The sequence below is a fragment of the Schistocerca gregaria genome, chromosome 1 (genome assembly GCF_023897955.1).
Source record: "Schistocerca gregaria isolate iqSchGreg1 chromosome 1, iqSchGreg1.2, whole genome shotgun sequence".
Lineage (NCBI taxonomy): Eukaryota > Metazoa > Arthropoda > Insecta > Orthoptera > Acrididae > Schistocerca > Schistocerca gregaria.
The window spans coordinates 1028402068-1028546246 of NC_064920.1; the positions used below are offsets into that span (position 1 = coordinate 1028402068).

The following is a 144179-nucleotide window of genomic DNA, read 5'->3' on the forward strand; positions in this document are numbered from 1 at the left end:
AGCGGAAGACGGCCTAACGGTGTGTGGGACCGTAGCCCAGCTTCATGGAGACGGTTGCGAATGGTCCTCGCCGATACCCCAGGAGCAACAGTGTCCCTAATTTGCTGGGAAGTGGCGGTGCGGTCCCCTACGGCACTGCGTAGGATCCTACGGTCTTGGCGTGCATCCGTGCGTCGCTGCGGTCCGGTCCCAGGTCGACGGGCACGTGCACCTTCCGCCGACCACTGGCGACAACATCGATGTACTGTGGAGACCTCACGCCCCACGTGTTGAGCAATTCGGCGGTACGTCCACCCGGCCTCCCGCATGCCCACTAAACGCCCTCGCTCAAAGTCCGTCAGCTTCACATACGGTTCACGTCCACGCTGTCGCGGCATGCTACCAGTGTTAAAGACTGCGATGGAGCTCCGTATGCCACGGCAAACTGGCTGACACTGACGGCGGCGGTGCACAAATGCTGCGCAGCTAGCGCCATTCGACGGCCAACACCGCGGTTCCTGGTGTGTCTGCTGTGCCGTGCGTGTGATCATTGCTTGTACAGCCCTCTCGCAGTGTCCGGAGCAAGTATGGTGGGTCTGACACACCGGTGTCAATGTGTTCTTTTTTCCATTTCCAGGAGTGTATGTCTGTTGAAAGAAATTGTAGTAACTGAACTAAGGCATTCATGCTTATTATATTTGCACTACAATAAATACGATATTCTATTACAAAAATATCGCTTACAGTAAAAAATATTGATTTTTTTATAGACAACGCAGTCTGTACCACTCTGTGGGTCCTTCGTCAAGCGACTACCATAGCCTCCTTACGCTGTGCTTCGAGATTCTGACACGGAATTTATGAAAATGTGTGTACTAGTTCAACGTTTGTTGTAAGGACAAGTTAAGGACATTCACACACACTACAAATAAAAAAAGTTACAGTTTTTTACTTTTCGTTAAACATGAAATGAAAATTGTTGCTGACTGCAGAGCTGGTAATACGAGGTTACCAAACGTCAGTATCACGTTATGGAAATGGTCAGTTTGTGTAATTGCTTTTGGCATGTAAAATTGCATAACTAACGGAATAATCCGTTTATTAACCAAAAGACACGTGGGCGAAGATCTCTATCAAGAACCGCAAACTTATTTGCAGTTTTTAGTGTTAGAGGAAAGATTTAACCAGAGAATCGATCTTAACGTCTTTGCAGGGTGAATTAGAGACAGTCGTCAGTACCATGAAAGTTATGTGTGGCAGCCTATAGCATGCCATGTCGGCAGCAAACAGCAACTTAATATGTTTGCAGCACAACCATAACGTTTACGTGTTACTTGCACATTAGGTAACAATTGTAAGTAAAGCTTCTTGCATTTCTTGCGAAATACAATCCAAGAGAAATTCTACGAAGGCTATAAGTACGACCGATTGTTTACTACAGTCTTTAAATTTTCGTTGTGAATAATACTTAGAGGCATATAAATAATCACAGAGATTCATAAAAAGCAGCGAAACATTTTTAACAAGGGCTTAAAGGACTCACTGAAGTATTAACCATCATACAATGAATCTACAGGCGCCTACTGCATCAAAATAGAATGTCCGCGGGTACAGATGGCTTTATTTCTGTGATGCACGCATGGATTCAATCTCCTTCATACTCTCCACTAATTTTTCTGTCCTTGGAGTCTGCCATCTTTAATTTAACATCTGTTTTACCTCAGTGCTTGACGGATATTCGTTCACCTTGACTCCTCCACATTTTCTATAACCGTACCTCATCTCAAATTCTTTACAGTATCTTCTCTTAGGACAGCTGTGCAACCATTTGTATACCATAGGAAATGCGTTTCTAGTATATGTGTTCTGTTAGCTTCTCTCGATGCCAGTGTCTCTGCCTCTCTTCCGTACATTAAAATTGACACAGAAACAGTTCTGTTGAACTCAAGGTATCTATCGTTCCTTCAGTACCCGTTCGTGGTAATTTTTAAGAGTTCGGTGTATGATGTCACAAACATACCGTTGAGTGTTTGATTTATTAGTAGCAACATCGTTATTCTTGATCCACAGTACTTAACACCGCATGTAACTGATAAAATTAAATAATGTACACACGACACTATTGTGTACACCTTTGCACTTAAAACTGCACCGAAAACATCTCTATTCGAGTGGGAGGCGCAAGGCACTTTAGACATAATCATTTATCTATCTCTTGGGCAGTAATTTTCAAGTAACTCAAGGGAAGCAGGCTTATTGATCTTCTAGATCAATCATAATGTAAGGAAATGAACGTAGACCTTCAGGAAGTTAGTAAGATAACTTCTGATGAGCAAAGTATTTGCGTTGACAGGCTGCTTGCTTCAACTAGAAACATTATTTTCGCTTCGTACACCATTGCAAATTAATAATTTATTTATGTATTGAAGTAATGCTTAAACTTACAATTCAGATGCAGTCCCTTAATCGGTGCTAAATGAATTCATTTCGTCTGTCCTAACAAAAATGAGTGCGCTGTAAAATGTCATTACACGAAGTACGAAATATTCAACGATTTCTACTTGGACGATTCTGGTTCATTCTGAACCCGGTCCAAAGATCGTCTCTTGTTGAAAGTAAACATAATGAGAACCTTGGCCGTACTACCGTTCTCAGGTTTATAATTTAACGACTTTGATAAGTTTGTTACGTTACGTACGCGAAATTGGTTCTCGTTTTGTAAATTTTGAGCTTGTACACTGCCATAGAACATCGAATAGTGGGGTGTTGAAGCAGTTTCCAGAGAATTTAACAGCCCTCGCACAGTGCACGTGCGAAAATTTGTTCATTTCAAAACGTGTAACACAAATAAATATACGGTGAATTCTTTTCACTCAATCAGACTCCACTTAACTTTTCCACGCATTTCATGTTTTAATAATTTTAAAATCATTTCTTACGTATTTCCACACGGCAGTAGAAATGGAAACTAACACTTATCGTAAGTTAAAACGAAGAACGTTTTGTTTTATCATAGTGCATAAAATCAATAACCAACACAAAAAGAGGCCCCAGTAGGAAACCAAGAAAATCTGGAAGAGCCATCTGAAGATGGATTTGTAATAAATCCGAGACCAATAATGGTTTGTTTTAAATAAGCTCTTTCAATGGCACTGATTGCTATTTTAAATTATAAACCTTATATATACAAATCTGTAACTACAGCCAAACCTGCAAAAGTGAAACCTAACGATAACCGGTTACAATATTTCGTATAGTAGCATCATACATTCGGTCACTAAACTGGCTCTATTTCTAAGTAAATGTTTTTTGTAGCAGAAGTATCTACAAATTACGACACCTAACCATATCGTTTTCCAACTGCATCAACATGATATCATTATCTTCAATTGGTGCTACATGGAATATTCCTGTAGAGACAGCCTACGTTTCCTTGATTTTTCCAGGAGCCCCCATTACTGAGAGAGCCCTCCGGTACTATACTAGAGTGTTAATTCCATTCTTTCTGCTAACTGAATTATATTTCTTCTGTTATAAATACCCCTTACTTTTATAAATTGACGTTTCGAGTCTTTCTGACGTAACTTCATCACAGTTGTTCCGTCTGCTCTCTGAAACTTAGATATGACGTCCCTGACGTTGATTTCTAACCTGTATAGTAGATTGCTTTTCGTAATGCTGGGGAAATCGTTATTGTTTCATAAAGTTTCATGGTCATTTGTTTCTTTGTATCGTTTTTGTTCTCCACGTTTTGACAGGTTTTTATCTGAATCACTATTGTCTTCGTAAGTTACACCACAGCCTAAATAATTAATTTGATTTAATTACTGTATTATTTCATAATTCACATTTTGTGCAATTGGAACATCTTTTCAACAAAAACAGTTTATATCAGTGGCAATATTATCCACAAATTCTTTTCAGAAGAACGATTTTCTTTTGCAAGACATCTTTCTGTTGCTAACAGTACGATTTGATCTGTGCGTAAAAGACAATTGAAAAGCAAGATGCATATAATCTCCAAAAATACTATAAAGACGAGTGAAACATGAAATATATTCTATCCCTTTCTGTTGTGACAGGTGTTTTCAAGCTGTAGTTACTGTCTACAGTCAAACTTTCTTAAAGCTTATTGCATATTATTTGATTATTCTCCCTTTCTTACAAATTGCTACAAGTTTTCCCTAATTAACGTAATAAACTGCTTGTTCGAGTCAAATTGATACTAAATGAGTCCCACTGTATCACTCTTTTCCGGCAGTAATCTGCCCTAACACATACGACAGCAGTTGTTAAAATCCCTATTCCAAATTCCATTTCTTATTCGCGTACGGTGGTTTCCAATATAGCTTCTAGTTTATTTGTCTAGAACTGGACATTCTTTATATGCTGCATCTAATATCTACATCTACATCTACATCCATACTCCGCAAGCCACCTGACGGTGTGTGGCGGAGGGTACCCTGAGTACCTCTATCGGTTCTCCCTTCTATTCCAGTCTCGTATTGTACGTGGAAAGAAGGATTGTCGGTATGCTTCTGTGTGGGCTCTAATCTCTCTGATTTTATCCTCATGGTCTCTTCGCGAGATATACGTAGGAGGGAGCAATATACTGCTTGACTCCTCGGTGAAGGTATGTTCTCGAAGCTTTAACAAAAGCCCGTACCGAGCTACTGAGCGTCTCTCCTGCAGAGTCTTCCACTGGAGTTTATCTATGATCTCCGTAACGCTTTCGCGATTACTAAATGATCCTGTAACGAAGCGCGCTGCTCTCCGTTGGATCTTCTCTATCTCTTGTATCAACCCTATCTGGTGCGGATCCCTCACTGCTGAGTAGTATTCAAGAAGTGGGCGAACAGGCGTACTGTAACCTACCTAATAGACTGAGTCCTCAGAATCTACCATGTATTAACATCACAAGCATCACTTTGATCTATGAGTATAACTCCGCTTTTCTGGCACACAGTGAATATGTGGTTATGTTTTTAAGAATATTTTTTACTCATCATATCAAGAAAATCGAGTGGAGTTTATCGTATTACCCTTAGTCTTAAACATGACTAATAAAGTCTATGACCGACTGTTTCTTGTGGTGTTCGTGTGGAAAAACATTTTGCACAAATTTAATTCAGTGATTTCTTACTTTATTATCCTCCGTAAAATATATGTTGATTACAAAGTGACGAACGACCAACCAACCAAAAATTAACCAATATATGTTCTGCCATTCTATTTGTACCAATAACTTCACAATTGTCTCTGCGAATCTGAAGTATATGGGTAACCCCTGAATGTTTGCAGCACACCGAACGCATGTGACGAAAGAGTTGCCTTGTTACAAGGCGACGCCTATCTGGAAGATTTTCAAGGCACAGCGTACAACGGCTGCTTTTAGCAATTTCTTGTTGGATCACCCCTCACGCAGAAAGATTCCTACTTTACTTCCAATCCAAGCTTTCATATTTAACTATGAGCTTTCTAACGAATATACACCTGACATTTCTACAATCTGCAGTGGAGTGTAGATCCAGGGACCTCTTGTTGCGTTTACATGCAAGGAAAATATTTTCTCAAAGTGAAAACTGCCTTACTGTGTGTTAAAATGCATCTGTAAGTATAACTAAATCTCCAGTCCCCAGAACTATCATTTGGTGCATTGACTTTTATATTATGAGGAAAGAAACCCACGAATTTCTACAATTTCAGGAGTGACACGTTAGTTAATCAATGTGTCATGTTGCAGTGGACGATACCCTCACTTTCAAGGCTGATTCCACCTGTACGTGTTTTGTGGAACACGTCTGAAGAGCTTTCCAGACTTCCGTGATGTGTGAAAACTTAAGAAAGCTATAATGCTGCTCAGTGCAGTGGTGATGATCATTAAGTGTCTCGGAAGGCAGCTCTAACAAGTACTCCGAGGTCGCCCCTGTACTTATGTCTGTGGCAGTTCAGTATCTCGCAAATCGACAGAATTGGTGGTTTTTGGTACATATTTTACACTGTTAATATGCATTTAGTGCAGGTGTATTTTGTATTTTCTCTTCAGCTTCAATGACGTGTAGTGCAGTGAGTGTATTACAATTCCTCCTAGTCGTTTTTAGCTTCAATGTGGATATAATAACACAACCAAGGTATTCTGTGAGTTTATAGCTTTTTCGCACACACGACAATTAATGTAGTCTGAAAAAATTAGGGAAATTGCGAATCTATGGGTTGTAATATTCTCCTGTGTTATAGACACCTCTTCCACTTCAAAGTTTTCAGCGAATTAAGTAAAAAAATGAGGTATTAAATTGTGTATTCGTCCCTACCTTGTAAATATCATGACCATGCCGCAGTATGGCAGCTTATGGTTCTCACCTACACGGATGACCATACTGTAGTTGCAATCACATCAGAAGGTATCTGTTGAGAGACCAGATTAACATAAAGTTTTTGAACTGGGGCTTCAAACTTTTCAGTATTTGCAGGGTTAATAGTTAGGATGGCTGACTGTTCTGGCCTTGCGTCATGAGCCAACAGTATCATGCTGTAACCAGATCTTCGGTATGGTTTATTGCTGATGACATCCTACTGCGTAGAAAGTTCTCCTCCATTCATCTCCGGATGTGGATTAGTCTGGAGGTTGTTATTGAGAAAATAAAAAGATTTGTCATTTTACGGGTCGAATCCTGGAGTATTACATCCATTAACAGTGTAGGTACATCTCAAAGAGAGAAATAATGGATAGGCTTAAGTAACATGTTGTGGGGATTGGTGAACTGCGGCAGGAAGCATACCTTTTCTGCTCAAGTTAGTGCAATTTATTAGCACCAAAACAAGTAGGGATAGTGACGAAGTAGGTCTAATAATAAAGAAAAACCTGAATTGAGTTTAACTAAGCAAAAAAAATGAAATGATCGTGTGGCGTTTTTGGTTGGGAGGCCCCATGCGGGGGGAATTCGGTTGCCGTATTGCAAGTCCTCTTTAGTTGACGCCACATCGGCGACTTGCGAGTCAATGATGATGAATACGATGATGAAGGACACACATCATCCAGTCCTCTGCCGGGAATCGGACCCGGAAACCCTGTATGGTGGGCAGTAACGCTACCGCTACGCGGACTTAACTACGCAAATCGTAGCGAGCAGAATATCATAGACAAAACTGACACAAAGCCACGACGTATCTCTGTAATATAAGTACATATACAGACCGTCCGACAAGTTCCGAGAGTGGTTTTATTTTTAACTTATAAGCCAAGTCAGTACAGTGACTATTGTTTCAGCTTGCACTAACAACTGTAAACAACCGATGTGGTTTCGACCAGTCACTTGTTAGCAGGCAGTCTTAACTAGTGGACGTGCAGCTGTAGTGTGTCAACGTTGTTGCGTCACAATGCAGTAACTTATTTAATCGTGTTAAATACGTTCGACAAAATCTTTTGACAGAGATAAAAGTGTGTCCAAAATTTGCCCTGCAAAAGCAACGACACATGGACGTATGCCGCAACTGATTAGGCTGCTAAACACTGACAACTTTTTGTTAGAGAACGTCATCACGGGTGACGACACTTGGTGCTGTCAATGCGAATCTACCACAGAACGACAAAGTGCAGAAATTTGCATGAAGCGTCAGCGCTGTGACGACATAACCGAGACTCAGGCCAATGTGACGCGCGAGTTGAACAACATACCGAAGAGACACTTTTCTGGCAATTTCATATGGCTCTATGAACTTTTTCTGTGTTGTACTGAAGTGTAGAACACCTGAAGCATTAGAGTCAAAATCTTAACTTTGCCCTTTTTTAATACGCTTTTATTACTTCGTTTTCTTGCCTCTTTGTTCGATGCAAATTTTGCAACTGATTTAAACTAACTTTCCGATGAGCTAGACGTTTGAAACTTTCAACATAGCTCAGATCTGGATCACCAATGCAATATTAACTCGCTTTCGTGCCTGCTGTGCGTCGGAGGACACTATCTTTTTGTCTGTCTGACTGTTCGGTACAAATTCAGCATTTGATTTCAAAGTAACTTCTCGATGAGCTGGAGACGTGTAAGTTTCAACATTGTTCAGAACATAATGACAGTACAATATTAAATCGTATTCGCGTCTGGTGTGTGAACGGAGGGTACTTAGTGTAGCACTTTTATTTCCCCCTTTTCCTGTTCTAGTGGCGAATGATTCGCAGTAAGAACGATTACTGGCAAGCCTCCGTGTTAGGTCAGTTATCTCTACTTTTTACTTCAGGGTCTTTTCTTGAGATATACGTAAGGGGAATCAATATATTGGTTGACTCAGGCGAAGGGAAACCTGAAATGTACCATGTATTTGTTGTAATCTCATTAGACTGTTTGAAACCAATTAAAAAGCTTCCCACACACAGGACTAAGAAGAAGAAAATGATCATTTAAATAATTTTGTTTTTAATATAACACGTTTCAAAAAAGTACAGAACGATTTCTCCTAGCTTCATGGAGATTTCTAACCACATAAAGGTAGAACAAAACTTGTCCTCGTGAATTTTTAATAGCTACGACAATACTTGTAAAATTCAAAAGTAAATACGTGGGGCACATGCTACAGATAACAGTAAGCATTGTAGAGAGTAACTGTCGTTGAAGGTAATCACAGAACATTTCATATCATATGCAGTGCGAAAAAATTGTGAGTAACTTAGGTGAACTATTCATGTATCAGTTTTGTATTGCATGCGCCCCATCTTTTCGTTTTGTCAATTTATGCAATAAATTTCAGAGATTTGTCAAAGTTGCATTATTGATTTTCTTTATTACTTGATCACTAGTTTTAATTTTTACAAGTACTGCCACAGATGTTAAAAATTCACAAGCACAAATTTTCAGGATTATCTGTGTGGAGTGGGAAAAAACAAGAAATGTGTAAAAGTAATTAAAGTTCAGGGAGGAGAAATAAAGACTTTAAGATTTGGCGATTACATTTTAAATCTAGTAGAGACGACACGTGGTTTGGAAGAGTAGGTTAAACGTGAAACAAGGCTGTAACACAATCATAAAAGTAAACAAAAGTAATGGATTTTAGTCGAATTAGGTGACGCTGGGGGAATTTGACTTGAAAACGAAACACTAAAAATACTAGACGTGTTTTGTGATTTGGGAAGCAAAATAACTGTCAATTGCACAAGTAACAGAATATGAAATACAGAACGGTAATAACAAGAATAGCTTTCCTGAATGAAATATTGTAGCAACTGGCATTAATTTATGTGTTAGGAAGCCTTTTCTGAAACCGTTTATTTGGAGTGTCGCCTTGTGTGGAAGCGAATTATAGAGGCAAAGAACCCAGACCAGAAAAGAACAGAAGGATTTGAATTGCGGTACAACACGAGAATGAAGATTATCTCATTAGACTAGTTAGTTAAAGAGGTGGTAAATCGAACTGACAAAAAATAAAATTATGGCACAACTTGATTAAAAGAAATCAATTGACACGACTGATCATGAGCCATCGACGAATAATATTCGTTTCAGTGTTATGATGTTTTTCTTTTTTAACATTGTTCGTCTAGAGAGTAGCATTAAACAGAAATAAAATGCGGAGATTAGAAGGCTTTGAAATGTGGTGCTACAGAAAAATGATGAAGATTAGAGGTGTAAGCTGAGTAATTGATGAAGAGATACTGAATCGAACTGTGGAGAAAAGATGCTGTGTGGTACAACTTGAATAGAACGAGGAATAGTTAATATGGTAAGAGAGGAATCGTTGAGCAAGATCAAAGCTCGAATGCGGTAATGCGGTAACCAGGTTCTAGTGGGTGCGTGTGGCGATGAGAAGGCTTGCAACAAGACACAATAGCGCTGAGCGCTGCATCAGACCAATCTTCGGAAAGAAGACATCAACATATATCTAAATTCTATTGTCCTAATATTCTCATACATCGCGTCCCATTCTGTATTTTTCAAAATGTAGATTATGAACTCCAAGACGAAATTCCAGAATCTGAAACAGTACATAGTACTCCAGCGAATTAAATACAAAGGCATATTCTGCCTACCTGAATTGCTTTAATTGCTACGATATTATTATTTCTGTGTGCCATCCGCTTCAAAGTTAGGTATTCCTGCCAAAAATTTCTTTCCTTATCAAACTAAAACGAATTCAAAGTGACTTCCTGGTAACACTGAGTTTCACGTACCTGCGTCAGTATCTAGTCGAACGAACTATGTGCGTTAAGTAATTCGTGTATGAATCAGTCCTTTTTTTATTCGTCAAGCATCTTTCAGCTTAATTCGATTTTCGAGAGTCTGAACTGGAAGTCTGCGCTCTGCAAAACTCTGTTGTCTTGAGTTATCTTGTAATTCAGGAATGGCGACCACATCACAAAAGCATGTAGTACATTTGCGTGATAAGGTGTAATCTAGATTAATCAACTGCCAGGAACAATTAGATAGTGTTTATCTTACTTGATTATTAACTTGTGCGAATGAGACAATGTAAAGCATCCATTGCGTGTATTGACACAATTCACAAGTTTTATTTGGAATTCTAATAATTTTGAGAAGTCCCCGATTAAAGTTGTCGACCTACAGTTAGCAACGAGCAGTGATTCCTCAAGATTAATTATTTCTATAGTACATATCTAAGATCTGCGCGATTATTGGTTCACCTCTGCACAATTTCACAAGTCTTATTGTTTCCTTCTTCCTGTAACATAGCAATAGAATTAGCGGATCACACAATGGAGTACTTGTTGTTTTAAAAGCGATATACAAATAATTGCTTTAACGAATATGTTCGTAGTTAGTGTCCGCGCAAAATGAGACGTTTTAGGCCAAATTTTGCGCTCGATAAACGTTAGTATATCGTATTTACATTCCTCAGTTTTTATTTAAAGCATTTAAACTGGGTGATTTTTGACTCATAGAAGTGTTTTAAAGGGTTTAAGGGATAGATAAATGATATTTAAAGAACTATACACTCTTTATTAAGGTCCGCTTAAGTGTAACTGCACTATTCGTATCCATTTATTTATTGGGATACATTTTCCTTTAAAAACATAATAAAACTAAAAAATGCTTGTGACAATTGTGGAAGTTGCCGTAAATTCGTTTATTAAAAAGGGCATTGCAAAGATTGTACATTATGTACCAAACGTGAAATTGCTATACACAAAGATACTTTCACGGAAGTGTATTAGGCTAAAATGAGTAGAAAATAACCACTCAGGACTAGAAGGTATTGGTAAAGCAAGAACGCGTGAAATATGACCGAAACAAGTTAGAGGTGGGTGCGGGGAGGGGGGGGGGGGGGGGGGGAAGAAGGGGGGGTGGAGGATTATTGCTACAATGAGAGAGCAAGCAAATCAAGAAACGGGACAACTGGATTAGTACATTCGACCTACATCTGATCATTACTCGTCACCTTAGCTAGAGAAGCAGCAGACTCGCACATTCAGAAAAAAGAGTGTCGTTGACGAAAACAGTGACAAGAATCCTAAACGTAAATCTGGAGAAAAAAGCTTTCAGGAAAGACGATGTGTCTTGTAGATCTGGGAGGAGTGTAAGCCAGCAGCGATAGAAAATATTCGGTTAAGTGCTTGTGAAGCCTAATGCTAATTATCCAGGTACGTAAAGCTTTAGTAATATTATACAGTGCAGTTACCAAAGTTTATGACAATGTCATGAAAAGCTTTTCTTCTTATATACAGTGATAATGTCGATATCAATGAAACTTTATTTTATCAGCACTTATTGGCCAATAAAATAAACCTATCATTAACTTCATGTTTTAGTATACTTTTTACAGCAGTTATGTGTATTTCGCTCACAGGTATCCACAGTAATTTATTCTTTTGCTTAAACCGGTTTAAAGCAGTACTATGCATGTGGTGTAGCAAGGAGTCTGTTCCTTTATATTCAACGGATACGAAACGGGCAGATGAGTACTATGTCTCTTGAAGATGAGCAATATTGAAAGAGTACCAGATCTGCAGCCACGGACGAAAACTTTGAGAAGATGCACGTTACACTGCTGGACGATTAGCAACTAATGATGGTTTAAATATTTTACGAATTATGAACGGAAACGAGACAGTCTAGTCTGTTTAAAACTCAGCCGTAACCTAACCATAAAACAAATGTTTTCAGTAGCGACTGAACCACTTTCAGAGGAATATAACTGACTTGATTCACCGATATGTAAATACAAATGAGATGATTCACTGTTCCGCGCCAGAAAAGAAACAGTAATCAAAACAGTGGATGTGCAGCCGGTAGTAGTGGAATAAAATGTTGGTTTTTATATAAGGAAAAGAAGGCCAGTATTTTCTAGTACCCAAAAAAGATTTTTCACATTGACCTTGAATTTTAAAATGGAAGCCAGAGCTTTCATTAAACTCGTGATATTTAATTTTTTCTTGAAAATTTATCCTGTTTCCGGGATACAGTTACGTTTTACACTAGTATGAAAGACAAAATAAATCTACATGTATGGACACAATTTATCACAAAATCTATAGTCCCTTTGTTTCATTATTAGTTTTCTTGGATGAAGCGATACGTTTACTTCGATGTAAACAGGTTCATAATTACGACAAATTGAACTTAGGTCGTTAGGCCGGTGCATACATAAAACGAAGTGCTTAAGTATTCCATCCAATCCACAAAATCAAAGGCCCACTTCTGCTACGAATTTATGACGTCACCAACAACTAACGATTATCAAACCAGAATTACCGCTTCAATTAAAATCAAAAACGTAATTACTGATTACTGATACACTTAGCTGTGAAAATTTCATAATCGAATCGGGTTTTTTAAAGTGGAATTTTTGCAAGTCGCTAGGAAAAAAGTAACAGAAAATTCTAGACAGTTCTACAACATTAAAAATGCCTGCCAGAAATAAACAGGTGAGTGAAATGACGTTTTCAGCTTTGGACTGTGTTTGTTACTTCTATTGCGGTATTGGACAATTTCAGCTGTTATGACATTTTCAAGTAATAGTTGACTTGTACGAAGACAAGCCACCAAGTTGTCAAGTTACCAGCATATACCGGGTACACATTGACTTACAAATAGTCATACGTACAATCCACATAATAATATCCGTAAATGAGTTATTCTAGTTCGTGTCCAAGATTTACGTTACAATTCGAGAAGTCGTAATTCAATAATTGTAACATATCTCATCGCAACTAAGAAAGTGTCTGCAAGCAAGCACATTATTGTCGATGTGTACCAAGTAATTGCCTGTACTACAGACAGGCAGCATAAGCAATCACACGCCTGATATTAGGAAAAAACATTCAGTCAAAACATTATCTTTCGTCGCCCCATAAAAATATTCACTGGCTTGGCCCATTAAGTTAGAAAACAAAGTGAAACACAAGCTTTTCTCTGCGGAACTGGTGACAGCGCAGAGCTTGCTGCTTGCGACGAGGGTCGCCTCACTCAGTTTCCGGCTGTGTTGGCCATTTATATCCCTTCCACTGACATTAAAAATTCGTCGCAGACCGGAAGGGGGATTCGATCTGCCGTAGTCCTTCGTCAGCGTAAGGCGAGCGCTGAAGACGTGAGGAAGTTTTTATCGGCTCTGAGATGCCGTAGAGCCACGATCTGTAACAGCAACAGTATCCTTCTCTGAATACGAATCCTCACTATCTCTTTCCATAAGTAAACTTTCTACATTCGGGTTGCTAATTCACGGTTGCATTTTTCCATATGTCTTTGTAACACGTTCCTACTCTGTATCTCCAACGAGCTCAGTACTAAACTGGAGAGGCCATTCAAATGTCCCTCTGCTTAGAAAGCCATGGCGGCACAGACGCCTTATGGGAGAGGATTATTTGTGATTGTTCGCTGTTTTTCTGCTTTATATTTTAGAGTAAATGATTAATAGCTGTGTTGCATACAGATCCTGTAATCAATGTATGATATATCATGTAATAAGATTACTATGCATTAATGTAACAGCACGAGAGAGAGAAACAAAGTTATTCTTGATTACTCTGTGGCGTAGTGCACTTAGATAATTATTTTTAAATAGTAAGCTTTCGTTCTTGTTGAGATATAATTTCATGAGAGAGGAGTGTTTTCTTTATTTGTAGTACATATCGACGCCATTGCGAGATTTTGAAGGCAATTTGTATATACATCTGTATAAACAGTGTGGACCAGTAATAGTGACCGGGCCAAATGTCTCACGAAATAAGCGTCAAACGAAAAAAACTACAAAGAACGAAATTCGTCGAGCTTGAAGGGGGAAGCCAGATGGCGCTATGGTTGGCCCGCAAGATGGCGCTGCCGTAGGTCATCCGCATATCAACTGCGTTTTTTTAAAAATAGGAACCCCCATTTTTATCACATATTCGTGGAGTACGTCAGCAAATATGAATGCTTTAGTTGGACCACTTTTTTTCTCTTTGTGATAGACGGCGCTGTAACAGTCACAAACATATGGTTCACAATTTTAGACGAACGGTTGGTAACAGGTAGATTTTTTAAATTAAAATGCAAAACATAAGTACGTTTGAACATTTTATTTCGGTTGTTCCAATGTGATACATGTACCTTTGTGAACTTATCATTTCCGAGAACGCATGCTGTTACGGCATGATTACCTGTAAATACCGCATTAATCTAATAAATGCTCAAAATGATGTCTGTCAGCCTCAGTGCATTTGGCGATACGTGTAACGACATTCCTCTCAACAGCGAGTAGTTCGCCCTCCGTAATGTTCGCACATGCATTGACAATGCGCTGACGCATGTTGTCAGGCGTTGTCGGTGGATCACGATAGCAAATATTCTTCACCTTTCCCCACAGAAAGAAATCCGGGATGTCAGATCCGATGAATGTGCGGGCCATGGTGCTTCGACGACCAATCCACCTGTCATGAAATGTGCTATTCAATGCCGCTTCAACCGCACGCGAGCTATGTGCCAGACATCCATCATGTTGGAAGTACATCGCCATTCTGTCATGCAGAGAAACATCTTGTAGTAACATTGGTAGAACATTACGTAGGAATTCAGCATACATTGCACCATTTAGGTTGCCATCGATAAAATGGGGGCCAATTATCCTTCCTCCCATAATGCCGCACCATACGTTAAACCGCCAAGGTCGCTGATGTTCCACTTGTCGCACCCATCGTGGATTTTTTGTTGCCCAATAGTGCATATTATGCCGGTTTACGTTACCGCTGTTGGTGAATGACGCTTCGTCGCTACATCTACATCTACATCTACATGACTACTCTGCAATTCACATTTAAGTGCTTGGCAGAGGGTTCATCGAACCACAATCATACTATCTCTCTACTATTCCACTCCCGAACAGCGAGTGGGAAAAACGAACACCTAAACCTTTCTGTTCGAGCTCTGATTTCTCTTATTTTATTTTGATGATCATTCCTACCTATGTAGGTTGGGCTCAACAAAATATTTTCGCATTCGGAAGAGAAAGTTGGTGACTGAAATTTCGTAAAAAGGTCTCGCCGCGACGAAAAACGTCTATGCTGTAATGACTTCCATCCCAACTCGTGTATCATATCTGCCACACTCTCTCCCCTATAACGCGATAAACGAGCTGCCCTTTTTTGCGCCATTTCGATGTCCTCCGTCAATCCCACCTGGTAAGGATCCCACACTGCGCAGCAATATTCGAACAGAGGACGAACGAGTGTAGTTTAAGCTGTCTCTTTAGTGGAAATAGAACGAGTGCAAGAAATCTGCCATCGTCCCGTAATTTCTATTGTGCCAGTGGCAGAACTGTACACGACGTTCAGAGTCGTCGCCATGCAATTCCTGGTGCATAGAAATATGGTACGGGTGCAATCGATGTTGATGCAGCATTCTCAACACCGACGTTTTTGAGATCTCCAATTCTCGCGCAATTTGTCTTCTACTGATGTGCGGATTAGCCACGACAGTTGCTAAAACACCCACTTGGGCATCATCATCTGTTGCAGGTCGTGGTTGACGTTTCACATGTGGCTGAACCCTTCCTGTTTCCTTAAGTAACGTAACTATCCGGAGAATTCTGCGGACGCTTGGATGATGTCGTCCAGGATGCCAAGCGCCATACATAGCACACGCCCGTTGGGCATTTTGATCACAGTAGCCATACATCAATACGATATCGACCTTTTCCGCAATTGGTAATCGGTCCATTTTAATACGGGTAATGTATCACGAAGCAAATACCGTCCGCACTGGAGGAATGTTACGTGATACCATGTACTTATACGTTTGTGACTACTCCAGCGCCATCTATCAAAAAGCGAAAAAAGTGGTCCAACTAAAACATTCATCTTTATTTACGTTCTACACAAACATGTAATTAAAAATAGGGGTTCTTATTTTAAAAAACGCAGTTGATATCCGTTTGATCTATGGCAGCGCCATCTATCGGGCCAACCATAGGTTCCCCCCTTGAAGCTAGATGAATTTCGTTCTTTGTAGTTTTTTCGTTTGATGCTTATTTCGTGAGATATTTGGCCAAGTCACTATCAATAGACCACCCTGTATAATAGAGAATCGTTAATTCATGTGCGAGAAGAATTTAACTGACACTAAGGCCAATAAAACTTGGTTCGTTTTAAAAAGGTACATGTTATTTCCACAAACGACGTATACTCAAGTGTGATCTATTAATGAATACGAGCTCGAGAACAATTCCGACGGGAGCGTTCAGTTCTAATTAAATAATCTGATGCTTTCTTCGGAAAAGAAGTGTTTTGAAGGTTGTTTTTTTTTTTTTTTTTTTTTTTTTTTTTTTTTTTTTTTTTTTTTTTGCCTCCAATGTTTCTAAGAACTGAAAGCAAATCTGATCGCTATGCAACAGATCCCCGACGAACAAGGTGGTGTGGGAAACATCTCAGTGTGAAAGGTTCAATATAGGCAAAATACAAATAACGGTAAGTGAAGATAGCTGGGTGATTTCATAAATGGACGACATAAAGTTGCACTCTGTTCCACAAGTAAGTTACATGTGCTCTTGTACAAGCTCATTTAGTTTACAGTTTTGTTTTTCTAATTACTTGATGAAAGTTAATTAAAAATACAGCTACACAGTTTCAGTTTCGGGGATTCATTTTATCAAATAGCTTTTCCGAAATTATAACACATGTGTTGTTCAGGATTACAACACAGATATACAGGTTATACAGAAGAGCAGTTCACTTTACCTTAGTTTCAGTTCACAAGAGAAAACTAAATAGATAAGTTACACTTGGCGAACTCCTTGCCTAGGAAGCTTAGTTTTGGGAACTTTTGGTAATTGCGTAGTCAGATGGAAGTACTGCCTCGATATTGAAGCTACAAAAACATGTAGTATATCATTTTTGCGCACTAGCTGCTTTACTGCTAACTTTAGTATAAAATTTTTTATATATATTTATTTATGTACTGTCATTTTATATTTCTTTACTTACACCATTCTGAGAGACTTTCTTCGTTATCTGCGTGAAGCATTCGCTGTTTTGTTGGAAAGCGTTTGTACAAACTGAAGTCATTCTAGTGCAGATTTATGTGTTATTTATTACCTAGGATAATTTATTCTTTTTGTAGAGAGTATCTAATCTAAAGCTTTTTTGTGTTGTATTTCACTTTCGTTACAATTCGGAATAATGACTGCAAAACTGTACCAGCGTGACCTTTTGTTGCCACTAGTGCTGAATCTGATTGCGCCATTATCGTAGAATTGTTGCTACCTATAAAAAAGTCACTAAAGGAATGTATTAAATCACAGAAAAAATTTATAATGTCACTGAGGAAGAAGATAAGAATATAATATGAAGCAGGAAAAAAATACTGGGAAACAGAAAAAAGGACAGGATGGGAAACAGGAAGAGATTAAATTCCAGATGCAGAATCTGTTACTTCAAATTAAACAAGAGATTCATGATGCCTTTCAGCACACGAAGAAACGTATTGAGAACAGATCACTCACTAATGAAATATTAAAGTGGCAATAGAACGAAACAGGTTTAGAAAAAGGAGGTAGATGAGAGCACTTTTCGGAAGCAGGAAAATACGATGTTTTGAAACAAGTTACCGGTTGTTCAGATGAAAATTAACCAACACCAGAAACGAGAAGTAAATATGAAAAATGATCAGCTCACAGAAATTGAATGAAAACGTAATAAAGGTAGTGATGCTAATGATTTGGTTATTCTCATACAAACAATGTAAGTGGACATAGAAACTTACGGAGCGTAGGCGTACATGATCAGAAGCAAAATTTCTCTCGCATGCATATTAGTGGACGGCCGATGTGACGTAACAAGCAGCATACGAGTACAGTGAAGAATGACAATTTCAGCTGAAAGCGTTTCCTGATGGTTGTAAGGTTGTAAGTGTTACAAAAGTTTCTAAAAAAAGTCCCAGGATTTACTACTCCTTAGTGAATATGTGCAGTGCCGTGCTTAGGATTGCGAGCAGCTGTAGTGCTGTCTCTATCTTTAGACATCTGTACTGTTTCCTACACTTCTACTATCGCTTGTACCTATCAAAAAGAACTCTTCCGTGCTCGAACTATCCAGAGAGAAGGTAAAGTAGTTGTAAACCAAAAGTGACATATTTCCTTATGACGACAAAACAGCAATAAGATAATTATTTGAGGCAAGCTTTGGGTAGGAAATACGAGGCGATGAATAAGAAGCAAATGGTATGGTAGTGTAGCAATATATTAACTAAAGAGTTTTGGGTTCTGTTATTTGAATAGCAATAACAAAGAATTTCGAGTATTTTGCTAGCATGTAGAAATAGTGATTGGAAACAGGAAGAAATCAATGATGTAATATAGACATTTGGAGGACATTAATTAAGAAGTAAGATTATTGTTGCTAAGATGTGTGTTTGAGAATGAGAAGTGATTGCTGGATGAAATAACGTATTTTGATGGACAATGCCAAGGAAAAGTATTATGTTATCAGTGAAATGAGGAAGCAAAAGGTCAGGATAACAGTTAATGATGAAAAGAATAAAGTAAGGTGAGAAACGATGATGAAACGAGGATTATGAGGTTAAGAGAAAGAGAGAAAGGAAGATCAGATACGAGGAAAAGTAGAGAAAGGCAGATGATGTTATGGACCTTGTCATTACATGTTCAAGAGGAATGGGTGGAATTCAGTAAAGTGAAACAAGTGAAACTAAAGTGACATTATGTTTTAGGAGATCAGCAAAAAAATGTGGAAAGTAATGATTAGTGTAATGGCGTGTATCACAAAAAGTGAAGGATTTGTTAAAATGAAATGTGCAAAAGATACACTGCAATAATAAATTTCTGTAGGGTAAAAACTGGTGAATTCCAATAAGATGGAATTTTGTAATTTTGCCATTAAAGAAATTTATTTGCCCACTAAAACTCTATGTACACATAGAAGTAGAGGATTGCACCATATCGCCCATGCAAAACATTTATTGAAAAAAAATGTAATATGAGTTCTTGTTTTTCATTTTTGTACATTTGTACGTAGCTACATTCCTGCATTTAATTGTCTACATTTTTGCTTAGGAAATGTACATTGCTATAATTTTTTGTTGTAGTTTGTCACATGTCTTGCATGGTAAGGTAGAGAATATGGTACTGCCGATGGTACTTGCATGTATTGAAATGTTTTTATATGTTTAAGGAACTAATATCCACAAAGAAAGTTAAAATAAAAAATTTATTGTAGGGAGTGCTACATAGGAGGACATGATTACAATTACATGATGAAATGAAACTAACTAATGGGAAATTTTGAGAAACATGCATTAATGAAGAAGACTGAATAGAAGACAAAAGTGCTCTTTTTTGTCTTACTGTTAGCAATACATTTTTCTTTTCTCTTTTAAATTTATTTTTTATGCCATGGCATTGTTTAAATTTTAATGTCACAAGATGAGATTACGTAGAAATGTTTGCTTGCGAAAATATTCTTTTCAACTTTTAGAAACAACAATACTTAATAAAGGTGAAATTTAGGGACATAATGGATTTAGGTAAGTTACAGTAAATGACAAAATGAAGCTCTAAGAAGATCAGATGAGCATAAGAATATTTTTTTCTTTTACTGAGTGTGCTGGATAAACGTAATATTTGTTGTAGCATATGTATTTAGGTTTCACCCATACTATGATGGCGGCGGTTTATGAAGAAGTAAGAGGAAACCTGTAGAGGTTGCTGGTATGTATTTAGTTTTTCTAGCTGTTTGTGATGTTGATGATTTTAAAAAAGAAAGATGAATAGTATAGAAGTATCCTAATGAAGTAAAGATGTTATGGAAGGAATTAAATTATGAAATGTTGACAGAGGAAATAAAGGAAGCAAGTAAAGACGTTTCTGTAGTGGTTAAATGTATATGAAACTAAAGGTACACGAAGTTGGGATGATAAGAGTTTTTGTGTCACTGGTGATCATTGACTAACCAGTAGGAGTTTTCTTGCAGCCAATTCTTCAAATGCTTTCATTAATCTTTTCTTGAATTAGTCCAGTCATCATTGTTCACTGTCCTTGTGTGTTTGTAGTTAATCATTACCTGTCCTTAGATTAGTTGTAATTGAATTATTTCCTGTCCTTATATGTGATTGTAGTGGGTTAACAGTCGTTTGTGTTCTGTGTATAGTTGGGTAAAATTTAAAAAAATATCTTAGTGTGTTCACACAAATAATTTTTTTCCTTCTTTCTCACCATTTATTATTAATAGGTAATATTTTGATGTTTACTGCTATGCATGCTTGCTTTTCCTGTTTTTATTTGTAACATTTGTAATATTTTAATTTACAATTTCTAAAAATATTATTTTTGCTTATTTCGACTGTTGTAATAACACTGCATCGTCGGTTTTACATTAGCACTTATGAATGACTACTATGACTTTTGTTCTTAGTTTTTGTGAAAAATTTACTTATATCTGCTTAATCATATGTTCTCATACATGTCACCGCTCATGTTTCGGAAATTCCTTTTGCTTTGTATGGCTTGTCATTCTTAGATCGTAAAATATGTTCTATTATGTTTCATGTTAGCTTTGCAACCTTGCCAGGTACAATACTATCACTACCAAAGAACACACTCTGTGAGAAATGGACATTCTCGAGGTTGATCCTGTATGGTTCCCATCATTAAACTCCAATACTGGACTGGTGGTACAAGTGAGCCATCGGCAGATGCACCACTATCTGGGCTCTCACTAATAATCACAATCCACCTGTCATGCTGAGTCTTCATCTACTGGAAATACTGCATCACACATCAAAGTGCCCATTATTGTGGTTCCAAAGAAGATGCTATTTGGGTTGTCAGTGGAGAACATATTACATAACTCCCTATCTGAGTCTGTCATCTAGTCGTTACATGTGTACTATTTCAACACTTTCTTCTGATTTCATTCTTGACAGTCAACTTCAGAGAATCTTCATGTGTTGTGCTGTGATGTGTGTATGACAATTGTGTAATGCACTTTTACTTTCCTCTCTGAGCAGAACATTGCCCTTCTTTTCTTATGTTAATTCAGTTTCACATTACCCTACGTGTTTTGCTACTTAACTACCTGTAAATTAAGTCATAACCTAAGTATACACAACTCATGTAATCAAAAGTCTAGTTTCATTTCTGTTGTCTTATGTTTTGGAAACGTAATAGGTTTTCTTACTTGTCAGAGTCCTTCTATTGATACTTTTGTTCAAAATTTCGAAGTACTTTTTTCTCTTGTCTCTTGTTTATGATTGCCTGTATTAGGGCTTCTTGTCTGTTCCCTCCTATTTGTAAAATCCTGTCAAATTCTAATCGGTAAAAGGGGGTTGGGTAATGCTAAGGTTTCTAGTTAATTTTTCGCATTCAAGGAAAGTGATATGAGCTTCATATTTCCATTGGATATGTCATATTTTGTATTTGTCATTTTTTGGACAGTAGTTTTCAATAGTCGATATGTTATGCCACAGAGGTTCTGAGTACAAGCATTATAATCTGTGATTGCCAATAGTATTAATGTTGTAGTAGGCGTTCTAAGTTAAGCTAGTGAGAAAGTCTGGTATTGACTAAGCTACTGAGCGGATGAAAATAGGTTGCACAGCACAGAGATAAAGATATAGAGAAAGATGAATTGTCAATTATAATTTGGTAACGGTTAATTGGACAAGTAAAAATTTTTTGAGGTAAAGTTTTGCTGCATATCTTGCTTGTGCATGATTCAAGACTGAATAATGGAAAGTTCTGATGGAAGTTTTCTTTATTAGTTTGAGTTAGTTAGTGCATTGTTCAGATTTTAATAAGTAAAGTTAACAAGTCACATGGCGTGCACTCAGAAGTTACTTTTATCATTCATTTACCATCTTAGTATTAGGCAGAGTAATATCTGGTATAAAAGGTCATTTTTGCAAAGATGATTGTAATTGCCGGAGGATAAACTCATTGTTCACAATAATTCTTATCATTTAGAAACTTCAAATTACAGCACAGTCTCCTCGTGAAAGAATTATAGTTACTGATTATGTGTGTTGACACATTACATGTAGGGGAACACAGATGCACAAATCAAAAGCAAACTATGATCTGTTTGAACAGTTGCACGTCCTTGGATTCCAAAATTTTTCTTTCCTTTTAGCTAGCCTGCTGCTGTGCTGTTTATTTTATGTTCATAACTTCAAGCACTACCAAGTTACCATTGCCACAGGTAAGCCAGAGAAAAATTGTTAGGGCCAGTTACATTACAGTTACGATACAATGAGATGGTTCAATGTTAATCACTGTTTTTCAGAACTATTATCAAGTTCAGTTTAGATAAAAATCAGTACATTTTTCGTTTCATATACAAACAGATTTATGTCACAGTGCCGTGTTACATTTGCGTGTGCAGTATTCATAAGTTGGAATCTGTTTAGTCAGACTGTGAACATAAATGCACAGAGCACTTTTATAGACACATTTTGGTGATTCATTCTTTTAAAATTTGATTAGTAATTTTATAAAGCGTTTTTATTCCATTAGCTTGTGTGTTGGAATTACAAGTCACGTTTTGTTATGTCACACGTTGTAGCAGTGCTCCCTCCTGCATAATACATTGTCTCATGGGATATATTATTTAGTTTACAGTTTTGTTTTTCTAGTTATTTAAAAACACAGTTATAGAGTTTCAGTTTCTGCGACTCATTTGATCAGATATAGCACTAATGTAACTACGTCAATTCAGTATTACAACACAGATACACGAGCTATAAAGAATAGCGGTTCACTTTACTCTAGTTTCAGTCCACAAAATTAAACACTAGAAAATGTACACCTTTCGATGTCGTATTTGCTGTAATAAAAACGTAATCAGTATACTTATGCAAGAAGCATCTCATTTAATTAATCTTGATTTTACTTACTTTCTTCCATTGGCATTTTCTTTGACTTCTGAAGTTATCAGTCATCATCTTCTCCTCTGATGATTCGTATTTAACACTTGTCTGTTTTTAAATGCGGGGTGTAACAGTTACAAGTGCAGATATTTTTATATATAGTACCTTAATACATACACATATCAGTGTGTTGGTTCTTTTTTTCTTTTCTTCCACATCGAATAGTCTTCGCACAAACGCGACACATAATTTAATATCCCATTTTTTGTGCGCAATCATAACTGCACCACTACACAGACTGCAACTGTCAATATAGACTAACCGTATTGCGTCCATACATCCACATGTGAACAACTGACCTGTTACACAGGGGAAAGTATATCTTAATGTCCATCTCTTTCCTGATGTACTCGGATGTACTAACGAACCTAAAAGCATAAGACCTGTAATAACTATTATTATTAGCCTGCAAATGTTAATCTTGTTCACTACACCGTCCACAGTGACCAATAGAATTCTGTGTCTCAAACACTTTGCATCCTGTATAAGAAACAGTGGAAGCCATTGTACAGTGTGTGGCAGAGAGTGCTCTGCATTCTACTTCATTCAGACTTTGACGGAGCAAAAAATTGCTATCAGCATACCTCCATCCGATTACTTAACTTCCTCACTCCAGAGATCAGATGTTCTGTCTAGGAAGTTCGTAAAAGTGATCAGTCCGTTTTCCTGGACAAAATAAATCAAAGTTTCAAAAAAATATGATTCACTAAAATACTAGAGCACGCGCTACGTCAGGACTCATTTTTATCCTAATAGTATCATGCTCTCTGGATATATTTTAAAAAGGTAGTATTCCATATCTTGTATATATTTGAAGAACGTAATGATATACCGCCAAAAGCTGTGATAAAACTGCTGTGTTGAGCAACCAGTTTCTGTTTACAGACGATCAGCAGGTACATAAGAAAATTTACAACATCGTAAATTTACACCACTGTACTACGAGATAAAATCAAGGCTGTCAAATAACAAAATCCATGAATTCGTCACTCTTGTCAAATAGTACAAAATTTCATCGTCAGTGATAAAAATATGCAAAACAGTGCGCTCGTTGATGTTATATTAACAGTGAGAATTAACATTACGAACGGACCCATTCTATATAGTAACCAGGGATTTGTTTGACTGATTTATGTAAGTACCCAGAGTGTTCTTTTTGTACTATATCTCAAAAGAGAAACAGAAAATTCTTCACCTGATACTTTTTTACGCAATTACAAAGAAAAATCTTTTTTGTGAAACAGTGATCTATTTTGCGATTAGTGTTCTGCAAAAATGTGAACCGCTTACATCAAGCAACCCACAATGTCTTTTCTGGATATCTGATGCAGATGCATGGCCTGAAACATCCAGGCTGTTTTCTCATTGGAAGAGCTTCACCTTCGGCATCATATCTTTTGTTCTTCACTTTCTTTTCTCCTTCTCCCCCTTGCATTCTCTCTTGTGATTATGAAACTACACGTTGCTGTAGAACATAGACCAAGTCTTATACAGAAAAAAATGTATCCCAGTGATTTAGTGACGAAGCAGACAGGCACTTTTTCGCTAGCGTATGTACCATAAGGTAGAGTATGTACCATACGCATATTAAGTATATTGCAATATCATCCTAGTTCAAAATTACTTAATACAAGCAGAGATTACGTTTGTTTCACGAAGCCATGCTGACTCTGCAATAAATAACTTCCTACTGTTAGATGCTCGAACCACATGAGACCTTACAGGAAAGAAAACAAATGATGCACAGAAAGTACATGATGTACAGTACATGCTACATAGAGAATTATGTGGTTAATCTAAAACCAATAGTTAGTGTGAAGTAAAAAAGGACATCTGCTTGACCTTTGTACTGTTGGTTATTATTACAGCAGGAATTTTCCAGGTGGCTCTGTTAGCAAGTGTTCATTTAAAGTTGCGCCACTGTACCTACACTAGGAACAACACACTTCAGCAGAGTTCTCAAATAAACAGAAGAGTAAATAACACAATACAGTGAAGTTAACAAACAGAAAAGTAAATAATACAATAAAGTTAAGTTAAAAAAAAAACAGGTTATGAATAGAAATTTCTTTCAGCCAATTAATACATATCGTTGCTTTAATTTTAGCAGAGTTCTCAAATAAACAGAAAAGTAAATAACACAATGAAATGAAGTTAACAAACAGAAAAGTAAACAATACAATAAAGTGAAGTTAGCAAACCCAGGTTATGAATAGAAATTTCTTTCAGCCAATTAATACATATCTTTGCTTTAATTTCAGCAGAGTTCTCAAATAAACAGAAAAGTGAATAACACAATGAAATGAAGTTAACAAACAGAAAAGTAAACAATACAATAAAGTGAAGTTAGCAAACCCATGTTATGAAAAGAAATTTATTTCAGCCAATTAATATGTATGTTTCTTTGCTTTAATTAAGTGGTACAATCAACTATCTTCTCCTTCTCGATTTCTTCTTCTTCCCTAACGTACAGCTTCACGTCAGAGACACAAAAGCAGATGGTCGTTTCTCGTCCGACACTGGACGCCTGTCGCCGTCCCTGGGAGGCGCGGTCAGTAGCCGGCTCGGAACTGCGCGCCGGCCAGCGGTCCCTGCAGACAGTAGGGGCCGGCGTCGCGCAGGAAGTCTACCAGGCGGAACTGCGGGCGCAGAGCGGGCGCCCGCAGCAGCGCGCGGCCCGCGGGCTGCCCGTAAGCCAGCAGCAGGTAGCGGTGCGCGCCCGAGCCAGCCGGCGGCTCGGGCTTCTGGTACTCTGCAACAACACGTCTCACACTGACCACACAGGGGGGACCTAAGGCGCTGGGGACATTGCTACAACTTACGGCAGTCGTTTCTCAACCTTCTCCAGAATCAGAACGGACTCACGAAAAACAATTAATTCATGACATCTTACGAACTGTCGATTCAGGATAAAACGAAGCCGACAAGTCCCTCACGGTAATTCTTCAGTAAACAACATGATACAACATTCTAGTGAATTACAGGGTGTGTCAAAAATATGTATACACACTTTGAACTGTCATAGACAATTTATTTCCAGTTCTACAAGGTTAAATATCTGTGAGAAAGTAATGTTACGTTTCTTCAACAGGTGGTAGCAGTGGCAAGGAAGTAACTGCAACATGGCGGACGTGCGTATGAGCTTTGAAGCGCTGAAGCAGATAATTAAGTGGTACTGGAAGTTTGAGAATGTAGTTTCGGTTCGAAGATAGTAGAGAAGTGAGTATGGTACAGAACCACCTTCACGGTTAACAACTACACGTCTACGAGACAAAGTCGAAATTCATAGAACAGTGTGTGCTGTGCATAAATGTCGATCAGGGCGACCTCGTACAGCTACAAGTGATGATTCCACAACTGCAGTCTTGGAACTGCTTCAGCGTTCGCCTCAAAAATCTTCAAGGCAGGCGGCACGTGAGAGTAATGTAAGTGCTAGTAGTGTGCTACGCATTCTGAAGAAAGGCAAGTTTCGTGTGTACATGCCAAGGCTGGTGCAACTGCTAAGTGACGACGATCCAGATCAAACCTTAGAATTTTGTGAATGGTTCAGGAGATGGTGAGACGTGAACCGGGATTTATGGGTAGCATAATATGGTTGGATGAAGCCCAATTCAAACTCAATGTAACTGCCAATAGACACAATTATGTGTACTGGGCTGTAGGTAATCCTCACATTACAGTTAAAAAGGCTGTGAATTTGCCTGGTGTAAATGTGTGCTATGGTTTGTCTGCAAGGGGCCTCATTGGGCCTTTCCGCTTTAAGGTACTATTACGGAAGAAACGTACCTAACAATGCTTGCTGACTCCATATTCGTGCATTATACTGTAATTATGAGTTTTATTTCCAACAAGATGGAGCCCCGCCGCAGTATCATAGAGACGTACGAGCATACCTGTATCACAATGTGCCAGGCCAGTGGATAGGACGTAGGGGACCGATCGAGTTTCCTGCACCCTCTCCAGACCTCACGCCGCTCGATTTCTTCTTATGGGACACAGTAAAAGATGAGATGTACAAACGTAAACCACGTAATCTGGACACACTTTGGAATGAGATTCAGGTGGTGTGCGCAGAAATCTCATTGGACACTTTGGTACGATGTACGGAATCAGTGGTGACTCGTACTCAGAAATGTATTGATGCTGAAGGCCACTAGTTTGAACATTAATCACATTTGCAAAGTACATTTATTTTTCCAATTGGACTTTAAGCTCTCCATTTCCGGAAATATAACACTGTAGAACAGGAAATAAATTTTCTATGACGCTTCAAAGTGTGTATACATTTTTTTTGAAGCACCCTGTTTATTACACATTTATAAAAAAAAATGGTTCAAATGGCTCTGAGCACTATGGAACTTAACATCTTAGGCCATCAGTCCCCTAGAACTTAGAACTACTTAAACCTAACTAACCTAAGGACATCACAGACATCCATGCCCGAGGCAGGATTCGGACCTGCGACCATAGCAGTCCCGCGGTTCCGGACTGAAGTGCCTAGAACCGCACGGCCACCGCGACCGGCATACATTAATATTTCACATACGATTTATTGGGTATATGTTTACCTATGACTATTACTGTCAAGTCATTTATATTAAGTTCACATACGTACGAGGGTAGTTTGAAAGTTCTGGCATTGGAATAAATAAAAACGACTTTGAGCCATGGCTGGCTCAAATTATGTGTTGGATTAAGCCTTGGTTGCTATTCTGTGTTTCGTCTCCCGCGGTTATCGCGATTTTGCTGTTATTCTCTATCTCCGCGAGTGGCAGCAGCTTTGTGTATTCGCACCTCGTACTATCTTTGGCCTGGCGCTTATAGTTTCCGACTGTGCCGTGTGCGACCAGTTGGTCGGTTGGCGTGGAGCAGCGAGGAAATCTTTGCGATGCATTGTCTGGCCAGGGCCACTGGCGGCGTCCACACGCGGTCGGAGTCTGTGGTGCTGTTCCCATTGCTACGAGGTCCGTGGCTCACTGGTCCTGCACACGGAAGTTGAGTTTTAGCTTAATCTACCAGCAAGTCAAGACTGTTCACATCATGTCGTTTGGATTTTGTTGTCGGCTGTCGGGACATTCCCGCGAGCACCAATGTGTGTTTCCAAGTTGGCAAATTTTAGCCACCCTCCGGTGGAGTTTAACTGTACTCGGTTATTTTGAACTGAAGTGCACCAGCAGAATCTTCTGCTTTGCGGCCGTTAACGTTCCGGTTACCTGCCATGGCCGTTGGCGTAAATTCAGGCAGTGTATCTTCCTCATCGTGTTGTCGCTCTCCAGCACGGTGTGTAGTTTGACAGCTCAATGTATAATTGGTTGTGGGCGCCAATACTTTCTACGTTGTTGCATTGAACTCCCTATTATGTGCTGGTCGGGTAGAGCGGAAGTTACAGGATGTTCAAAAATGACCAGTATATTTGAAACGGCAATACAAACTAAACGAGCAGCGATAGAAATACACCGTTTGTTGCAATATACTTGGGACAACAGTACATTTTCTGGCAGACAAACTTTCGAAATTACAGTAGTTACAATTGTCAACAACAGATGGCGCTGCGGTCTTGGAAACTCTATAGTACGATATTTTCCACATATCCACCATGCGTAGCAATAATATGGCGTAGTCTCTGAATGAAATTACCCGAAACCTTTGACAACGTGTCTGGCGGAATGGCTTCACATGCAGATGAGATGTACTGCTTCAGCTGTTCAATTGTTTCTGGATTCTGGCGGTACACCTGGTCTTTCAAGTGTCCCCACAGAAAGAAGTCACAGGGATTCATGTCTGGAGAATAGGGAGTCCAATCCACGACGCCTCCTGTATGTTTCGGATAGCCCAAATCAATCACACGATCATCGAAATTTTCATTCAGGAAATTAAAGACGTCGGCCGTGCGATGTGGCCGGGCACCATCTTGCATAAACCACGAGGTGTTCGCAGTGTCATCTAAGGCAGTTTGTACCGCCATAAATTCACGAAGAATGTCCAGATAGCGTGATGCAGTAATCGTTTCGGATCTGAAAAATGAGCCAATGATTCGTTTGGAAGAAATGGCGGCCCAGACCAGTACTTTTTGAGGATGCAGGGACGATGGGACTGCAACATGGGGCTTTTCAGTTCCCCATATGCGCCAGTTCTGTTTATTGACGAAGCCGTCCAGGTAAAAATAAACTTCGTCAGTAAACAAAATGCTGCCCACATGCATATCGCCGTCATCAATCCTGTGCACTATATCGGTAGCGAATGTCTCTCGTGCAGCAATGGTAGCGGCGCTGAGGGGTTGCCGCGTTTGAATTTTGTATGGATAGAGGTGTAAACTCTGGCGCATGAGACGATACGTGGACAGTGGCGTCATTTGGACCGCAGCTGCAACACGGCGAACGGAAACCCGAGGCCGCTGTTGAATCACCTGCTGCACTAGCTGCACATTGCCCTCTGTGGTTGCCGTATGCGGTCGCCCTCCCTTTCCAGCACGTTCATCCGTCACGTTCCCAGTCCGTTGAAATTTTTCAAACAGATCCTTTATTGTACTCAGGGAACCCTCCCCCACACACCGTCAGGTGGCTTGCGGAGTATGGATGTAGATGTAGATGTAGATGTATCGCTTTTCGGTCCTTTGGTTACATTAAAGCTCCGTTGAAAACTTCGTCTTGTTGCAACAACACTGTGTTCTAGGCGGTGGAATTCCAACACCAGAAAAATCTTCTGTTCTAAGGAATAAACCATGTTGTCCACAGCACACTTGCACGTTGTGAACAGCACACGCTTACAGCAGAAAGACGACGTACAGAATGGCGCACCCACAGACTGCGTTGTCTTCTATATCTTTCACATCACTTGCAGCGCCATCTGTTGTTGAAAATTGTAACTACTGTAATTTCGAAAGTTTGTCCGCCTGAAAATGTACTGTTGTCCCAAGCATATTGCAACAAAAGGTGTATTTCTATCGCTGCTCGTTTAGTTTTTATTGCCGTTTCAAATATACCGGTCATTTATGAAACACCCTGTATCTTGTCCGTGGGTCCGTTGACTGTCTTTCGGTTGGGTGGTCGTCGGATCGAGAATGGTTGGGCTGACTGCCTGTCTCACCTAAGTGACCGTTAGTGTTTCAATTCCAGGCCGACCCTCAGAAACTTTTGAGCGCCATTGGATGTATTGTCATTTCTTATTTGTTCTCGCTGTTGGTATTTGCATGGCTTCTATCCCTTAAGGCATGAGATTGTTTGGGCCTCCAGCCTAGTTATAGAACTGTTTTAAGGTAAGGCCTTTGGCCTTTTAAAAATTTATTTCGGTTTGTGTCTTAAGTGATGGAACTTCAACCAATTTTTAAATTAGAGTTGTTTTGCTCTTAAGGTGGCAGATTGTTTGGGCTTCTGCCTAATAAAGAACTGTTTTAAGATAAGGCCTTTTGCCTTTTAAAAATTTAATTTTGGTTTGAGTCTTAAGAGATGGGCTTTCAGACGATTTTTTTTAAATTAAAGTTGTTTGGCTCTTAAGGTGTGAAACTGTTTGGGCCTTCAGCCTAATTGAAAGAACTGATTTAAGATAAGGCCTTCTGCCTTTTAAATTTCTGATTTTGGTTTGAGCTTTAAGTTACTGGCTTTCGGTCGATTTTAAATTAATGTGATCTTCCCTTAAGTCATGAGACTGTATGGCGTATAAAGCCAGTTATTTAGTCCCAAAAATTAATGCTGTGTTGCTGTTTTTAATTTTCTTGACTCTTGTAATGTTTGGTCAAATAAATAAAGTTCAATGTTCAAGTGTAACTGACAGCCGCTTATTTTGGCCCCTTTCCACTATTTATACTACCTGTCCTGTTCTGAGAGTTTAGCAGGGCGCATCAGACTTACTTCAGCGAATTTTTTAGTATTATTTTTTTTCAATGTAGTCTTCCTGTACACTAATGCACTGTTCCACTGCCTTCATGCCATGTCGAAAATAAATACCTCCAGGCGTGGAAAACTACGGTCAGCTTCAGTTGTTAGTTCTTTGTCTGAAGAGAATCTCCATCCACCAAGGACAATTTTTAACTTGAGGAAGAGATGGGTGTTTGGTGGAACCTGATCGGATAAATAATGCGGGTTCGGCAGCTATTCTCACTTGTGAGTGGACGCGCATTGTTTGCTGAAAGATGACTTTCTTCCTTGCCACACATGGCCTTCTTTCGCGTATTTTTTGTTGTTGTTGGGCCAGAAGATTAGCGAGGTGTTGTTCATCAATCGTTTGACAGTGGAAAGATAATCTTCAGCAGAATCCCTTTTGCATCTCAGAAAACTGAAGCCATGATCTTTCCGACACACCGTACTGCCCTTGCTTTCTATGGTAGTGATTAATCAACACATTTTCACTGCTATTCTGTTGTTTCACCTCTAGGGTATAGTAGCGGACCCAAGATCCATCTGTGATCACAAACCGGCACTAAGAAACCTTTTTGGTTGTTCTGAAAATGAGTCAAATATTGTTCATATTTTTCCATTCTCCTGCGTTTGTGATCCTGCGTCAATAGTAGTGGTATCCATCTAGCAGATAAATTTCACATACAGTACCAGTACCACTGTTAATCCTCGAGAGGGCGCACCTATGTATAAAATGCGCCAACCAATAAAATTATTTTGTGCGATTCCATTTTTGTTTCACAACTGCAAACCTATACCTATTCCTTCAGTACTGCTTCACATAACACAGCGATAAACTGCATTGTCGTACGTCCAAAGGAGCAGCAGTAATATAAAATACAAAGCGAGCTTGGCGAGAAAAAATTTACGATCAGTTCAAAAAATGATCCCTGTTACGAACTAGCGACATAATCCGAAATTGAGGCAGTTGTCTACGAGATAATTAATGATCGAACAAGCATCTGACCGAGATCTGATGCAACTGCACTGCCTAATGCATCGAATGCGTCATTACTGTATCTTTAACAACTGTCCTTGGCAACAGAGAGTTAAAATTTGTTTCATTATTGTTTAACAAAACAGTAGTTTAGCTCATATTATGTAAGTTTATTTTCTCCTTGTTGAAATAAACTAAAATTAAACTGTGATTTTATCGTACATGTCTAACCTTGGTAATATAAGGAAACCTATTCTTTTCATGTGTACAAAGTGCGCTGCGTTACCGCTTGAGGGTTAAAATGTAATGTGCCTTTTCACATGACATCCCTACAGCTTCAGCAATTTCATGCACTTTCAGTCGGCGATCACCGTGACCATTTCATGAACTTTTGCAGCAATTTCCGGGATGGTGTCACATCTTAGCTAACCACTACGCGGATCATCATTTAAGATGTCCCGAGCAAATTTAAACTCGTTTGTCTACTAGCCAACAGCTGACCTTTCCATTCATATCTTTCTTCGCGAAATAGTTAAGCACTGCTCGAATCTCGGTTTCCCGCGTCTTCGCTAATGACTACACGGAACAACAGCAGAGGGTCGACCCCACCACATATCTCTATCCAGAGTACTTACGCGTCATGTCTTTGCTCATAAAGGATGCCCTATTATTACGCGAGAATCTTGTTAAACTAGTGCTGATATCTACTGGTTATTACGCGAACTTTTCAAATTACTCTCGCGTCAATATGGAATGCTTTAGTGGGCTGTATTTACTTTCTTATGGGATTTACTGTTGGCATTTAAAGTAATCTGACATATGAACTACCTGTGCCAATGAACACCTGGTTTCAGAGAGCAGATATCTAAGAAACGGCTATTAAATCTCTAAGAAACAAAAATACAGATAATCATGACAAGACGATAAGTCCATAGCATTCCTCCTTTCTTCAGAGCTACAACAAATAAACTAGGTGGAGTCCAGGGTAGACGTGTGATGCTAAGTCCAGTAAAAGACTGCGTTGGTCTCGGTTTTCCTGGAACTTATAACATACCTTATAAATGTGGTAGCAGTTACAGTGGCCAGCCAGTAAGAACTGCGTGGACACAGGGAATTGGTGCTAAAAGGCAACAGAGACATAAGCTGAGTTATCCGTCATCTAAAGAAATCATCATCGCTGCTAATTTTTTTTCAGTTACAGCCACTGACATAATGTCTGGTAGCATATGGAAGCTCCGTGACTTCGTGATGTATGTGTGACATGACTTATCATTGTCGGACTCCTTTATTGACATTAGCCAAGTCGGTGACATTATCGAATTTAAAGCAATGTGGGCACAATGTGACTGTTTATAATGATCGTAGAACATTTTGTCTTTCCTACAAACATGTAAGTGAGACGCCCTAGGTTAACGAGATGAGTTTTGTATTTACAGCAATATGATATTGACATAAAATATAGGCACGAGGCTAAGTATGTAGTAAGCTGATGTTTTATCTGAAAGTATAGAGAATAATGGGAAATACAAAAATCCATTTATGTGAAACGAAATGGTGCATATTTTTGTTACAGTGATTATATCATATAAAGAGGGACTGAAAAAAAAAGTGAGGTATAAAAACTGGACAAAAAACAATTTGGCAATCTTGAATTTGTCAAAAGTTTTGTAAGCGACCCAGAAAATTCGAAGACATTGGATAATTATCAGTTCCAGAAAGGCATATTGTTTAGGTGGAGAAAGAAGACGGAATATCAGTGTAACATCTTTTTCCCAGAACAACATGAAGATTTGCTCATGATTACATCCATAAGACGTTTGGTCACTGTGGGGAAACTAGGTTTATTGCTGAAGTTATCTAAAGAGTAATCTTTAGTAACACTTCGAGCAAGAGAAAAATCTGGTGAAAATGTGAGACCAATGACAGAAAGTGAGGGAAAACAATAAGATTGTATGTGGGATGTGTAGTGTGGAGCCACAGGGTCATCTTGTTTTGTTAACAATGAATTTGTTCAGCCTGTTACCTGTATGTAGGACAAGTTTTATGTATGTGTTTTTATTAGTGAATGGCTGTATGAACCATGTAAAATTATATCCTATTCTAAGATCTAAGACCGAAGTGCTTGTAGACAAACTTGAAAAAGGTCTATTTTGTGAAAACAGCCATTTTGTGAAAAAGCCATATTGTGGAATAATCGTCTGACATTTATAGTCACACACTGTAAGAATTATTTAGAGAACAGCAATGCTGAACAAACAGAAATGTCAACTAACTTTCCCTAAGATAATACGCATTAAAGGATAGTGAATGATTTAAACAAGTAATGCCAAACGAACTGTCACTGGGAACTGTATTTGGACTACTCCTTAGAAGTAATGAATCAGCTATGTCATGAATAGATAACAAAATAAGATTTACTGCAATTTCCTGGGTAAGCCGAAGTCTGTGATCCCACCTTCTTTTCTGTAATCTCTGATTTATGGCTACAAAATGTAGGATTCATGTTTCTCACATAATTATGCAATATGAGGATACATTTACGAAATTTTATACATTACCAAATTTGTCCATAGTATCATTTTTCATACTCCTATATGATAACATTGTTCTACTAAAATTAGTTTCCCACAGATTTCACTTTACAATAACCTAGATGCAAAATAGAGTACACCCATAAGCAAAATATAATCTGGCCTCTATTTTTTCCATATCATTCACAATTAATGCCATGGTGACATGATTATTTTTCAAATTTAATTTACATAATGATAAACAGAACTTTGTTGTTCATCAAACTAAAAACAATCATTATATTTCAAAAACACACTTAATTTCAGGAATGAATTATCTTTTATGTAAATGGTAAATATAAATACACCTTTTGACATGGAATATCTTGAAATTTGAAATATCTATTTTGCATCTAAATTGAAAAAAATTATTATTAATGTTCTGTGATTTTTGTAAACATTAAATGATATATTTCTTACTTGGACATTTACTGTTTGTAAAACGTGATATGCCAAATCTCTAATTTGAACGGAAATCTTCCAGAACATTCCAAAAACAGTGTGTGTGTGTGTGTGTGTGTGTGTGAGAGAGAGAGAGAGAGAGAGAGAGAGAGAGAGAGAGAGAGAGAGAGAGAGAGAGGGAGAGAGAGAACTAGTTTTTACAAAAGAGTGTTAGGAATATGTCTCTTCTGTGATTAAAAAGCCATTTGTTGTATATTTTTGAACTAATCTGCATGTAATAAAATCGTGTGATTAGACATCTTCCATACAAAATTGTCAAAGTTAAATCTCAACTAATTACTTCAGTCTTTTATTTCAGAAAACCCAGATGAATCTTAATATGGTGAAAATTTTTATCCATAATTTTCTGTTGGACGCTGATGCTGAATGAAGATAAGAACTAACATAACATCTGCTCTTGGAACATATGATTTGCAATGTTAGAGATGTTCATGAGAAGTGCACTCATGAAGTTTTAGTAATCTAACCAAGTGGGTGTTGTTATAGGTTACAGGACTTGCACCATATAAACTAATGTGAGGAATTAGTCCAAATCGCTACTATATAAGAGTGCTGTAATTGCCAAGTTTGAAAAGTCCGCGCACATTATCGCGGTCTGGATTGTCTTGGCCTTCGGTTCATATTAGATTTAGGAGCATGGGGTAAATTTTTTCGTTTTGCCCCGACCAACAGCCATTTCTATAGCCATTTGAACATCTGTCTTACTGTGGATATGTTACAGTATATTAAGTAAGGTTTGAACGCGAACCGGAGCTGGCGCCAAGGAAAATTCTACGAATCGATTTATTCATTTTTCGAAATATAACATTTTAATACGTATAAAATTATTGCTCAGCTAATGGCAATGTTTGTATGTGCACCATTAGCATTTTACGTGCAAAAACAGTCACGCTCGTTTTGATTTTATTTGCGAAAACAGTCACCCTTAATTAAATCCTGACTGGAGCAACACTCATGGTTCAAATTTAGCGCACCAGTGTATAGAGCTACGGTATCAGACAAGTTTCAGTCATTTGAGAAGTTACTGTTTAGTTTGGATTTTGTGTGGGAGGTGTTTGAAGTGCACCACTTCTACACTTAAAAGCTTGTACAAATCGTGACAACCTTTATACAAAGGTGGATAAATGGATGAAGTCAAAATGAAATTCTTTTATCCAATTATCCTTACCCATCATCAAGATAAGATCGTTTAAATTCTATCGAAATGTAGCACATAAAATTCGTTCTTATGTCGATTGAACACAGAGAAACAGTTTAAAGTGAATCAAATTAATAAGTGATACAGATAATAAAAAATATATTATTACAGGAATTATAAGAGGCATTTGCAAAAAATCTTTCAATGTTTCGGTTTTATGTGCGAAAAATTAGGCGTTTGCACATTAAACTGTTTTTCATAGAAATGCATTGCATTTTAAGTGCTGCATTTGGGTATAATTTAAAAACTTGTTATTACAGTTGATCATCATTGCGTTGTTCAAAAATTAAAGATTTTATTCACCAATGACTTGATATAATCGAAAATCGTTGGACATGCAAAACAATGCATGTACCAAAGCACAATTATACTCAGCACTGTACGAAGTGTTATACCGATTTATCGATGGTCATGCAGAAAATTATACCCAAAAATTGCTGTACAAAAATGGAAATGAGCAAGCATATGATGGTGGTGGTGGTTAGTGTTTAACGTCCCGTCGTCAACGAGGTCATTAGAGACGGAATACAAGCTTTCAAAGGAACCATCCCGGCATTTGCCTGAAACGATTTAGGGAAATCACGGAAAACCTAAATCAGGATGGTTGGAGACGGGATTGAACCGTCGTCCTCCCGAATGCGAGTGCAGTGTGCTAACCACTGCGCCACCTCGCTCGGTGAGCATATGAGATTGTAGGCCGAGAGGACCCATACGGGTTAATGTTAAGGAAATGTTTTTAAATCTATAACCTAGATGTGGAACCATAACCTATGTGTATAAAGGACAAATCATGTAATATTTGAGGAAACCCACTGAAGATGCCTTGTAAAAAAGGCGAAACGCGTCTGGGTGCATAAATACAAATAAAAATTTCGATGTGCATCATGCAAAAAAGAGGAGTTTTCTTTGAATTTATAAGGAAAAAGTATTTAGAAACAAAGGGATAAATTTACTTAAAAGAACAAAAGATAAAATTTCACTGAAACCTGAAGTGTTAAAGACAGTTTTAAAAATTAATGCCACATGTATATACAAAATTTGATTTTTTAAAAGTTGTTTCTCTGCCTGTTGAACTGCCGGGTCTAAAAGTGTTGACTTTGGTTGGACAGATCTTACTTATAATCTGTCAGCATGAAATTTGGAGGTTCTACGCTTATTATGTTATTTTTTAAAAATTTGCCCTAAAAGTTTAAGAACCACAGCTAGCGTAGCAATATGCGTTGACGCTTATGGAGCGGTATGATTCCTCTCTGGGACTGTTGCTTCAATAAAACTGCAGATGCTAACCAAACTTGCAGATTACGCTGTGGTATGAATGGGACAGTGCTCAAATGGTTTAAATCATACCTAACTGGAAGAGTGCAGAAAGTTGAAATAAACAGTTCACATAATAAGCAAAAAACTGGTGATTTCTCAAACTGGCGAACAATCAAGAATGGGGTGCCGCAAGGTTCGGTCTGTGGTCCTCTGCTCTTCTTAATATATATTAATGACTTGCCATTCTATATTCACGAAGATTCAAAGCTGGTACTTTTTGCCGATAATACAAGTATAGCTATCACACCCGACAGACAAGAATTAACTGGTGAAATTGTAAACGATGTTTTTCAGAAAATCATTAAGTGGTTCTGTGCAAATGGGCTCTCATTAAACTTTGACAAATCATAGTATATACAGTTCCACACAGTAAATGGAATGACCCCATTAATAAATATAGACTTCGATCAGAAATCGGTAGCTAAGGTAGAATATTCCAGAGAGGAATCATACCGCTCCATAAGCGTCAATGCATACTGCTACGCTAGCTGTGGTTCTGAAACTTTTGGGGCAAATTTAAAAAAAATAACATAATAAGCGTAGAACCTCCAAATTTCATGAGGAGTTGAACTGGAAAAAACACACTGAGGATCTGCTGAAACGTTTGAGTTCAGCTACTTGTACTATTAGGGTCATTGCAAATTTTGGGGATAAACATCTGAGTAAATTAGCTTACCACGCCTATTTTCATTCTCTGATTTCCTATGGCATCATATTCTGGGGTAACTCATCATTGAGTAAAAGAGTGTTCATTGCACAAAAGCGTGTAATCAGAATAATTGCTGGAGCTCATCCAAGATCATCCTGCAGACACTTATTTAAAGAGCTGGAAATCTTCACTGTAGCCTCACAAAATATATATATATATATATATATATATATATATATATATATATATATATATATATATATATATATTCACTTATGAAATTTGTTATTAACAATCCGAATGAATTCAAAAGTAATAGCAGTGTACATGGCTACAACACTAGGAGAAAGGATGATCTTCACTACTCAAGGTTAAATCCAACTTTGGCTCAGAAGAGGCTGAATTATGGGGCACAAAAGTCTTTGGTCACTTACCTAATAGCATCAGAAGTCTGACAGACAGCCATATAGCGTTTAAAAGGAAATTAAAAGAATTTCTTAATGGCAACTTCTTCTACTCATTAGATGAATTTTTGGATATAGTAAGTGGATAATTTCCCAGCCTCCACAAAAAAATATTCAGTGTCATGTAATATTTTGTCTAATGTAATATCTTGTATAGACACCTTTTATTAACCTGACACGCCCCACATCATGACGAAGTGTCGTATTCATGACCTATGGAACAAATCCTAATCTAATGTAATCTACCCACGAATGTCCTCAATGCGGTGAAAGTGTCAGTCGTGGTCACAGCAGTGTTCTGTGTAGCTGTCAGTGCGTTATGTCGAAGACGATAAGTGAATTCGAACGTGGTCAAATTGCTGGTGTTCGTATGGTGGGTGCCTTCTTGTCCGTAGTAGCCAAACTGTTTAGTGTCAGGAGGCGCCGTATGAAAGGGTAATACCATAGGCCTATACAGGACAAGCGGAGAAACATCATTCGCCAAGTCACACTGCGGGGGAAGTGTGTGTTGAGCGCTCGTGACAGGCGGTAATTGAAGGGAATTTTGGCGAAAAGTAACAGGACGACAATACGCGAACCATGTCAGCACAGAAACAACACAAAGGTAGTTCCGTAAGTTGGAAATTGCAGGGCGAGTTGAAATTCCAAAAACCGTTTGTCAGTGATGCAAATGCCCGTAACAGGAAAATGTGGTGGCGAATCCATAAAACCTGGTCTATGGAGCAATCTAAGAAAGCCATTTGTTCGGATGAACCTTGTTTTACACTGTTGCCAACTTCTGATCGAGTTTGCGACCCAAGAGTGAAAAATGGTGGGGGTTCGGTGATGATTTGGTCAACTATGTCGGGGTATTCCATGGGCACCATGGTTACTCTGCAAGGTCGCATTACTGCCAACTCTAACAATTTTGGGTGATCAGGTCCATCCCACGATTAAAAAAAAATGTTCCCTAATGATGAAGCTGTGCTGCAAAACGACAAGCCCCTGATTCACACAGTTCGCAGCGTCAACATATGGTTATATGAGCACGAAGACGAAATGTCACACTCCTAGCCCTTCACTGTTACCAGACGTCAATATTGTTGAGTCTTTGTGATTAACTTTCGAGAGAAGGGATCGTGATCCCTTTCCGCCTCCATCACCATTACCTGAACTTGCCGCTGTTTAGCTGGAAGAATGGTACAAGAGTCCCTTACAAAACATGCAGGACCTGTACTTATCCGTTCCCATACGACTGGAAGTTGTTTTTAATGCTAACAAGTTTTCTACACCGTATTAGCATGCTGATGTGTTGTTTTCTTTTTGTGTGTGTGTGTGTGTGTGTGTGTGTGTGTGTGTGTGTGTGTGCTTCCCCACTTTTCTCCAAACCCCGTAGGAAAGAATTTTTCTGAAAGTACCTTTTTTCTTTCAGTAGGTATGGCAAGATGTGATAAATTTAGCTCATCCTGAATCCTGTGCACACATGTAGTGTAGCTGATTTCTTCTACAGCTTATGTCACCTGAAGAATATTTTACGTCGTTGTAGGTTAGGCCGTTTGTCTGAGGATTTCGCCAGATGTAAGTGCTTTCGATGTTACTAGGAAGACAGAAGAGTAAACCACGCTGCCAAAGAGTGCCTTTACATATATGGAAAAGCAGTTGAAACCTTGTAAAAGGAAGTCAACATCAGGTCCTTCATCGCAAAGGTTACTGTTAACGGCACACAGATGCTCTGTAGAGGTGTATGTACAACAGCAGTGTTATCAAAGAGATCAAGAATGTCCACTCTTAATCAAAATATGTCCTGATTTGAAACTTCCGGGCAAATTCAAACAAAGTGATGGATCAGAACTGCAATCCGGAACCTTTGCCTTTCACGGACAAACGCTTTGTCGGCTGAGTCGCGCGTGGATGGCACAGGCGGCAGATACTTTGCCCACGAAGGACAAAGATTCCGGGTTGAAGTCCTCCTGATCCGCCACGCAAATTTAAACTGACAGAACTTTCAAGGAATGGCACATTGGTACGCCCTACCCATTTCTTAATTCTTGTGATGTAGTTATGAGACCTCTGAAACTGTGATCATCTACGATTAACGTTTATAGTAAACTGAGCAGTATACGTATTCTGTCATTGCTGATCTGTTTCTTACGTACCCTTGACTGTCTTACGTGCCTCGTATTATGAGTAACAACGACATGTATGAAAATAAAGGGCACGGTATTTGGCTAAGCACTCTCCCAAAATTGTGCAGTCCTGTGCTTATGTGTCAGTTTATTTCCTGACCTACAAGAAGTGTAACTAGTGTTCGGCAAAAGACTGGGAATTACGTGTGAAATTTCGAAACGATAGAAGAATCCATATTAAAAAAGAAAAAAAAGAAAAAAGCGTAATTCTGTAACGCTGCAAACATGTTTTCACACAAAAGGAAGAAATGATAATAAGAGAAAAAGGAAAGAAAGTTAGAACTTAAAGTTTCCTCGTAGTCAAGGTCATTACTGGCCGAACACTGGATAAACCTGAAAGATAGTAGAAGAAATCGACCGCGACCTTTTCAAAATGAGCCTCCAGGCATTCACCTGAAATAATTTAGCGAAATTGCGTCAAACCTAGACCAGAATTGCAGAATGGAGAATTGAACTCCACTGCGAGAAGTAAACCACTGTCTTTATCACCGCATCGTCTCAAAATAAATTTTCAACTTTTCAATGATTCTTGCATTACCGAAGCACAATACACTTCTTAGACTGATTAAACATCAGATGACGGATGGGTATGTAGTTACAGAGTTTAATATTATTGAATTATCATAAAAAATTAAATAGCAACGTTTGTATTTAAACTGGCTTTGGGGGTTTAGTGTTCCTACTGACTGGTTAATTAATATTACGTGACCATAAAAGTAATCAATTTAATTGCATCATCAAAACTATTGATTGAAAATCTTGGATCTAGGTCGAACCAGCGTCTGTTACTGTGCTATCAAAGACTAATTGTCACGTTCTCTTGTTGTTGAATGAAGTACCGGTCTGATCTGGACTGGTTAAAAGTTTCCACGTTGCTGTCTCTAGTGTTTTCGACATCTGCTCTCCAGCCAACAGAATATCAGTACCCTTTGTGCTTGTCTGTCGTCAACAACACTGTCAACATTGCCTCACCTCACCCACGTACGCAGTACGTTATACAAACCACCCACGTTGCTTCAGAAGCGGATTCCCGTACAAATTACTCTTTCTTCTGTATCGTTTCACATTTTGCACAAATTGTACGAATATCCAAGTACTGCTCTGCATCATTTCACAATGAAGTACTTACGCCACTTCTTTCTTTCTTGATGGAAAATCAGATAGTTAATTTAGAGACACCTTGAAGCAAAGCCTTATCAATGTATAACACCCTCAGTGGCATTGTAGCGAGAAGGAAGTACTTCTCTGGGGGGTATCACTAACCTGGTGTCTTGCTGCTTCGGTAAGTCCCTCATAGCACAGTAGTAGCGCTCAGTCGCCCGGTTCCATGTAGGTGGTGATCCTGCTGAAGTGGAGTGTTTAGGGATGCCAGTTGTTAATTATCAACGTTTGAACTATACTTGCTTTAATACAGAAATTGCTTTGTCACACACGTCACAGAATCACGGCTCTGGACTACGCCGTTATATTCGACCCTTTACACACATAATGAGAGGCACTGCCCACGACACGTGGCGCTCTGGTAAATAATAACTTCACTCTCTAGCTTGTTTAACAGCAGAAATATGTACTCGCGACCGTTCTTTTAGAGCCGCGCCGGTTACTAGAGGTGCGTTTTGAGTGGCTCCTCGCGACTAACTCACCCTGTCTTCCCGAAGGACAAGAGATACCACCCCACCTTTCTCCCTCGGCCAATAAGGACACTTCTCTCGTTCCCTATATATATATATATATATATATATATATATATATATATATATATATATATATATATATATATATATATATCAGCCAATGAGCGTTCAGATCGCTGTTGCTAGGCGGATCTGACGTCACGTTTGCGGACATTGTGACGGAAGTTTGCCTCTGAACACTGTGTCAGATTGTAAGATCCTACTCCCAAATAGTCCGAACTTGTCCGTACTAAGGTTGCACAACATTGCCTCCTATGATTTCATCACTAATGCTCCTTGCGGACGCTTAATTATTAAATTTACATGTAGCCTGGCTGCTACTGAGCATTGGCGATCGCATAAGTGTGCGTAATACTTGGGTTAAACACGTGAAGGGAATGCATATATGCATTTACAAATGACCTTCAATGACCTTTCATTAGAGGCATAGTGTACTAGTGGCAAAGAGCACGCCTGCAAACGGAAAGGTCGTGGGATTGAATCGTGGTAAGACTAATGACTTTTCTTGTCTCCCTTTGATCGAGCTTTCACCTCTCAATGACGTAAAGATTCGCCACGAATGAAACGTGGTTGGTCTTCCAAATTAACCTGTAGTTTCCCTTTCCCTGACTTGGGCAGCTGTAGAAGGGTTAAAATACCCCTAATGGGTTTGTTACTCAGGTGACATTCAACGTCTAGTCCAGGTTGGAAGACTCTGAGGTCTCCTATTTGACCCACACTGCTACAACTGCTTATTTACTGACAACATAATACTCCCTGCTTCAGTTCATTCGGGCGGTGGATTGGCGCATTGGTTAAAACACTGTATTCGCATTCGCTAAGATGACGGTTCAAGTCTGCCTTCGAGATTTCCTTTATGTTGGCGGGTCCACTTCTCGTGACGTACAGCAATCAGTTCTGTGTTACATAGAGACGTCCAAATACTTTTGATCCGATAGTTTACCTAGTCTGTGATGTTACCATCTTGTGCTTCAATTGATTAGCCTCAAGTTCATATCACACAAAGTGCTTTAGTTTTATTTGTAAAGCCCTTCGACCGTATGGAGTGGGTAAATTTATCAGTTAAATGTCAGACATGTTTTAGAAAGTTGAACTTCCGTCTACGACTCTACATTTAGCGTGGTTGAGTGCTTTCTGCACTGACTGTACTGCATTTTTCTTCAGTATCGATTAGACAGTGTATTGCTTTCAATAATTTTTATGTCTTTTTATTCCTGGTACGCGAATCTTTCGTACCGTAGAAGACTATTTTAAAAATTGGAAATTTTCTACTTCTTATGGCTTTGGCACTTCAGCTCGTTGGTTTGTTGACTGCCTGGCTGTAGGCAAGGCTCTCATTTTCTGTGAGATCGTCTGCATCGGTGTAGTATATTATTCTTGGTGCAAAATTTCCGTTTCGCTACTTTACAGATGGATATTTTTAAAACTCCCCTGCAGATTTTCTACCGCGACATTTATAGTATTTCTATACTCCGCAGATTCACTTATGTAACAGTGCAAGATTAGTAATGAACCATCTGTTAAGGATTTACCTTTAAATTTCTCGACACGCTTCATTTGCGAGTATTGCGAATATAGCATAGCAATCAAAACAGCTTATACACCTCTATGGAAGCTATTGTTACTTAATATTATGTCCACTATTCCTATGGAAATGGTATTTAGGACTTTGAAGGCTTTACCACAGTTTCTTACTGAAAACACTTTGTTAGTTGATTTCTCAGTAGATATTTTCGAGATAGCAGGTGTCTTTCCCTAACCGCTTTTCACTTAGGAAGCTCTGTGACACTGTCTGATGAATTAAAAGAACTTGTGATTAACTTCCATTTTAGAAACTAGCGATTACGAGACAGTTTCAGTAATTTATTATTTGCTCTTTTTATCCAGTATTCTGTAGTGTATTATTTGGTTGGGAAATAACCATGACAGCACACGGAAGTACTGGATTTAAGATCAGCCTACTTTGGAAACAAATGTGTTTTTTCTATAAATCGAAATATGGTTCGGCACCTTTGTGTCTTTGAATTTCTGAAGCACGACAATATCATCAAATTTACCAATGACTAAGTACAAGGCACCAGGGAAACATTTAGCCAACACTGAAAAACATCAACAATACGTTCACAAAGGTCCACATAAAAATAATAGCATACAAAAATCCAAAAGCATCTACTCTAAATTCCTCACCGAATGTGCACAAACAAAATATCCCCAGAAGACCAGTCATTACCTTCAGAAATGCTCTGTCTTATCACCTAACCCAGCACACGCACACATTACTAAAGAAAACACACATTTCTGAAAACAGTAGGAACCTGGAAAAATTAAAGGATTTAGTACAGAGATTCAAGAGTATAGACTTTCCAGATACATCAAGCCTTACATCGTTTGATGTCACATTCATATACACTTGCATTCCAGCAAGCGAAAAGATCAACATCATCACAAAAGGACTAAAAAAATAAAGCAATACACCACACACACACACACCCACACACACACACACACATTAAGGAAATACCAACCACACTAAGAACTATAATAGCATAAAATCAGTTGATGTTTAATAAATAATTTTATTCCCAATGTCAAGAACAGACAATGGGATCACCGATTAGTGGCCTCTTAGCCAACATATTCATGAACCACATAATAAAGCAAAACAAAACAATTCGTAATTATATACTGGTAATGTTATGTTGATGGCATAATATACCTGAGTGACAAACCACATACACACATAAAACACTTTAATAATGAAGGAAACAGTTTACACACAAACATTCATTTCACATTAAAAACAGAACAGACAATGCACTACATTTTGTCGATCTCATGATATAAAGAAAAATCAGCACACTTTATTTCGCAATATACAATAAACCTACAAGCACAAGCAGAACAATCCACAGACGATGAAATCATCCATGCTCCACAATAAACCTACAAGCACAAGCAGAACAATCCACAGACGATAAAATCATCCATGCTCCACAAATTAAACAGAACTAACCAAAACAAACATAACTACATACAGAAGCTTAATTCAATAAAACAAATAGCAAAGGAAAATGGTTACGATACAGATATGATAGAGAAACGAAACCAAAAACTATGTAAACTAAAATGGAATGAACATACAACATACACAAATGAGTTTTCGACACAACACAGACGAACACAACATAGAGACAATGGCCACCCACAAGATACAACAGTGAAGCACCCACACATAAAAGCAAAATGACAATAACTCTTCTACAATAATAAAATATTTCACACAATAGCCAACATTTTAATAATCAGAGATCTTATTTAGGGTAAAAGAAAACATGACATCTCAGAACACAAGGAAACACCTACAGATCAATTCAACAGAGAGGGTGTAAGCGAATTTACATGAAACTATTGTCAGTATACATAGGGAAAACAAGTAACAACTTTAAAACAAGATATTCAGAACACCTATTAGTTCTCAGAAGTGAGTGCTCCCATAGGAGATTTACTGACCACTTAATAGTCCATAACCATTACACAACTAAAATAGAAACAGATTTACAACTACTAAAAATACAGCCACAGCCTAAATCGTAAACTAACAAAAGACGACACAAACAGATAAACACACATACATGCGCACGCTCTCTCTCTCTCTCTCTCTCTCTCTCTCTCTCTCTCTCTCTCTCTCACACACACACACACACACACTCACACACACACACACACACACACACACACACACATACAGGGGGAGAGAGGGGCGGAGGGAGAAGGAAAGTAAATAAAGTTCAAATTTGGTGCCAAGCTGATACAAGAACAAGTCAACATCAACAGGGACTGGGCAGAAAGAAGCAACATAAACGCGGTGTTTGGTGAACTTAAGAAGAGTTACTTGCGAGTGAAGCTCTGCAGATTCATGCATTGCGTGTTCCTGTTCATCTTAACAACAGATGAAAACTGATATATTGAAATTAGCTGTAAACAGTTGCAAGATATAGTCGCGAAATATTTTCACTCAGCAAAATTACTTCTATAGATACTGTAATTTCTTAATTCGTCAACTAAACCCACAGTGCCATCATTTAAATGCAGATGAGAAGCTACCAATAAACAAAAATTTACAGAGATTCTTACACAACCCAGCAATACAACAAAAATTTAGATAGTAAGAACAACAAATAAAAGCTGTTTTAGGCCTAATTACGTCAGAAAAATTGTCACTTAAAACGTACAGGGAATTGAATAAAGAGAACCCACTGCTATGGGCAAAAAGCTGCTAAAGTATGTTTGGGTTTATATAAAAAATGGTTGCTCGCTTAACAGGCAGGTGCTAAATACAGTAATTTTTTCTACCTTTAATCATAGTTCTTTCCACTTTCTTCAGATTACCTCACACCTGTTATCTTAGTGCTTCTGCTTTAGAATCTTTTCAATTTAACATTTTTCTTCCTGAAAAATATCTTTCTCGTGCTTCTTCCGCTTTCATGTTGTGCATTTCTCTTGGATCCAGCTAGTTTTAAATTTCTTTTCTTAAAGATACATGAAGATGTATTTTGTCATACTATTTTCATTCATCCAGAATAAATGACCCAAAAACATCAGTCTTTCTTTTCTTAACGTTTCTGGTACTTTTTCTATATTTTCATAGTTTTCATCACTGATTTCTAATTTACAGTCTTAGTTGCTTATTATTGCATTTAGAATTTTTTTTATGATACTTCTCTTAAATGTTTCTGGTTTGTCTAATTAACAGTTCAGTGCTAGGCATTCACTTGCGTAAAGGCATTCTGGTTGCGTTACAGTGTTTTAGTGTATTACGAGGGCTGGAACATAAAAAGTGTCAACTATTTATTCACAACCGATACAAAAGAGTTACATGTTTGCACCTGTTACTGTCATTCAAAGTAGTCACCAATGTTGTGTGGAACCCGTTGCCAGCGATGTGGAAGGCGTAGTATACCGTTAGCAGAGCCTGTTCTGTTGATGGTGCCAATGGAGCGGTCTACTGCCTGTCGAATCTCTGGAACAGTTCTGAAGCGAATGCCACGAAATGGTTCCTTCATCTTCGGAATCAAATCAAAGTCACAAGGACTTCAGTCGTATTACTGTTCATTTTTGGAGCATCACCTAGAACCAGCTTTGCGAAAGGAGCGGCGACACTTTCTGCACAAGCCACCCATCATTTTGCACGACAATGCGCGGGTGCATACAGCCCAAGCTGTGGCTGCTCTGCTAGGTCGATGGAACTGGAAAGTACTGTTCAAATGGTTCAAATGGCTCTGAGCACTATGAGACTTAACATCTGTGGTCGTCAGTCTCCTAGAACTTAGAACTACTTAAACTTAACTAACCTAAGGACATCACACACGTCCATGCTGGAAAGTACTGTACCATCCACCATACTCTCCGGACTTAAGTCCTTATGACTCTGATTTGATTCCAAAGATGAAGCAACCACTTCGTGGCATTCGCTTCAGAACTGTTCCAGAGATTCGACAGGCAGTAGACCTCTCCATTCGAACCATCAACAGAACAGGCTCTGCTAACGGTATACTGTGCCTTCCACATCGCTGGCAACAGGTTCTACACAACGTTGGTGACTACTTTGAAGGACAGTAACAGGTGCAAACATGTAACAATTTTTGTATCGGTTGTGAATAAATAGTTGCCACTATTTAAGTTCCAACGCTCGTACTTTTACATCTCATGATATGCACTCTTCATTGTGAAATTTTTTGTTATTCCATATGTCCTTTTCATTTTTTGTTGCTCTTCATATCTGACCAGAAAAATTTTGATGCGTTTTTTACGATGGTGATGAACTGGTTTCCGCTGTAAGAACTGTTAAACCTCCTCTAGTGGCGGTTCTAGGCACTACAGTCTGGAACCGCGCGACCGCTACGGTCGCAGGTTCGAATCCTGCATCGGGCATGGTTGTGTGTGATGTCCTTAGGTTAGTTAGGTTTAAGTAGTTCTAAGTTCTAGGGGACTGATGACCTCAGAAGTGAAGTCCCATAGTGCTCAGAGCCATTTTTGAACCTCCTCTAGTGACCGATTGTTTCAAGACATTAAATTGTTGTTCTGTATCCAAAGGATTTTCAGATACTACAGCAAAATCGTGTGCAATCATATTTTCAATGCACTATTTCTTCCTTCCCAGTTTTACTGATATTCTTTTACTTTTTCATTCCAAATTCTTACTACTTTTTCTAATTCGCATTGGAAGAATTTTTGAAATTACGCACACAAACGTTACTTTTAAGATTGTCTGTAAGAGTATTAACACAAAATTGTCGGATTACTTTGCACAGAGTTTGCTTGTCAACAGAGTCAAATATGCTCTTGATGTGTACAAATGTTATAGCTGCGCCTTTAGACTTAAAGTAGTCTGTAACGGATTATAAATGCAAATTGAATAGCGGTTCTACCTTTTTTAAAACCTTCCTTGATATTTCTTTGGTTGTCGAATGAGAGGGTTCTTTTCCTTCAGTTCTGTTCAGTAGAGTTATTGAAAGTACATTAAATACTCAAGTTGTAAGAGAGATATTCTTCGGTAGTACTGGACATCTTTTTAGTCACATTTCGTACAGTGATGAGTTATTAGGTCGACTGCCCATTTTTCTGTACTCTTGTGATTTCTACATCTCTTCAAAAAACATTTGCAAATCTTTTAAAGTCCATGTTCGTGACCAGTACAGCTGTTACGCAATCTTCCCCGAGGCTTTGCTGTTTTACGTAATTTTAATTGTTTCTCTAATATGTTTAGTTACTGAGACGAGGAAAAATTTTATTTTCTTGTGCTGGTATTATTTCCTAAGTAATTAAAAGCCACAGTTAATAAAATGCCTATTTTACGGATTGAGGATCAAAATTTCAAGTCATTAACTGTCATTTTTCTGAGCATCAGATAAGCGAGTTAAAACTCTAGGTTATCATTATTCATTTCTTACCTGCTATGATGTTGGCAGAGTCGAATATTCCAGAAGCAAAATCGCCACCCTGAAAAACGAAAAATATTTCAGTGAAAATTTCATCTCAACATTACTTCAGTTTCTAACTTAATATTATTATAAACAGTTATTTATAATCAGGAAGAGACATGTTTTATATTTAAATAACGGAAAACATTTGTGCAAGAGGAGCTGGCAAGAAAGTGGATATTTTCTGTGATTCTAGTACGCTATCAACCAGAAATATTTCACTCCAAAAAGTTGAAATGATTCTCTTTGCCACATATAAGCAGTGATACTGGGGCCAGAGTTTTATGTTTGCGAAAAGAGAGGTTCATATCCTATCTGAGTGCTCTCTTTAAATATTCTATTTTTGCCGAAACGGGTCATGATGAACGCCAGGACGAGTCCATCAGTAATATTGAAACCAATTCCCATTCGATGCTGGGAAGAAAGCAACTTTTGTTTCCACTATAGCGAGCTTTCAATCAACTGGACAATAAAAGCTGTCTGATTCAATCTTCTGACTGATCTGATGCGACCCGCCACTAATTCCTCCCCTGTGCTAGCCAGCCTCTTCATCTTAGAATAGCATTTGCAACTTACGTCCCAATTATTTGCTGGATGTGTTCTGATTTGTTTTCCTCTACAGTTTTTACCATCTACAGCTCCCTTTAAAACCACGAAAGTTATTCCCTGATGTCTTAACAGCATCTTGTCCCTTCTTCTAGTCACTGTTTTCGCTATATTCCTTTCATTGCCGATTCTCAGGAGAATCTCCTCATTCCTTACCTTACCAGTCACCTAATTTTCAACATCCTTCAGTAGCACCACGTCTCAACTGCTTCGATTCTCTTGAATTCTGGTTTTCCTACAGCACATGTTCCACCACCATACAATGCTGTGCATCAAATTAAGGACTGTGTTTGATACGAGCAGACTTATCTTGACCGGGAATGTCGTTTTTGCGGTGCTAGTCTTCTTTTTATGTCCTCCATGCCCCGTCTATCACGGGCTATTTTGCTGCCTAGGTAGCAGAATGCCTTAACTTTATCGACTTCGTGATCCGCAGTCCTGATGTTAAGTTTGTCACTGTTCTCATTTCTGCTACTCTTCAATATTTTCGTCTTTCTTTGATTTACTCCCAATCCATATTCTGTACTCATTAGACTGATCATACTATTCAGCATATCCTGTAACTCTACTTGACTTTCGCTGAGCATAACAACGCCATCAGCGAATCTTATCATTGATATCCGTTCACCTTGAATTGTAATTCAACTCTTGTAACTTCCTTTTATTTCCATCAATGCTTTTTCGATGTATGGATTAAACTGTAAGGACGAAAGACTACATCCCTGTCTAACACTCTTTTTAATCCAAGCACTTCGTTCCTCGTCTTCCACTCTTACTGTTCCCCCTTCGTTCTTGTCCATATTGTACATTACTCGTCTTTCCCTATACTTCACCCGCGTTTTCTCAGAATTTCAAACATCTTGAACCATTTGACATTGTCGAACGCTTTTTCCAGGTCGACAAATTATATGAACGTGTCTATTTTTCTTCAGCCACGACGTCAGAATTGACTCTTTACCTTTCTTAAGGGCAAACAGATCATCACCTAACACATACTCAGTTTTCTTTTCTATGCTTCTGTGGATTATTCTTGTAAGGAACTTGGATGCATGAGCTATTAAGCTCATTGTTAGATATTGTCGCACTTGTCGACTCTTGCAGACGTCTGAAATGTGTGGATGATATTTTTCCGAAAGTCAGGTGATACACCACCAGACTCATACAGTCTACATACCAACACGAATAGCCGTTTTGTTGCCACTTCTTCCAATAATTCTGATGGAGTATCACCAATACCTTCTGCCTCATTCGATCTTAATACTTCCAAAGCTCTTTTAAATTTTGATTTTAATACAGAATCCTCTATCTCTTCCTTTGACTTCTGTTTCTGTTTCTATCATGTCATCAGATAAGTCATCCCCTTCACATGTTTGCTGTTCTGGCATTAAACTGATTCGGGTCATTCTGTTGGCCATGTTGGTTTTTTATTTGGACGTTAAGGTGATTCAGGTCGTTCTACTGGCCTTGTTGTTTGTTATTTTGACGGTAAACTGTTCGGGTCTTCTACTGGCCGCGTCTGGCCGATGCCTTTGTGTGAATCAGCAGCCTGGCGATAAGAATCTGAGAAAAATACTCATGTAATGGTAAAAGCCCATCAGTTTCAGCAGGCTTATGTGTTCAATTATTATTAAAATTTAAGTGTGTGTTGTCTCCTGTATTTAAGTGCCTCTTAATATTTATCTTCTTTTGATATCTACTGACAGGCTAATGTACTCATTTGAATATCCTCATGCTTCTGATATATTCAGTAGCTGTGTGATTTAAGTTTTGTTGTGTGTATACGTCTTAGAATATGTCATTAAACTTTTTGGCGCTTCGGTCGAAATTGAGCTGTTTCATAATTATCTAATTTTTATCATTCAGACCCTTCGCTTGCCTGCGATTTCGTCGCTCGTTAATGTACTTGGTTAAACCCTGAGTCTGCAGCACAGAAGTGTACTTGTTAAATTTTCCGCTTCATGTGATTATGTATATTACTGCAAAGTGCTGCTTCACAACCATATGTGTAAAGTCAAAAATCAAAAGTCTGCTTCACATACGCATACATTAGTTTAAATTGTCTTGTGACTATGATTATGTCTACTACTGATACAGACATTTCTCATTAGTTCTTTAACAGTTCTGTAAGTAAATATACAATTTCGTCCGTCAGTTTTATTGTAAAATCGGCTTTTTATGTTATTGAGTTTGTTGGTGTTAAAGCCTGCTTCACAGACGTGTACATTGTTTTATATGCTCATCAAATAGCAACTCATTTTGGCTGCTTCACAGCCGGATATGTAAAATTTTAATACTAATTGATCCTATTCGGGGTCTATTTTATTTTTCACAAGAATCTGCTCACAGAGGGGTACGTTAATTCACATTACTGCTTTCCCTGAATCTCCAAACGAGTTGGATAACATTGTTTTACTTACCTTATCAGCTGTGTATGGAAATTTTTAAAACAAATTTTGGTATTTACCAATGCTACTGTCTACGCTCTATCCTGCCGGCTTGACAGACGTGTGTATAATTTCCTGTATCAGCTAATTTTCATAAATTTTGGATATTTCTCAGACCCTAACGTTTTGTTTTCAGACTTAGTCTCTGGGGTGAAGTAGTATCACTTGCTTCTATAGTTAAAAATCGCCCTTAGGGGTAAATAAATAAATAAATTTACTTCTAATATTATTTTATTTTCACTCAGCACTTTACTACTCCCAGATCATAGCTTCCTACCAGCGAGTTTATTTAACAAAAAAGCAACTACTGTAATATAATCATGTAATTTTTAATCCAGAACTTCTTATTTATAAACGTGGTCTTCACATTTAGTAACAAGCGTACTGGTAATTACAGAAGGGAGAGGGAGAAAAATAATTGCTGATGGTGCTGTTTGTGTACTCCTTACTGTAATATTGTGAGATAAGACATTTTTGCAAGTACAGACGTATACTCTTAAATGATTGTGAATTTTTTAAGAAATACAATTTCCTGGCATATTTTTCGGGAAATTAGTAACAAACCGAACTCCAGTCTGTAGTGGATCCACGACCATTCAGATGGTTCAGATGGCTCTGAGCACTATGGGACTTTAACATCTGAGGTCATCAGTCCCCTAGAACTTAGAACTACGTAAACTTAACTAACCTAAGGATATCACACACACCCATACCCGAGGCAAGATTCGAACCTGCGACCGTAGCGATCGCGCGGTTCCAGACTGTAGTGCCTAGAACCGCTCGGCCACCCAGGCCGGCATGACGATTCACTCAGATATAAACACATTTTGTCTCACACAGGTCGATGGCAGACAGATTCGATTGTCAAGTACCATGCGTCCTAGGTGAGTGAATGTGATAGTAATCTGCCCGTAGCCGGCGGTCATTGGGCATATCGTGGTTGAAATGACCAGGAAAAGTATCCCGTGATGCCGTTTCAGCTGAAAGTGTGCTCACCGCAGCGGGTTGAAACTCAATAGAACAGTATATGGATAGGTGATGTTACTGCCCAGGATTCAACAAGTTTGTGAGGTGCCGAAAATCCCACACTGCATTGTAGTGAGGACTGCGTGTGCTAATTATTGTTACAGCGTGCGGTGGAGTACAAAAGAATTTACGTGTGTTCTGTTTTCTTAACCGTGACTAGATGCGTAACACGAAAGTAGTTTCTGCCTCACATTGTGTATAACCAGAATACATAGCTCAAATATTATAAGATACCTTGACATTGGTTAACATTATTGAGCAGCAGCATTCAGGTTAGAAATGACTCCCGAAAAATTTAAGCTCTATTAGCACTTATCTATTAGATTGCTGCCACATAAAATTAGAACTCTGGCTGCTATGCGGTTATCAACAATTGACGGAATTTAATCGGAAGTGTTTAGAGTCTCAACCTTCATTTTTCTTGGCTCTAAAACTGTCCATAAAAGGAAACCGATATTATAAGGCAATAACATAATTTTTTATCAATAACGGTAAAACATGAAATAAAACATGAGTACTGAAAAGAACATGGACTGTAAACGATGTGTTATGTACCTTCTTACATGTTTCAGTTTAGCAACCGTGGCTCTGGCTGTAAAGGCGATTTTGGAGCAAAAAAATGTTAGCTTAAGCTTACTTAACGTACTGTATTTTCTTTCGTTAATAGCAGAGATAATAGTGTGAGGTGGACCTATACTTAGGTACTAAGTATTGATCATGAACATGGAATGAAGATAAAATCCCCACACTTCTTGAAGTCAACTACATGATCCACTAGACCTAGCAACGGTTTCACAATAGAATGATTAACTTGTGAATTTTGCCATTACGACTGGTTAGAATTTGGAATGGATAAATAAATAAAAAGTGAGCGTATCGCATCGTTGGGCAGGAGGCCCCTATTCGGGTAAGTGCAAGTCTTATTTCATTGGACGCTTTATTGGGCGACTTGCGTGCCAGTGTTGAGGATGAAATCATGATGAGGACAACATAACACCCACCCCCGAACGGAGAAAATTTCTAACCCGGCCGGGAATCGAACCCGGGCCCGCTTGCATGGGAGACGAGCATGTTACCACACAGCTAAGCAGGCGGACATGGATAAACAAAATACATGGAACAAAAATGAGCTTCACTGTTAATAACTTAACCTGATACTGGAAAATGTATAAGCTAATTATCGTGTAAAAAGATATGCAACAGAATTCTAATAACCTAAAGACGCTTGCGGACAATAAGCACAGACTTCACCGCAACTGTTTCTACCCATACATTCATTCTAATTGTAAATACACTGTCTCACTAAAAAGCGAATCACGCAGAATGGCAGGAAGAAAATGAATGAAACTTCATTGATTGAAAGGATACGTGATGTTATTGCCGCGATTACAAAATAGAGTCCATTTACAAAGAAGTTTTCAGTATTTGGCCACTTACCAGTATGACATTGCACGACTTATGGTCTGGATGAATGCACTGATTTGATTGGAGAGGGTGTCATAATGTCCTCATGAGGAAAACTGGCCACAATTGTTGTAAATGGTCGTCAATATCCTGAATACTCCTATGGAGTTGATTTCGAGATGATCCTCCACATGTTCTGTGGGGGCAGATGCGGCGATTCTGTTTGCCACGGGAGTACCTCACCATGCAGATAGCTCGTAGTGTAGCCATGTGTGAATGAGTGCTGTCGCGTGAGGGATAGATATCACAGGAGGAAGTAGGATGTCCTTGACCGCTGTATCGTCAGAATTCCTGCAAACACGGTGACCCGTGATATGAAGTCATTTCCGATGGATCCCCATACCATGAGAAAAACCGCTATGCATCTCCAAAACATTGGAAGAATGGTGTCTCTGCTTAGGTCGCAGTCATCTCGCCGACGATCGCCATCTGCATCACGCAGAACCTAGATTCACCGCTGAACACAATGCGACGCCATTCATTAGCAGTAAATGCTTCCCAGCCAGAGCACCACTCTAACCCAGCCGTTTCTTTTGTGGTCTTGAATGGTTCAAATGGCTCTGAGCACAATGGGACTTAACATATGAGGTCATCTGTCCCCTAGAACTTAGAACTACGTAAACCTAACTAACCTAAGGACATCACACACATCCATGCCCGAGACAGGATTCGAACCTGCGACCGTAGCAGCAGCGCGGTTCCGGACTGAAGTTTGTGGTCTTAACAGCAGCCTGCTCATGAGACGGTAACTACCTATCCCGTTCCCTACTGGTAGTCCTAGAAGGCACAGAATGTTGCTGGGAGTCAATTATCTGTTCTCGGGTGGTAGGCGAAGACATACTTTGTGCACAGTACGGTGATTCTCCCTTCTGGTGATTACAGGTTGTAGACTGAAACCATAGCGACTATTACGTCTGACCTTACGTTCCCATGCAGTCTATGATCGAGGCACTGTCACACCCGAACGCACCACAAATCTGTATGTACACGATTCGATCAGCCAGCCAAATGGAGACCCACAATGAAGCCACTCTCAAACTCTCAGGTGCTGACAAAGCTATCTCACACGAGTACACGGCATTTCCGTGTCCTTGACAGTGACTACTCAACAACTGATTGTTCACGTCCCTTATATGCTCCACCAGGCCTGATAACAACACTAAACATTAACAACATTAATGCATTCTAGTGGGCGTTCTACCTGTCACAGAGAACTGCAACTGTAATCATTTACATATCCGCCATTAATGTGTATGTTTACGAAGTTACAATGACATTAGACCATGTCTTCTTAGTGCTCACTTTTTTGGCAGGCAGTGTGTAAGTGTATGCCGAAATTAATAAACATAAATTAGTTCATTGTGCATAACAATCCAAATCACACAATTAAGTTAAACGTACTGGAACTTATAAATCATATGAGACATTCTACATCATAGCAAGACATGGCAAATAAGGTCAATGGAACATACAAATAACTATCTGAGTTATGGCGACGGTGTCTCACAGTTCGATTCGGTGATACGACTAGTGCCTTCGTTACAAGCGATAAACTGTTTTGGAAGCTGGAAGAAACTTCCAAAAGGGGCATTTAACTATTACACAAAAGTGTAGACAGTAGCACTACTTTTATATATAGCAAAGGTATGTCTGGGAATAATTACAGGCTTTGACGTAAGAGCTGTTAGTCCTACAAGGACGGATTACATACCCCTCCAACAAATACCACGAAATTAGTGACAGGCGAAGCATGTAGTATGAGCTTGAAGTGGCAATATTTGCAGACACATAACAGGACACCGAGGTGGATCGTTACTTCTCGTTGCGGATAGAGAATTTAGTGGAACGAAGGTTTTACTCCGCGGCTGAGTGCGCGCTCATATGAACCTTCCTGGCAGATTAAAACTGTGCGTAAAGCACCTGGCCGCGAAAGACAGAGGTCTTGAGTTCGAGTCTCGGTCTGGCACACAGTTTTAATCTGCCAGGAAGTTTCAAATAATTTAGTAGCTTCACATAGTACCTCATGAACTTGACATTTGATTTTTGCACCAGCAATCCAAACACATGGTATACATACTCCGGCGTCTTTTTTAATCTTTTCCTCAGTCGGGAGACAACATATACATTGTCGAAAAAAGAAATTAGCACACTTGGGAAAAAGACGTCTATTTCTATTTGATGACGGCATATGCCACCTGAGTGATAGTAGATGCAATACCAGAATGCCATCTGTGTCCATCCTTTAACAGTAAATGTTCATGGCCAGAAGACTCAGTGAGGTGCAACAAACATGTGAAGCAAGCAGGCAACCATGCCACAGAGCCGCACTCGCCCTTCTTACAGCTAACTGACCGTAACTAAAAAGGGGTCAAATTGTGGCATTCCTCCGGCCGGGGTGGCCGAGCGGTTCTAATTGCTAGAGTCTGAAACTGCGCGACTGCTGTGGTTGTAGGTTCGAATCCTGCCTCGGGCATGGATGTGTGTGATGCCCTTAGGTTAGTTAGGTTTAAGTAGTTCTAAACTCTGTGGCACTGATGACCTTAGAAGTTAAGTCCCATAGTGCTCACAACCATTTGAACCATTTTTTGTGGCTTTCCGAGTGGCAGGATGGTCCTTTGGAGGAGAATTGCCGCACAAGTTATACGTGTTGCGTCAGTTGTGCAACGGTTAGTTAGGTTTAAGTAGTTCTAAACTCTGTGGCACTGATGACCTTAGAAGTTAAGTCCCATAGTGCTCACAACCATTTGAACCATTTTTTGTGGCTTTCCGAGTGGCAGGATGGTCCTTTGGAGGAGAATTGCCGAACAAGTTACACGTGTTGCGTCAGTTGTGCAACGATGCTGTTATCAGTGGTCCCGTGAAAATTGTCATGCCCATAGACGGGGTTCTGGAAGTCCACGTAACAGAGACGTCCGCCAGGATCGTCGTATTATAAGATCAGCTGTGGCAGATCGTACAGCTACCATAGCACAGAAAAGAGGGCTTCTGAGCCCAAACATGTCAACACTAATTGTTGCGAACTGATTGTTAGCAATGAGACTACAGGCACGCACAACTCTAGCCTGTCTTCCACTCATGACACATCATCGACGGGCACGATTCGACTAGTGCCGTCAGAGGTTCACTTGAAAGATGTAATGACATGCCGCGGTCTTCAGCGATAAAAGCAGATTTTGCAGGCGATGGTTGTTTGCTTGTACAATTCAGACCGGGTGAGCGCTGTCTCGTAGAGTGCATTCGTCCAAGAGAAATGGCCCCACCCCAAGCCTTATAATCTGTGGTGCGATAAGCTGTAACTCTCGTTCACCTTTTGTGTTTCTGGAATGGACGTTAACCAGCCCTCTGTAAGTGCATAGTGTTGTTAGACCCATTCTTTTGTCGTTTTCACAACAAGGAGTTTACATCTTGTTCTCACAGGATAATCCTCACCAACACACTAAGCGTGAAACTCACCGTGCTGTGCAAGATGTGCAGCACGATCTCCGGACTTGTCTCTAATCGAACTCGTGTGGGACACGATGGGACGAGAAGTGACTTGTGCCACTCGTCAACCAACAATTACTCTTATACATCTATGTGGACAGGGCCAGCAGGTGTGGCATAACGTAGGCCTATCCCGGGACAGTGTTCTTCATCTGTATGTTCGATTCGATGCCAGAGTCAGCGCCCCCTTTGCCAACAGAGAAGGGTACACCACATAATAATGTTGACTGATTCAGCATAGACTGATACTTGACACCTCATAGGCGCTTGTGCTATTGATCTGCTAACGAAATCATTTCATGTACTCCGTATCCACTGTTGCAACAATAAATCCTGAGTGAATTGAAAACCTCTATAAGTATATACTAATCTTTTAGATTCTTTGGTTTGCAGTTTTGTGTAATCTTCCTATATAGCGGAATTATTACGGATTCTCTGACAAAACGATTTTGTTTCGAACAACAGGCTGTACAACGAAAAAATTAGTGGTCTGCAAAACAAACTAACGATTAAAGTAAAAACAAAAATAACAATACCAACAACAAACAATATTTCAGCTTAGTTATCAAGTCACTGTTGTTCATACATTTAACATTTTCAGATGTTGAGTTAGGCGCTGAATCCGTCCTGGGAGTGGGGACATAGAATTTATTTTCTCCAAAGATCTTTCTACAAATACGGCCGAGCAAGAACATTACATTCTCTGTTTATATGTACGATCATCAGATACAAAACCACGTAGTTAGTAAAAGCTACAATTTAATAAGTGCTTCTCACGAACCGTTGACATTATTTGCGCAACACAAAACACAATAAAAATGAAAACTTTGAACATAGCAGCTAAGGTTCAGTGACCGTATCAGAATTGTATTGGAACAAATAAGCCCTCGGTCACAAATATTAAGTCAAAATTGACCAGGTTTCGACGCTACTATGAGCGTCGTCTTCAGAATTAGACTAACTGTTCTAAAACATATTAGGTACATATAGTACATTAATAAAATTAGAGTTTGTACTGACTGGAAAAGATGCAGTACTTACAAGTCACATATTAAAAAATCTGAGCCGGAAAGGCGACGTCTTGAACAGTTGTAAGATGGCGGGCCGCTAAGGGCTGCTCGTATTGTCAACAAGAGTTGCAACGAGACTGAGGTGCCCACTTTCTAAGATTTTTTAATATGTGACTTGTAAGTACTGCATCTTTTCCCGTCAGTACAAACTTTAATTTTATTAATGTACTATATATACCTAATGTTTTAGTACAGTTAGTCTAATTCTGAAGGCGACGCTCATAGTAGCGTCGAAACCTGGTCAATTTTGACTTAATATTTCTAACCGAGGGCTTATTTGTTCCAATTTGTTGAGAACTGCTTGTTGTTTTCTGCTCGGTCTTCGTAGTTAAAGTCTTGCTATCTAATCTACGACAGTCGTATGAGCTGTCGTCGTGTTGCTCAAGGACATCGGTCACTTTCTTGAAGAGATTGCAGAATGACCAGCGCGCTAGTCACACATCTGGCTTGCCACATCGGGAACAAACTGTGCACCAGTTCAAACCACTTAGTGGTGCCTTATCAGGGCCAGCTTCTATTTACAGAGCAGTAAGACTGACAATAACAGGCCGCGACGCGGCAGGATGTTGACGGAGTGAAGATCCTACTGACCGGGATGTTAGCGACGATCCAGTGCAGCCAGAATCTGCCCGGCCCGTGGCCCGGGACGTCGGGGTCCACCATGATCAGCGTGTAGAGCGAGTCCTGCAACACGGGTGATCGCCGATCAGAACACGAAGCGGAACACTGATGATGTCAAGATCACTATCGGCGCAGCAGTGGCTTTGCTGCAAAAGTAATAGAGAAGTAAATAGCCGAAACACTATTGACCGTTACTATACCAACATGAATGTGAAGTGATTTATAGGAAATGAGGGCCACAACTACAAGCCATAATCTCATATTTCCCACCCAGAAAATTAAGATCAGCAGCTTAATCTTTTGGAAACCTTTGAAATCAATAAACGTCTGACACGCAGTCCTTATTTAATATTAAATGACCCAAAAACGAATTGGCTTTTATGGGCTGCACTGCAGAGAGGGTTTGCGGAAGCTTATGCTTTTAATCATTTTATGGCGTCGATTACCGTCGGTTATAAGACCACCATTATCATAGAGTGGCATGGTGATGGTAGTGGACCACCGAAAGTGGTCGCAGTTAAATAATAACTACAGACGCACATCTAACGGTGCTATTTATTGTTTCACGTCGTGATTTAGGTTCTCCGTTGTTTCCCCTCAATTACTATAGGCCAAGTCATGGTTGGTTCCCATCATGGGTACTAGAATATGCGGAAGAGATCACAAGGTGTATGCGGAATAGCAAACAGTGCCGCTGACGTCAGAGTGAACCTAACCAACGCTCAGTAGCTCGCAATTTCAATATAATACTGTGTTGTAATTGTGTTTATGAGCGAAAACAAAGTTGTTTGCGGCAGTGTGAAATTTTATTAGTGGTTGGTGACTAAGTACTGAGTTACCCCGTATCGGTGACTGAGGAATTTTTTAGAGTAAGTTTGTAAGTGAAAATAATGGTTTTCAGCACAATCGGTAGTTGTACTAACCACAGCAGACCTGTAAGCAACTCAGGAATTAAGTTTCATATATTCCCTAAAAGTAATGAGACGAAATGGAAATAGATAAATGCCTGTAAATCTTCAGATGCTTTACAGCTGAAAATACTCGTGTTTGTTCAATACGTTTTACTGATTCGGATCATGAAAAAAAATTGAAAAATGAATTGCTGAAAATTTCTTCAAAACGTAGGTTGAACACGATGCTGTTACCACTCTAACTCTGGCTTCTTGCGGTGCTGATTTAGGGTGTAGTAATGAGCCTAGTAATGAGAGAAATATTGTGGCCGAAAAACGATGCTGCCGTAAAGAAGTATAACATATTTTGCAGGTGTATATACTACCAACTAATGAAGAAATTACTACTAGACAGAAAGTTAACCGTGAAAACAAACACTGTCGTAAATGCGAGAGAAATCTTGTCACATAGTGTATGCAAGAATAAATAAAATGACACTATAAGTGCTAATATATTAGTGGAAACTCGAGAGACGACTGTTACTTCTCAGAAGCAATACTTATCTGCAAGAAAGTGATTGCGACAGCAAGGAAGTTGAAGAGATTGTTTCAGACCTGGCAGAATTCTTTGAGAATTGCACTGACTGCGAAGAGGAAAATGTTCCAGGTGTGAAGAAAAATGTTGCGCTCTTAGACATGATTGTAGGATATGTTACTCATAGAGTAAAAAGCAAACACCCCCAGTTAGCACATTTCTATGCTAAACTAACTGATCAAGTAAATATTTCAGAAAAGAACTGCCTTCAAACAATTTCAAGAAGATCTTTAATGAAGTCAACCGGAAGATTTGCGCGATTCGCTTTGAAAATGTAAAGACGATTTCAAAAATTCCGCGTCAATGCGAGAGAAATCTAAACTAAAAGTTTTCATAAGGTTAAGGGGCATCATAAATGCGTACTATTCCTGGATGGAGAATTTTGTTGCAATATGCTTCATAAGAACGCGCCCTTTCATCAAAATAAAGCTGTCAACAAGTAAAAAAAAATTGAAAGGTAGTAAGTGAACTGAGAGCGGACAAAGTCAAAAACTGAAAAAATGAAAACAGTTGTATTATAATTTTCCAGAATAGAAAATCTGTTAATACAGTTAAGAGTTTAAAATGATATCGCTACTACAGGTCTATGTGGTCTACGTTTGTGTGAGCCTCTTCCCACAGAAAAGTAAACCGTGACGTCCGGGATGGTGAAAGAGGTTGCCGCCCTTCGGAAGCTTTACATTAACTTTTCATCGTCTATAGAAGAATAGTCTAATTAATATAAATCTCCTACCTCCATGAACCATGGACCTTGCCGTTGGTGGGGAGGCTTGCGTGCCTCTGCGATACAGATAGCCGTACCGTAGGTGCAACCACAACGGAGGGGTATTTGTTGAGAGGCCACACAAACGTGTGGTTCCTGAAGAGGGGCAACAGCCTTTGCAGTAGTTGCAGGGGAAACAGTCTGGATGACTGACTGATCTGGCCTTGTAACACTAACCAAAACGGCCTTGCTGTGCTGGTACTGCGAACGGCTGAAAGCAAAGGGAAACAACGGCCGTAATTTTTCCCTAGGGCATGCAGCTCTACTGTATGGTTAAATGATGATGGCGTCCTCATGGTTAAAATATTCCGGAGGTAAAATAGTCCCTCATTCGGATCTCCGGGCGGGGACTACTCGAGAGAATGTCATTATCAGGAGACAGAAAACTGGCGTTCTATGGATCGGAGCGTGGAATGTCAGATCCCTTAAACGGGCACGTAGGTTCGAAAATTTAAAAACAGAAATGGATAGGTTAAAGTTAGATATAGTGGGAATTAGTGAAGATAGAAAAGAAGCCCACGCCTACCACAGTAGTACAAGTTTATATGCCAACAAGCTCTGCAGATGACGAATAAATTGAATAAATGTATGATGAAATAAAAGAAATTATTCAGATAGTGAAGGGAGATGAAAATTTAATAGTCGTGGGTGACTGGAATTCGTCAGTGGGAAAAGGGAGAGAAGGAAACGTAGTAGGTGAATGTGGATTGGCGGTAAGAAACGAAAGATGAAGCCGCCTGGTAGAATTTTAAACAGAGCACAACCTAATCATACCTAACACTTGGTTCAAGAATCATAAAAGAAGGTTGTATACATGGAATAATCATGGAAATACTAGAAGGTATCAGATTATATAATGGTAAGACAGAGATTTAGGAACCAGGTTTTAAATTGTAAGACATTTCCAGAGGCAGATGTGGACTCTGAACACAATCTATTGGTTATGAACTATAGATTAAAACTGAAGAAACTGCAAAAAGGTGGGAATTTAAGGAAATGGGGCCTGGATAAACTGAAAGAACCCGAGGTTGTACAGAGTTTCAGGGAGAACATAAGGGAACAATTGACAGGAATGGGGTAAAGAAATACAGTAGAAGAAGAATGGGTAGCTTTGAGAGATGAAGTAGTGAAGGCAGTAGAGGATCAAGTAGGTAAAAAGACGAGGGCTAGTATAAATCCTTGGGTAACAGAAGAAATATGGAATTTAAATAATGAAAGGAAAAAATATAAAAATGCAGTAAATGAAGCAGGCAAAAAGGAACAAACGTCTCAAAAATAAGATCGACAGAAAGTGCAAAATGGCTAAGCAGGGATGGCTAGAGGACAAATGTAAGGATGTAGAGGCTTATCTCACAAGGGGAAAGATAGATACTGCCTACAGGAAAACTAAAGAGACCTTTGGAGAAAAGAGAACCACTTGTATGAATATCAAGAGCTCAGATGGAAACCCGGTTCTAAGCAAAGAAAGGAAAGCAGAAAGGTGGAAGGAGTATGTAGAGGGTCTATACAAGGGAGATGTAGTTGAGGACAATATTACGGAAATGGAAGAGGATGTAGATGAAGATGAAATAGGAGATACGATACTACGTGAAGAGTTTCACAGAGCACTGAAAGACCTGAGTCGAAACAAGGCCCCGGGAGTAGACAACATTCCATTAGAACTACTGACAGCCTTGGCAGAGCCAGTCCTGACAAAACTCCACCATCTGGTGAGCAAGATATATGAGACAGGCGAAATACCCTCAGACTTCAAGAAGAATATAATAATTCCAATCCCAAAGAGAGCAGGTGTTGACAGATGTGAAAATTACCGAGCTATCAGTTTAATACGTCACAGCTGCAAAATACTAACACGGATTCTTTACAGACGAATGGAAAAACTAGTAGAAGCCGACCTCGGGGAAGATCAGTTTGGATTCAGTAGAAATGTTGGAACACGTGATGCAATACTGCCCCTACGACTTATCTTAGAAGCTAGATTAAGGAAAGGCAAACCTATGTTCCTAGCATTTGTAGACTTAGAGAAAGCTTTTGACAATGTTGACTGGAATACTCACTTTGAAATTCTGAAGGTGGCAGGGGTAAAATACAGGGAGCGAAAAGCTATGTACAATATGTACAGAAAGCAGAAGGCAGTTATGAGAGTCGAGGGACATGAAAGGGAAACATGGTTGGGAAGGGAGTGAGACAGTGATGTAGCCTCTCCCCGATGTTGTTCAATCTGTATATTGAGCAAGCAGTAAAGGAAACAAAAGAAAAATTCGGAGTAGGTATTAAAATCCATGGAGAAGAAATAAACACTTTAAGGTTCACCGATGACATTGTAATTCTTTCAGGGGCAGCAAACGACTTGGAAGAGCAGTTGACTGGAATGGATAGTGTCTTGAAAGGAGGATATAAGATGAGCATTAACAAAAGCAAAACAAGGATAATGGAGTGTAGTCGAATTCAGTCGGGTGATGCTGAGGGAATTAGCTTAGGAAATGAGACACTTAAAGTAGTAAAGTAGTTCTGCTACTTGGGGAGCAAAATAACTGATGTGGTCGAAGTATAGAGGATATAAAATGCAGACTGGCAATGGGGAGGAAAGCGTTTCTGAAGAAGAAAATTTGTTAACATCGAGAATAGATTTAAATGTCAGGAAGTCGTTTCTGAATGTATTTGTATGGAGTGTAGCCATGTATGGAAGTGAAACATGGACGATAAATAGTTTGGACAAGAAGAGAATAGAAGCTTTCGAAATGTGGTGCTACAGAAGAATGCTGAAGACTAGATGGATATACACTCCTGGAAATTGAAATAAGAACACCGTGAATTCATTGTCCCAGGAAGGGGAAACTTTATTGACACATTCCTGGGGTCAGATACATCACATGATCACACTGACAAAACCACAGGCACATAGACACAGCCAACAGAGCATGCACAATGTCGGCACTAGTACAGTGTATATCCACCTTTCGCAGCAATGCAGGCTGCTATTCTCCCATGGAGAAGATAGTAGAGATGCTGGATGTAGTCCTGTGGAACGGCTTGCCATGCCATTTCCACCTGGCGCCTCAGTTGGACCAGCGTTCGTCCTAGACGTGCAGACCGCGTGAGACGACGCTTCATCCAGTCCCAAACATGCTCAATGGGGGACAGATCCGGAGATCTTGCTGGCCAGGGTAGTTGACTTACACCTTCTAGAGCACGTTGGGTGGCACGGGATACATGCGGACGTGCATTGTGCTGTTGGAACAGCAAGTTCCCTTGCCGGTCTAGGAATGGTAGAACGATGGGTTCGATAACGGTTTGGATGTACCGTGCACTATTCAGTGTCCCCTCAACGATCACCAGAGGTGTACGGCCATTGTAGGAGATCGCTCTCCACACCATGATGCCGGGTGTTGGCCCTGTGTGCCTCGGTCGTATGCAGTCCTGATTGTGGCGCTCATCTGCAAGGCGCCAAACACGCATACGACCATCATTGGCACCAAGGCAGAAGCGACTCTCATCGCTGAAGACGACACGTCTCCATTCGTCCCTCCATTCACGCTTGTCGCGACACCACTGGAGGTGGGCTGCACGATGTTGGGGCGTGAGCGGAAGACGGCCTAACGGTGTGCGGGACCGTAGCCCAGCTTCATGGAGACGGTTGCGAATGGTCCTCGCCGATACCCCAGGAGCAACAGTGTCCCTAATTTGCTGGGAAGTGGCGGTGCGGTCCCCTACGGCACTGCGTAGGATCCTACGGTCTTGGCGTGCATCCGTGCGTCGCTGCGGTCCGGTCCCAGGTCGACGGGCACGTGCACCTTCCGCCGACAACTGGCGACAACATCGATATACTGTGGAGACCTCACGCCCCACATGTTGAGCAATTCGGCGGTACGTCCACCCGGCCTCCCGCATACCCACTATACACCCTCGCTCAAAGTCCGTCAACTGCACATACGGTTCACGTCCACGCTGTCGCGACATGCTACCAGTGTTAAAGACTGCGATGGAGCTCCGTATGCCACGGGAAACTGGCTGACACTGACGGCGGCGGTGCACAAATGCTGCGCAGCTAACGCCATTCGACGGCCAACACCGCGGTTCCTGGTGTGTCCGCTGTGCTGTGCGTGTGATCATTGCTTGTACAGCCCTCTCGCAGTGTCCGGAGCAAGTATGGTGGGTCTGACACACCGTTGTCAATGTGTTCTTTTTTTCCATTTCCAGGAGTGTATCACATAACTAATGAGGAAGTATTGAATAGGATTGGGGAGAAGTTTGTGGCACTACTTGATTAGAAGAAGGGATTGGTTGATAGAAATGTTCTGCGGCATCAAGGGATCACCAGTTTAGTATTGAAGGGCAGCGTGGAGGATAAAAATCGTAGAGGGAGACCAAGCGATGAATACACTATACAGATTCAGAAGGATGTAGGTTGCAGTAGGTACTGGGAGATGAAGAAGCTTGCACAGGACAGAGTAGCATGGAGAGCTGCATCAAACCAGTCTCAGGACGGGAGACCAGAACAACAACAACAATATAAATCTTCATTATAATAACAATAAAACACTATAACTCGGAAAATCTCGATTATTTTAAAATTTGTGTATGAGTTAAGCAAGTGTACGCCGTGTTCCTACAAGTTTAAATAAAATGCGGAGTGGGGTGAGAATTCCCGGTGACATCACAATTTACAGCCCGTGTGTGCGTGACCATTGCCGTGTATTCTCGTAGCCATGGATCCTACTATAAGGCCAGAACTATCCCATCTTCTTCAATCTAGACCTGTAAATTTGTAAATGCTTGTAGATATAAGGTAAGTAATTTTTGTTATAGTTAAATTGCAATACATGGCATGTCCAGTACCCTTGTCAAAAAAAAAAATTATCTCATTCCTCATGGGACCGAATAACTATTTCACGGTTCACTATTGCTCTACAATTCTAACAAAGTAGCGAGCTTACTCAGGATGGGCCGGCCGGTGTGGCCGTCCTGTTCTAGGCGCTACAGTCTGGAACCGAGTGACCTCTACGGTCGCAGGTTCGAATCCTGCCTAGGACATGGATGTGTGTGATGTCCTTAGGTTAGTTAGGTTTAAGTAGTTCTGAGTTCTAGGTGACTGATGACCTCAGCAGTTAAGTCCCATAGTGCTCAGAGCCATTTACTCAGGATGGGCGAAGCTAGGAAAGAAAGAGTAGTTTGACACAGGCGGAGAAATGCCTCTTCATGTCAAATGCTAACATGAAATTGACGGAGAAGTTCCTGGAAGCCTGCAACACAGCACGGTGTGCGAGTCAAACGTGGATCTTGGCAGCATCAGAGAAGGATTAAAAGTAAATGGAATGCTATTTTGTCGAAAATTGATACGATGAGCAGTGGCTAAGTGAAAATACAAGATAATTCCAAAAATAAAGAAAAAACAACCAGCCACCAATAATAATGCTTTTTATTAGGAATGAATAACGCCGTCACCGGTTTCGAACCGATAGGTTCATCAAATGGTTCAAATTACTCTGAGCACTATTGGGCTTAACATTTGAGGTCAGCAGTCCCCTAAAACTTAGAACTACTTAAGCCTAACTAACCTAAGGACATTACACACATCCGTGCCCGAGGCCGGATTCGAACCTGCGACTGTAGCAGTCGCGCTTTTCCAGACTGAAGCGCTCGGCCACCTCGGAGTGCTAAGTTCATCATCAGACAGCTGTTCACACTTAAAAATACATTACGCTGTGCATATGATATTCGCTGATTGAGACGGACATATCTTGGGTGGTAGTGCTGTCGAAATTGCTGCGTCTTTGCAATTACTCTATTGACTGTATTCGAAAATTTAAAATTATGTGACTAATTCTACATGTCGCTATCATCTGTGTAGAATGGCCTGATTATAAATTGTTTCACGTATTCTGGTTTCTTCTGGCCCTCGGTTAGAGTACTTGTGAACATACATGTGCATGCACCACCAATCTCTATGCTCCCTCCTCCCTGCTTTTCCTTTTCGTGTGTGATTCCGAAACATTCTGTCTTTATCTACTTCAGTTTTCCGCGAATTTCCTTACAGTATCTGCAGTGATACATATGTAGCCTACTCACCGATGAGCCAAAACATTATGACCACTGCCCATAGCGAGGTTGCGCTGAAGGGCACGTGACTCGGTGAGAGACGTACGACGTGCGACAATGAGTAATGAGTAATGAGACTGATGTTGGGAAAAAAATGTTGCCTACCCTTTTAGTCACGTTTAGTGTTGTCTCCTTCAAAGTAGTTCGCTTCTGATTGCACACACTTTTTCCAGCGCTTCTGCCATTGATGGTAACATTTTTCGAACTCATCTTCTGTAATATTCTCCAAGACCCTCGTCACAGCTTTTTGGACATCTTGTGTTGTTTGAAAATGGTGTCCCTTGACCGCCGTTTTGACTCTTAGAAACAGAAAAAAGTCGCACGGAGCGATATCTGCTAAATAAGGTGGCTGTAGCAGTACTAAAATTTGTTTTGAAGTTAAAAATTGCTTTATTGACAGAGCAGTACGGGATGGCTCATTATCGTGATGCAGAATCCAATTATCAGCAATGTTGGCACGGACACGAAGAACACTTTTACAAAGTCTTTCTAAAATTCCTTTGTAATAACATTGGTTAACTGTTTGTCCAGGAGGCACCCACTCTTCATCAACAATTCCCTTGGAATCAAAGAAACACCCAAGCATGCATTTCACTGCTGACATTGACATGCGAACTTTTTTTGGTTTGGGTGATCCCTTTGAGCACCATTGCGAACTCTGGCGTTTTGTCTCTGGATCGTACTAAAAAAAACAACTTTCATCACCAGTGATAACACGGCTCAACAATTCTGGACTGATCTCCGTTTGCTCTAACAGATCGGCTGCCACATTTTTCCGCGTTTCTCGCTGTTGTGGTGTGAGATTTTTTGGGGACCATTTTTTGTACAAATCTTTCTCATACCAAGATCTTCAGTTATTATTAGACGAACCGTTTCTCAACTGATTTTCAGTTCTTCTGCAATCATTTTCACGGATAATGTTCGAGGAGATGGTACTAGTTCACGCACCCTGGCCAAGTTGACATTCGTCCGTGAGGTTGATGGGTCATCCACTGTGGTCTTCATTTTCAACATTCGTTCTGCATTCACTAAACATTTTATGCCAACGAAAAACTTGAGCTCTTAACATAACCTTCTCCCCAAAAGCCTTCTGAAGCTTACCGTAAGTTGTCATCGCATTTTCACCCAATTTAACGCAAAAAGAAATGACATACCGTAGCGCAATGTTATACAGTTCCATTTCCGTGACGACAGACACAAACACGTGTGAACTTATTACAGCAAAACTCACGACTGACCAGTTGCATCGATGTGCTGCTTGGACTAGAAGTATCTTATACAGTGTGTTACAAAAAGGTACAGCCAAACGTTCAGGAAACATTCCTCACACACAAAGAAAGAAAATATGTTATGTGGGCATGTGTCCGGAAACGCTTACTTTCCATGTTAGAGCTCATTTTATTACTTCTCTTCAAATCACATTAAGCATGGAATGGAAACACACAGCAACAGAACGTACCAGCGTCACTTCAAACACTTTGTTACAGGAAATGTTCAAAATGTCCTCCGTTAGTGAGGGCACATGCATCCACCCTCCGTCGCATGGAATCCCTGATGCGCTGATGCAGCCCTGGAGAATGGCGTATTGTACAACAGCAGTCCACAATACGAGCACGAAGAGTCTCTACATTTGGTACCGGGGTTGCGTAGACAAGAGCTTTCAAATGCCCCAATAAATGAAAGTCAAGAGGGTTGAGGTCAGGAGAGCGTGGAGGTCACGGAATTGGTCCGCTTCTACCAATCCATCCGTCACCGAATCTGTTGTTGAGAAGCGTACGAACACTTCGACTGTAATGTGCAGGAGCTCAATCGTGCATGAACCACAAGTTGTGTCGTGCTTGTAAAGGCACATATTCTAGCAGCACAGGTATAGTACCCCGTATGAAATCATGATAACATGCTCCTTTGAGCGGAGTTGGAAGAAACTAAAATGAGCTCAAACATGGAAATTAAGCGTTTCCGGTCACATGTCCACATAACATCTTTTCTTTACTTGTGTGTGAGGAATGTTTCCTGAAAGTTTGGCCGTGCCTTTTTGTAACAACCAGTAGACCAAGGTCAAAGCTATTGTGGCGAATGGGGAATCATTCTAGCGACGATAAGTGGCACTAATGCGGAAATCCGCCGACTTAAAACGACTTTGACAAAAGCCAGATTCTTATGGTCTACTGCATGAGATAAAGCATCTCGGAAACAGTAAAGCTGGTCGGTTGTTCGCGCGCTACTATCGTGAGAATCTATGGAAAGCGGTTGAAGAATGCTGAAACCACGAGTAGGCAACAAGAAGTTGGACGTCCATACGTCAAAACAGAACATCGGGATTGGAGGCTTACCCCCTGTCCAAAGCAGTGTAAGCGGCGATCTGTAGCAGATCTGACGACGGAGTACAGTTCTGGCGCAGGCGCAAGTGTTTTGCAGCACATCGTTCAGCGAACAGTGCTGAACATGCTGTTCTGCCGCAGAGGACCCTCTCGTGTTCCCATGTTGACTCAGCAATATCGTCTATTATGATTACAGTGGACACGGACTCTTAGAGATTGGATCAAAGGAATCGGCAGGCAGGGTCGGATGAATCTGGTTTATTGTCGAACCAGGTCGATGGTCGCGTCCAGATACGCCGTCACCCAGGCGAATGGCTTCTCGAAATATACAGTGTGACACGGACGCGGGTCGATGGGAGCAGCATTCTGTTATGGGTAACATTGATATTGGCTTCCTTGGGACCTGCGATAGTAATCGAAGACAACATGACAGCTGTAGACTACGTGAACATTATTAGGAACCACTTGAAACGGCTTACTCTCGATGTCCTCCTCAACAACTGTGGCATCCTCCAGCAGGATAACTACCCGTCTCACAAGGCCGCAGTCGTGCTGCAATGGTTTGAGGAGCATGATAGTGAACTCACACTGATGTCTTGGCCATCAAATTGGGCTTATCTGAATGCAACGAAACCCAGCTGGGACGCTGACGGGCGTCAGCTCCACGCCCACAAATTACGGGAAGTGTGTGACCTGTGCTTAGGCATCTGGTGCCACAGACCTCTGGAAACCTATCAAGTACTTGTCGAATCCGTGGCACGCAGAATCACTGCTGAATTGCGTTCCAGAGTTGGTTCAAATGGCTCTAAGCATCTGATGTCATCAGTCCCCTAGACGTAGAACTACTTAAACCTAACTAACCGAAGGACATCACACATATCCAAGCGCGAGGCAGGATTCAAACCTGCGACCGTAGCAGCAGCGCGGTTCCGGACTGAAGCGCCTAGAAACGCTCGGCCACAGCGGAAAGGCTCCAAAGGTGGACCAACACGCTTTTAAGTAAGTGGCCATAACATTTTGGCTAATCGGTGTATTACCACAACACTCGGGCAATCTGTGAGCTTTGTAGGTTTGTATTCTTCATCTAAGCTAATATGCCTTACGCGTCCTTCTTGTTACAGTTCTCAGGTGGGAAATCAATTGTAAGACAGAAGATTGAGTTTACAACGTCTTCGTTATCTACACCAACTTTAATGTTTAGTCGGTTTTTGACGTTATTCCTTGCCTTCTCGCATTCATTTTACTCAGTCTTCAATTAAACCCTCTCCTAGAAAGCTAGTGAGCGATAATTTTAAGACGAACGCATAGCAAAGCGCAAGGAAGAACCGGTACATAAATATCAAGTACGTCATCTCCTTACCCCTGCGGCATCAGAAGTAAGCAAAGGACAACATCTGGACACTACACTACAAAACAGAAGCAAAGGGCCTAAAATACGCTGTTGTTTACAAACGTACTTTATGAAGTTCTGATGCTCTCGCTAAACTGAAAGTATTGTAACTACTATAAGCTCTTGCTCCATTATACTTACTGATTACTAAGTATTTGTTCGTGTGCATAGAGCACCGTTTTGATGAACTGAGATTGGAACCAACTTCAGCATAAACATACCTTTTAAGACAGCCTGTCTACCGTGAATTTTATAAAATATTTATTCGCTGTTGAAACCGCTTTATAAAAATGTTTTTAATCAGTTTTATCCGTTTCGATGAAGATGTGGTGCTGAGTTCGCATCTGAAGAATTTTAAATGTGTAACAGCTACTTAATTTCATCTCTTGTTAGAGCAAGACAGATTCCGAAATACATAATTTCATTTTCAAGTACACACTGTCTTTCGTTTACAGGGGCCAAAAGAGTGTGCTGAATATTTTTCCAAAAATCTGTTGCGGGCACACCTGTGTCGTAAACTTTTTCAAATCATCGTTTTAATCAAAGACATACTAAATTAGAAGGAAGTGGAAAATACGAAATATGCCCGTCTACTTTCCTCAGAACCTAAATTTTATTCTTTGCATGATAATACAAGACACAAGCAGAGTCCAATGTGACGCTATGTACTTTCTGCTGTTACAGAAATCCTCACGCAGCGAGGTGGCGCAGTGCTTAGCACAGTGGACTCGCATTCGGGAGGACGACGGTTCAAACTCGCTTCCAGGCATCCAGATTTATAGGTCCTCACTTCAGAGAAATGCCGGGATGTTTCCTTTGAAAAGACATGGTCGACTTCCTTCCCCATCCTTCCCTAATCCGATGACCTCTCTGTTTGGTCCGCTCCCCCAAATCAACCAACCATCCAACCAAAAACCCTTGCCTTACCTTGTCATTGCTCAGATTTACGCCCTTATCGACGTTGCAACTCTACCAGTTCGCCTAACTTGGCTGACTGTTAGACTGAATTTCTCTGACCAACTAGGCATTATAACGTGTAGACCCCATCATTAGCTTTAAAGCCATTAGCTCTTTTCTGCGTAAAACAATATTACAATTTGTGCTCGTCTTGTACTTGACGAAGATACAGAGTATTAAAAGCATCGGTCTTTGACTAGGCTGGTAGTACATATTGATCTACATATTCGGTAGCGGCTCATATTTTGTGCGAGTTTTCACATCTGGGGCGCTATACCTTCATTTTGTGTCAGTGCGTATTTATGCGTTCCTTAAAGGACGCAAGACAGCGCGCACTACAGTGAACGGAAAAAATCGTGTGTGATCAGGCGCGCCATAAGCCGCACGTCGCCGGCCGCTGTGGCCGAGCGATTCTAGGCTAACTCTGGCATGGATGTGTGTGGTGTTCTTAGGTTAGTTAGGTTTAAGTAGTTCTAAGTCAAGGGGACTGATGACCTAAGATGTTAAGTCCCGTAGTGCTTAGAGCCATTTTTTGAACCGCACGTCAGTACTGTATGCACAGAATGCAAGGATCATGACGTAGAGTGCTGAAAGGAAGTCAGCAAATTCTTGCTTTCTCTGCAGCCGCTGCATTATAGGCCATGGCAGTGAACAACACGAAAGACAAAGAAAAACGGTCATGCTGGGAGAAAAATTGTGTGAGCTGACGAAAGGAGAAGGAAAGCTTAAAATTTCTTAAAAATCTTATTTTAGCGAACATATACTCATTTCTAAATGAGTTTAGAATGTGAGATGATAATTACCTATTCCTAATGGACCTTGTGCAACAGACCTAAACCTTCCTCCCACAAGGTGCAATATCAGGACCCAAGTCATGTGTCGTATACGACACTCAGCTAAAAAAAAAAAAAAAAAAAAAAAAAAAAAAAAAAAAAAAAAAAAAAATCACCTTATAAATCAGTTTCATTTGGTTAACATACGTAACACACACTAGCGTTGTTTCCTGATGCAAACGAAAATAAACATCTCTTGTCGGGTCTGATACCACCTCGTGGTAGGAAGGTTACCCCTTTCAGACTCTGGCTACAACTGTGTTCGCTACGTTCTGATGTGTCTTAGCTGCAAGGGAAGCATTTTTTCCCAATCGAAACCTGAGGAACACATTTGCGAATGTTCGTCCTTTTTATCGTGCGCTAGTGCTACCAACTGTTGGTCATCACTATGAAAACATCAGCAAGTCAATGTAGCAGTGAGCAGCAGCTCGTGACCACCAGAATACAAGGATGTTGTTTCGCTGTATTCCTCTGTATAAATGAATATTGTTATTGCTACTTTGAATGGTAATTATTGAATAATAATTTTACTGTTATTACAATAGAAAATACTTCGTAATTAGTTATTTTAGTCCATAAAATAAAGCCAAGTGTAGAGAGTACCTCTTGAAAACGGATACACATTTTTGTATAAAACTTGCATCTTAAGTTATTTAAAAAATCACGTAAGAGCATTACCACACAAAGAAAAAAAATTTCCTTCTTGCAGAAGAAATTCTGATATGAAAAGGTTAATGAATTACGAAACTGTGATTAGCAATTATTCTTCCGGGAAGTTATCAGGTGCTCTAAGATTCCATGCCACAGCTGAGTCAAAATCTGTGAAAAAATCTACACTGTTGGTGGTAAACATCCTCACTGTCGGCAACACTTCTCTTTGCTGTCTCAATCATACATATTATAGGCAATAATGTGAAACAATTTTTATTTTCTCTTTAATTTCCACCACTGCTGTGCGCAGCCTCCATTCTTTAAACGTACAGCATATACGTATTCCGCTTATTGCTGTATCGCGTTAGCTCCTGTTGTGATAATGTTCATTTCTGGTGCCTGAAAGACACGGCTGCAAATCATTCTATTCAGTTACAGCATCCAAGTCCTCTTTGCACCAGACTGCCCTGTTGTGCCTCCTTTCATTTCGAAATGACTCTGTCAGCGCCACGCTGGACCCATCAAGTGCACAGCTGCAGGCGTCTACACCGCTTGACGGTATACATGGAGTCAACGCTTCGGCTTCTGTCGGCACCATTCGTGTAACACTGTATGCGATTTCATGTACGGATATAGACGTCGCTTCTGTTTCTTGCGACGTGCAACAGCTAATAGGCCGTAGCGATTTGTGCAGTCTGCAGAACTCTGCGGACTCTCGTTTTGCTCTGAAAGCAACGTGTAAATAAGAACTTAGGGGGCCCGGAAGCGATGACATCTACCTCACGCGCAGGCCGCTTACGGTATCCCACACTGATCCTAAACCAACTTATAAAATTCCCCTCCCTCCTCTTCCACCTTGAACACATCCGATTATCCTACGTTACCCGTAAACTCGACACTACCCACCCCTTACTTCCCCCCTGATCACTACTCTCTGATCACCCTGGCGCGCCTCTGCTACCACATTCCCCCAACTCTACACCTTCACACGCTCCACATTCTCTTCCAACGAACCTTTAATCGCCTTCCCTTATCCACCACGAAATCCACCCTGATTTATACCCATCCCATCAGACCTAAGAGAACGCACCCTGCCTCCCCAGTCAGGGATCCCTTCCTCTCTACTCCTCTTCACCATCGTCGGTTCTGAACCGCATCCCTCTTCACTCTGCCGTAATCCTCCTCCAAACACCCGTCCACACAAACACCCTGTTATTCACTACCCCAACTGCTACATTCCCATGATACCCCTCTTCAGTCTAGGTCCAGTCATCAAGTCACTCGTCAATGTATCTACACTCCTGGAAATTGAAATAAGAACACCATGAATTCATTGTCCCAGGAAGGGGAAACTTTATTGACACATTCCTGGGGTCAGATACATCACATGATCACACTGACAGAACCACAGGCACATAGACACAGGCAACAGAGCATGCACAATGTCGGCACTAGTACAGTGTATATCCACCTTTCGCAGCAATGCAGGCTGCTATTCTCCCATGGAGACGATCGTAGAGATGCTGGATGTAGTCCTGTGGAACGGCTTGCCATGCCATTTCCACCTGGCGCCTCAGTTGGACCAGCGTTCGTGCTGGACGTACAGACCGCGTGAGACGACGCTTCATCCAGTCCCAAACATGCTCAATGGGGGACAGATCCGGAGATCTTGCTGGCCAGGGTAGTTGACTTACACCTTCTAGAGCACGTTGGGTGGCACGGGATACATGCGGACGTGCATTGTCCTGTTGGAACAGCAAGTTCCCTTGCCGGTCTAGGAATGGTAGAACGATGGGTTCGATGACGGTTTGGATGTACCGTGCACTATTCAGTGTCCCCTCGACGATCACCACAGGTGTACGGCCAGTGTAGGAGATCGCTCCCCACACCATGATGCCGGATGTTGGCCCTGTGTGCCTCGGTCGTATGCAGTCCTGATTGTGGCGCTCACCTGCACGGCGCCAAACACGCATACGACCATCATTGGCACCAAGGCAGAAGCGACTCTCATCGCTGAAGACGACACGTCTCCATTCGTCCCTCCATTCACGCCTGTCGCGACACCACTGGAGGCGGGCGCACGATGTTGGGGCGTGAGCGGAAGACGGCCTATCGGTGTGCGGGAGCGTAGCCCAGCTTCATGGAGACGGTTGCGAATGGTCCTCGCCGATACCCCAGGAGCAACAGTGTCCCTAATTTGCTGGGAAGTGGCGGTGCGGTCCCCTACGGCACTGCGTAGGATCCTACGGTCTTGGCGTGCATCCGTGCGTCGCTGCGGTTCGGTCCCAGGTCGACGGGCACGTGCACCTTCCGCCGACCACTGGCGACAACATCGATGTACTGTGGAGACCTCACGCCCCACGTGTTGAGCAATTCGGCGGTACGTCCACCCGGCCTCCCGCATGCCCACTATACGCCCTCGCTCAAAGTCCGTCAACTGCACATACGGTTCACGTCCACGCAGTCGCGGCATGCTACCAGTGTTAAAGACTGCGATGGAGCTCCGTATGCCACGGCAAACTGGCTGACACTCACGGCGGCGGTGCACAAATGCTGCGCAGCTAGCGCCATTCGACGGCCAACACCGCGGTTCCTGGTGTGTCCGCTGTGCCGTGCGTGTGATCATTGTTTGTACAGCCCTCTCGCAGTGTCCGGAGCAAGTATGGTGGGTCTGACACACCGGTGTCAATGTGTTCTTTTTTCCATTTCCAGGATTGTATTTTCGTCAACACACTAGATTTTTAATTTTTAAACTTATGCAAGTGTTCCTCTGTCTTTTATCTTTCGTGAAACATTCATCTTCCATTTCATCTGCGTTCGTCTTTTAATTAATCAACACATCTCTCTTTTACATTTTAAATTATGCGACTGAATCTTTGTCTTTTTATATGGCAATTCAGTTTCAAAATACGTTTTAAACTTTTTACTCTCATTTGGCTGAAGAGCGCCGAAAGCTCACCCCCCTCCCTCCCCCCACCCTTATGAGGCGAGAGGAAAAATGCAGAATTTTTAAAAAAATGTGGACTCAGTTTCGGCGAGATTTAGCAAACTATCCAGAAGGATAGTGACAAGCTCGCTCTTCCTCCACAGAACATCACCTGAGCTATAGCAATCCCCTTCCATAACAATGAACAACAAACACCACCACGAGTAACAGCTCTTGGTAGAGCTTTCTAGACGCATTTTTTTGAGAGAGCGGGAGGGGGGGGATTAGGATGTCATCAGTCTTCTTCTGACTGGGCAGGTTAGACGTGCCCCGCCAGAATTTCTCTCTTCACCGCAGAGCAGCACTTGCACCCAATGCCTTCAGTCACTTGTTTCTTCTCTCTATGAACTTCTAGAAACATGGAAGTTATTCTCCACGAGTAGGTAGATATTGCTTCCACAGTCCCTGAATAACTGAGGCTGGCTTTGCCTTAAGAGATTTAAGGAAGCAAAGAAAAGTATAAATCCGTACGTCTCGATGGGACTTAAAATAATAGTCCCCTCCTACCCCTTCGTCCTCTCCCCATCCCCCCACCCTCCCAAAGAAAACAAATACCCGTACAGTGTCTTAATAGTTGTTTCCTGTCAGCGACTACAGGTTCCTGTAGAACCATGGAAGTTATTCTCTACAAACTGTTGCCATAAAATGGTTCAAATGGCTCTGAGCACTAGGGGACATAACTTCTGAGATCATCAGTCCCCTAACCCGTACAGTGCCTTAATAATTGTTTCCTGTCAGTGACTGCAGGTTCCTCTAGCACCATGGAAGTTATTCTCTACGAACAGAAACTGTTGCCATAAAATGGTTCAAATGGCTATGAGCACTATGGGACATAACTTCTGAGGTCATCAGTCCCCTAGAACTTAGAACTACTGAAACCCAACTAACATAAGGACATCACATACATCCATGTACGAAGCAGGATTCGAACCTGCGACCGCAGCGGTCGCGAGGTTCCAGACCGTAGAGCCTAGACCCGCTCGGCTACTCCGGCCGGCCGCAGATTTTAGGTATTATTATGCTACTCAAATGGAAAGTTGCAATTAATACAACTGAGGATAAGCAATTATCAACTAGAGTAATTGCCAATAGACGTCTGGCCCATTCCTATGCAGCTGCAGGATGCACCTAACCGAGTCATCAGGTTTCAGTAGAAAGATATACAACATCAGTCCAAAAAGTTTAAACTGGGTTAATAAAAACTTAGAAAAGCTTAGAGTGTTGTTTTAATACTTTATGTGTTATACATAGTCTCTCCCCACTTAAGTACACTCACGGAACGCTCATATAACCATGTGAAACTGTCACCACAGTCCTTCTTCGAGTTGTTGGTTAACTCACGCGTCGGATTCGCACATTCTTCAAAATGGTTCAAATGGCTCGAAGCACTATGGGACTTTAACATCTGAGGTCATCAGTCTCCTAGACTTAGAACTACTTTAACCTAACTAACCTAAGGTCATCACACACATCCATGCCCAAGTCAAGATTCGAACCTGCGACCATAGCAGCAGCGCGGTTCCGGACTGAAGCGCCTAGAACCCCGCGGTCACAGAGGCCGGCGTACCTTCTTCGGTCTTGGCTTACTAACAGAGATTCATTCTGCGCTTTGTCTTTAGGTGGTAGTTTCGTGTTAAAAACATCTAGTCTCGCCACCCCTAATGATATTTTCCAGAAAAGAATCGTCCACTTGCTGAATTTCAATGAAGTCGTGGAAGTTTTCCATACGTAGTTGTCTTTGTTTGGGACTAAAGGTGTGCGGGACAGACTCAAAACATTTCGGAGAATGTCATGAACACTTGATTTAAAGATATTCAGTTAGTTTCTCCATAGTAATTTGTGATACTACAGCGTTGAGACACTGCAGTCGCACGTTCACTACTCAACACTGTCTGCTAACAATGACTAATCGAATACACGTCTGTTGTTTATAGTTGTTAGTTCAAGCTCGCACCGCAACACTGCGCTGACTTCGCTTAAAGGCCAGGAATAAAAATAGGTCTCGGTACATGTTGCAGGGATGATTCATGTGATCAAATTAATACCAGAATTGTTTTTTTTCCTGAGTCTCGCTGCCTGCAACATATCTAAAATTTATCGCTTTATATGAACTAGCGTAAGCAGGCAATATGCTTCCTCAGATGACTGTATGAAATACAACGGTAACTTGTCTAAGAACGTTTATAATGTAGAAATGAAAAGTGGGGGCTTACGAAATTAAGGCAACTAAAAGATAACATCGTATGCCCGGGCATTTAAATATTTGCAGATGGGCAGATATGCCAACATTATTTGGTTACTACACCAGTTTCTTGTCACAACACGGCCTGAGCTTACGGTACTTTGTGTACTTCGTGTGTTTGATAGTCGCATGATAGTGGAGCCAGCTTGTAGGATCTCTTAGGCTGCACGGATATGAAACTCATTGATGCATAGCGTGGCGTACGTATTCGGAATAGTGGGCAAAGGCCCAAGTATAAGTTGCGAATAATACAGCGATGAAGTATTGTAATTTCACGACTATGAAGAGCGAAGGCTAGTAACAGTTTTGAGAATCTGGGGTCAGAGATTAATAAATCAGATGCCTTACTGACACCGTAATTAATCGACAGGACAAAGAGGCGATCGTTAGGCTTTGAAGGATCTGCTTGCTTCAACAGTGCTTTGTGTTAAGGTAACAGCACATGAGGCTCACACTCACTTAAGGCACTAGGACAATGGGGCATGGTCCGATGATTCACGGCAGCAGTTGCCTCCCACTGACGATTAATTTTCGACTGGCATAGACCGCATGAGCCGACAGTTGCGGCCTGTCGACGTGACCCCGTGTGATCTGGTGGTTATTGTGTGATTTCTTGTCGTGTTCTGCATTCAAGTAACTGCAGTTTCTACGATGATCAGTTTATAAGTAGATCACTCCATGCGTCACCGTAACGTTTTGATCTTTTCTTTTGTAACGATAACGTTGTAACATATTTACTTTGAAAAACCACGTATTTTATTTTGGTACGTTGGTTGATACTATCTCTGAACAATCATATAAAGCCTGTGTAAAACTTGTGCGTCATACCAATATGTTCTAAAAAGCCAAGTGCTAAAATTCGATTTTTTCAGGTAGTCATTTCTCGGGTTTTATTGATCACAAATATAAAAGGTCAGGTGTTTTTGAGTAGTACTTGACCTACCGACCATATGAATACCTATCGAAGAACGGGCATACTGTATCTTTCCTACAATACAGGGTCAAAATTTAAACATTACACACTTCCACCAGCCCAGGCAAGGTGAGCAAATCGGGTGGTTCTTTTGCTAGGTGTGATCTAAGATGGACCTTAGGCAGTTTATAAAAGTACATTTTTTCAAGGCTGGTTCCTGAGAAAACCCCAAAGAACAGAGTGATTTTTGGGCACGGAAAGTAGCAGTTGGGGACGGCCACTGCTATAATTTTTATTCGTGGAAGATGGTTGAAATTAATTTTTATCATAGTTCTTAAGATGATACTTTCTAGGAACGCCGAAACGTTTTTCGATATCGTGATCCATTACAGACATCCGGAGGTTCCACAGTTACCGTACTTATGCAGAAAACCGCAATGACTGATTTTAGCCGATTTGGCGCCATCGGCTGCAATTATCTAAATAAATAACCGTAGCGAAAGGCTCGCATTTTAGCAGTCCATTCTTTAGAAATTCTTCTAGAAAATCCAGTTCCCGTTTTCGAAAATCTGTACCCGTTATCAAGATAAATACAAAAAACAATTTGGGGGGACGGTAACTTCTATAATGTCTACTCGTGGCGAATGGTCGAAATTTTTACCACATATCCTTAAGATGATCTATTGAGGAACCTTGAAATTTTTTCGATGAATTTAATTGATGAAAGGAGAAAATATAAAAATGCAGTAAATGAAGCAGGCAAAAAGGAATACAAACGTCTCAAAAATGAGATCGACAGGAAGTGCAAAATGGCTAAGCAGGGATGGCTAGAGGACAAATGTAAGGACGTAGAGGTTTATCTCACTAGGGGTAAGATAGATACTGATTACAGGAAAATTAAAGAGACCTTTGGAGAAAAGAGAACCACTTGTATGAATATTAAGAGCTCAGATGGAAACCCAGTTCTAAGTAAAGAAGGGAAAGCAGAAAGGTAGAAGGAGTATATAGAGGGTCTATACAAGGGCGATGTACTTGAGGACAATATTATGGAAATGGAAGAGGATGTAGAAGAAGATGAAATGGGAGATACGATACTGCGTGAAGAGTTTGACAGAGCACTGAAAGACCTGAGTCGAAACAAGGCCCCTGGACAACATTCCATTGGAACTACTGACGGCCTTGGGAGAGCCAGTCCTGACAAAACTCTACCATCTGGTGAGCAAGATGTATGAGACAGGCGAAATACCCTCAGACTTCAAGAAGAATATAATAATTCCAATCCCAAAGAAAGCAGGTGTTGACAGATGTGAAAATTACCGAACTATCAGTTTAATACGTCACAGCTGCAAAATACTAACGCGAATTCTTTACAGACGAATGGAAAAACTAGTAGAAGCCGACCTCGGGGAAGGTCAGTTTGGATTCCGTAGAAATGTTGGAACACGTGAGGCAATACTGACCCTACCACTTATCTTAGAAGCTAGATTAAGGAAGGGCAAACCTACGTTTCTAGCATTTGTAGACTTAAAGAAAGCTTTTGACAATGTTGACTGGAATACTCTCTTTCAAATTCTGAAGGTGGCAGGGGTAAAATACAGGGAGCGGAAGGCTATTTACAATTTGTACAGAAACCAGATGGCAGTTATAAGAGTCGAGGGACATGAAAGGGAAGCAGTGGTTGGGAAGGGAGTGAGACAGGGCTGTAGTCTATCCCCGATGTTATTCAATCTGTATATTGAGCAAGCAGTGAAGGAAACAAAAGAAAAATTCGGAGTAGGTATTAAAGTCCATGGAGAAGAAATAAAAACTTTGAGGTTCGCCGATGACATTGTAATTCTGTCAAAGACAGCAAAGGACTTGGAAGAGCAGTTGAACGGAATGGATAGTTTCTTGAAAGGAGGATATAAGATGACCATCAACAAAAGCAAAACGAGAATAATGGAATGTAGTCGAATTAAGTCGGGTGATGTTGAGGGTATTAGATTAGGAAATGAGACACTTAAAGTAGTAAAGGAGTTTTGCTATTTGGGGAGCAAAATAACTGATGATGGTCGAAGTAGAGAGGATATAAAATGTAGACTGGCAATGGCAAGGAAAGCGTTTCTGAAAAAGAGAAATTTGTTAACATTGAGTATATATTTAAGTGTCAGGAAGTCATTTCTGAAAGTATTTGTATGGAGTGTAGCCATGTACGGAAGTGAATCATGGACGATAAATAGTTTGGACAAGAAGAGAATAGAAGCTTTCGAAATGTGGTGCTACAGAAGAATGCTGAAGATTAGATGGGTAGATCGCATAACTAATGAGGAAGTATTGAATCGGACTGTGGAGAATAGAAGTTTGTGGCACAACTTGACCAGAAGAAGGGATCGGTTGGTAGGACATGTTCTGAGGCATCAAGGAATCACCAGTTTAGTATTGGAGGGCAGCGTGGAGGGTAAAAATCGTAGAGGGAGACCAAGAGATGACTACACTAAGCAGATTCAGAAGGATGTAGGTTGCAGTAGGTACTGGGAGATGAAGAAGCTTGCACAGGATAGAGTAGCATGGAGAGCTGCATCAAACCAGTTTCAGGACTGAAGACCACAACAACAACATATTCGTTCCCGAGATCCAGAGGTTCAATGTTATCTTACTTATGCATGTAAAATACGCGTGTTGTATCAGGTATGAGGCGTAAATCTAGTTTGAAATGACACAAGGTTTCTGATGCCATTAAACTACAGTATGTTCTAGTCAGTATTTTATTATAATTGGCCGTTCACACCTATACAAATGTGCCCAAAGTGACATAAATAGGCTGGAAAGGGTCTTAACATGAGTTAAAAGAAAGTAAAATGAATGCCAAAAATTTTGTAAAACTGGAAGACTGCAAATTCATAAAAAAATTTATAATCACATTTTTACTCATTTAAGATACAAATCACAAGCTGGAATTGCCATCTACGAACAAAGAATCCAGAAAAAATGTAAAGGAAACGATTTTGTGTTAACCTCGTGTTATGTGTACTTTTTAGTTGTTTATGTATGTCAAAGTACATAAATGAGTTGCAGTGTATAACCCAGTTAAAAAAGCTCCTACAGCACAAAAATGCAAACATGATCCTGTTTATTAAAAGATTCTGACTGAAAAGTGTAGTAACAGTTGCTTCATTCTACCTTCCTTAGCACCTTTAAAAAATTTCGCAAAAATATTGGCATGCGAACATATTCGCGCTCTTTTTAAACATGCAACTCACCTATCACTCCCACAAGCTGCCCTGACTGATATTTGCGCACACCCACTAAGCAAGCAGTCGCTGGAAGTCTCGCATGGCCATCCTCTTCCAATTGCCCATTTCACTCACTCATTGAGCCCAACTCATTGTCCGTATCTCCTTGTGGCTCTCCAACTGTCACTGTCTCCTGATGCACAGCTACAGTTGTCTTCGCTCTGTCCTAATACTATTGCCTCCTCTCACCGTCACTATCTCCCCCTTGTTCTCTCTTACTATTATCGTTCATTCCTCCCCACTGCTGCTGTCTCTTCTCCTTGTCATTATCTCTCTCTTCCTCGTTGTCACTGTCGTAGACTCTGTCTCTCATTATCACTGGCTCTCATCTATTTCCAATTTCTCCTTCTCTTTAGCTCTCTCACACTGATACAGTCTCCTTCACTCTTTTCCTAGCCCTGCTGTGTTCCACTGCCTCTGCGTACCTCTCTTTCTCTCACACCACCATTGTCTCCTTCGCTCTTTCTACACCATAACCACTGTCCACTATTTTCCAGTATTTATTACTTCTCCGTTTCTTTCCCTCTGCCAAGGTCTCCTTCCCTTTCAGCACATAAAAGCGCGATTATGTTCGCATGCCCACATTTTTGCGAAAATTTTTAAAGGTGCTGAAGAAGGTAGAACGAGGCAGCTGTTACCCTATTTTTCAGACATTGTGTTTTAGTAAAGAGGAGCATATTCACCTTTTTTGGGCTCCAAAAGGAGAATTTTTCCGCTGGTTTCCTTCTGTTCCGTGCCACAGCGGGGCATGACACTCGTACGTAAAGAACTTTATGGGTCGGTAAAATTTTCGTAGATTACTTATTTGAAACTGAAATAACGCTAAACTAATTTTAAATCTCAACCGTATTTTACGTGCACAAACATTTTCCATGTGCCTCAGTAAGCAGAACCGTTCTGATGAAAACAGATGCCCTATATCATATTTTTCCAAATTTAGTCACTTTATAAATTACGTTTTCGCCTCACGCCGCATTCTACGTGCACAAGTAGTGTAAATTTGAACCCCTTTATCTAGTGTAAGTAGGCTGTTTAGGTTTTTTTATTGGTAACGCCGCCGCCACGTAGCGCTCTGTATGAAAATTACTGGCTGTGCCGTGTGCTGTCTGTGGCTGGTCGGCATTGTTGTAATACTCGCCATTGTAGTGTTGGGCAGCGGCAGCTGGATGCTAACAGCGCGTAGCGTTGCGCAGTTGGAGGTGAGCCGCCAGCAGTGGTGGACGTGGGGAGAGAGATGGCGGAGTTTTGAAATTTGTAAGAATTGGTGTCATGAACTGATATATATATTATGACTACTAAGGTAAATACATTGTTTGTTCTCTATTAAAATCTTTCATTTGCTAACTATGCCTGTCAGTAGTTAGTGCCTTCAGTAGTTTGAATATTTTATTTAGCTGGCAGTAGTGGTGCTCGCTGTATTGCAGTAGCTTGAGTAACGAAGATTTTTGTGAGGTAAGTGATTTGTGAAACGTATAGGTTAATGTTAGTCAGGGCCATTCTTTTGTAGGGATTTTTGAAAGTCAGATTGCGTTGCGCTAAAAAATATTGTGTGTCAGTTTAAGCACAGTCTTGTATAATTTTTTCAAAGGGGACGTTTCATATGTCGACCCTTAGCCGAGGATACCTCACTGGAATCTTCTGATTTTTTCCTTGTAGTTTGTGTAATTAGTGTAGCTTTTGTTTATTGCTGGCGCGTAATCATAGAGAGAATTTCCTTTGTAGTTGCAGTCTTTCATGTTTGTACAGCAAAATAGTTGTGGCATGCATGTAGTTTTGCACAAAGTATTTCGCAGCTGCGCTTGCAATTAACTAGATATTATTTTCAGTGATATGTTAATGTGTTCTCTTATTTTTGCTTTTCAAATTGTGCTTTTTTGTGTTGTCGTGTGAAATATTGTGACAATAATGGCGTGTGAAAAACGTAATACTAGGCTCCAAAGTAAACTGAGAAATGACAGTGAAGACGAAAGCAGTGTGTTAGCGCCACCATGTAATGAATTAACTAATGTTCAAAGTAGTAATTTGGTAATTGTGCATAGGGAAATGGGGCGGGTTGCAAATAATGGTGTAGGCAGTGAAACAATTAGTGAACAGGAAAGCGTTATCGATCTATCGGTCGGCAACAGCTCGCCTCAGGATTCCGAAATGACAGGACACATTCTTGCAAATACTGTAGATTCAGGTTTTGCGTCCTCACCGTTTTCTCAAATAAGTCAAGACACATTTTCTGTTTCTCAAACTGCGAATATTTCCGGTGCAAATGCATTGCCGAATAAGACTAAGGAACATGTTTCAGACACCAGTGCATTGTTATTACAATTAATGCAACAAATGGGACAAAAGCTTCAAAAGTTAGACACAATGGAACAAAATCTTCAAAAGTTAGACACAACGCTTGAACAAAATCAGAAACAAATGGGACAGAATCTTCAAAAGTTAGACACAATGGAACAAAATCAGAGACAAACACAGCAAAAGCTTCAAACGTTAGACACAATGGAACAAAAGCTTCAAAAGTTAGACACCACACTTGAACAAACACGTGAAGATTTAACTAATGAGTTACATAACATCGAATGGAAATGTCAAAAAGTCTGTAATGACGTAAAAACACAAATTTGTGAGCATTTCCAACCTATTTTTTCGCGGCATGAAAATGCATTACAGAATCACGAAGCAGCCATAAAAGAACTGCAAACTATTGTTCATGAAAATCATGAGACCTTGCAAGCTAAAATTGACTCAGTTTCATCTACCGATTCGTTTACGCAACTTGCAAAAACTCAAGCGAACTTAAAGGACACAGTGGATACTCTGAAAATTGGTTCAGAAAGACACACAGAGGAAATAATTTCACTGTCGGATAAAGTAGCCGACCTTTCAGATCAGTTCACTAACTTATCTACGAAGGTAGATGATGATCTGAATGACACAAAACCTGTAGCCTTCACTGACACTGAAGAGTATGAACAAATTAGGAAATTCAAACAGAATCAAAATCAAATCAACACACAGTACAAAAGAGAAATGCGGGAAGTACAAGATCAGTTGGCTCAAGTAATACAAGAATTACATATTTCAGAGGACACTCGCGCCCCAGTATGGGAAGAGGGACATAGCAATACAGAACAACCACAAAATAATAACACAGGGCATTTCGGAAATCATGAAAGTAATTGGCAAGGTGCACCGAATTTTGAGATGGAACCGCCGATACGACGTAACAATGACCGATATGCTACCCGCCGACACGATGATTTCGACTATAAGCTGTTCATTACTGCACGTAAATTCAAAACATTTAAGAATTCTGGCTCCATCAATTCTCTCATTGTTTTCCTCCCAACTGGTCATTAGAGCACAGATAAGAATTTATGTGTGGCTACTTGGAGAATGAACCAGCTGTAAGAATGCGATCAGTCATTCACGATTGTCATAGTGAAGGAGAATTTTATCATGCCTTCCTCTCAGCATATTGGTCTCAAGCTACACAAGACCGAGTAAACCATAGCATCATAATGATGAAACATTTCGAACAATCTGAATTTTCCAGTCTTGTCAAATATTTTGAAGACATGTTACATAAGAATCAGTATCTTTCAAACCCATACAGCCCCTCAGAACTCATCCGCATTTGCTTAATCAAATTACCTGAACATTTTCGACAGATTATTTTAGCAGGACGATGCAAAGACGACATTGAAAATTTTCAGGGACTGTTACAAGAACTGGAAATTGACACTGACAATCGCGGAACGCGAAAACAGGAACACAACAATTACAGGTCACACCTGTCACAATTCCGCGATGACAGAAATAATACACGACAAGGCTATTCGTACAACGTAAATCGTGACCAAAACGGACACCACCTGTATGACAACCGTTGGCAGAGTAGTAATTATTACAGGGAAAAATCACCTCTCCGCGGTAATGACTATCACAGAGACAATCAGAGAAACAGACAATATGGAAACCAAAATAATTATTATCAAGGGAGACGGAATAACTTAAGACGCAACGGTCCAGCGCGCAGTTACGATTCAGGGAGAAATTCTCCACCACGTGACCGACAAGAAAGAAACTATGGAATCTACCGACATGAAATTACTGACATGACGACAGACGATATGATTGTAACGACAGACCTGAATTGCATCAGAACTGGCGGGATTCAAACAGAGCAGGGCCCTCTCGGCAAGGTGAATTGGTAGGAAGTTAGGTCTCCTAATCCCAATAACGGCGCGCCAACAAAGAAACAGACAATGACTCGCACCGCAGGCAGCCGCGTGCGCCGCCTGGCTCAGAGAAAAATAACATAAGTTAACCTTGAGCAGAAATCCAGTGTTCCTTACCGACGTAATCACATGATAATTGCTTTTCAGTTAACAGTCTGTGTACTAGGAAGAGTAAAAGATTGCACCACATTTCACATGTAAAACCGTTTATTGAAAGATAATCTGCTTTTTAACTTTGTCTTTGCCATAAAACATTTCACTTCCCATTTCTAGTATGCTTTGTCACACTGTGAAACTGTTAACATGCAACAATGTTTGAAGTTTACTATCCAGTCTAGAACCTACAGAACATATTTAGACAGTATTTACGAGTGCATTGTTATAGTGAACAGACATCACAGTGCTATTGCGTGTGTACATTCTTGCTTGTTAGTTGCACGATTACATAACGACTGTAAGGCTCACATACTTAGAACATTTACCAGTACTGCTAATGAGATTATAACGCAACATTTTGGTTTACTTGCAAACACATTCTTTATTTGAAGTTCATTCAGTGAGATTAAAGATGACTTAGCGTTTGGTTTCTCTAATAGCTACACGATTATATCACGACGCTACTAATATGTGACACGATTTACATTGTTGCTTTTGCGGTGTATCTGTTTTATATCTGCACAGTTTTTCTGAATTATTCTGGAAAGGAAAACATGTTTTAGTAGTAACTGTATGGTATAGCTACAATCAGACAGCCTTTTCTGTAGCACAACAATACATTACAGTACAGTACTTACTTCATCACGGCAATAAGCATAGTAACTACGATATCTATACGCAAAGCATTTCACTTTTGTTTATCATGAGGTAAGTACATTGACTTCTGCAGAACTTAGCTTTTGGAGGACGATAACTACGACACTTCCACAGAGATTATCTTACAACAAGACGCACAGTTTAGCGCTACAGTACACGTATTTGAGTGATTAATTTTGTACTTAAAATATTTATTTTTAAAGATATTTGAAGTACAATGATACAAAGGTTTTCCGCGATACATTTCATTCCATTGCTGTAATCTGTAACACTTGAGGGTATAATTACATTAATCCTCAGGGGGGTGCACGCTTACTTTGTGTACCATGTGTATGGCAAGCACAAGGAGCCCTAGCTAATATGGTATTTGCTTATACAAATTTACACATCGGTACCATATTTCTCTAACACATAAACTACACAGCTATCTGATCATTTAACTGAGAGAAACAAACATTTATTATACTACATCAGTGACAGATGTTTACGTAATTACACAGTTGGATAGCTTCACACTTACGAAATTGTATTTTGTCTGTACTTTGCGAACAGTTCAAACTTTTTCAGAACCATTGTGATACTATGAGAGCTTTGATTGATTTATTTGGTATGTGATCATGATTTTTAAAGTACGTTTGAGGCAGATGACACTTTTGACATGAGCAGAGAATTTTTTTTTTTAGGTTTTGAAATTATTGGAGGAAGCTATGACGATTTTGAGAGTTGACTGAGGTGTTATGATATTATTACGATGACTATGTGTATTATGCTGTTGCAGTATGTTTATGATCAATAAGCTGATGCTATATGAGTTATTTGATTATTCTATGCATCTGTTATGATGAAATATTGAAGAAGTGTCGAATAATGTAAGGAATAATGAGTAGTAGTTAGGGACTCTGGTTTGTGAAAAAGGTTGTTGGAAACCAAGAATCGTACTTTAAGATTTATGAAATGTATGTAAATGCGTGAATGTATTACAATGCCGACGAGAATTTTTTGGACACTATTATATTTAAAGGATTTTGTTTCTACAGATTTGTAACGCAAATTCTCAACCTGTGAAAATATTTTTATCTGAGACTGTCACTGTAGCGGAAACTGCTGTCGTAATTTTTTCAGTAAGAAAGGTAAGTGACCACCTGCACGTAATGCGTCGTGGGCACCCAGCTGTGCGACAGTCGCCTTGGAAAAATGCCATTAGTGTGTGCCTTTCAGAGGCACAGGTAAAAAAAAAAAAAAAAAAGGGAAGCCATTATCCTCGCTATTGGCATTCCTTTGTAGAAAGCATCGCAAATACGACACCCTCAAACTTGAAAACATGATTACACTGTAGAGTTCTTAATTTATGATATTTACTGAAATGAAATGATGAGAAACGTTTCATGTCTATTGTCTTGCTAGTTGAAAGATTGTTTACTGCACTATGAAACGCCAAACGGCTAGCGAATGACGTTTCACGCCTTGCTTTGCCTATTTTGTTTAATATCTAGTTTATAGCTGCACTGCAGCATTGGTTACTATAAAATTTAATGGATGTACTAATATAAATATTTTATGCCTACAGATCCAGTAAATAAATAATAACTTTATGATGTACTTAAAAAAAACGAAGGAGCTCAAAAAGACATTTCCCTTCACAGAAATTGCATACAGAATTTTCTTTTCAAGTACATGGTAATATTTTTTTTACAATAAATTTTTGTGGTGCACCACTTTAATTATATAGACATTAAGATGTGAATATACGTTTCCCTTATCTGCATTGTTGTCTTTAGTGTACTATTTTTTTCTGCTTGTGGGTTTGTCATGTTTAGGTATAAGTTATTCCACTTATTGCTGCTTGCTTTGCTTACTTGCATTTTTTGTCATTGCTGTTTGTATTAATTGTTTTGTGCTGCTGCATTGCCTCGTCCCTTAGGTTAGCATCTGAGCTCAGTAGGTTTAAGTTAGCTTAAGAGGGGGTAGACTATATAAGAAACTAACTATGATGAATTGGAAGAAAAACATTGAGAAGCTATAAGAAAATGGTTTGGCCAAAAAAGTAGTGTACAGCGGAGAAAAACTATTTTTGAAAGAGGATGTGAACAGAATACAGAAAGCATGCTTTGATAGGATTTTTTTGGAGGAAACAAATGTTGAGATACGACGAAAGATCTACAGAATGTAGTTTTGGGTTGAACTGCAGTACCAAATGTTACCATGAAAACAAACCCTGTCCTTTCCTTTTGTGTTATCCCACTGTGTGTTTGTGTACCCTTGTGTATTTATTTTCTTCCTGTCTCTGTATACTGTTTCATAGAATTTTTTCTGTTCTAATACTAAGCTACATTCACTATGATGAGGAATACTGTTATCCTCAAATATAATTTGCATTAATAACATGTTATTTACTTTGTAAAGATGTTTACACAGTATTTATTCTGTTTTGTTCTAATGCTCATGTGTGAAGTTGATGTTTCAAAAGTTATTCTGATCTTTTATGTATGTACTTATGTCGTAATTTTTGTAACACTGATGTATTTGCTATTTCGATTCTTTTGTAAAGCCTGTACTACTGCAAATGTTATCTGTATTGTTATGTTCTTTAAAGATGTATTTTGTACCTTTGTTATTGTATTTTCATGTTATAAAACTGTAATTGACACCAGTTCATCAAATTAAGTAACTTGTAAATTACATTCCACTGCACACGTTTCTGTTGGTCATAGTATATGGATAATATGTGAGAATTAGGGACTGATAGTGTTTGCACGTGTGTTAATAATTCAGCAAGGGACTTGATAACAGCATTGCTGGTTCTAAGGACATTTCAAAAAAAAATTTTGTGAGTGCGCAAGTGGTGGTTAAGGACTTGCTATATTATCCGCAAGACTCTTCAATGGTGATTGTGCGACTGCACAGTCAAACAGATGGCTGCTGGCCATCTCTACAAGGACTACAGTGGGTCTACACCTTTGATGACCCACCAATACCATTATCACTACAAGGACTACAGTGGATCTACACCTTTGATGACTCACCAATACCATTATTTCTACAAGGACTGCAGTGGGTCTGCACCTCTGGTGGCCCACCAATACCGTAATCTCTACCAGGACTACAATGGGTCTACTCTGTGACGATCTACCTACCAATATTCTTTAAAACTTCGACTGACTCTGCTGTGGGTTTGCTCTGTTGAGGCCCATTGCCTGTCTGCATGTCAAGAGTCAGCACTGTCTTTCCGTTGAAAGGACAACACTACTTCTTGAAGACTGCATGGAAATCCACTACTTCCGTGTGCATTTTCTTTTACTACTCAGACTTTGAGAAAAACACTACAATTTTACTTTGATGAATGATCAGGACTGTCTTTATTGACTGTGAGAAAATTTTAGCTTTTGACCAACATTGTATCGATAAGTGTGTGCATTTCATTTCTTTGTTATTGTAATTATGAAAAAAATTTTCAAATCTGTATTGGCCACTGCCCAAAACAATTTGTAAATTTTTTTGTGGGGAGCATGGGGGCTATGTAAGTAGGCTGTTTAGGTTTTTTTTATTGGTAACGCCGCCGCCACGTAGCGCTCTGTATGAAAATCACTGGCTGTGCCGTGTGCAGTCTGTGGCTGGTCGGCATTGTTGTAATACTCGCCATTGTAGTGTTGGGCAGCGGCAGCTGGATGCTAACAGCGCGTAGCGTTGCGCAGTTGGAGGTGAGCCGCCAGCAGTGGTGGATGTGGGTAGAGAGATGGCGGAGTTTTGAAATTTGTAAGAATTGGTGTCATGAAGAGATGTATATATTATGACTACTAAGGTAAATGCATTGTTTGTTCTCTATTAAAATCTTTCATTTGCTAACTATGCCTGTCAGTAGTTAGTGCCTTCAGTAGTTTGAATATTTTATTTAGCTGGCAGTAGTGGTGCTCGCTGTATTGCAGTAGCTTGAGTAACGAAGATTTTTGTGAGGTAAGTTATTTGTGAAACGTATAGGTTAATGTTAGTCAGGGCCATTCTTTCGTAGGGATTTTTGAAAGTCAGATTGCGTTGCGCTAAAAAATATTGTGTGTCAGTTTAAGCACAGTCTTGTATAATTTTTCAAAACGGGACGTTTCACTAGGAAACGGATAAAGATATCTATAAAGGTTGTTCGAGATCGTAATCTAGAAATATATCGTAAAAGTTAGTCATTTGGTGTGCCTAGCCATCTTGGAATCCGCGGACGGGGATTGGTACCAAAAAAATCATGTTTTTAACCATTTTTAAGCCTACAGGTAATTCAATTTTGACGAAATGTACTCACAAAATTTACGCAAATGCGTAAGGTGAAAAGATGAAAATATAATAAAAAAACTTTTTGGGTTTTTCCGAGTACCACCCTCAAACTAATGATACCTCCTTAAGTTCCATCAAGCCCACCGTAGACCACAACAGATTCAAAAAGAACCAACCGATTTGGTGCATTTGCCTAAGCAGGAAGAAGTGTGTAATATTCATACTTTGGCCGTGTACTGTAGTACTGTGTCGCTAAGACGTTCCTTCTTTTGGGTATTCAAATGGTGCTTAGCTCAAGGGGTATTCAAAACCCTACCTTTTTATCACCAATAGAATCCGATGTATAAGCATCGGAAAATCCCTTTTTTATGCCTGGCGTTTCGGGACATATTGGTAAGCACGCTGTCGCATGCATACCGATGAACTGCCGAAACTTTACTAAGCTATAGAGTTCGTTTTATCTAAACAGCACACCCTGTTGCAACAGAGAAAAGAGGGGGACCAGGCGAGACAATGGTCCTGTCGAAACACAAAAAAGGCGAACGTATTCCTCTTTTAAAGCTATCAGAGACAGAAAGCTGGTGGACCAGCTGCCCCAATCCTATTGCCGCCTCCCTTGTGAAAAACTTGTGCATGAGAACATATTCGTGCTTTATTTGTACCGAAAGAGAGTAGCTGAGAGAAGTGACGGTGGACGAGAGAGGAGACAGTGCCAGAGAGAGAGAAAGAGGGAATGGCGGAAGAAAGGAATTGGCAGTGAAAGAGAAGAGATGGATTTGGAGCCAAAGAGAGACGAGATGTTGATGGCCAGTGAGAGACAGTGGCGATAAAGGAGAAAGAGCGCTGAATAGTGACAGAAGCGATGGGAGCGAAAGAGAGAGGAGAATGTGGAAATGAAAAATATAGATGGGTGGAGACCATACATAGGTTTGAGAGGGAGGGGAGGAGGTTGGATCCTCCCACACCGGCGTATTTTTAACACGTAGTTATAGCAGACGACGCATTTTGGACTGAAATTTTAAAGACTTGGATATAGGGGCAAAAACGAACTGAAATTTAGAAGTTTTGAGCTGCCGTGGCATAGAGACAGAGGCAGTGGAAAAGAACGACAGTGTAAGTGAGAAAGGGGACAGTGCCAGTGCAATACTCTGAAAATTAATACGAGAAAAAGACGAGTGAGGGAGAGAAACAAATAGAAACAGTGGCACTGAGAGAAAGACGCTGTGCACGAAGGCTTAACTACAAAGGGAGACTGGATAAAAGGATTTATAGTGCTCCGAGCTAAAACAGCGCAAATATGTTTGCATAACAAAGTGTTTGGTGAAGGAGGCGGAATTAGGATTGAGGCAGCTGGTTACTCACTTTTCTATCAGTCTTTTAAAGAGGGACATATTCCCTTTTTTGTGCTCAGACATGATCATTTTACCAAGGTTTCGTATTGTAACAATAATCATGAAGTAACTTTTGTTTATTTTCCAGTTAAATTTCAAATTTGCTACTATTAAATCTCACGTAAATACATTTGTATATGTGTGTGGGAACAGTAAGTGATTGCAAAAAATAAATTAAGATTGTTTGATGTCAGTTTGCTACTGCTTAGAACTGTAGAAGTCGAAGTGAGTGGACGTGGTAATACTTTGCCGTGTGATGAATGTGGAAAATTGTCTATTGAATTTGTCTGGTAGTTATCCCGTATAATGGAGAAGAACATCATAGAGAAACATGCCGAATGAGTTAGTCTCTGGCAATTCCATCAAATAGTGTATCGACAGCACCAGCCTCGAAAATTCTAGCAACAGACGGAATTGCACCAAACTGTTAAACTATTAAAATTAGTTGGGTCTTTGTATCACACTTTTTATGTAACTTTTATTTGCCGAATTATTAATTTTAGAATATATTTAATTAAAATTATTCTTATTAACTAATCTCATTATTAAGGAACAAATCCACTATGATACTGTTCTTACGATTACAACCATCATGAAAAGCTCAAAGCACAAGTAGCTTAAATGTTCTTTGCTAAAAAGTCTTATGCTGTACAGCATAAAGGCAATGATTCCTTAATTGTTGCACATGTATTATTCACCAACACTGCACTTCTCTGTTGGACACAAACAGTACTGCAGCCATTGTTAATTGAAAGATTCTTTTCCTTAATATTTACTCATTTTATTAATACTCATTTTATTAATACTCTGAGACGATGAATGGATGTGGTCAATCACATGAGGAGTGAATTCTGTTCTTCGATTTGTGTCCCATTCACAACTAAACAAGCACCGAACTCTGTTGCAGTGGTTTCAGTTGTTGCGGTATGAAAGAACTTTGGGATGGTACAGTAATTTACTACCAACGATCTATGGGCGCATTTCTGATGTTAAACACGCACAAATTGAGCTGCTTTTTTAGAAAGAGGAATGGAATTAATAACTGCACTGTTAGGAAGCCTAATAAAGCGACACGAATTTGTTAAACTGTCCATTGTGGAAACAGGTTAGTTATCAGCGTGTTTAATGAACTCTTAGAACAGCTGTGAAACTAATAGCGTCAAACTGAATGATGAAACTAGATTATTCAGCATTTAAAAATAGCTTAGCAAAGTTTGTACCACCGAGCTATAAATGATTCAATTTCAGGATCGTTGTTTTCTGTTTTGAGTGTCAGTTCGCAACGATGGTAGTAACTCTCGATCATTTTAAACACTACTTTATCACCAGGTTTGACTATTGTTAAAGTAATGCAGTGGGGTAAAGAAATGTTTTACCAAAGATCCTCTATCTATAAACAGCATGGAATTTGTGGAGGCACCCTGTAAATGCGTTCCAGTACAGCACTCGTCGCTCCCGCATCGCGGTCGCGAAGTGGGGCCTAGGCAGTTCCAGATAAGGTTTACAGTCTGACGATAATTATGGATTTGTAGTTTTAACTTGACGATGTCCACTATGGACAAACGGTAGTTACTGTTATTCTGAAGAAGGGTGGGTTATCCCGACTGAAACATAGGTAAATTCTAGGTAAACGGTGCAACCGGGGCTGTTGATTATTAAAATTAATATTTATACAGTTCCTGACAGGGCCGCGAAATGTTGAAGATATTTAAACTTTAAAACTCATTGCCGTAAAGGGCTAACTTCGTCACTCATACAACTTGGCTGCTGAGCTGACGATTATTACTGCTCATGGGTTGCCACTCTAATGTTTAGATGCTCTGCTATGTGGATGATTCACATGCTGTACTTAGATGGTTCTGTACAGCAATGACTTTTAATGCTTCATTTTTCTTTTATGGTTTCATAAGCGATCTTTATGACATTTGAGATCAGATTATGCCCTAGATATACACTCCTGGAAATTGAAATAAGAACACCGTGAATTCATTGTCCCAGGAAGGGGAAACTTTATTGACACATTCCTGGGGTCAGATACATCACATGATCACACTGACAGAACCACAGGCACATAGACACAGGCAACAGAGCATGCACAATGTCGGCACTAGTACAGTGTATATCCACCTATCACAGAAATGCAGGCTGCTATTCTCCCATGGAGACGATCGTAGAGATGCTGGATGTAGTCCTGTGGAACGGCTTGCCATGCCATTTCCACCTGGCGCCTCAGTTGGACTAGCGTTCGTGCTGGACGTGCAGACCGCGTGAGACGACGCTTCATCCAGTCCCAAACATGCTCAATGGGGGACAGATCCGGAGATCTTGCTGGCCAAGGTAGTTGACCTACACCTTCTAGAGCACATTGGGTGGCACGGGATACATGCGGATGTACATTGTCCTGTTGGAACAGAAAGTTCCCTTGCCGGTCTAGGAATGGTAGAACGATGGGTTCGATGACGGTTTGGATGTACCGTGCACTATTCAGTGTCCCCTCGACAATCACCAGAGGTGCACGGCCAGTGTAGGAGATCGTTCCCCACACCATGATGCCGGGTGTTGGCCCTGTGTGCCTTGGTCGTATGCAGTCCTCATTGTGGCGCTCACCTGCACGGCGCCAAACACGCATACGACCATCATTGGCACCAAGGCAGAAGCGACTCTCATCGCTGAAGACGACACGTCTCCATTCGTCCCTCCATTCACGCCTGTCGCGACACCACTGGAGGCGGGCTGCACGATGTTGGGGCGTGAGCGGAAGACGGCCTAACGGTGTGCGGGACCGTAGCCCAGCTTCATGGAGATGGTTGCGAATGGTCCTCGCCGATACCCCAGGAGCAACAGTGTCCCTAATTTGCTGCGAAGTGGCGGTGCGGTCCCCTACGGCACTGCGTAGGATCCTACGGTCTTGGCGTGCATCCGTGCGTCGCTGCGGTCCGGTCCCAGGTCGACAGGCACGTGCACCTTCCGCCGACCACTGGCGACAACATCGATGTACTGTGGAGACCTCACGCCCCACGTGTTGAGCAATTCGGCGGTACGTCCACCCGGCCTCCCGCATGCCCGTTATACGCCCTCGCTCAAAGTCCGTCAACTGCACATACGGTTCACGTCCACGCTGTCGCAGCATGCTATCAGTGTTAAAGACTGCGATGAAGCTCCGTATGCCACGGCGAACTGGCTGACACTGACGGTGGCGGTGCACAAATGCTGCGCATCTAGCGCCATTCGACGGCCAACACCGCGGTTCCTGGTGTGTCCGCTGTGCCGTGCGTGTGATCATTGCTTGTACAGCCCTCTCGCAGTGTCAGGAGCAAGTATGGTGGGTCTGACACACCGGTGTCAATGTGTTCTTTTTTCCATTTCCAGGAGTGTATGATAAAATTACTGCTGTTTGGAGGTAATTTACATCAAATTCTCAAATTCCATTAACTCTGTCATCCACTTTCAAGTGCATCGCGCCGAATAAGATCATACAGAAGAAAATAAATAAAATACAGGAAAAGACACCCAAGCTTTCGGTCCCACAGACCGTCAACTGAATATCCACAACCGTCTGACGCACTTAACTGAAACACTAAAGTATCGTGGACTAACAGTCGACCAGAAATCGACTGTCATACCAACTACTAGCCACACTAACATGCAGATTAAATGCAATGATCATCATCCAAACGTGTAAAAGCCCCATCCTCCCATTCCTACCCATCCCATTGTAGTATGAACTTCCATTCCTCCAAAATGTTTTAGCTGCTTCGAATTCCTACAACGATTGCAAATACACTGCACTTGCAGTATCCGACTACCTTTTCACACTTGGTCCTGTAACAGCTTATAAAGTGCCCGCACCTCAGACACCTAGAATACCTTCTCTTCTCCCATATATCTTGTAACTTTGAGTCCCAACACTCACGCCATACCTTCATTTCCAATCCCGCAATGTCCCGTCGTCCCAACGGTGTTTTAATTGTTCCAGACTGTGAAAATAACACTGAACTCTAGTTTCCTTTCCAATCATAACCTACCCCAACGATTCCCACTCGTACCAAACGAAATTTCCAATTCAGACTTTGTCATCCTTCCCACAAGAAAATGAACATCCTTTACCACATAATATCCTGCCTAATACTTCACACATTCCAATCCCTACCCACAATTACCAGGAGTCTTCCTGATGTCACGCTCATAATAAAGTGAGGCCCTCTGATATTACGCTTATAATAAAGTGAATGTACATCAAAACATCACCATCTAGGTATGAACATCATCATTTATTGTACTTTAAAAAAAATCTCTATATTAAGACTAAAAAGAATTTATTGTTCAATGGCTGAAGAGTGGCAATTTGGTCGCCGCCTACTCGCCACATGTAGGACAAATGTAAATAACTGCTAAAAAAAAAAAAAAAATTGTTTGGGAAAAGTATATTCCCTCTTAGACCAGAAAACGGTTACACTGACAAACAGTGTCTCTGCCATTCTTGTACTTACACTGTTGGGAAAAAAATTGCAACGCCAAAAATGAGTTTGAAACCTGGTGGTAGTCAAGGGAAGGCAGGATTGAATTAAGATTATGGACGAGGCCGTCATCAGTTACTACTGGTTACGTCTTACAATTACATTATTTTAAACCAGTAAATCCAGACTCAACAATAAATAAAAAATACCACGTGTTATTAATGATGGAATAAACTATAGTGTAAATAATATTGTTTTCAGTGAGTTACAATTTAGCAAATCACCATTAAGTACAGGTACAACAGATAATGTTTTAAAAGCAAGCCACTGTGGTCTGGGCAGAAGGCCTTACTCGCCAGGAATGGCAATAATTTAAGAATAGTTCAAAACTCGCTGTAACTTACAAAATTACAGGTATTGAAATATTAAAGGCAAGTCGCCACAAAAACAGCAGACGGCATCAGACGCCAGGAAATGCAGTAAATAAGGTTTTAAAGGCTTACTGCGTAACTACAAATACGAATTAAAACTTTAAGGCAAGAGACCACAATCACGGCTGAAGGCCTTACACGCCAAAAATGGAAATAATTAAGAATTGTTTAAGAACTCGCTGCAATTTACAACTTACAGGTATTGAAATATTAAGGTAAGTCGCCGCAAACACAGCAGAAGGCATCAGACGCCAGGAAATGCAGTAAATAAGGTTTTAAGGCTTACTGCTAAAACACAGATACCGAATTTGAATTTTAAGACAAACTACCACAATCACGGTTGAAGGCCTTACACGCCAGGAACGGCAATGATATGAAAAATTGTGAAACCGGCTGTAAAATAGCAAATACAATAGCAAAAGTTAATTAAAAAAAGAAGCAACCGATCCAGACGGTGCTCCGGGTATCGACGTCTGAAAAGGTCCGGCAACAAACACTTTCGCGAGCAATGAGATACGCACCCAAAAGTTGCATTCACTTGACAAGATGGTAACTCAGACTAGTGGCAGTCTAACGAGTGACTAATGATAATCTTACTGTAACTACCTGAGATCCGATAAACGAAATGCAACGATGGAACAACACGCCAAAGCCAGCAGTCTGCACTATGTCCCCAGAATAGTGTGTGTAGAGCGCCCGGAAAGAGAAAGGAACCACTATCACCAGAGTAGAAAGCGCTCCACTCGCTGCTCTTCGCCTCGGCGACACTACGAGCAGCAACACGAACCCAAGTCACTGGACAATCGCGAGGTATCACAGTGGTGGAGGTTTCTCTACTTGGATTGAAATGCACTCATCTTAAAGCTTGCTGGATCCGGTTTACTACGAGGTCGTGCACCCTCGCGACCGCCAGCGGTCCCGGCGTGTTCTGGCTCCTCCTGAGTCCCCAACCGACCTGGCCCACTCACACGACCCGGAAAAAACGACGACGTCTCCCAAAGATCGGGCAACAGTTACTACATATCGATAACCGCCGCTGCTGCCATTAGCGGTCACGCAACGCTTGCGAAGCCGAGTGGCGCCAGTCAACACGAGAAGAAGACAAACAACCTCAACCATGCCGACTAAACGATACCGTGTGGCCTGCAACAGAGGGCGGAAACCTACAAGCAGCACCAGTGGGAACCGCAGCACGGCTCAGAGTTGTGCGACATAACAGAAAGTTGATGTCTATTCAAATTTCACGCCGACTGTCTGAGAGTGGTGCTAGTAAAGCCACTATGAGAATGCAAGTCAGGTTGTTTTAGCACTCGTGAGCGTTAGTTGCCTTTGAGATTGGACGTGGTGGGTTGATGTTGCTTAAGAATGCCTTTAAGGCGACGCACACGCCATTATCAACACCTCATTGAGTTTCAACGAGGTGTAATATGGCTACGAGGAGCTGGATACTCTCTGTGAGATACTGGAGAAAGGCTTGACAAGAATGTAGCCACTGTACGTGTTGCTGCTAGCAGCCGGGCTCCGGACGCCCAGTGCCACTAGCGAGAGGGAAGACCATCGTGTCCGGCTTATGGCTTTGGCGCATGGCACTGCATCAGCAGCAGTAATCTGAGCAGCAGTTCACACCGCTGTGACACAGCGAACTGTTACAGATTGGTTAAGTGAGGGACAGCTCCGAGCTAGACGGCCTGTAGCGTGCATTCCGCTGACCTAAAACCATCGCCGTTTGCTACTTCAGTCGTGTCAAGCGAGAGCTCAAGTTGAAGGTATATTGTGTTTTCTGATGAAAGCTGGTTCTCCCTGCGAGCCAGTGATAGCCACTTGTTGCTTAGAACGAGAACAGTTGAGCCTCCAGTCAAACTGTCTGCCTGCTAAACAAACAGGACCTGTACGATCAAGAGCACCATAGAGGTTATCCCACGCACCCTGATTGAAATTTTGTAGGTCATTCTGGTGATTCGACCTGTTGTTCTTCCTTTCATTAACAGTAGCCAAAGGGGTATTTTCCAACAGCGTAACGCTTGTCCACATACCACTGTTGTAACCCGACATGATCTACAGAGTGTCGATATGTTACCTTGGTCTGCTCGGTCAGCAGATCTGTCTGCAGTCGAGTACATATGGAACATCATGACATCTGCTTGGTATCCCAGAGGTCCAGTTACACCACTGCTGAAAGCACATTAACTGCCGACATGGAAATCCTGGACACATACTTCAGGAAATAGTGCCTCCCCCTAAACCCTCAGAAAACGGTTACTTCAGCATTCCACCTACGGAACAGACACTCTGACTATAAACCAGAAGGAAAACCTTGAAGTACTGCAGCACACAGAAGTACATTGGAATAACACTAGATAGGTCCCTAACTTTCCGACAACATCTCTCCAACGTGGCCGCAAAAGTAAAGACCCGTGATAATATCATTCAGAAGCTTGCTGGTACCTCCTGGGGCTGCAGCGCTCAAACCCTAAGATCAACTGCTTTGGCACTATCATATTCTGTCACTGAGTACTGTTGTCCAACTTGGAAGAACAGTGCTCACTGTAGCAAGATAGTTGCGCAACTCAACCAGACAATGCGACTTATCACAGGCTGCAAACGTAGCACTCGAATTGCGTAGCTATTAGTTTTAAGTAACATCCAACCTCCAGATCTACGAAGATCAGAAGCTCTCCTGAAGACCTGGAGAAACATTCAGGACCCGCATCTATCCGTACACAGCGATATATTAATAGCAGAACATCAGCGTCTGAAGTTAAGAAAACCACCTTGGCGAACTGGATGACACCTTGGAGCCCCCGACTTCAACATCAACAAAGTATGGAGAAGTCATTGGGAAGAATCGTCAGTGTTCAAGGGTCATCTAGTTGAAAAGCCTTCCATGCGAGTTCCACGTTTCACACTCCCCAGACGCCAGTGGAGAACCATCAACCGCATCCGAACAGGAGAAGGGAACTGCGGATATCTAGAGCACAAATGGGGCTGGACAACATCTCCAGATTGTGACTGTGGAGCTGCCCTGCAAACGATTAATCGCATTGTTGGTAAATGCCGAAACGAGCCTTTGGGGGATTAATAAATGACATCCACCATGCATCACGTGAAGGGCACAACTGGATCTAAGAACTTGTGTTATGTGTAGATAATTTAACATAATACTGTGAACATTTGATTCTGTACATGTATTTTGCTTGTCATTTCTTACACTGTATACTCTTAACATTATGTATTTGATCCAAGCTCTATATCATCATACAATAAATAAATAAATAGGACGACAACTCCAGCGTCATCTGGAAAGAGGATTAACCGTCCCTGTATTGACCGACCAAGTGGAATTCCATTCCACAAACTGACATCCGGCACCTGTACAACACAATTCGCGCGCGTTTGTGTGTCTGTATTTAACATTCTGGTGGTTACAGCGGTTGCTAGCTACAGCAGTTGCTACTGTATCAGTATTTCACTTTGCAATGGATTATCTCACACTTATAACCTGTCATCTTGCAATGTTAATCCCTTAAATATGTTACCTACAAAAATATATTCCCGAAATTTCATTACTGTTATTGTTTTTTGGTGTAACTCCGCCATTGCCAGTCCCAAGCCCGGGGCCCCATCTCACAAGTCATGGGGAAGGAGGAGGGGGAGGAGTAACAACCTCGAAAAAAAACCTGGGTCGATCTGGCTCCGGATGGCAGCACCCAGTTAGGGCCCCTACCTAGGGTTACAGGCGAAGCCCGGCCAACGGGCTCGAAGGCAGAAGAGGAACGTCGCTTCCCAACGGCAGAGAGAGCGGAAGAGCCACTGAAACATATCAGGTAGCGCCGGTACTCCATGTTAGGGGCGGCTACCAAAGGCGTCTGTATCCCCATGTCAGGGACGGCATGAACACGTCTTCTGGGGCTAACAACTTCAGTCGTATAACTGGACGGACATGAGCCATCCCATCAAACATTTTTTTAGCTCATGACTGGATCGCACTATGGAATCGAGATTACCCCAGGGGGACAATCCCCCATTGACCAAGGACAATGCAAGCAGGCATTCGGATTCTGGAGTACCTGCCACAAAGTGGATAAGGGAAGAGTCAAAGCTCCCAGAACCTCAAAGAAGATTAAAACTAAAGAGACTTTCAATATTGGAACCATAAATATACAGACAATGATTAAGACTGGTAAACTTAAACAGTTAATAAATGAGATGAAAGAGAGAAGCATTGGAATATTAGCGATGCAAGAAACAAGATACACTGACTAAGACACAGTGGAGTCAGAAGACTTCATAATACTGAAGGGGAAACCAGGAGTTAAAGTGGGAAAGGAAAGACATGCACCTAGATGCTTTGTACAGGGTTCATAGTAGACAAGAGATACGAAGATGGCATAACTGAAATGAAGAGCAGGTCAGAAAGGATATCAACACTGACTTTTCAAGCAGGGAACACAAAGTATACAATAATAAATGGACATGCACCTACAAATGACAAGAACAGGAAAGACAAAAAAGTTTCTGATAGCTTCTGGGAAGAGCTAGATGATACACTGAAAAACATACCATATAGACATGTAAAGATAAAAGTAGGAGATTATAATGCACAGATTGGAAGAGAGAACTAACATAAAGGAGTAGTTGGCGAGTACCCTGCACACCAGCGGACAAACAAAAATGGAGAAAGACTAATTGAACTGTGTCGAGAACACAAAATGAGATTCATGACAACACACTTCAGGGCCAAATCTTGTAAGAAAAAGACATGGGCAAACCCATGCACCCACCTTGGGGAATTCCAAATTGACAACATAGCAATCAGCTGGACAAATGCTAAAGAGATCACGAACACAAAGGTCGGGAAGAACACAAGAATAGAATCGGATCACTATCTTACAAAAGAGCCTTTCGATTCCAAACAGGGACAGACTGCCACAGAAGAATAGAAGAACAGAAAACATAAAGGTAGACAGAGACAAATTAAGATACAATCGATCCAGATATGAGGAAGGAATTCAATCATTCACTGAATGGGACGACATGAAGCGAAATGTGGTGAAACAGGCTGAACTATGGGGAAAGGAAGAAAAGAAACGGAAGCACTGGTGGTGGAACAAACAATGTGAGGAAGCGGTAGAGACTCGCAGGAAATCCTGGAGAGACTGGAGCAGCAAGAAGGACGCGGAAAAATGGGAAGTTTTCTTAGGAGCAAGAAAGGAAGTGGCCTGAACAATAATATGGACCAGAAGACAGAAGATGAAGCAGCAACTGGACGAGATTGAGAGCAACTTCAGGAAAAACAACAGCAGACACTTTTTCGGGAAATTCAAAAAGAGTCTGATTGGATACAAGGGTAGAGAAGTGTTTATAAGATATAAGAAAGGGGAGATGGCTGTCAGTGTGAAGGAGAACTGTTGGGTTTTTCCAGAGCACTTTCATGGCCTGCTGAACTGTGAACCACCTGAAGAAGAGCTGGAACTGGGGACTGACACAGAAGAGAGAGAGCCATGCCCTCCAACCAGGAATGAAGTTGCACGTACGATAAGCGATCTAAAGAATAATAAGGCAACTGGAGAAGATGGTATAGCAGCAGAGATGATAAAGTGGGGAGGCAACAAACCAATAGACAACATGACAAACATAATACACCAGATCTGGAGAACAAATAAGTTGCCAGAAGGATGGAAGAATGCAATTGTAGTGCCAATACACAAGAAGGGAGACAAGAGAGATGCAAACAACTACAGAGGATTATCGCTACTAGAGGTCGGACACAAGATGCTGTCAAAACTATTGCTCAAGAGAGTAGAAGAACAGGTAGAAAGTACAGTTGGCGACTACCAAGCTGGATTCAGGAAGGGAAGAGGATGTGTAGAACAAATATTTATCCTGAAGCAACTGATAGAACATAGGGCCTTAAAAAACAAAAAGACACTAATAACCTTCGTGGACTTCACAAAGGCGTATGACTCCATCGACAGACAGACTCTTGTTAGGATCCTGAAGAACAGAGGACTTAATGGAACTACACAAGAACTCATAAAAGAAATTCTGACAGACACAAAAGCAAGGGTGAGATTCAGAGGAGCACAGTCAGAAGAATTTGAGATCAAGACTGGTGTCAAACAGGGAGATGGATTGTCACCATTGTTGTTCAATATAGCTCTGGACGAAGTGATCTGGCAATGGAGAGCAATAAACGAGGAAATGGGAATACCAAAGACCCATATGGGGGACAACAGGGCTCAAGTGGACTGCCTAGCCTTTGCAGACGACATAGCAATAGTAAGAGAGACGGAAGAAGACGCAAAGACACAACTCGACAACTTACGTAAGGTAGCAAGAAAGATGGGACTGACGATAGCTTATAACAAGACAAAGACATTTAACACCACTGCAGATTGGGAAACACCAGAAGGCACTGTGGAAATGGTGGACAAATTTAAATATCTGGGAGAATTTATAACTGGAAGGTACAGGAGCAAGGAGGGAATAACAGAGAGGATAAAGAAGATGAGGTCAGCCTTCTGCATGACGAGAGAGATATACAATAAAAAGAATATATCCACAGAGGCAAAGATAAGCCATTACAAGGCAACAGTGAGGAATGCAGTATTATATGCTACTGAGACGCTGACACTAGGAAGAAATGGGGCAGAACAACTAGAGAAAGGAGAGAGAAAAATACTGAGAAAAATAAAAGGTCCCAAAAGAGGTGGAGAGAGGTGGATGCGAAGACCTAGGGAAGAACTGTACCAGAATATGAGAACAATATCCGGGGAAATCAGAGTCAAAAGGGCAAGGTTTGCTGGATATGTAGTTAGGATGAGTATGGACAGACTGACGAAGGGAGTGTGGAAACAACAGGGAGCCCAAGGGGAAGGACAGGAACCAAGTGGATTGTTGAACTTCAAAAGGACTGGTTGGAATTGGGATCAGGGTCGAAGGAAAGGAAAACTGGAGGAACAAATATACACCGACAAATATGCCGGAGATCAATGACAGAGAAGAACACAGGAAAAGATTAGAGTGTCACCAGTGGAGCCGCCAGGAGAAACGGAAACTGAAGATCTCGGAAGAAGAGTGGGAGAGAAGAAGAGAAAGAATGAAGAGGTTCTGAGAGAAGAAGAGAAAAATGCAGTCCACGAACGGGCTACCCGTGGTCCTACAGAGGCCGTAAGGCAAGAAGGAGAAGAAGAAGTATTTTTTGGTGTCGATTTTTTTCCGTCAGTTTATATGCAAAGCTAAGTTTTGTTGCCGACTGTTAGGTCCTGCCCCACAACTTCAGTTCATCTATTGTACTAGAGACCCAGCCCCGTCCGTAGACGCATGGTTGCCACACCGCGATTACCTGCAGCGCCGCCGGGAAGGAAACGACGGGCGCTGCCTCGACCTGTTCCTTGTCCACCTGCTGGTCGCAGCGCACCCACGTGCCGTTGGCGCTGGTGACGATCAGGCGGGCAGCCGGCGCGTCGCACACGTTGCTCATGCGGCCCTCCCGCGCAGAACACGGCGAGCCCGAGGCCCGCTGGCCAGCTCCGCCCGCCACAAGCAACAGCAGCGTCCACCGCCAGAGCATGGCCCCTGCAGTCTCGTGGGAACTCGCGCCAGCCGGCACTAATACCCGTGCCGTGGGAAGTGCCGGAAGCTGGGCTCACGTGCTCCGCTAATGACGCGCGATCGGCGAACGGCGGCTTTCATTCCGGGCCACACTTCCTCGCTCTCCGGTTCCGCACTCCAATTGCCGTGAGAAAAATGCACGTTCCACGTCTCATTATTTGCTAAACCATAGGGCGTGAGTAGATCGTTGCGCATTCAAAGCAAAATATCACTATTTGGACCGAAGAATGCACCGTGTCTAATGTTGACCAGGTAGAGTAACAACTGTTCTCACTACTGCGTCTTTATTGTTGGTTGAAAAGTACCGATTGTCAAATTCATTTCGAATTGCGGCAGACGGCAGTTCCTAAGCAAAGACAATCATAATCATTTAATTTACTAGAAAACTGCGACTACGATGTTGCATCACCTGCGTGGTTTACTATAGACACACGAAAATTTGTGCTGGTCAGGGTCTCAAACAGGGATTTTTTGCACATAGCGCGTGGTCATCTTAACCACTTCTGCTTTCTGTGCAAACGTCCCGGACAATCCAAATTTCCAAATGTCATACTGTCTATGTCGCACAGTGCTCACACACAGTTCGTGTGAATCCCACATAGGGATTTTCCTTGCTTTGATGAGACAGAAATTTTCTGGTGTCTACATTACACCATGTGTTGTTGTTGTGGTCTTCAGTACAGGGATTGGTTTGATGCAGTTCTCCATGCTACTCTATCCTGTGCAAGCTTCTTCATCTCCCAGTACCTACTGCTACCTACATCCTTCTGAATCTGCTTGGCGTATTCATCTCTTGGTCTCCCTCTACGATTTTTACCCTCCACACTGCCCTCCAGTACTAAATTGTAAGCTCTTGTGCCTCAGAACATGTCCTACCAACCGATCTCTCCTTATAGTCAAGTTGTGCTACAAATTTCTCTTCCCCCCAATTCTGTTCAATACCTCCTCATTACTTATGTGATCTACCCATCTGATCTTCAGCTTTCTTCTGTAGCACCACATTTCGAAAGCTTCTATTCTCTTTTTGTCTAAACTATTTATCGTCCACGTTTCACTTCCATACATGGCTACACTCCATACAAATACTTTCAGAAAAGACTTCCTGACACTTAAACTATACTCGATGTTAACAAATTTCTCTTCTTTAGAAACGCTTGCCATTGCCAGTCTACATTTTATATCCTCTCTACTTCGACCATCATCAGTTATTTTGCTCTCCAAATAGCAAAACTCATCTACTTCTTTAAGTGTCTCATTTCCTTATCTAATTCCCTTTGCATCACCCAACTTAATTCGACTGCATTCCACTATCCTCGTTTTGCTTTTGCTGATGTTCATCTTATATCTTTCTTTCAAGACACTGTCCATTCCGTTCAGCTGCTCTTCAGAGTCCGAGCTAAGAACAACATAGACACTCATTTCCGAGGGAGGACTCGAAACTCCGGCGGGAACGGTGAAGATTTAAATGCTAATTTTTATTAATTACATGGAACTGACAGAAAGTATCATTTAATATTAACTGCGGGATATGTGTTGCAAAGGTTTTCACTCATTTTGTAATTTCCATTCATTTTTCTCATTATTTTAATGACAAGAATGAAAAATACCTTATAATACTATTATACAATGATTAGACCATGTCTCTTTAATACCTCATTTCGGACAGTATTGTATGTGACAGTCATTGTAATTTATTCCTGTGATTAGTTCTAAAGCAATTTTCTTTTCAGATGGATGTGCACCGTTCACCGATTTCAGCAGGATACTGTAGTCATCGCAAAGAGATATGTACGGAAGTGGACTGCTCCTATTTCGGCGGACTACTACAGTACTTTCTCTAGGTATGCTTAAGAGGTAACTTATAAACAACGAGCAAAGCGGAAACTTGCTTCAGAATGTCAGGTTAGAACAATGATGACGGTCAAATTGTTTATACACTGCCCACTCACTTTAAATCCACCATCTGCCAAACGCCTGAAAAACTACCTTTTGCAGCGTGGGCGTGCAGGGAAAAGGTCAGTGACGATCTGAAAGGTACCGACAGGGATATGGAACCAAGCTGACTCCCATGCCGTGGCCACTTGCATAAGGTTTCTCAGTTGAGGATCCATGCCGCAGTCAGCCCGGTCCAGGTGGTCAGACAGATTATCGAGGAGTCTCTGTTGGCAACCCCTTGGTGTAACTGGACAGTCAGTTGCTTAAAGTTGCACGTCTATTGGCCAATACATATCCCCGCAGGTGTTGTTCATCCCTGTCATCTATGGTCCATGGTACACCGCAGTTGCCTTGGTGCCGGTTTGGGATAGCACCATTTTGCCATGCTTGGTAAACTTCACGGTGGCATGCGAATTTACAAACTTAGCCGTTTCGAAAATGAACCCTTGACCCGAAAGCCAGTGATCATGCCCTTACGGACGTCAGATAAATCTCTCTGTTACGGCGTTATGATGACGACTGCACCGTTCCCTGCGTCCTCCGACACTCTTTATATACCGTGGTGCTTATTGCGCGTTGTCGTCGAATTTAGGCGGTGATCACGTTAACCTGTCTGACTGCACTGTGCTAAAAGTAAAGTCGTATGGCATATTTGGCTGGGAGATCCCCAAGGTTGAGCTGCTTGTCCTTCACACACACTGGTGCCTTTCTTTCGCAAAATGTGATAATTGTATGTTAAATGTATCTGATACATGTAGATGACTGTAATGGGAGTGTGGTATCATTGTTGCCTCGAATGTTGATGAGAGGAAGGAGAGGGTGAAACCCAGGGCCTATTCCTCTCAAGTAGCACCAAGGAGGCTGACGAGTTGGACGTCCCCACCCAATGGCCGGATCACCATCAACAGTGTGACGTGCGCTCATTCCATAAGAGGCTACGGAGAGGCTTTGGAATTTAATCCAGAACATTGGCTTGAGGTCTGGTAATCAGGAATTTTGTGTCACCACCCGTCCTGTCCTTTGCCGGAAAGGCAAAGGGAGGCCTGCTTGCAACACGTAGCGTACCCAGGTGGTTGCCCATCCAAGTACCGGGCACCCCCGGCGTTGTTTAACCTCGGCGATCTAACGGGAAATGGTGTGAACAGCGTGGCTCTTCAATATGTGTCGAAAGCTTGATTTTACCTGTTTGCCTCTGTAGCGAAACAACAACTTCCTTTGATCCCCGCCGGGTGGCATATGCCATTTCTACCGAGCCGACTAATTGAGTACGCCCTCAGTCGTTTATCACGGACAGCTGCAGGATGGCCGCGCTGTTAACATTTGCTGGAATTGAATATTGTTTCGAGCGAGTGCGTGGTGCTATACTTGCATCTTATGCGTCCGAGAAGCACGCCACTCGGATCTGGATGATTGCCCTGGAACTTGACCCGCTTTGTTTGGCTACATAACGCACGTGTGAATTGGAATTATTGAATGAAAATCATTGGCGTCCGTTGGACTAAATGGATGAGGACAGTACTGTGTAGACTGTATCAGTACTGAGAAAAATTTGCTGTATTGTGGGGATTATTATGTGTTTCAGGTTTGAGTTACTTTATTCCCTACTGGTGACTAACCAAAACTGCTACTGCTTTCTGTCTATTCAAGGCAAATTCATTCTTGTTTAGTGGGATAGACCCCGGTGCTTAGTTTACCGATATTTGTGCTGCCTTTAATTTGGTTCTAAGGACTAATGTAACTGCTTGTTACTGTAGTGGAAGCATTCTGGACGTTGCTATTTAAGTTCTATTTCTGCACCCTTTTACGCTATAAGCCAAAGTCATTTGTATTTTATCTAATAAATTTACATAAGGACTATATGTTATGGCTGCCCACTGATTGATTGATTGGCTTACATGTCTCAACTGTGTTGACTATTGATTAAACATATGTTAACTGAAAATTTTCCATGTTTTCTAGTAACGGCGGAGTTTTCAGACTGTGTGTTGCTGAAATCATTTTGACAGAAGTTCGAAGCAACGCGAGTCTTTCAGACCTTAACTGAAAATTGTTTAGATTTCAGATATTAATGATTCATTTGTGTTTTTTTTCCTTTTGTTACTATTTGTTCAGCTTCACTTCTGAAATAGAAAATCATAAGAACTTAGCAGAAAATTCTTAGTAAATTATATTTTCCGGTTCGAGTGTTACATTTTTTTACTGCCCGCCACCATGCCACTCCCAGAAGAAGTCGTCAAAAACATTAAAACGTGCACCGCTTGTGAACTCAATGTTTTTCTCGCAGATCTGAGCATTGCCCGTGCCGGCGAAAACGTGACAATTCCTTTTAAATTAGTGTGATTGTGCCGGTTACAAAACTTGGAAATTTTTTCTGTTTTCTTGAAGCGTGTTTTACAATGTTGTGATAGGATGAGCCAGCTAAGGAATGAATCTGTAGGACGTAAAGTACTTGTTTAGATGATTTGATCCGCGATGCACAACAAAGCTGGAAAAAGTCCTGATTTCACTTTCAGAGAAAACGTGTTTCAAAATAAAACATTTATTACGAGCCGACAAGAAATATAACGCCATAACAGAAAATGATTATTAGGCAAGATAAGAAAAAACCGTGGAGCGCCAATAAAGAGCAAAACAGTTTGTACACTGACAATCGTGGCCACAGACTGAAGAGCCAAAGAAACTGGTAGACCTGCCTAATATCGTGTAGGACCCCCGCGAGCACGCAGAAGTGGCGCAACATGACGCGGCATGGACTCCACTTATGTCGGAAGTAGTGCTGGAGGGAACTGACACCATCAAACCTGCACAGCTGTCCGTAAATCCGTCAGAGTACGAGGGAGTGGAGATCTCTTCTGAACAGCACGTTGCAAGGCATATCGGATATGCTGAATACAAGTCTGGGAAAATTTGTGGGCCAGCGTAAGTGTTTAAATTCAGAAGAGTTTTCCTGGAGCCACGATGTAGCAATTCTGGACACATTGTCGTGATGGAATTGTCCAAGTTCATCAGAATACCCAATTTACATGAATGGATGCAGGTGATCAGACAGGATGATCCCGTACGTGTCACCTGTCAGAGTCGCATCTAGACGTATCAGGGCTCCCATATTACTCCAACTGCACACGCCTTACACCATTATAGAGCACCCGCCAGGATGAACAGTTTCCTGCTGATATGCCACGTCCATGGATTCATGAGGTATCTCCATACACGTACACGTCCATCCGCTCGATACAATTTGAAACGAGATTCCTCCGACCAGCCGCGCGGAATGGCGGCGCGGCCTAAGGCGCCATGGCACGAATTGCCCGGTCCCTCCCGCCGGAGGTTCGAGTCCTCCTTCAGGCTTGCGTGTGTGTGTTGTTCTTAGCATAAATTAGTTTAAGTTAATTTAAGTAGTGTGTAAGTCTAGGGACCGATGAACTGAGCAGTTAGGTCCCTCAGGAATTCACACACATTTGAACATTTGAACTCCTCCCAACCAGGCAACATGTTTCCAGTCATCAACAGTCCAATGTCGGTGTTGACGGGCCCAGGCGAGGAGTAAAGCTTTGTGTCGTTAAGTCATCAAGGTCACACGAGTGGGCCTTTGACTCCGAAAGCCCACATCGATGATGTTTCGTTGAATGGTTCGCGCGCTGACACTTGTTGATGGCCCAGCATTGAAACCTGCACCCCAATTTGCGGAAGGATTATAATTCTGTCACACTGAACGATTCTCTTCAGTCGTCGTTGGTCCCGTTCTTGCAGGATCTTTTTACGGCCGCAGCTATCGGAAATTTGATGTTTTATCAGATTCCTGATATTCACGGTACACTCGTGAAAATGATTGCACGGTAAAATCCCCACTTCATCGCTATCTCGGAGATGCTGTGTCCCATCCCTCGTACACCTACTATAACGCGACATTCAGACTGACTTAAATCTTGATAACCTGCCATTGTAGCAGCAGTAACCGATCTAACAACAGCGCGAGACACTTGTCTTATATAGACGTTGCCGACCGCAGGGCCGTTTTCTGCCTGTTTACATATCTCTGTACTGTAATATGCATGCCTATACAAGTTTCTTTTGCGCTTAAGTGTAAACGTGGTAGATTTCCGGAAGTAAGCGGCAGCAGATGTATAACGCACAGGTCGCAAAATGGCCGTGGTAAAGAGGCGCGGGGGCTGGCGCCCCATAGCATCCCATATGTATTCCTTGGGATTTAGGTCAGGCGGATTTGATGGCCAATACAGCAGTGGGTTCAGGTGAGGCGAATTTGATACCAAACACATCAACGTGAGTTCGCTATATGATTATCAAACCGCTGTAACAAGTCTCGCGCCTTCCGACACGGACAGTTATCCTAATGAAAGTGCAAGCATCGTCGGGGTAGACTTCATGTCTGAAGGTATGTAAGTAAAACATTATGATGTATGATATATGACATGTAGCCCACAGCTGTCACGGTGCCTTCGATTATGTGAATGTACCCCATAGCACAATAGTGACTGTCACCCCAACAGCCTGCTTTCGTGGGGCGTTGCATATTCTAAGTAACCACTCGCGTATCCATGCTTTACCATATGAGAAACATGATTCATTCGACCAGACGATGTATTTCCATTGATCTGCGGTCCTGTCTAAAGGATGTCGTGTGCACTACAATCGTAACTGACGTCTTTGGGTCAATATGGGAACTCATGGGGGTCTTCCGCTGCTGAGCCCCACGTTCAACAATGTTCGCTGAAGGGCATGCTCCAAAACACTTGTGCTTGTACCAAAACTGTAATCCGTCGCCACATTGGCTACAGGTGGTCGCCTATTGTGCTTTACAGAGCTGGCAAGCTTAAGACCTCCATGTTCTATGACGGGGTGTGGGTGTTCAACACTTTATCGCCTACTCTGTCTTCACTATGAAACGTCCCCTCAGAAAAATTATACAAGGCTGTGCCTAAAAAGAAACACAATATTTTTAGCGCAACGCAATCTGACTTTCAAAAATCCCTACATTAACACATACGTTTCACAAATCACTTACCTCACAAAAATCTTCGTTACTCAAGTTACTGCAATACAGCGAGCGCCACTACTGCCAGCTAAATAAAAGATTCAAACTACTGAAGCCACTAAGTACTGATAGGCATAGTTAGCAAATGAAAGATTTTAATAGAGAACAAACAATGTATTTACCTTAATATTCATAATATATATAGCAGTTCATGACATCCAGTCTTACAAATTTCAAAACTCCGCCATCTCTCTCCCCACGTCCACCAATGCTGCCGGCTCACCTCCAACTGCCTAATGCCACGCGCTGTTAGCATCCAGCTGCCGCTGCCCGACACTACAATGGCAGACAAAAATGCAAACCAGCCACAGACTGCACACGGCACAGCCAGTGATTTTTCATACAGAACGCTACGTGGCGTTACCAATAACAAAACGTAAACAGCCTACTTACATAGCCCCCATGCTCCCCACAAAAAAATTTACAAATTGTTTTGGGCAGTGGCCAATACAGATCTGAAAAAATTGTTTCATAATTATGATTGCAATAGCAAAGAAATCAAATGCACACACTTATTGATACAATGTTGGTCAAAAGCTAAAATTTTCTCACAGTCCATATAGACAGTCCTGATCATTCATCACAGTAAAATAGTAGTGTTTTTCTCAAAGACTGAGCAATAAAAGAAAATGCACACGGAAGTAGTGGATTTCCATGCAGTCTTGAAGAAGTAGTGTTGTCCTTCCAACGGAAAGACAGTGCTGACTCTTGACATGCAGACAGGTAATGGGCCACAACAGAGCAAACCCACAGCAGAGTCAGTCGAAGTTTTGAAGAATATTGGTAGGTAGGTCAACACAGAGTAGACCCATTGCAGTCCTGGTAGAGATTACGGTATTGGTGGGCCATCAGAGGTGCAGACCCACTGCAGTCCTTGTAGAAATAATGGTATTGGGGAGTCATCAAATGTGTAGATCCACTTCAGTCCTTGTAGAGATAGCCAGCAGCCATCTGTTTGACTGTGCAGGTGCACAATCACCATTGAAGAGTCTTGCGAATAATATAGCAAGTCCATAACCCACCACTTGTCCACTCACAAAGTTTTTGGAATTGTCCTTAGAACCAGCAATGCTGTTAACCAGTCCCTTGCTGAATTATCAATACACTTGCAAACACTATCAGTCCCTACTTCTCACATATTGTGCATATACTATCACCAAGAGAAACGTGTGCAGTGAAATGTAATTTACAAGTTACTTAATTTGATGAACTGGTGTCAATTACAATTTTGTAACATAAGAATACAATAACAAAGGTACAAAATATATCATTAAAGAACATAACAATACATATAATATTTGTAGTAGTACAGGCTTTACAAAAGAATCGAAATAGCAAATACATCAGTGTTACAAAAATTGCGACATAAGTACATACAAAAAAGATCAGAATAACTTTTGAAACATCAACTTCACACATGAGCATTAGAACAAAACAGAATAAATAATGTGTAAACATCTTTACAAAGTAAATAACATGTTATTAATGCAAATTATATTTGAGGATAACAGTATTCCTCATCATAGTGATTGTAGCTTAGTATTAGAAAAATTTTGCAACATAAGTCTTATCAGATAATACAATGGCAGACAACAATGCAAACCAGCCACAGACTGCACACGGCACAGCCATTGATTTTTCATACAGAACGCTACGTGGCGTTACCAATAACAAAACGTAAACAGCCTACTTACAACTATGCCTCGACCACTTTCCATAGACGCTCACGACAGCAGCATGGGGACAGCCAACCAGCTTCGCCGTTTCGGAGATGCTGGTTCCCAAGCGCCGGGGAGGAACCTGCCATTTGTCAAAGTCGCTTATATCAGTGTTGTGCCGTTAGAATGATTCTCCATTTCTCTCTGCTGCGTATATGCATGGTGATTCAAGTGCCTCTATGGAAATCGTTTTCTGCAACCTGCAGTGTTATCTCTGGCCCTGATCAACCACGCTCGAGATTTCATATTCTCTAGCTCGCTACGCGCAAATTATTTGCGCTACGGATAAAATGAACATGACGTTTATGTAGGAAATTTCATGTAGTTAAATTTCGTACTGGGATACGTTTTCGCTGGAGACCACCGTTTCCAAGTTATTCAAGAAAAACGTACAAAAGTGACTTTCAAACGCACCTTCATCACCACACATACCCATCAACACTCAAGATGTCTAGTATATTGTTTGTGGCACTCTCTCCCGCCACTGTACAGAAGTTACTGTCTACATGAACTATTCACAATATTCGACCATCTTTGGTCTCTATTGATTGGGCTCTTACGCCGACAGTATAGTCGGCTATTTCGTTAACATTACTAATTTAAACGAGCCTTTGAGGGTAATGAAAGAAAAAAAGACTCTTTAAATTTGACGCTAGTACTCATTACGATGACAATTCGATTCGAAGTAAACCGTTACAGACACAGTAGTTTCGTAGTCGAAAGGCCTGACGAATAGAAGGATGTGATTGTTTATTTTATGCTGTTTAGATTCACAAAACTATTATGTAAAATGTACACAAATTTCAGTTTCACAGTTTTTAACTTTTCGATTAAGCCAATGGCGCAGTAAGGCCAGTCAATGAAGTCCAAGAAAGATCGAATGTGGCAAATAATTCCTGCAGCCGCAAATTTTTGTATAATGGTAGGTGCGAATGTCATGAACAACAGACGAAAAATCCTGATACGTGCGGGCTGAGTGTGGAGGTGGAGATGCGTCTGGGGCTGAGTGTGGGAGTGGGGCGGGGTTTGCGTTTCAAAGTTACTTTTGTACGTTTTTCTTGATCAGGCTAAAAGTACGATATCTAGCGAAAACGAATCCCAATACAAAATGTAACACATTAAACGTCCTGTTCATTTTTCTTCTAGGACTAGTACATTCTAATGCAAAAAATCCACGTACCACGAAGGAATCGTCCGAACTGGACGGAAATCGGTAGATGGGACATGTATATAAAGACAAACAAATGATTACAGTTTCAGGAAAATGGGATGATTTATTCAAGAGAAAAAGCTTCGCAAACTGAGAAGGTCAGTAAACCGTTGGTCCACCTCTGGTCCTTATGCAATCAGTCATTCGGCTTGACACTGATTGGTAGAACTGTAAGATATCCTCCTGAGGGACACTGCGCAAAATTCTGTCCAATTGGCACGTTAAATCCTCAAAATCCCGAGCTGCTTGGCGTGCGCTGCCCATAATGCTCCAAAAGTTCTCAATTGGGAGCGATACGCCGAACTTGCTGGCCAAGGTAGGGTTTGGCAAGCACGAAGACAACCAGTAGAAAGTGTCGCCGTCTGTGGACGAACATAAACGTGCTGAAATGTAAGCCCAGGATGGCATGCCAAAACGAGTTGTATACTATCGTTGAAGTACAGCTGTGCTGTAAGAATGGCGTGGATAACAACCAAAGGGGTCCTGCGATGGAAAGAAACGGCTGACCAGACCACTACTCATCGTTGTCGGGCCTTATGGTGGGCGACAGTCTGTTTCGTAGCCCTACGCTTCCCAGAGCATCTTCAGACATGTCCTAGCTTATTATCGGAGATAAGTTCGAAGCGGGACTCATCACAGTTCTACTCCAGTCCATGAGATTGCAGGAGGAAGACGATCCTGGGGACGCTCTGCACAGTGGCGGGATATCAACCTATTACCCACCTTTGGGCACGACAATGTGATTTATGGTCTGGGGTAGCATTTTATTTCATAGCAGGACCCCTTTGGTTGTCATCCGTGGCAACCTTACAGCTTGCTGGTACGCCGGTTATGTTGTACGCCCTGTTATGTTGCCCTTCCTGGAATGCCATCCTGGGCTTGAATTTCAGCAAGATAATGCCCACCCGCACACGGCGAGAGTTTCTGTTGCTTGTCTTCTTGCTTGCAAAACCCTGCATGGGCCAACAAGGTCGCTGGATATCTCACTGAGAAAGCTTGGAGTATTATGAGCACGGTCCTCCAACTAGATCCGTACCTTACGACCTAACCCATCAATTGCACAGAATTTGAACTGATACCCCTCAGGACATCCAACAATTCTGTCAATCATTATCAAGCAGAAAAACTGCTTCCATAAGAGCCATAGATGTTATTGATGCTCAATTTCTGAAGTTCTTTCCCCTTGAACAAATCATCCATTTCTGCAGAAATGGTAATCATTTGTTCGTCTGTACATATACAGCCACCTCTCTGATTCCCGTCCCATTCGGATAGTTTTTTCATGGTGCGTCATTTTTGAGCGAGAGAATGTTCTAAACATTCATGGTGGTGTCTGATTGTACTATATCGTGTCTCCCAAACACTTTCGCGCAACGACGCTCTGAGCGTGTTTTTTAGGGAACTAGTTTGAACCTAGGACCTGTTGCTGGTAAGGAGACGCCAGACCACACATGACATGTAAAATTCAGAAGAGTTCAGTGAGACTAGCGATGATATAACCAAATACTAAATGATCTCAGCGTCAGCTCCACTGCACTCCCTGTAAAAGAATCTTAATTCTAACTAAATATAGTGGAAAGGGTTCAAGGCTTTCCTATTTTTAGTTAGCTGGTAAAATAACGTCGAAAAAGCAGTTAAGTTTACCATTGGAAATTTATTCTAATCACAAAACATCGTTTATAAATTGCACTATTGATAAAAGGAAATGTTTTAATACAGGATGGTAAAAACCAACAGCGTTCAACAAAACTGTGAACGAATATTCCCTAAATGGGTTTCCAAGTTCTACAATCGATCGAAGGATAACCTATGCCATATCACATCTATAATCTAGGTTTAATTTAAGTTTCACAAAAGAAAAAACTATCAAAATGGTCTACAGTGACCCTCAATTATCTTTAATAACTTATCTAACTTGTCGTAAATTACAGTGGCTGATGTGGCTTCTCAATAACTATATAAAAGAAAAATCATCGCGTTTCAGATCTGTTCTTCAAGTGGCAAATGTGAACACCATGAGTTTTAATTAACGATCACCATTAGTTTTACGGAAAAAGGGGTGTAACAGATAAGACTTCTGCAGTTCTGAGTGAAGCCTTATGCGCTCAAAAATGCGGCATCGCGTGCGTTCATTACCTTGTCGGTGTCTAAGCAGCGTCAGGGCGGCAGCGGCCGGCGCACCAGCCATCCAGCCCGCCGTCTCGGAACTAACTCTACTCTAACTTCTCGTTACTACAATTTACCGAATTTGGTTTAAAAAAACTATCTGGCTGTGTTTTCATCTGACCAATCAGGGTCTCAATGTTAACCTTAAGCTCCGCCTACAAAAATTCTGTCTATCCAATGAGAAACGTTATACTTTTCATGGTGGGGCAATGTTTTTAAAGTTTGCAACGTAACAGAGACGCTAAAAAGTCTCACGCTAAAACCTGCAGCTAGTGTGGTCCTTTTAGCGTTATCGTAAGATCTATACTGCTCTTCTGGAGGGCTCTATCTTTTAACATGGGCTGGGGAGTGATCCTAATTTAACAGACATGCGAAAAAGTCTCACCCTAAAACTTGCGAGTGGTAGTGGCCCTTTTTGTGTTATCGTAAGATCTATACTGCTTTTCTGGAGGGCTCTAGCTTTTAACATGGGCTGGGGGTTGTCCTTGACATACCTGAGACGCGAAAAAGCCTCACGCTAAAACGTGCGGGTTTTATAGTCGTACAGGTAGGCTCGCGGCATGGGTGCCCAGCCCCTCCCTTATCTAGCTTAACACGGTTCTGCTCTCGTGCTCTCGGCTTCTGTCCTCGTTTCTCCCCTCGGAACTGCGTCTGCCTCACGGTGGGAAGGTACGACATGCATTTAGGCATTCTTGTGTTAGTCTGTGGTATTCCATTTGCTCACTCGTTACTTGTATTATTTTGGTTAATTTAATGTCACGATTTATTCGGTGCTATGTGACATACTAGTAGATTTGCTTATCATGTCAGGGTTTTCATGTAAGGTGTTGGATTTGCCTGACACCTTACAATGTGAAACTCTCAGGTGTGGTTTATGAAGGCTAGGTAATGATTACGGGTTGCATAAAACCTTATCGATAGGGGCAGGTGGCCCCCCTGACTTGTCCCCAAAACCACCAGGCGACATTCAGTCTATGGTCAGTGGCCATATTATTCTGGCTCATCACTGCACTGTAGTTCCTTCTCTAGATTGTCGTACAGATGACAAAATGGTAGATATCAACATATATGACAGAGGAATAGAAAAACCATTAAAATAGCTCAAAAGAGGAAAGGCCACTGAACCTGATGGGATGCCAGTTCGATTTTACACAGAGTACGCGAAGAAACTAGCCCCCCTTCATGCAGTGGTGTACCGTAGGTCTCTAGAAGAGCGTAGGATCCGAAAAGATTGGAAAAGGGCACAGGACATCCCCGTTTTGAAGATGGGACGTCGTACAGTTGTGCAGAACTATAGACCTATATCTCTAACGTCGATCAGTCGTAGAATTTTGGAACACGTATTGTGTTCGAGTATAATGACTTTTCTGGAGACTAGAAATCTACTCTGTAGTAATCATCATGGGTTTCGAAAAAGACGACTGTGTGAAATCCAGCTCGCGCTATTCGTCCACGAGACTCAGAGGGCCATAGACACGGGTTCCCCAGTAGATGCCGTGTTTCTTGACTTCCGCAAGGCGTTTGATACAGTTCCCCACAGTCGTTTAATTAACAAAGTAAGAGCATACGGACTATCAGACCAATTGTGTTCCTTCATAAGACAACGCGGCATGTCATTCTCAATGGAGAAAAGTATTCCGAAGTAAGAGTGATTTCCGGTGCGCAGGAGCGGAGTGTCGTAGGAGCGTTGCTGTTCACTATATACACTCCTGGAAATTGAAATAAGAACACCATGAATTCATTGTCCCAGGAAGGGGAAACTTTATTGACACATTCCTGGGGTCAGATACATCACATGATCACACTGACAGAACCACAGGCACATAGACACAGGCAACAGAGCATGCACAATGTTGGCACTAGTACAGTGTATATCCACCTTTCGCAGCAATGCAGGCTGCTATTCTCCCATGGGGACGATCGTAGAGATGTTGAATGTAGTCCTGTGGAACGGCTTGCCATGCCATTTCCACCTGGCGCCTCAGTTGGACCAGCGTTCGTGCTGGACGTGCAGACCGCGTGAGACGACGCTTCATCCAGTCCCAAACATGCTCAATGGGGGACAGATCCGGAGATCTTGCTGGCCAGGGTAGTTGACTTACACCTTCTAGAGCACGTTGGGTGGCACGGGATACATGCGGACGTGCATTGTCCTGTTGGAACAGCAAGTTCCCTTGCCGGTCTAGGAATGGTAGAACGATGGGTTCGATGACGGTTTGGAAGTACCGTGCACTATTCAGTGTCCCCACGACGATCACCAGAGGTGTACGGCCAGTGTAGGAGATCGCTCCCCACACCATGATGCCGGGTGTTGGCCCTGTGTGCCTCGGTCGTATGCAGTCCTGATTGTGGCGCTCACCTGCACGGCGCCAAACACGCATACGACCATCATTGGCACCAAGGCAGAAGCGACTCTCATCGCTGAAGACGACACGTCTCCATTCGTCCTCCATTCACGCCTGTCGCGACACCACTGGAGGCGGGCTGCACGATGTTGGGGCGTGAGCGGAGGACGGCCTAACGGTGTGCGGAACCGTAGCCCAGCTTCATGGAGACGGTTGCGAATGGTCCTCGCCGATACCCCAGGAGCAACAGTGTCCCTAATTTGCTGGGAAGTGGCGGTGCGGTCCCCTACGGGACTGCGTAGGATCCTACGGTCTTGGCGTGCATCCGTGCGTCGCTGCGGTCCTGTCCCAGGTCGACGGGCACGTGCACCTTCCGCCGACCACTGGCGACAACATCGATGTACTGTGGAGACCTCACGCCCCACGTGTTGAGCAATTCGGCGGTACGTCCACCCGGCCTCCCGCATGCCCACTATACGCCATCGCTCAAAGTCCGTCAACTGCACATACGGTTCACGTCCACGCTGTCGCGGCATGCTACCAGTGTTAAAAGACTGCGATGGAGCTCCGTATGCCACGGCAAACTGGCTGACACTGACGGCGGCGGTGCACAAATGCTGCGCAGCTAGCGCCATTCGACGGCCAACACCGCGGTTCCTGGTGTGTCCGCTGTGCCGTGCGTGTGATCATTGCTTGTACAGCCCTCTCGCAGTGTCCGGAGCAAGTATGGTGGGTCTGACACACCGGTGTCAATGTGTTCTTTTTTCCATTTCCAGGAGTGTATATAAATGACCTTGTCGATAACATGGGAAGTTCACTGAGGCTTTTTGCGGATGATGCTGTAATATATCGAGAGGTTGTAACAATGGAAAATTGTACTGTAATGCAGGAGGATCTGTAACGAATTGACGCATGGTGCAGGGAATGGCAATTGAATCTCAATGTAGACAAGTGGAATGTGCTGCGAATACAAATAAAGAAAGATCCTTCATCATTTAGCTACAATATAGCAGATCAGCAACTGGAAGCAGTTAATTCCATAAATTATCTAGGAGTAGGCATTAGAAGGTATTTAAAATGGAATGACCATATAAAATTAATCGTCGGTAAAGCAGATGCCAGACTGAGATTTATTGGAAGAATCCTAAGCAAATGGAGTCCGAAAACAAAAAAAGTAGGTTACAGTACACTTGTTCGCCCACTGCTTGAATACTGCTCATCGGTGTGGGATCCGTACCTGATATGGTTGATAGAAGAGATAGAGAAGATCCAACGGAGAGCAGCGCGCTTCGTTACAGGATCATTCAGTAATCGCGAAAGCCTTACGGAGATGATATATAAACTCCAGTGGAAGACTCTGCAGGAGAGACGCTCAGTAGCTAGGTACGTGCTTTTGTTGAAGTTTCGAGAACTTACCTTCACCGAGGAGTCAAGCAGTATATTGCTCCCTCCTACGTACATCTCGCGAAAAGCCCATGAGGATAACACCAGAGATCAGAGCCCACACAGTGGCATACCGACAATCTTTCTTTCCACGAACAATAGGAGACTGGAACAGTTGGGAGAATCGATAGAGGTACTCAAGGTCCCTCCGCCACACACCTTCAGGTGGCTTGCGGAGTATGGATGTAGATGCAGATCAGTGAGTTTCCACGTACTAATATGAATAACTGTTTTGTTTCCTTCAGGCCCCTCACACTTCCGATAAACTTAGACGAAAGTGAAAACTGGCACTGACGTTAAAATGTGATATCGTACGGCTGCAGTGCGTGACGGTGACGATGAATAAGCTGGCGTCCTCGGCTTATCTCTGTCGAGACGTTTCAGCGACTCCGTGCCGCGTGGCGCGTATCAGAAGACAGTTAGAATAACACGCCTTGCAAGGTCAGCTGATATTCAGTCAGTGTACAAGCACCGAATCTATTTATAGCGAGCGCGAGGCGCCATGCAGATAAGTTTACATCCTCTTTAGCCTTCATTCAGAACACTGTTTCACAAGCTGCGATCCGACACACAAAATGCTAAAATTCACACCAGGGATGTAACTTGCTTAGCTGGGTTTCTGCCACCATTCTACGAGTAGCCGTCGGCAGTAACGTTCAACAGAGACAGTAATATTATGTGACTCCATTTAACCATTGTCAGCTTCTCTTTCCTGTCCTCGATGACAAAGAGAAAATAATGAGTGGAAAGAAATACTGAACAACTTCTTCTTCTGTACTTTCGGTACTGGACGAATTGTTGCCTGTTATGATTCGCATCTTCTTCTCGATCTGCCAGGCTCTGTTTTCTCTTTTGATTTAAAGTTCGTTACCTGACGTGGTTGCCTCTCGGTATCCACTCTTTGTAGATGTTCACTCCTTTTCTTTTTGTTTCCATCCAGGGTCTTTTTTTTTTGTCCAAACTCAAAAATTTGAACTGCTTTCGAATATCTTCATTTTGTTGTCTGTTCTTTAACATACATTCAACACTCTAAGCAATGTCATTTCTATTCCTTGTATTGGTTTTCTTAACTTTTCCAGTACCCACGATTCTGTTCCATAAAATAGGATTGTTTTATAAAATTTGTCTTTTTCTTTCTGAGTTTTATGCATTGAAGTTATATTAATTATCTCCAGATACTTCCAAATCAATTCGGCATAGTTTGTACCTCTTCTTCGTATTCATATTACGTTTTTCGTACAAGATAGTTGAAACATTTTACTTGTTCAATTGCTTTTTCGTTAACTACTACTTATTTTCCACCGAGTATTTTATACAAAATACCATTGGCTTAGTTTTAGCAGAAATATTTTCATGTTGTACTCTGTACAAATATTACTTATTCCTGTTTGTAAATTGTAAACGTAAGGTTGTCGCCATATAGAAGTGATTTTAGCTTTACCGAATCGTTCAGCTGTACCCCAGTATTTATCCTAGAATTCCGTCTGTGAACTATTTCGTCAATATATGTATTGAATAACATAGGGGATAAACCAAATTCTTGTCGCATCCTTTTATCTATTTCGAAGGTTTTGTATCTATGGCCCCTACTTGTAGAATCACTGGCGTTTCCATGTGCACACTTTTGTTAACTGTGCTCTGTTATTTTCCATAATTTTTCTCTTATCACGTTTTCTAATTTTTTTTCAACATCTATAAAAGTATTATCTGTCTCTTTATGAAACTCTTTTCTTTTCAATAAACTGTCGTAAATTAAAAGCTGCATCAGTCGTCGGTTGTTCCTTTTCAAACTCGACCTGCCCTTCTACTACTAAACATTCTGCTATTGTTTTCAGTCTTCTGTTTAAATTTCTTGAATACAGTTTGTCTTCTGCCAAGTAAGCCGATCCCTCTCTAGTACTCACACACATTTCATTATATCTGACGTAACTGATACACAGTACCTAAACTGGAAAAATATTTACTGACACAGTTATGTTAAATACGCACAGTTATGAGCCTTTAGCTAAATATTAACACAAAAAACTATGCTTCTTGAAGTATCTTCCAAAGCTAATCAATTACCGTAGTAGAAATCAAGGTTTCTTCAGAAAATTTACTATTTTTGAACACTGTAGTCAACAACATAGTTTTGCAATAAACTGGAATATATATAATGAAGTCCCTTCCTCTACGATATAACTTGGGGTAGACATCACTAAAACAAAGGCGTATTTCGTTGCGGCACAATCTTCTCACGAAATTTCAATCACCACCTTTCTCCTCCGAATGTGAAAATATTTTGTTGACGCCGACCTACGTAGGGAGAAACGATCTTCATAATAAAATAAGGGAAATCAGGGCCCGCATAGAAAAATACAGATGTCCGTTTTTCCGCACGCTGTTCGAGATTGGAATAATAGAGAATTATTATGAAGGTGGTTCGATGAACCCTCTGTCAGGCACTTAAATGTGATATGCGGAGAATCCATGTGGATGCAGATGTAGATGTAGAACATATGTTCCGACAAGTCACTATGGAGCACACTCGTAGTGAACAATGAACCGGGCTGCTTGTCTGATTTGTTGCGTGGCTGGGAAGCGGAAGCAGAACACAATCTTGATTGGCGCACCCCGATGTTAGCCGCGATCGACGACTGAGATTTTGGCGCGGCCGCCGGCTTCATCCTCTTGTAGTCTACTCGCTGATTTCTTCGCGCTGTCGCGGTTTGAGTGGAGCCACAGGCGTTTGAACTGTGCAGCCGGCCAGACGGCCGCAACAGTGTGTGGAGGTGGAGTGGAGGGGGGGGGGGGGGGGGGGGGAGCGTAGTCCCCATGTTTGACTAGTTGTAAGGTGACAGCTTGAATGAATGTTAATTTCGCACCTTACATTAGATTTTACACATCATAACAAGTAGAAGGATATGTCACCTCACATACTTCTGTGATAGTGAGCACATTTGCCTATCAAAATGTAGAAGATGTAATGCATAAAGGTATGACGCTCAATTCGACGATATAAACACACCAAACCTAAATCCTGCGTGCCAGTGAGAAAAAGGTGAAACAGCTGCTGGAAGAAATGCTTTAGTTTGGGACAGACTCGAGTTGCGCAGCCATGGCCCACTTTCAACGAAAGGCTTCTAACAGGGGTCGGTGACCCACGGCAAGGGAGACAACAAACGCACCAGGCCATACATTGAAGGGAGCAGGTAACGGCCCAGCGGTGTCTGAGACGGAGAAATTCTTTAGAAAATTGCTTTGGGATATTTCTAGATGGATACAAACCGGCCTGAGACGCAGTTAAAAGAGAGTCGCATTTACTGATCATGTGGAAGGTCCGTGGTGCTCTCGTGATGTACGTGTGTAACGTTTAGGCATCAGGAGTGGGCACAAAATGTCCGATTGGTTGAAACAAGCTGGAAGGAGTAGAAGTGGCGAGAGTGAGGCGCAGTTTGAAGGTACGCCCTTTGAAATTGGCGGGGACAGTTCCCACGAGATGAAAGAAACGCTCCCATTGGTCTGAAAAGGCCATGACGCGAAGCATGAAAGAATGCAGGAGACAGACAATTTGCTACGAAAGACAGAGTACCGAAAACTTCGTGGACTCTCCTTTGAACCCGCGTCAAGCTTAGAACAGGATGTATCACGCTCTGTATGACGCCAAAAGAGGAATTTTGTGTGAACACTGCATTCACTTTGGCTGACATTCACTTACAAATTATCTGAAGAGTAATAGCTGAGAAACGAAACAGCCACGTAGAGGGCGTTGAAGAATACATGCACGTGTATATCGCCATATTTCCAGAGTGGGGATGAGTGCATGTTTTCTCGCCTAACAAAAAACATAGGGTAGTTTCAGCTTATAAAATCAGTAAAGATTTTATTTTTCATAGGATTTTTAGAGGGAGAGAGCAGCCGTACGACCGACAACACGTCACAGCTAATGGTAAATGCCGCTGGCAGAGGCGTAAAATTATTGGATCACCAGCTTGCATCCACTGTGAAGATCAGCAACCTTTTGCATGTCTTGTTACAAAAACTAACCATCCTCCATAGACTTGATTGTCATCCTAAATAGTACCGAACTTAGAACTGGAATTGGATGATTTGATTTAATATTGGCCAACTCAGACAGTGATTCGCTGTCTAGACGTAAGAAAAATCTTGTGGAGAACCTTCTATTTCCATTTGATATTGTTGTGTTCAGTGTTATTTCTGATAATCAGGACGTAATACATTATCTCGACAATTGTCCTGAAATTGTCGTGTCACAATCTATGTAAACCAGTGAGCTTAATTGACAACAATACAGAAATTACACATATTTTGTACAGCTAAACACCAATGTGCCCTGTTGTAGACTAAGGGTCCACTCCTACCCCTACTTATTTATTGTAGTGACGTTAACGCACTCACATGGCGTTTTTGCTGATGTCTGGTTGTAAGGTGTCAGGCAAATCCAACACCTTACATGAAAACCCTGACATAATAAGCAAATCTACTAGTATGTCACATAGCTCCGAATAAATCGTGACATTAAATTAACCAAAGTAATACAAGTAACGAGTGAGCAAATGGAATGCCACAGACTAACACAAGAATGCCTAAATGCATGTCGTACCTTCCCACCGTGAGGCAGACGCAGTTCCGAGGGGAGAAACGAGGACAGAAGCCGAGAGCAGAACCGTGTTAAGCTAGATAAGGGAGGGGCTGGGCACCCACGCTGCGAGCCTACCTGTACGACTATAAAACCCGCACGTTTTAGCGTGAGGCTTTTTCGCGTCTCAGGTATGTCAAGGACAACCCCCAGCCCATGTTAAAAGCTAGAGCCCTCCAGAAAAGCAGTATAGATCTTACGATAACACAAAAAGGGCCACTACCACCCGCAAGTTTTAGCGTGAGACTTTTTCGCGTGTCTGTTACATTAGGATCACTCCCCAGCCCATGTTAAAAGATAGAGCCCTCCAGAAGAGCAGTATAGATCTTACGATAACGCTAAAAGGATCACACTAGCTGCAGGTTTTAGCGTGAGACTTTTTAGCGTCTCTGTTACGTTGCAAACTTTAAAAACATTGCCCCACCACGAAAAGTATAACGTTTCTCATTGGATAGACAGAATTTTTGTAGGCGGAGCTTAAGGTTAACATTGAGACCCTGATTGGTCAGATGAAAACATAGCCAGATAGTTTTTTTTAACTAACTTCGGTAAATTGTAGTAAGGAGAAGTTAGATGAGAGTTGGTTCCGAGACGGCGAGCTGGATGGCTGCTGCGCCGGCCGCTGCCGCCCTGACGCTGCCTAAACACCGACAAGGTCATGAACGCACGCGATGCCGCATTTTTGAGCGCATAAGGCTTCACTCAGAACTGCAGAAGTCTCATCTGTTACACCCATTTTTTGCGTAATACTAGTGTCAATCGTTAATTAAAACTCATGGTGTTCACATGTGCCACTTGAAGTAAAGATCTGAAACGCGATGATTTTTCTTTTATATAGTTATTGAGAAGCCACATCAGCCATTGTAATTTACAACAAGTTAGATAAGTAATTAAAGATAATTGAGGGTCACTGTAGACCATTTTGATAGTTTTTTCTTTTGTGAAACTTAAATTTAACCTAGATTATAGATGTGATATGGCATAGGTCATCCTTCGATCGATTGTAGAACTTGTAAACCCATTCAGGGAATATTCGTTAACATTTTGTTTGAACGCAGTTGGTTTTTACCATCCTGTATTAAAACATTTCCTTTTATCAATAGTGCAATTTATAAACGATGTTTTGTGAATAGAATAAAATTTCCAATGGTAAACTTAACTGCTTTTTCGGCGTTATTTTACCAGCTAACTAAAAATAGGAAAGCCTTGAACCCTTTCCACTAAATTTAGTTAGTATTAAGATTCTTTTACAGGGAGTGCAGTGGAGCTGAAGCTGAGATCATTTAGTATTTGGTTATATCATCGCTAGTCTCACTGAACTCTTCTGAATTCTACATGTCATGTGTGGTCTGGCGTCTCCTTACCAGCAACAGGTCCCAGGTTCAAACTAGTTAATTCCCTAAAAAACACGCTCAGAGCGTCGTTGCGCGAAAGTGTTTGGGAGACACGATATAGTACAATCAGACACCACCATTAATGTTTAGATGGTGAATGTGAAAAGGAGCGAATTGTCAAATAATGGCTACCCACCAGGAAGGCAATTGGTCTGCCAGGATGGCAATTAGTCAAACTGGAAGGACTAATTAAAAATTGGTATTAAGAAAAAAAAATTTTTTTGAAAAAAAGTGACAAGGTTACTCAATGTATATGTCTGCGTAGTGAACACAACCATTAGATGTGTGATCCACAGAGTAGAAAAGGTTGTATTAACGAGTAAAGAAAAATGTTTGTGTTTTTGTGTTAAACTGGCTTGTGCATGACCTCTCTGGTGAACGCGAAGTTATTCACGGCGTTGTTGAGTTGGTTTGAGTACCCACAACTGTGAATGGCGTTGATAATGATGTTTTAATGTGGAAGGACGTAGATCAGCGCATACAGGGCAAACTGAAGATCTTAATAAGATAGAAAATTACTCCGGGTTCAGGCCACAGTGGCCTACCGGGACCATCCGACCGCCGTGTCATCCTCAGTGGAGGATGCGGATAGGAGGTGCATGGAGGCATCATACCGCTCTCCCGTTCGTTATGATGGTATTCTTGACCGAAGCCGCTACTATTCGGTCGAGTAGCTCCTCAATTGGCATCACGAGGCTGACTACACCCCGAAAAATGGGACAGCGCATGGCGGCCTGGATGGTCACCCATCCAAGTGCCGATCACGCCCGACAGCGCTTAACTTCGGTGATCTCACGGGAACCGGTGTATCCACTGCGGCAAGGCCGTTGCCAAGATAGAAAATTACGTACAACAAAATGTATCGAATGTCACGAAACCGAACGAAGTGACAATGCAGAGGGATTAGTACCAGTTTCGCAATTGGTATCTCAGGTTGAGACCACACAAAACCGAGCAGATGACGGATCTAGTGGTCCAGAGCAAAGTGAAAGGACGTGCAACTTCGGTACGTTGAACCAAACGTTGTAAATCTGAATCGAACGGTACAGTTTCAACGTAAAGAAGGTGTGTAAGTGCGTCAGAACTATGCAAAAAAAGTCGGTGAGACGTCACATGAAATACGCGAACGGCAAAATTTGCACCAAATGGCGACAGATGACGATGGCGAAGCGTCTGATACTGTGTTCGCATTGTTAAAGCAACTCACTATTGTTGTCAAGCAAACAAGTGAAACGATGAGTTCAGGGTTAGCAGACTTAAAAACAGAAACAAATGCAGCGTTGGTGGCTTTAAAAACGGAAACGGCGAATCTAAAAACCGAATGTAAGCGAATGACGCGACAACAGAGCAGTTTCCTGCGCCACACGTAGCAAACTCTCAATTTACGAGCTATAGTACAACAGGCCTAATACCACACCTCAATATGACGCAAATACGAAGACAAGAAACACTGATCCAGTATCGGAAATTCAAACGTAGCTTTCAGTCCGATACACGAGGAACGGTACGGTGTAGATAATTGCACAACATTGCGTTGATGTGATGCTAGATGTGACTCAAATATGTCGTCTAAGGATCCAAATGTGATTGACCGAATAAAGGAAAATATGACGCAATTGAAGGAAACGGGAAATGGGAAAACACAAATGCCATATACTGCAATAGAGAAATTTGACAAAGATCATTTTTTGACAGTCAGAAAATTCCAACATTACAAATAAAACGGAAACGGGTTACACCCCCTTTAATAATATTTACAATGGCAATGGTAATCTTGGGAAAGGTAATGGTTTTGGAAAAATAGAAATCGCCCTTGGAAAAATAATAGCTATGGTTTTGGCAACTCACAGGGGTCAAAATATAATTATGGTTTTGGTGAGCCGCGGAGTTACAATAATGGTTTTGGTTCCAGAAAATATGGTGGTAACTATAATTCGCGACATCATCACCATGCCAACGAAGCAGGAACGTTTAGAGGTTTTCCACCACAAAACCCAAATTATTGACTCGCACTCGGGAGGACAACGGTTCAATCCCGCGTCCGGCCATCATGATTTAGGTTTTTCGTGATTTCCCTAAAGCACTCCAGGCAAATGCCGGGATGGTTCCTTTGAAAGAGCACGGCACACGGCAGACTTCCTTCCCCCTCCTTCCCTAAACCGATGAGACCGATGACCTCGCTGTCTGGTCTCCGGCCCCAAAACGACCCAACCCAACCCAAATTATTCGGGTGGAACTAGAAAGTTACAAGCCTTTTTCAAATGATATTGTGGAAAAGGGACATAAGGGGAATTACAAAATAGTTGCTCGGCAGGAGAAGAATTTAAACCCAGAAAGGAAATTGTAAACAGGTTTGCATTAAAGTGAGCTACTAACGCCTCACATTTGACGAATAAATTGGAGCCTAGGCAGATTATATTGGATTTAGATGTGAAATTACCTATGATTTGCGTAATACACTAAGGTGACAAAAGTCATGGCATAACAACATGCACAAATGGTGGTAGTATCGTGTACACAAGGTATAAAAGATCAGTGCAGTAGCTGAGCTGTCATTTGTACTCAGGTGATTCATGTGGAAAGGTTGCTACCGTGATTATAGTCGCACAACGGGAATTAACAGGCTCTGAAGTCGAATGGTAGTTGGAGATAGAAAAATGGGATATTCTATTTCAGAAACCGTTAGGGAATTCAATAGTCCAAAATTCACAGTGTCAAGAGAGTACCTACAGTAACAAACTTCTGGCATTACCTCTCACCACAGACAATACAGTGGCCAACGGCCTTCACTTAACGACAGAGAGCAGTAGTGTTTGCGTAGAGTCGTCAGTACTAAAAGACAAGCAACACTGCGTCAAATAACAGCAGAAATCAAAAAAATTGTTCAAATGGCTCTGAGCACTATGGGACTTAACATCTGAGGTCATCAGTCCCCTAGAACGTAGAACTACTTAAACCTAACTAACCTAAGGACATCACACACATCCATACCCGAACCAGGATTCGAACTTGCGACCGTAGCAGTCTCGCGGGTCCAGACTGAAGCGTCTATAACCGCTCGGTCACACCGGCCGGCAGCAGAAATTAATGTGGGACGTACGAAGAACATGTCCTTTAGGGCAGTGCGGCGAAATTTGGCGTTATGGGTTATTACAACAGACGACTGACGCGAGAATCTTTGCTAACAGCACGACATCGCCTGCAGTGCCTCTCCTAGGCTCGTGACCATCTGGGTTGGACCCTAACGACTATAAAACCGTGGTCTGGTCGGATGAGTACCGATTTCAGTTGGTAAGAGCTGAAGGGAGGGTGCGGGTTGGGGCAGACCCTACGGAGCCACGGACCCAAGTTGTCAACAAGACATTGTACAAGCCGTTGTTGGATTCATAATGGAGTGGGCTGTGATTCGGTGGAATGGACTGAATTCCCAGTTGTGTTCGGCTATTTGGAGACCATTTGTAGCCATTCATGGGCTTGATGTTCCTAAACAACGATGGAATTTTTGTAAATGACAATGTGCCATGTCACTGGGCCACAAATGTTCGCGACTGGTCTGCAGAACATTCAGGACAATCGAGCGAATGATTTGGCCACTCAAACCGTCATAAGTCCCATCGAACATTTATGATACATAATTGAGTGGTCAGTTGGTGCACAAAACCCCGCACCAGTTACAGTTTGGCAGTTATGGACGGCTGCAGAGGTAGAATGGCTCCATCTTCCGGCAGGGGTTTTACAACGACTTGTTGAGTTGACGCCACATCGAGGTGTTCCTCTAAGCCGTACAGAAGGAGGTCCGACAGGATATTAGCAGGTATCGCATGGTTTTTCTCCGTCAGTGTAAAATCATGGCTGCACACAGGGATGACATTAATAAGTTTATTTATTATTTGGGAAGGATGGAAAAATTATTGCCTTAAGAAGACCAAGCTAGTTGGAGCTTTAGACCCCAAAGTAATGTGGAAAACCGACAGAACGTAACTGTAAACAGAATGGGCATGTTAGGGAATAATAATATTGAGAGAGGTGCAAAGGTCTGACGTCATGCCCTGACAAACAGACCAATAAACAGCGAGCAAGGGCCTATACAGAGATTGCGTTCTCCAAGACGCGACGATTTTCAGAACGAACAACAGGTGGAGTGAGAGCCGGCCGGGGTGGCCGAGTGGTTCTAGGCACTGCAGTATGGAACAGCGCGACCTCTACGGTCGATGTTTCGAATCCTGCCTCGGGCATGGATGTGTGTGATGTCCTTAGGTTAGTTAGGTTTAAGTAGTTCTAAGTTCTAGGGGACTGATGACATCAGAAGTTAAGTCCCATAGTGCACAGAGACATTTGAACCAAGGTGGAGTAAGAGTGGAAAATGAATTGGACTCTAAGAGAACGGGAAATTACATCTCGTCTGTAATGTGGCTAGCATTTGCAGAACGGATAACAGTAATTTGAACACGCTCACCATGCTCTTTGCATATAACAACAACGAAGTACTGGAACTTACAAGTGATGATACGAGTGATACAACTGAAGCTAATGAGACTAATAAAGTTACAAAATGCGTGTTTAACGGTAGGTTGGAAGAATTTCTTAAAAGGGAAGTCCAAAGTAAACACTGTAGTATAGAGAATTAGGTAGACGGTGTAACGAAAAGTGATATACAGGAAGGCGTGTACAGTGAAACTGTTGACGAACCTTGTCATGAAGAAGGGGAGAACATAGATAATTAGGGACTGCAGGAGCTATATGGGAAAGGATGGAGGAAATATTGAAGGCAATTAATGAAGGTCATGTGCAGCAATGGGAGAGATGCAGAAAGTGATGACCATTATGTGGACCAGTCTATTACTGAGACTTCGAAGGAAGATGACGATGATAGGGAATTTGAAGAATTAGTGAAAAACTTAATTACCGTGAAGAGAGAGGAGGTAGACATGGAGAAGCGTTTTGATCTGTCTATGGTGGACAGATTGATAAATGCTAAAAGAGTGATCAATCAAAACAACCCTGCAAATATGTGAGTAATCCTCAGATACAGAAAAAGTTTTGATTGATGGGAAATTGTATAGGTTTTGATAGAAGAAAGTGATGTTAATAACAGTGGCGAAAAGACACGACAGCTAATAATTAGTTTGAGGGTACAAGGCGATGAAGTGCAGTATTTAGCTAACAATGGCAGTGAACACCGCCCCGTTAGTCAGACATGGTTAGACGCAAACCTGATAAGGAGGAGTTGGTAATAGTGCTTCTTATGGATTTATGGGCAACAAAAACACGGTCTGCGCCCGTGGTCTAGGGATAACCTTGGTCTGCACCCTTGATCTAGGGGTACCGTCCTTGGTTATTAATCAAAACGTCCTCGGTCTCAGTTTCTAGCCCAGCCACTGCTTCACTTTTCAATAAAAATCGTCAACAATGGCAGCCGCAGACTTCTGGCCAAAACAGTCACCCTGAACGGCCTTGTCAAAGAAGGCTCAGGAGCGAACAGAGTTTCGGAGCACTCTCGTGCCCTTGGAGTGGGAAAGTACCCTAAAAGGTAGAAGAATCAGCAATGATCAACGATGTGAGGATGCAGAAGGCAATAAAGACCACTACATTAAAGATACATAATACGTATCCACAGGACATATGGCTTGTAATTGAAAGTGTCATGATTGGCAAAAGATTGAGAACTGGTCTCCCTTCCGATCTCCGGGACGGGACTGCCAAGGAGGAGGTGACCATGAAAAAAATTCTGAATAACCAACGAAAGGATAATGTTCTATGAGTCGGGGTGCGGAATGTTAGAAGCTTTAGCGTAGTAGGGGAGCTAGAAAATCTGAAAAGTGTAATTCAATGGCTCATTCTAGATGTAGTAGGGGTCAGTGAAGTGAAATGGAAAGAAGACAAGGATTCCTGGTCAGACGCAGAAAATGACGTAATGGAAGTAGGATTCATAGTGAACAGTTCGGTAACAGGGTTCTTCTTATCAGAATCGACAGGAAACCAACACCGACAATAATAGTTCAGGTGCACACGCCGACGTCGCACGCTGAAGATGAAAAGATATAGAACGTATATGAGGAAAATGAACGGGTAGCACTGTACGCAAAGACAGATGAAAATCTAATGCTCATGGGAGACTGGAGTGCAGTTGTAGGTGAAGGAGCAGAAGAAAGTGTTACGGAAGAATATGTGCTTGGTAGTATAAATGAGAGAGGGGAAAGACTAATAGAGTTCTGAAATAAATTTTAGATGGTAATAACCAATACTCTGTCCAAGAAATACAAGAGTAGGATGTATACTTGCAAAAGGCCTGGAGATACAGTAAGATTTCAGTTAGATTACATCATGATCAAGCAGAGGTTTCGAAATCAGATATTATACTATAAGGTGTCTCGGGAAAAAAATGGTTGTCGGAAGGACTGACGCAGCGTATAGAAAATTCAAAACAACCTTCGGTAAAATTGAAAACAATGGCGGTAAAATTAAGCGTGCATTGTGAATTCCACTGTTAAACACGGAGGAGAGAGTGGATAGTTGGAAACAGCACACTGAGGGCCTCTATGAGGTGGAGGTTTTATCTCATGACGTGATAGAAGAACAAACAGGAGCCGATAGGGAAGAAATGGGGGATCCAGCACTGGAATCAGAATTTAAAAGAGCTTTGGAAGGCTTAAGATCGAATGAGACTGAACGGAGAGAAAACATTCCATCAGAATTTCTAAAATCGTTGGAGGAAAAAATCAACAAAACGACTATTCACATTGGTGTGTAGAATGTATAAGTCTGGCGATATATCATATGACTCTCGAAAAATATTGTCCATACAATTACGAAGACTGGAAGAACCGACAAGTGCGAGAATTATAACAAAATCAGCTTAAGAGCTTATGTAACTAAGTTGCCGCAAGAGTAATATACAGACCAATGGAAAATAAAATTGAGGATCTTTTACATTATTATAAATTTATATTCAGAAAATTTAGGGCACCAGGGAGGTAGTTCTGACATTGCGCTTGATACTGGAAAAAGGCTGAAGAAAAAAAGGCACGTTCAAAGGACTTGTCAACATGCAAAGACGTTCAGCAATGTAAAACGGTGAAAGATATTCGAAATCCTGAGAAAAAGACAGGAGTAAGCTATAGAGAAAGACGGGTAGTATACAATGCGTACAAGAACCGAGAGAGAAATAAGAGTGGAAGACCTAGAACGAAGTGCTCGGATTAAAAAGGGTATAAGACAGAGATCTTACGTCTTTCGCCGCTACTGTTCAGTCTGTGCATCGAAAAAGCAATGGCATATATAAAAGACAGGTTCAAGAGTGGAATTAAAATTCAAGGCAAATGATATCAATTCGCTGATGACATCGCTATATTCAGTGTAAGTGAAGAAGAATTATGGGACCTCTTGAATGAAATGAACAATCGAATGAGTGCAAAATATGGACTGAGAGTAAATCGAAGAAAGAAGAAAGTAATAAGAAGTTGCAACAATGATAGGAGAGAGGAACTTAACATCATAACTGGTGATCATGAAGTAGACGAAGTAAAGGAATTCTGCTACCTAAGCAGCAAAATAACCCATGACGAAGAGAGTACGGAGTACATAAAAAGCAGATTAGCACTGGCAAAACGGCCAGCCCAGGCCAAGAGAAGTCTGCTAGTATCAAACATAGGCCTTAATATGCGGAAGAAATATTTCAGCATTTACGCTTGGAGCACAGTATTGTATGGCAGTGAGACATGAACAGTGGGAAAACTGGAACAGAAGAAAATAAAACTATCTGAGATGTGGTTTTACAGAAGAAAGTCGAAAATTAGATGAACTGATGAGGTAAGGAATGAGGAAGCTCTCTGCAGAGTCGGCGAGAAAAGGAATGTATGGAAAACACTGACTAGTAGAAGGTTCAAATGGCTCTGAGCACTATGGGACTTAACTTCTGAGGTCATCAGTCCCCTAGAACTTAGAACTACTTGAATCTAACTAACCTAAGGACATCACACACATCCATCCCCAAGGCAGGATCCGAACCTGCGACCATAGCGGTCGCGCGGTTCCAGACTGCAGGGCCTAGAACCACTCGGCCACTCTGGCCAGCACTAGTAGAAGGGACAGGATGATAAGACATCTGTTAAGAATAAGGGAATAACTTCTGTCGTACTAGATGGAGCTGTAGAGAAAAAAAACTGTTGAGAAAGGCAGAGATTTGTCTACATCAGGCAAATAATTGAGGAAGTAGGTTGCAAGTGGTACTATGAGACGAAAAGATAGGCACAGGAAAGGAATTCGTGGCTGGCTATATCAAACCAGTTAGAAGACTGATGACTCAAAAAAATTGGTATCCCAATAGTTGTAGCCACTGGAAAAGTAAGGAAGCTTGTTAAATATGAAGTGATGTTACCTCTTCGTATGCATGGTATCCAGTTGTATCACAACATTTTTATTACTTCGAATTTGACCATTGACATGTCGATTCTGGTAGACTTCTTTAATAACAGCCAATGGAAGTTGGATTTTAATGGTTCTGTGGGTTTGGAAATAAAGGGGAGAATAGTTACTATACCATTTTCCAGGAAGAAGAAACAGATAAAGAAGGAAAGTGGTAATATTCATTAAAGGTATTGCAGGAAAAAGGAAAGTTTGGAGGTTTATAATAAAGATGGTGAAAAATTTGGATGATCCTGAAGAATTAGAAACATTCCATAATGAAACAGAGGTAAAAGTGGAGGATTTATGTCGTTAGACAGTAGCTGAGGGTAAAGACATCAGAGGGCATTCCACTCTTTGCAGTGCCAGGTGACTGATGATCGCCATGACTCGTGTTATTGGCAATATTCCTCAATTTTCCTCTCATATTGTTAATCTTCTTCTTCTGTCATTCTGAACCATATCTATAATCTTTAATATTCTTCGCCATCTAGGGAAAAGTAGATTATTAGGGGAAGTGGTCATGCTGAAGTTGACCATGGAAGTGTGAAGAATTTCGGAGTAAAGATAAAGTATTAATGGATTTTGGAGAGTACACCAATTGTGACTGGTGAGGAAAGTAATTAATGAAGGAATGTTGTAACTTGTAGTACAAGAAGGTGTTACCGTCTTGGAAAACAGACAGAAATTTAGAGAAAGACTACCTGATGTAACTAATTCGTAAAATAACTAGGCTGTAGGAAGTAGTAATAGATTAAGGTGATTAATAGCAGAATGATGAGCTGTTATGATAAAATGTGATTAATAGGTTCTGAATAGTGACATAAGATTTACCAGATGTGACTAATAAAAAGAAGTAATTAATGTTTGGAAAGTAATAAGGAAAAGTAACTAATTGTAGAAGGTGCATTGTTATCATGAAATATGTATACTGAGGTGTGAAATAATGTCATGCACAATTACTGGATGTAACTAATTAACATAAACTGAGTATTAAGGTGCCTTGGAGCTTTAATGGGAACATAGAGTGGATCCACAAATAATAATATGACTAAACACAGGTGTGACAGGCTAAGAGTGAAACAGAGTGCCAAGAGAAGTTTCTACAAATAACTTCAAGATATTTTGATGTTTTACATCAAAGTTTTATTGTGAAAGTTTTGAGAGGCGTTATCGCCTATCTTCAGTGTAAGGAACTACATACAAACTTTGATGAAGAATCTGGTAAAAACTTTGGTAACTATGTTATGTTGTAAACTCCATAAAAGAATGGTTTGTTTTAAGATTAAAGATTTTTTGAAAAACCAATATAAAGTAAATAGTCTGAATTAGTTAAATGCAGAAGATGCTTTCACTCGCAAGCTATTTTGCTTATGTCATCGACTTTTTCTCAAGACGAAAAGTGATATTTTCCATTTGCTTTCATTGGCACTTGAATATACCAATTAAAGAAAATTCTGTGTTAATTTACTTCCATTAAGGATATTAATTAAAATATTTAGATGTATAATCCTTTATTTAAAGATAAATAATAATTTTAGAAGAAGCGTATGTACTAATACTTACCTTTCAGGAAGATATTGCGTAAAATATTATTCTTAGGCGAAACTATGTTTGCAGGAGAGTTCGCAATGTAACTGCAGCCTGGACTATATTAACTTGAAGGTGGGGAGTTGTGGACGCCACCCACAGGTTACCATAAAGGTGAATGGAAAATTATCGGAGTGTAGAAGGACATCAGTCCTGTGCTAAACATATGGTAGGATGGGCCTAGAAATTCACGTGGACGTGCAATAAAGTGAAAAGTGCAGGGAAGATTTAGAATCATTAAACCTACATGTTAAATAATTTGAAATATTTTAAAAACATAAATTGACTGGTGGTTTTTAAAAGAAATACTTGTATATAATTTTGTAAACAATTTTGAGCAAAATAAGATTTTGTAAGAAATAGGCTAAGTTATTTTTAGAACTGCCAAGTCCGAAGTGAGTATTATGTATTTTAGTCATTAAATTTTCGTTTGTAAAATTATGATGTTTTGGAAAATAGTCGCTATGTTGTACAATTATTGAAAATTGTATCCAATTTATTTTGATAATCATAGAGAGTGTGAAGAGTAGTGTCTTGTGGTGTAACGAAGGACAACACACACGCCCATGCCCAAGGGAGGACTCGAACCTACGACGGGATGCGCCTCGCGAACTGTGACAAGGCACCCAGACCCTGCGGCTACCCCGCGCGGTGTACCTACGCAAGTCGGGCGGCATCGAGCAGATAGATACCACAGTGTGTCATGGTTCTATCATGACAGATATGTGTCCTGATCCAGCAGCAATTTCAAGCAATTACATCACTGGCCGTAAGGTGTCAGCACATTACAAATCAAATTCCTAAACTGTGTAAATATATATTTTGAAAGTCTATTAACTAGTGTAATAACTGTCGCTGTACAGAGAGGATAGATCATACATTTGTGGAAAATTTGTAAGGTGCATTTAGCCAGTTTATGGAAATGATGGGAAAATAAGAAACATTTTGTCATAAATCTATTAATCAAAGAGCGAGTTGTTTTCATAACTGTGAATTTTCTAAACTTGTTCATGTAATAAATTGTTCATAAAAGCTATTTTGATGTGATCGGTCAAATGTAAGAGACATGAGATTGCGCGTTTTAATAATTGAATTGGTGGAGCAGTATATCAGCCAATCAGAGGGCGTATTTTGGGAGCTAAAGAATTGCTTTGTGAAGTTTAAGTACAGTTCAGAGCTCAGCTTTTATCATGTTCGGACACATGTATAAGGAGCTCTGAATACATGTGATGACTTTGTGAAATAATAATTAAAAATCTACCGTAGAGTGCCGCAAAGTGAACGCCAGCGTGTATGAAAAACTACAAAGTGAAATTCTCATTTTACATGTTAACTACGACGTCTGGACTAACTAAAATCCGCGTGGGATATTGTGCAAGTCGGGATGGAGAACTGAATACTCAAAGGGATCAAATTATGGAGTATTTGAGTGAACATTATGTCACAGAATATCCGTTTTATAATCTTTCCAGTAACAGGTTCGGATGTACACCATTAGCTGGCTATTACGAATGACTCTGACTGTGTGTAAATGTCTAAATTGTAACTTAAGCTTAGCATGGACCTAGTGATGTTTTGTGTGAAAGAACTGATAGTATACCTACACTCACCGACTACTTTCCAATTGTTGTTGTTGTTGTTGTCTTCAGTCCTGAAACTGGTTTGATGCAGCTCTCCATGCTACTCTATCCTGTGCAAGCTTCTTCATCTCCCAGTACCTACTGCGTCCTACATCCTTCTGAATCTGCTTGGTGTAGTCATCTCTTGGTCTCCCTCTACGATTTTGACCCTCTACGCTGCCCTCCAATGCTAAATTGGTGATCCCTTGATGCCCCAGAACATGTCCTACCAACCGATCCCTTCTTCTAGTCAAGTTGTGCCACAAACTTCTCTTCTTCCCAATCCTATTCAACACCTCCTCATTAGTTATGTGATGTAACCATCTAATTTTCAGCTTTCTTCTGTAGCACCATATTTCGAAAGCTTCTATTCTCTTCTTGTCTAAACTATTTATCGCCCATGTTTCACTTGCATGCATGGCTACACTCCATACAAATACTTTCAGAAATGACTTCCTGACACTTAAATCTATACTCCTTTACTAATTTAAGTGTCTTATTTCCTAATCTAATTCCCTCAGCATCACCCTACTTAATTCGACTACATTCCATTATCCTCGTTTTGCATTTGTTGATGTTCATCTTACATCCTCCTTTCAAGACACTATGCATTCCATTCAACAGCTCTTACAGGTCCTTTGCTATCTCTGACAGAATTACAATGCCATCGGAGAACCTCAAGGTTTTTATTTCTTCTCCATGGATTTTAATACCTACTCCGAATTTTTCTTTTGTTTCCTTTACTGCTTGCTCAATATACAGATTGAATAACATCGGGGAGAGACTACAACCCTATCTCACTCCCTTCGCAACCACTGCTTCCCTTTTATGTGCCTTGACTCTGATAACTGCCATCTGGTTTCTGTACAAATTGTAAATAGCCTTTCGCTCCCTGTATTTTACCCCTGCCACCTTCAGAATTTGAAAGAGAGTATTCCAGTCAACATTGTCAAACGCTTTCTCTAAATCTACAAATGCTAGAAACGTAGGTTTGCCTTTCCTTACTCTAGCTTCTAAGGTAAGTCGTATGGTCAGTATTGCCTCACGTGTTCCAACATTTCTACGGAATCCAAAGTAATCTTCTCCTAGGTCACCTTCTACTAGTTTTTCCATTCGTCTGTAAAGAATTCGCGTTAGTATTTTGCAGCTGTGACTTATTAAACTGATAGTTCGGTAATTTTCACATCTGTCAACAACTGCTCTCTTTGGAATTGGAATTATTATATTCATCTTGAAGTCTAAGGGTATTTCGCCTGTCTCATACATCTTGCTCACCAGATGGTAGAGTTTTGCCAGGACTGGCTCTCCCAAGGCCGTCAGTAGTTCTAATGGAATTTTGTCTACTCCCGGGGCCTCGTTTAGACTTAGGTCTTTCAGTGCTCTGTCAAACTCTTCACGCAGTATCATATCTCCCATTTCATCTTCATCTACATCCTCTTCCCTTTCCATAATATTGTCTCAAGTACATCGCCCTTGTATATGCCCTCTATATACTCCTTCCACCTTTTTGCTTTCCCTTCTTTGCTTAGAATTGGTTTCCATCTGAACTCTTAATATTCATACAAGTGGTTCTCTTTTCTCCAAAGGTCGCTTTACTTTTCCTGGAGGCAGTATCTATCTTACTCCTAGTGATATAAGCCTCTACATCCTTACCTTTATCCTCTACCCATCCCTGCTTAGCCATTTTGCACTTCCTGTCGATCTCATTTTTGAGACGTTTGTATTCCTTTTTGCCTGCTTCATTTACTGCATTTTTATATTTTCTCCTTTCATCAATTAAATTTAATATTTCTCCTGTTACCCAAGGATTTCTACTAGCCCTCGTCTTTTTACCTATTTGATTCTCTGCTGCCTTCACTACTTCATCCCTCAAAGCTACCCATTCTTCTTCTACTGTATTTTTTTACCCCATTCCTGCCATTTGTTCCCTTACGCTCTCCCTGAAACTCCGTGCAATCTTTGGTTTAGTCAGCTTATCCAGGTCCCATCTCCTTAAATTCCCGCCTTTTTGCTGTTTCTTCAGTTTTAATCTACAGTTCATAACCAATAGATTATGGTCCGAGTCCACATCTGCCCCTGGAAATGTCTTACAACTTAAAACCCGGTTCCTAAATCTCTGTCATACCATTATATAATCTATCTGAAATCTGTCAGTATTTCCAGGCTTCTTCCATGTATACAACCTTTTTTTATGATTCTCGAACCAAGTGTTAGCTATACTAGCTATATATAGCTCATTAATCCTGAAATTGGAAAACATTTGTTTCACTCTCTAGACTCGCATAGTGCGACTGGTTCTACTACAGCTTTTCCAGTCGAAATATATTATTCGTCCTCTAATAGGGGAGACACGTGTTCGAGTTGCAGATCACCGCAACGTGAGTGGACATTTCTGTGATACGAACCTTATAACGGAGCCATTGGACCATCTAAAAGGTAACGATTTGAATGTTATGTAAAAACGTCCCCAGCCACAAATAATCTCTTCCAAGAATGCTAGAAGATTGTTTACGAGAATGTAACGACACTGCCGGAAATAATTAGTACACCTGGCTAGACGGTGTCGATTTTGGCCCGATGACGGTATCCCTGCGTGAAAGCACATGTACTGATAATGGTTTCAACGTTGTCCGCGAACAAATAGCGCAATGCCATAGCTACCAGAGCGCCATCTGTGTGTACCCTTCAATAACGGATGCTCACGGCCCTGAGGCTCAGAGTGGTCAAACTTGTGAAGCAAGCAGGCATCCACGCCACGGAGACCCACTCGTTCTTCCTAGAGACCAACTGAGAAAGTTTTAAAAGGGTCAAATTGTGACCCTCCGAGTGGCTGGATGGTCCTTCCGGGGAATTACCATGCAAGCTGGACGTGCAACTTCAGCTATGCAACGATGCTGGTATCAGTGGTCAGGTGAACATTTCCTCACCAGTAGACGAGGTTCTGGACTTCAACCGCAGCACAAAAACCCGCCAGGATCCTCTTATTGTATGAGTAGACCGTACAGCTACCAGAGTACAGGTAAGATGGCTTGCGAGCCGGTTACTAGTAGCTGGACTATGAGAACGCATACCTGTAGCCAGTCTTCCAGCCACGCCACAGCTTCGAGGTGCACGGCTCAGGGGACTGATGACCTCAGCTGTTATGTCCCATAGTGCTTAGAGCCATTTGAACCTTTTTTTTT

The 144179-nt window shown here is 41.1% G+C and overlaps 1 protein-coding gene across 1 annotated transcript; it reads right to left on the reverse strand.

The window, feature by feature from the left end:
* Positions 1 to 25879: 25879 nt before the first annotated feature.
* Positions 25880 to 107441, reverse strand: LOC126285346 (protein D2-like). The gene is made up of 4 exons (XM_049984699.1): positions 107214 to 107441; positions 60340 to 60432; positions 49626 to 49674; positions 25880 to 26079 (listed from the first exon to the last, which is right to left on the reverse strand). The coding sequence occupies exons 1-4, from the start codon at positions 107439 to 107441 to the stop codon at positions 25880 to 25882; spliced, it is 570 nt and encodes a 189-aa protein (XP_049840656.1).
* Positions 107442 to 144179: the final 36738 nt, after the last annotated feature.

Bases quoted from the DNA above. Each gene is read 5' to 3' on its own strand.
- LOC126285346 (XM_049984699.1), bottom strand. From the start codon at position 107,441: ATGCTCTGGCGGTGGACGCTGCTGTTGCTTGTGGCGGGCGGAGCTGGC. The intron at 49,675-60,339 runs GTCAGTAGGATC...TTCGTTTTTCAG, and splicing joins GGATCGTCGCTAACATCCCG to GGTGGCGATTTTGCTTCTGG. The intron at 26,080-49,625 runs GTAAGAAATGAA...GTGTTGTTGCAG, and splicing joins CTCTGCCAACATCATAGCAG to AGTACCAGAAGCCCGAGCCG.